At 38.7% G+C, this 144,179-nt stretch overlaps 4 protein-coding genes across 5 annotated transcripts in view; 3 read left to right on the plus strand and 1 right to left on the minus strand.

Moving 5' to 3' along the window:
- The first annotated feature begins 507 nt into the window (after positions 1-507).
- On the plus strand, positions 508-16,077 carry FAM98B (family with sequence similarity 98 member B). Its single transcript, XM_065635999.1, has 8 exons — positions 508-649; positions 1,519-1,667; positions 2,524-2,658; positions 3,370-3,548; positions 8,388-8,468; positions 8,867-8,983; positions 11,420-11,587; positions 13,035-16,077. The coding sequence occupies exons 1-8, from the start codon at positions 585-587 to the stop codon at positions 13,398-13,400; spliced, it is 1,260 nt and encodes a 419-aa protein (XP_065492071.1). The 5' UTR covers positions 508-584; the 3' UTR covers positions 13,401-16,077.
- A 3,550-nt stretch (positions 16,078-19,627) lies between these two features.
- On the minus strand, positions 19,628-63,390 carry RASGRP1 (RAS guanyl releasing protein 1). Its single transcript, XM_065635912.1, has 17 exons — positions 63,238-63,390; positions 60,607-60,776; positions 41,557-41,662; positions 39,100-39,162; positions 37,115-37,246; positions 35,879-36,032; positions 32,491-32,664; positions 31,664-31,780; positions 30,162-30,437; positions 27,829-27,909; positions 26,932-27,036; positions 25,776-25,885; positions 24,957-25,101; positions 24,202-24,238; positions 23,545-23,691; positions 21,360-21,733; positions 19,628-19,904 (listed from the first exon to the last, which is right to left on the minus strand). The coding sequence occupies exons 1-17, from the start codon at positions 63,267-63,269 to the stop codon at positions 19,770-19,772; spliced, it is 2,358 nt and encodes a 785-aa protein (XP_065491984.1). The 5' UTR covers positions 63,270-63,390; the 3' UTR covers positions 19,628-19,769.
- A 41,067-nt stretch (positions 63,391-104,457) lies between these two features.
- Positions 104,458-116,579, plus strand: ARHGAP11A (Rho GTPase activating protein 11A). Of its 2 annotated transcripts, XM_065636416.1 has the most exons (12): positions 104,458-104,586; positions 107,142-107,212; positions 107,542-107,638; positions 108,166-108,416; positions 108,927-109,087; positions 109,189-109,335; positions 111,096-111,170; positions 111,753-111,920; positions 113,114-113,249; positions 113,603-113,711; positions 114,492-114,639; positions 115,033-116,579. In XM_065636416.1, exons 1-12 carry the CDS (start codon positions 104,458-104,460, stop codon positions 116,577-116,579), a joined length of 3,039 nt encoding a protein of 1,012 aa, XP_065492488.1. The 2 variants fall into 2 exon arrangements, with proteins under 2 accessions (XP_065492488.1, XP_065492489.1); XM_065636417.1 differs by lacking the exon at positions 111,096-111,170.
- A 2,862-nt stretch (positions 116,580-119,441) lies between these two features.
- Positions 119,442-144,179, plus strand: part of SCG5 (secretogranin V) — a 28,357-nt gene continuing 3,619 nt past the window's right edge. Inside the window, exons 1-5 of the mRNA XM_065636420.1 lie at positions 119,442-119,464; positions 120,694-120,926; positions 134,943-135,092; positions 137,895-138,007; positions 143,669-143,722. Of these exons, the coding sequence (XP_065492492.1) occupies positions 120,713-120,926; positions 134,943-135,092; positions 137,895-138,007; positions 143,669-143,722 (531 nt within the window). The 5' untranslated portion in view covers positions 119,442-119,464; positions 120,694-120,712. The remainder of the gene's footprint in view (positions 119,465-120,693; positions 120,927-134,942; positions 135,093-137,894; positions 138,008-143,668; positions 143,723-144,179) is intronic.

Genomic DNA, 144,179 nt, shown 5'->3' on the forward strand with positions numbered 1-144,179 from the left:
CTGCCACAGGCACAGTTTGACATTCAGAGAGATCCCAGAAATACTACAGAGGTACAGGCCTAAAAACCCGCTTTTTTCACCATGTCCCACAGGTAGGGCAGGCTGCAAGGGTCTGTGGGCAGCAGAGCTGGCTCCCCAGGCAGGAGCCATGTCGGGAGGCTGGAAGGGCGATCGTGCTGTCTCCTGGACCTGTTTTTCTCCAGGTGGCTGGTACCTGACGGAAGGAGGTGGGTGATGGGTGAGCCAACAGCAGCGAGCAGCGGCCTGGGGCCAAATCCGAGGCAGGGCAGCGGGGCCAGCAGATAAGCCCCGCCAGGAAAGAGTGAGAGAGCTTGGACGCCCCTCGGTAACGGGGGAAATCAAGGGCCGTCCCCAGCTGTGGCCGACGGGTTGGCACAGGGTGGCTCTGCAGCCCCTCGGAGCGGGGGAGGCAGCCGCCGGGAGAGGGGGTGGGGGCAGCGCGGGGCCTCCCGCCGGGCCCGGGCCTGCGGCGGCGGAACGCAGCGGCGGGCGCAGGTTGCGGAGGGCCGCTTTGAGCAGGGCACAGCGCGGCGCGGCGGGCGGCGGCGAGTCCCGGTACCGGCATGAGGGAGCTGGCGCCCGGCCCGAAGATGGAATGCGACATCTTGGACGCGCTGGAGGCCTTGGGGTAATCGGCGAGCAGCAGCGGCTCCCCCGTGGCGGGCCGAGGGGAGCCCAGCGCCGCGCTGCCCGGCCGTGCGCTGAGAGGGGCCGCTTCGCCGCGGGCGGGAGGCGGAGGGGAGCGGAGCGCGGCGCCGGCCGCGGAGGGGAGCCGGGGGGCGGCAGAGGGCCCTGCCCCGCGTTCCGGCGGGTGCTGGGGGAGGCTCGGCTGCGGCCTGGGCTGGGCCTCTTGCCTCGCCCGGGAGCGGGGTCACTGCGGCTGCGTTGGGCTGGCCCTGGTTTAGTGGGGGAAAGGCGGAGGAGGAGCGGCTGCGCCGGCGTTTCTGGGGGTACAGAGGGACTGGGAGCGGGGACGTTCAGCCGTGCCGGCTGTCCGGGCAGCAGCTCTGCGGGGCGGCCGGGGCTCCCGCCGGCCCGGCTGCCCGTGTGCCGCCCACCAAGGGGCTTCAGGTGCAACAGAGCAGAAACCATGTAAAATTTAGTTTAATTTTTAAGTAGTCTCATTGCCGGTACTCTAGGGCAGTGAGTTGTTCGTGTTGGAAGGAAATGTGTTTGACTGAACGCTTGAATTAATACTTGAATTCTTGTCTGTTTAGTATGTATTGAGACACGCAACTCTGTTTTCACATTCACGTGTGATATGTGCAAATGCCTACCTCCTCTTTTCTGACAAGCCATTTTGTTTTTAAATTACCATTCACTTTTTTGGTGTGTTTAAAAAAAAAAAAAGTCTGAATTATTCCTTGACAAAAGTAACTTACAAAGACTAATTTCTTTCCAAGTATTTATGAACTAGCTTATAGTAAAACGATTTTTAAATGTGTATATTTTATGTTGAACTTGCTTCTTCTAACTAATGTTAATGCCTCTGTGCAGGTACACTGGTCCCCTCTTGGAGGAGGAAGCCCTGAACAAAGCAGCAGAAAATGGATTGTCTTCACCAGAATTTTTTGAGCTTTGTGTTTGGTTAGGTTCCCAAATAAAGTCACTTTGTAATATGGAAGAAAGCATCTCTTCAATAGATGGTGTGTGGATGTTAATTTATTAAAGGAATTTGGTATTTGTTCAGTGTATTTAGATCCATATTGTTGAGCTAATAGTTAAATTACAGTGTTGAGGTTTAGAAGATAGCTGAAGGTAGCCAAACTGAGGGTGATATTTGCATGTATGTAGCTCTTAGATTAAGGTCTTGTCCTGTGAAGACTCTTTCAAAAGAAAAAAAAGTGCTTTGAGGTTTTTTTAAGATCTGTATAAATATAAAAAAGCACATTCATACATCCTGTGAGTGGCTGTTGTATGTAATCGTATTTTGACGGCTTAAATCCCAGTGCATGGTATTTTCAACTAGGTGGTCCAATGCAGTTTTGCATTCAGCACAGTGTGTAGATACATGAGTTGCTTCTTAGTGCTACCTGATTCTTTTCGTTGAGTGCTGAAACTTGGATGAGATTTTATATTGCCTATATTTTCATGAAAGTGTAGTAAAACAAACAAACAAAAAAACCGAAACCCACAATTGAACATAATGGGCTTATAACTCCCGTAAATTGTTCATCAGAAAATTAATTACATCGATACACTGTTTTGTGACGTAGGCTCTTCACTTCCTAGTGATGTTAATTTGCATTAATGTTTTCAAAGACTGCTGTAGCATCAGCTTCTTGTTCAAAGTGTGAGTACAGTATTGCTATAGCTATGAAAAGGCTTGTCTGCATCTATGTAAGATTTTTTCAAGAAAAAAAATGATACTGGGGTGATATGTGATAAATCTTTGTCTGGGCTATTGAAACCTGCAGTTTAAACGTGTAAGTTAAGACAATTAGATTACAACTTTATGTTTCTGTAAAAAGCCATTAGTTTTGCGTTTATTTATCCCCACAGGTGATAAAGATATAGAGAGCTTCCAGCTTGAGATTAGTGGCTTTCTGAGAGAAATGGCTTGCCCGTATTCATCACTTATATCTGGAGACATCAAGGACAGATTAAGAGAGAAAGAAGATTGTCTTAAACTCCTCTGTAAGTTTATAACCGTTTTCCCATTTATAAGACAGTATTTTACATACATGCCCTGTTGTTGTTGTTATACAATTTACATTAAATAGATCTTTATGTGTATTTAAGTATTTGTGTGCAGTCATTACAACCTAGCTGACTATGCATCAGCTCACTTGTGCAGAAGTGGAAAATAGAAAACTATGAGAAAACTATTTTAATAGAAACTAACATTTCTTTGTGAAATATGGTTCAACCTACTGAGGCCTCCTGATCCCTCTCTTGATCCAGTTCCAGCTTAGCTGAAACTGAGACTTTGCTTCCAGTATTTCTGAGAAGTTTCTGGCCAGCTTAAAAGAAAATGCTATGTGATTTGAAAGTGCTGAAAGCAGCATTGAGAGAAGCAAAGTCTGGGTTTAAGCTGGACTTGGACAAAGGAGTAGCAGCAGGAACCAGCATGATAATATGAAACTACCCAAGGCGCTAGGGGCCTGGTGGTGGAAGTGGGTTAAGGAGTTAAATACAGTCTGGAGACTGAAGGTAGGAAGTCAGGTGAGTTAGTTCAGATAAAAAATGGGAAACTAATTCTGACCTGTCCAGGAGAGAACTGAGAAAGAGTCTCTCTTTTTATCATGGTCTTAATATAAATGTATATAATGTATTTGTATATGAGAATGTGGATGCAGAAATATTTAAGTTTCTCTAAATCTGCCATTATGACACTTTTCTCTTTAGTATTTCTAAGTACAGAACTTCAGGCTTCAAAGATATTGCACAGCAAGAAAATTAAAGGCTCTCATTTGGAAAAGCACAATGAAGTTCATCAGGAGGTACAAGCTATTTGCAATGCACTGGGCCTGCCAAACTCCTCATCTTCTGATATTCCTCTCTTGTTAACCAATGTGGAACAAAAGGTATGGGCTTTTTTGTGTTCTCTCTATTGTTACACTGTGAGCATTATCTCTGTGAGCATTCATCTTAGAGTTGAGAGGCCAACAGTCTAATCCATAAAAGTCCTATCTGACAAGTGCAAAGGAATTTTTATTCTGAAAGCCAGCTTAGTGTTTAACTTAAACTGTTTTAGTTACAAGGTGAAGTATTTCAGCATTTCCCTGAGGATGCAATGTACCTGATGAGGCTTACTTTGCAAATTCAAGGTATGAGTTGAGGTAACATAGTTTTCCTGTTACCCATTTAAATGTGCTGCAGCAGGCAGAAGCCTTTGGGTAATAACTGAGAGTGCATTTATGTACCTGTAGTATTTTCCGGATGTATTTAAATTTTATATCCAAAACTTGAAATTTTGTTTCTTCATGTATGAATTGCTTAATTGCAAGTATTGATAGTGCCATTTCCTTAGCTGCAGAAGAGGATGAAAATGCCTGAATTACCAATAGCCAGTGAATAAGGCAACTTAAATCTTATGAAACAGGACAGTTCTTTCATTTGTGTCCCACCAGTTTCCAGCTCGTTTTGCTGATGGGATCCTTAATCAGACTTCCTCACTGCAGAATGTAAATAGGCTCTTGAGGTGGAGTTTGTCTTCTCTGTCAAGCAGCTAAAAGTTTTGCTCTTTATTTCTCCCTGATATTTGAGGAGAGTGGGTGACCAGTCCCCTTTAAGAACTGTGAGAGATACATGGAATGAATCCCCCTCTGCTGCCGAGTCTTTAATAATTTTACATGATTATGCTGCTTTTTTTCTTCCTTCTCTTCTTCTCATTGACATCGATTTCTTACATCTGTACGTCTTTTTAATAATTTGTCAGTTTATTTAAAAGACTAGTATAAAATTAGGATTGCTTTCTTCAGTCAAACTGTGAGTTTTGCCGTACCTCAAACTTTGAATATGCAATCATAGGGAGTACCTTTTAAATTTGCATCTCCTGTAATAAAGTGGGTTGGGTATCAACATACATAAGAAAATGTGAGAGGTTAATTGACAGTCTTACAGCCTCCTACCACTAAATACATTTTACTTTATTCTATACCATTGAGAAACTAATAGTGTTTTGTCTTGGTTGGGTATTTTTTTGGTTTTGGTTTTTTGGTTTTTTTTAAGATGCTGTTCCCTTGTAAAGTATATTTACAAAAGGTAATATTTGGGAGGCATTCTGAAATTTAGTACCAAAACCCCCATAGAATCTAAATGAATATTGATCAAAGATTTAGAAAAGTTTATGGCAGTGTCGCAGTTTGTAACTCACACTCACATCTGGCTATTTTCCAGTCAAGATAGTGTGAATTTCACACTTAGTTACAAAGTGATGTTCTAATACTACTTCCAGTACCATATTATTCAAAAGACTTCTGAATTTTTTTTGCCTACTTTATTTGTTTTCTAGTAGTGAAAAGTGGTGCCCTAATAGTAGAGAATGAAAAGAAATTATAGTGTGTTATCAAAGAAATGAAATCAAAACTAAGCTAAAACATTTAAGTGAAATATGAGAAGAATATCTTTGAAAGTATTTGGGAATACTTTCTAGAATTTATTCATATTTAAGTTAGTGTGTTGCTTTTAACTGTCAGTGTTTGCAGACATGTCAATCTTGCAGACATAATGGTGCCTAAACATTAAGTATCGATGTAGTTGCAGGAAACAAAGCCAAAGAGTTTTCCTGTTGACCAGAAATAAAGGTCAAACGGAAATGTCTTTAAAGTTAGATAAATATTGAAATTAAAATGATCTGCAGGTGAATGGAAGAGAGGCAGAGGATGGGTTAAAAATACTGTGTGCCTAAGATTTTAGGTGATCTTTCTGCAGTTGTGCAGTACACGTTATGACTAATTAGGACAATGTTCCTTCCTGGAAGTGTTGATAGTGTAACTTAAATTAATGACACGTCTCTTCAGGTCAGGTTTTCTCAAAATCTTAGAGACTCTGGAAGTGCATGCATATATGATATTTATCTGCATAAATTGTGTTAAGCGTAGAAATTATTGCTGTACTTTGACAGAGGATAAAAATAATAAATAAATAAATGGAACATGGTAGTGAAATGTCAGCTAAAAATTTTTTTTTAATGAGTGTAGACTTGTAAAACAGATGAGAAATGTCATGTTCAATGCATAAAGATCAGCTTTATTTGGTAATAATAGAATAACTGTACATTTTTATACAGCAGATTTTGAAGTCAATATTTTCCTCATACGAATCCAATAACATTTGTTTTTCAACTATTTTTAGAATGTGCAAACTTCCAAAACAATCCCATAAATGTTTAATATGGCCAAGGTCATTGATTACACAGTACATCAAATAGTCAAATATGTTAATTTCCATCTAGCTTCTAATTAATTAGCTTGCTTTTTACAGCCGAGTATATGAGAACTTTAGGATGATTTGGCTGTTACAATTTGTTTTGCATTTCTATGCATATGTTTTTGCTGCTCTTTTATCTGGGTGCTGCTTTTAGTATTGTTCCCACTTAAACTAACAGACTTCTTTCTGAGTTTTGGTGGTGGTTGTGGTGCTTTTTTTTTTCAACTCCTACTTATCCTTCTTAACCTAGGGCAACGGTTGTGTTCAGGAATGCTGGTTATAGTGTAGATACATCAGTTGTATTCTTGTGCTCTGACAGACAACGGTACGTCAAAGCTCTCGTGCTCAGCGCCTTGTTATCAGTCAAGGCTGGACGATGAATTCTGCAGCTGTCACGCAGCTCAGCTTATTTTACTGTTGCAGTTGTAGGTTATGCCCTCGGAGTCCTGCTGATGGGAGCGAGGGAGTAAAGTGGGAATTCAGTAATCTGCTATGACTTTACAGTGTGTACGAACATGAACGTAGACCAGTTCATCAGTGAAAAGATTCCACTTTAAATGCTGCTTGATTAATAAAACTGTCACTGAATAAAATTACATAGGTATTCTCTTTAACTTGGAAAGAAATATTGCAGAAATTTGGAGGCAGTTTCCCAATCAATAAGGGAGTGTTTCGTTAAGCTGTTCTTGTTTCTTCTAGTTCTGATTTTCACTGATTCTCTTCCTTAATTGTTCTCTCTAAACTGAAAAATGAAAGGAAGTTTATTTAAATCAGGAGTGGGCAGTGCTGGGTTAGGTCTTTTAATAGTGATTGACTTATGATGACAGTGTATGGCTTTTACAGGTGGAACCCAGTGTTGTATTTACCTCTTAGCTGCCCTTGCAGCTGCAAACTTGCAGTAATCCTAATCTCTAGATAGTATTCAGCATCACTGTTTTCCAGGTTTTCTTTCACCATATAGCTATAAATTACATTGAGGATTTGTTTTGGTTTTGTTGTGGTGTTGGTGTGTTGGTTGGTTGGGTTGTTGTTGTTGTGGGATTTTTGTTTTCTTCTGTTTCATTTTGTTCCCCCATCAGCCAGTCTCATTTTGATAGACTCTCTTCCTTTCAATTCATTAGAACTTTTGAGGGTATATTTCTGACCTTAATGGTATATGGATAGGCACCTCTTGCCTAACAGAATCTTTAATCCATCTGCTGTTTATTCCTTCTTCTATACTAACCACTGATTTCTTCATCTCTTGCTGTCATGCTGATCTTATTGTATTGTTGATTATTACTAGGTTTTGATTCTTCTGGCATTTGTTTAAATTCAAGCATAGTTTGTGCTTAGGTACATTTGAGTTTTGAAGTAGATTGAGAGGTGTCATGTACATGCTTCACTAAAATCAAAACAAGTTGGCTACATTTAGAAGACACACAAATCAAACAACCCTGGGAAGAGTGAGCTTTGAACCTTACCTCTATCATAAATTTAATGTAAGTGCCTGTGTGCCTATCTGAAGTCTTATAATCGTTGCAAATGTATCTAACAGCTGTTCTCAGCTACAGGTTTACTGTGGATCATGCACTACCTCAATCCTTCCTTGTGACATGTAAAAGAAAATAAACTCTAGTTTTAGTCATTTGACTTTGTTTCCCATAGTTATTTACAAAAGCAAATGAAGATGTAGTAGTTCTCCCCATCAGACTGTGTGCAAAACTTGCAGGAACGATAATTTGCATGCAGTCTACTCCAGCTGAAAAATCAGTTGGCTGGAAAGTTATGTACGAGTGTTGGGCCATTCATGGTAACGGTTTTAGAAGAGCTGTGCCAAAGGAAGTTCCTTTAGGAAGAGGGGGAAGAGGTTTCTTGTGGCAAGAGAGGAGAATGCAGTGGAGTTGGAAGGCAGAAAGAGAGGCTGCTTCATCCCTGATTATTGAGGGCAAAAACCAATGGAAGAAGTAAAAGCAAGGCTGATTTTGGAGTGAACACAGAAGTCTTAAACATGTGTTGAACGGAACCAATTATACTATTAGAAGAAAATTAGTGAGAGAGAATGGCTGCATACCTATCGTATCTCTTGCCTTTCTTACTAGCACCCATCACCAGATTTTTGTAGCCAAGTCTAGTGTTTGGCAACAGAACTCTTAGCTTCCGATTGTTACGTTTGCTTAGTTGCAGTTACAACACTAAATAAAAAGTAGAATGACTAATTTAACTATTACTACTTCCTACGTGCACATGATAAATTTGCTCTATGCGTATTGTTCTCTTATAACTGGGAGGAGAAGTGATGTACCGTAAAATATTTTTGTATAGAGGTTGGTCATATAGTGAAAGTATTCCAGAAATCTTCTTTTAGTAACGGATGATAAGTCAGAAGATGCAGGTCTGTTTTTACGAATCTGCTAAAACAAATGTGCTGTATGTGATTTTATGAGTAGCAAATTGTGCTGAAATAAATGTAAATATCATTTGTGTTCTGAGAAGTATATGTTTTGTTTCAGATAAAGGACATTCTCTCAAAAGTTCAAAATAACCATGTGGGGAAATCACTGCTAACGAAACCTCTGAATTCTGACCAAGTGGTAAAAAAAAGTCTCTCTGTTTCTTTTTTTCTGTATTTAAAAAGGTGGTCAAAATTAATGCATGTGGCTTTATCTAACTTTGTTGATTTTTACAATTGCTGTTCTGTTGCTAAATATTAATACTAAAATTCAGTTGCTAAATATTAACAGTGCTAATCAGCTACTTCCAAGATTAATGTTATAAGACAGGCTTTGTATTGGTTCATCCACTTATTAACTTGCAAAATATTTTGTAAATAAATACTACTGTAGCGCTACACAGATGCACCCCTAATTTTATATCATTCACAGTGGTCACATGGGGATAGACATCTTAGTTGCTGGATGGGGTGAACTTAAAATTGACTTCTATAAGTTTATAGATTTGAATGTTTCGGTATTTTATTGTAACACTGCAGGAAAGATTGGAAAAAATCAATGATGCTCTTCGCAGTGAGTACGAATGTCGTCGACGTATGTTAGTGAAGAGGCTGGATGTGACGGTACAGTCTTTTGGCTGGTCTGATAGGGCAAAGGTAAGCTTGCTGTATTTTTTGCTTCCTGTAGGTGGGAGCCTGCTACAATTCCCCAGGTCTTCCTACCGAATATACATACCATGTAAAAACACTTCTGCTACTGTTATCTTCTTTCTGACCAGTTCCTGATCCTGGGTTGTAACATTCAAGTCCTAGATATTGAGGAAGGGGAAGGATTTGACCAGATGGCACAATCCATCCTTCGTGACTGTAGCTTCACAATTATAAATTCTAGCATCCTGTCTTGGGGTTTCTCACTTTAATGAGTTCACATCTCCCCTTTTTCTTTCCTATATCCACCCCATTCCAATCGAGTAAACTGGGAGGGAACCTCAGCTTTTCTCATGCAGGTGAAAGAGCAAGACAAACACTGGGCCTTAACAAAGATTGGGTGCAAAAAGTGACTGCCCATAAAGTTAGTGAGATTACAGTGACTGCTACCTGTCATGGATTCAGGGCTCCTGAATAAACAGACGGTCAGTTGAACAGGTTTTTTGAATAACAGCTTGTATGAGAAAAGCACACAATTACTTGTAATCCTTCAGTTGGCTGAAAATTCCAAACCAGTCCTGGATTTTTTTCTGCTGGTTTTCATTTTAATTGTGATCACTTCATTTGTACTATTTCCTAGCACTCTCTATATTAACAAATAGTCATGATTTAACCAGTCTGATATCTCTGAGCTAGAAATATGTATTGTTTCTATCCAGGAGGGTAGGGTGATAAGATACATAAAGTTTGTAACTTGGTGAATATACATGTGGGAAGCTGGAGGCAGATGTTTTTGCTGCAAGATCAACTTTCTTTCCAAAGGTCTGTGTAGAAAGCTTAAGATGGATAAGTCTTAAAACTTTGAAAGCTTACTGAAAGCGTGCGTTGTTACCAAGTCATTCTGGTGTCACAATTTGTCATTGACACATGCATACAGAATTGGTTTCGTGAAGCTCGTTAAAGATCACTGCAAGACATGAGGCTGGCTGCTGCTGTGCTGCTTTGGAATGGCTCACTATTTAATTTCTGCAGGGGCTGTGAATGCTTTCCTGCTGCAAGAAATGAAAAGGAGGGCGTTTAGCTCACAGAAGCCAGGAGATGTCCCTGTGTGTATAACTTCATTATAGCTATACCAATATGACTATATATTTCCAAATTTAAAGTATACTTCTAAATTGTAGTTGATGTTAGTTGATGACTGACTTAATCAGACTAAAATTTTAAGTCACTTGATATTATTCCATTCAAACAATGTGAAAAACAATTAATACACTTTCACAATAGAACAATAGTTGAAAGAGATTTTTAATTATGATAAAGTAGTAAGGTGATTCATTTTCCTGTCTTATAAAGACTGTTGATGTGAAATAGTATGCAGTTACAGAAATAACCAGGTTACATCTTAATTCAAAATTACGTATGATTTTTTAATCTTTTTTTTTCCCTTATTTCTCTTGTAGAAATATTTGTTTATAACTTCTCCAAGAAGATTTTGGAGATTGGAAAAGTTGTGGCATTGATATAACTCAGATTTTTTTTTTTTTTTTTTAAGCCAGGAGTCAAATTGTTGTCCTTTCTTCATTTATCTGTTAGCTTGCCTTTTTTCCCCCACCATTAAATAGGTATGATACCTCTCTCATCTTTTGATGGTGTGGCCTTTTTTGTGGGGGTTTTTTTGTTGTTGGTTTGATTTTTTTTTTTTTTTTTTTTTTTTTTTTCCAAACTGATTCAGTCCCCAGGAGACGTAAGTTTGCAGACTGAAATGGATCCGTAAATGGTGTAGTAATTGCCTAGCAAAGCAGTCATGTAAAGGAACAGCACCTGTTGTCTGGTCCATCCAAGGTCGAATTTGTTTTTACTCTGATCATTCTAGATGTTTCCAGAAAGTGTATATATTTTTCTTTTTGTAAAACAAAAGAAACTTCAGGGTGTGTTTGGAAAAAAAATCTTACTTTCTCCATTTCTCAGTCTCACTTTTTCACGGCTTGCACAAGTGTTTTGCCACATTGATACATTTTTTTTTTTTTTCCCCCACAGATTGACCTTACTTTGAAGCTGCTCTGTTTTCATCACATTTAGAAGGGATCTATTAAATATGGCTACATAAATCTCTTGAGAAAGCAGCTTAGACTCTTAAATTTTAGTCTTTAGTTATGTTGGAAAACATCAAAGAATCTGCTTGATGCCAGTGGGTAGGAGAGTTTCTTTTGTAATGGTGCTAAGTTTTAGCATCGGTTAAAGATAATCAGCAGCAATTTTTGTACCATAGCTCCATCAGTATGAAGAGAATTGGTAAGAACTGGCACTACATTTTGTAAGATAACCTAGATTTTCAGAAATTACACTGTGTTCAAATTGAAACTTACTGAGACCAAGACATGGTTTATGGTGTGTTTGTGTGTCTTATGCTTAGCAAGTAAGTTGTGTTTGATTTTTATCGTTTAGGTAAAAACAGATGACATAGCACGAATCTATCAGCCCAAGCGCTATGCATTATCTCCAAAGTCAACTATTACATTAGCTCACCTTCTCGCTGCTCGAGAAGATTTATCAAAGATCATAAGAACGAGTAGTGGATCAACACGGGAAAATACAGTCTGTGCGATCAACAAGGTATGCTTTTTCTTCCTGGAATGTGATCAAAGCACATGGGATTTTACAGACCTGTCAAAAGTAATTCTGGAATTGTACTCTTTGCTTAATATTTTCATTTCTTTTTGCAAGATACCTGGTGCTTTAAGAAAGGAAGGTTTGCAGAATTCCAGTAAACATTGCAGCAACTTCTTTTTTATCTTATTACACACACTCAGTCATGCAACAGGATGAAGTAGTAGCCAAGATGTGAAGGAACAGTGGTGGGGTAGGGATGTGTGTGTCTGTAGATGACTCAAGTTTGGTGGAACTGCACACCTCAAGTTAAGGATGTATGTAAGTCTTTCTGGTATCAGTTTCTGGGCTACCTGTTGCCAGGATCATGTTGTTCAGTTCATAAACCAGTGTCTTTCGTGATTTATACTGATTAACTAAAGATTCTGTGGGAGTGTCATTATGCTGCAAAGTAAAATTTGGTTTGGCTGCAGTCATAAATCAACATTGCGCTGCTTTCTTGTGTCTGATAAAAGCTGAAGCTTGCAAGTAATGACATGAGTTTCACCATTCAAAGGATGACTAAGCCTGTTTTTATTACTCCTTTATTTACAGATTTTTCTAAAGTTTTGTGCCTCACCCTTTAATATTTGTTGATCCCAAAGATTCTGAAATTTCTTAATTATTGTAGGATCTTGGAAAAAGGTTTTTTTCTAGAGGGGACTTAACTGGAGTGCATGGGACTGACTAGAGTATGTTAACATTCATCACACAGTTTATGAAATATGAAAACAACAAAAAGGCCTACTTGGATACCTCTTTGTTCTTAATGTTTTGTGTAATTTTGTCAAGTACAGTCCCCCTTTTTGCACACTGAGTAATATCCATGAAAGTCAAGATCCCTTTTTTTTTCTTTTCTTGAAAGTGTTACTGCAGCATGTTATGTATTTTGTCCATTCCAGCTCTCTGAGTGTCAGTAGTTTCTGATCCAAGGCAAGCTGGCTCTGCTTTTAGAGTTGCATAACAGTTTGCCAGTTTACGTTTTTTGCCAGCTATTTAGATATGCACTTTTAAGTAGAAGAGCTGCATCATAAGGAGTCTTTTCTATATGAATATATATTTATACATTTATATATATTATGTACGAATTATGTATATTGCATATTGTAAAATATGTACTTGACACGTGTAGCTTTCTTCATAAAGATTTCACAAAAGTAACATGAGCTAGCTAGCTGCCATTATTTCAATGTTACAGGTGGAAAATTGGATCACTTTGAGTTCTATTGTGTTGGGGCAAATTACAAGGCCAGGAAATAGGGATTCTGCTGTTAAGCTCCACACCAAGGGGACCTTATCTCCTGTGAAGAGCAGGCAGCATGTCTTCATCTGTAGAAGAAGAACCCTGTGCCCCTTCAAGTTATTATTACTATTTTTTCTAATACTACTAAAAATCACCTATTTTTCCGTACAGGTTCTGATGGGGAGAGTACCTGACCGTGGAGGCAGACCAACAGAGATTGAACCACCTCCTCCTGAAATGCCTCCTTGGCAAAAAAGACAAGAAGGTGGTGGAAGAGGGAGCTGGGGAGGTGGAGGTGGTGGTGGAAGGGGCAACTGGGGGGCTGGAGGGGGTAGAGGAGGTGGAGGAGGTTTTGGAGGTGGAGGTTTTGGAGGTGGGGGTTTCAGAGGTGGTGGAAGAGGAGGAGGTGGCTTCCAAGGTGGCAGGGGAGATTATGGTGGCAGGGGAGATTATGGTGGCAGAGGAGGTTATGGTGGCAGGGGAGGCTATGGTGATCCATATGGTGGAAGGGGAGGGGGAGGATACCGAAGATACTAAAATACTGTAAATAATAACAGAGTAACTGGCAAAATACAGTGGTGGTGTTTACTGATATCAAGAATTTAGATATGTTAAGTTGGGTTTAGCTTAGAATTAAGTATGATCATATGAATCATTGCATTAGACCAGCTGATGTTGTCATTGAATTCTTTTAGTTAACTGAACAGAACTTTTATACTAAAATGTGATGACTAAAGACTTTGTGTTTCGTACTGCTCATGTGGTGTTTTTTAATATGTCTTTTTATTTAAAATAAGCCTCAGAAAACTGAATAAACCCCTTTATAAGCAAACAAAAAGTATACTATTTAATGCTCAGGCTTCTCCAATTATTGCATGTTGCATGTCCACTCCCCTGCTCTAAAATGCTGTGCAGGAAAAAACCAAAATGGGCCTAGGAACTGGATGGAAACACTTTCAAAAGACTCTAGAATGCTGTTTTCAGGCTTTTTTTTTCTTCATCTAGTTTTCATGCGGGACATGTAAATGAATTTTAATATCAAGTGTTGAAATCCTTAAGGCTTTGGTCAAAATTACTCAATTTGCTTTAAGAAACCTGTTCTTCCAGAACTTCATCTAAAAGTAACATTCTGAATTAATACTGTACAGAAACTAATGAAATCAGGTTGTTTTGTGTGTTCGTAAATATATGAGACTGAAGGTCAGAGCATGTACCATGAACTCAGAATCATGGTGAGTTTTGATAGTGTCTCTTTTCATATAACCTGTTTTCCATTTTATTGGTGTTTCATAAAAATATTTTAAGATCAGATTTGGCAGGAAACTTCTGCAGCCATCATGTCTAGTAAGGGTTCATTTATATATTCCTTCTGAATCAGCCTTGAGACATGAAGGCTGAATAAGCTGAGCTTCTTGAGAAAGAATATACCATTTCTTTGGGGTTTTTTCCTTTCTTTTTTTTTTTTTTTTTTTTCCCTCCCCCACCTGCCAAATGTTTGGGAATTGCGGACTGCCCTGCTAATAAGACATCTACAGCAGTTGCCCTTTGTCAATGACTTGTCTCTCTCTTACACTGCCAGACAATTAGCCTAAAAGAAACTGTCTTGATATTGTAAGGGTGCCTTCTCCTTCGCAGATAGTGTCACTCTAGAGTTCTTTCTGCACAAATTTCCTATGGGTGTCGGTATTCGGTGTGCTCTAAAGATGTTCTTTTACCTTCAGGAACACATACATCATGTCGTGTTTCATAAGCAGCTTTATGCATGAACGTAAAGCTCTGTTCAAAATCAAATTATTATTTCTTTCAAAAGCCTGTGTCAGATTTTATTGATTAGCCACCACCAGCCTTACCATTTGAAATTTTAATCCAAATAAACAACTTCAGAAGTTTCTCTCCTGTTCCTCTCTGATCACGGTCTGCTTGAGAATGCTGCTTGTGATATGGTAGATGCAGCCTAGTTCCTTTGCCAGTGTTTGTTTGGTTTTTTCCTACGCTCCTTTCTGGCCTAAACTGTTATCAGCCTCTGCAGTCATTATGGAGGGACCCTCATGGGTCATGTGGGAGCATAATACTGGTTTCCTTGCTTTTGAGCTTGGTTTTTGCCTAATGCTCTGGAATTGCTCAGAAATTGATGACATACCAGGTGAGACCATGGGCCTTGGAGGTGAAATGTTGGTCAGCAAAGGAACGGAGTAGTTTTGAACAACCAAAGCCTTAATATAAAATTCATTTGTTGCTACAAGTAATTTTGGAACAGCAGTCAAGCATTTAGCTTCACCAAAGAAAAAATGCTAAGAAAATCAAATAGCTTATCTATGCATAAAGATTTCATCAGTCTTAAGAAGTGAAGTTGGGCTGGTTTAGTTGAGCTGTTGTAACTGTGGATGTGCTGCGGTGCTTTTACACTCCTCAGTTTGTCCTGGTAGGGCAGTTCTGAATGAAGTAAACCATCAAGTGAAACAGCTGTGTGCCCACAAGTAATTCTAACACTTAAATTATTTCGGTATCATATTTCAATTATACTTATGCAGACCATGTAAAAGATGGAAATTTCAATAGGTTAAAGTTGGTTTTATGTGGGTTTTTTTGTTTGTGTTTTTTTTTTTTTTTATCTGGCCATTTCAGTTTTTCTTAAATAATTCCAAAATGGGAAGCCGATATTTGAAATCTAAAGTAAGCACCACCACATTTCATAGAGGTATCCTTTTCTGTCCTCTGTTGTCAGAGTGTTTGCTCTTAGTTTATCAAAAGATGCAATAATACCGTGAAAATAATCGATTTAAACCTCTTAAATTTTGTATGTTTGTCTTGAAAAATATTTTCAAAATTCTGTTGTAAGTAAAAGATTTTCATATATATGTTTGTGAGCATTTTTGTGTTTATTCACACCTAGTGAATATCTACCTGAATATTGTTTTGGTTGATCAAGAATTGAAAAATAGGTTGGGTTTTTTTTTCCAGGATTTGAGAGAGACACACTTTTGTTAACAGCTGTAAACACTAAGGAATAAAGTACTGTACTTGAAGTTGTTTGCATCACTTGTGTAGTGTGATTTGGATCCACCATCATATGTTCCTCCTGTGTTTGTAAGGAAGAATTCCTGCTGGTGATTTACAATAATGATGGAACTTACTTTTTATGATAATGAAAAATAAGATATATTTTGACCAAAATGGAGAAGGCAGTAGATGACAATGTAGGAAAATTTCAACAGACAGGGCATGTCACAAATGTATCCCTATTACATTGCCTGGGATTACTAAGGAATCTCAATTAAACTTTATCTTAGTAAAAAAAAAAACCTACATGGGTCTGTATGATCATTACCTTTGTCATTATATAAACTAAGGAAATATCCTCCAATTACTTCTGAAGTTTTCTTTTTTTTTTTTTTAAAAAAAATTTCTGTAATTATTAAGTAAAATACAACTGGTTTTGTATGTGTACGACTGTAGGGCAGATTTGCCCATATAGATAGGAATCGTGTTTTCAGTAGTTAGTGTGCACTCCTTGTCCTCCCTCAGGTGACTGAAGGTAACTGAACGAATATTCATTATGCCACATTGAAACATATTTGTGATAAGATACTTTGAGGTTTACTTCAAGGTAAATAATAGCAAGTCTTGAGGGTGCTAGAGAGCTGCCTGTGTAATAGCCAGCATTAGCAGACACTAATGACTTGGCTGTCATGCTGTGAAATATTTTCCAAATTAGCATTCTTAACAACAAAAGTGAGAGACTGGGCTAATGAAGAATTGAGCTCTGTAATACTTGGAATAGCAAGTAGCAAAACAGTGTCTGTACTGTGTCAACCACTAAAATAGTGAAGAATAATCTGCAAATCCCAGGCTTCCCGCATTTTCTCGGGCAACATTCCAAGTCCCACAGAGGTGATGCTGGACCAGGGCCTCTGGTACTGGTTTAATCCTGCCCAAGTGTCTCCGATGATGGAGTCACAGAAGATTAATAGAGGTGGTTTAGCTTTCCTTGAGATAGAAACTCAGAGGCACGAAGTGCAATTTTAATATTTTTTTTTCTATTATAAATATTAACCCAAAATCTTACAATTTATATAAAATCTTTACAATCTGTACAGTTTTTCAGTCTTCTCAAACAACGTTAAACCAAATTTTTTTTCAAGTTACCATAGAGATCAGTTACAACAAAATAAGATTGCTACTGTACAAAAACGTATTTCTAAAATACATATATAAGCTACTCTACAGGCAGTTGTGTTTAATGTGAATATGAACAGTAGCCATGCCTTGTTAATTGTGATATTACTCAATCTATTTACTTGTATCTTTAAACAATCAGAATTCACACTTAAAAATTAAACAGTAATTGGGAGCGGGGGGGGCACTTGTTTTTCCTTCCTTCCTGTATGTACATGAAACACAGCTGAGCCCAGAGGAGTAAAGGTGAGTGCTTTTCATTTACATTGGCCATGACAAGATACATTCAGTATCATTGCTTGCTAATATGACTTTAAACAGCACTTAGTAGTTTATTTGTATCTTTTTTCCTAGCATAAAGCAGCTCAAAGATTAATACAGATGTGAGTGATTTTTGTTCAGTAGCTTTGTCAGTTTTAGCACTATCTCTGTAGTCAGTTTCTGCTATGAGTCTTTCACGCAGCAAAAAGAAAATCCCAAAAGAAGTAAGAAGGCACTGCAACTGCCTGTTTTGAAGCAGGAAGTTTGCAGCATACATGAAGCACCGTATGCTTGTTCTGTAAGACATTCCTGCAAACAGATCCCTTTGAAGTCATTTAGACTGTTTGTAGGAACAAGCAGGCAACACGGAGGGAGCACTGTGAGCATTTAAGACTGTACAAATCCATGGTCATAACTCAATTTTGAGTATTAAGTACTCAATCTAGTAGCACAGTAGCCTTTGGAACAGCTCCTGATGTTAGAGAATTTTCTTCTTAAGAAAGAGTTTGTTCATGATCTCCACCCCCCCCGGCATAGACAGTATATGCATACACACAAATTCTATTAGAATCCAGAGTTTAGACCACAAGCAAGCAATTATCATAGCTGCACAACAAGATGAGCCTTAGCTGTTCCTTCAGGGTATTTTCAAAATATGTGAAAATATATTCAGCTTTTATCTTGTTTATTTTAATTGTTGCAGAAACAGACTTTTTTGCTAAATGCCTATTAGAAATGTTTTGCTGTAGTTCCCTGAAGAGAAGACAAAATCAGGAAACTTACAGAAAATGGGCAAGGCAAGTTTGCAGACATGACCTAAAAGCCATTGCAATTGCTTCATTGATCAAAGTGCAATTCCATGTTAATTATTTATAATTCAGGTTTAGTGTATGAGGAAAAAAAGCTGCACAATCTTCACAGCTGCTGATTTTTGTCTGTGCATTTCAGTTATTTACAGTAAGGTAACAGAAAATCTACTGCTATTACTATTTCCTTCCATTTGTTTTTACCAATACATGGAGATGCAAGCACAATCCAAGTTCAGAACAACAATTTAGAATCACTAAACTGGCAAGTAGTTTCAAATTGACTTTGTTTATAAATAAAGCATTCATATACTGGATAATGACTGTAAATTGTGGATGGAACATACATTTATACCACTGAACACAAAGCACACATTTCAATCTATGTATAATGGACTTGTAACTTACAAGTTTTGAGGAGCATTAAGTGGACTTTGCAGATAAATATATCAAAATCATAAGTTTCTGAGTTTAAATGTGTGATGACAAATACCTGTTTAATAAATGCAAGTTCTTTACAACTGTAAGTGTACAGATTCTCTTAGAATGCAAATGCAATTTTTAAATCAGCTATTCTGACAAGTAAATTTATCAGTAACTTTGAAGACTGTTTTGTTGTCTCTTAACAATATGTATGCTTGGTAGCTTTAAGAACACCAAGTTACCTCCCCAGCACCTTTTTACTATACAAAATTTACACACAGAAAAGCACACTCATCGTGACTCTTTACCTAAAGTGCATGTGAAATCTAGGAGAAAGAAAACTGAGAAACCTTGGTTAGAACCAGATGATATTAGGAGCTCTGAAACACAGTAACTGTTGCACTGGAATTACTCTACAGTTTCCCTCATAATATGGCCCTCAAGGTTCTGCTCAATGGTGGCGTCCACTTGGACGTGGGAGAGAAATAATCAACCTTGTCCCATATCTACCGTATGTGGACAACAAGTTATACTTTAAGCCAAATAAGCAGGGCTAAATGGAAACTATTCCATGTAAACTCTCCATAGTCTTATCTATTTTACCTTAAGTAAGGGTTTGAGGAGCAGGACTTCTAAAGCTCTGAAAGAGTTTTCAAAAAAATGTCAGTTTATCTTAAGTCTAAGAATCAAATGTCATTAGCTTAACTATTTTAACATCCTTGTTAAAGTTAGGAAATAAGGATGACGGTTCACGATTTTAAATGGTTTCAGCCCCAATAAGAAGGAACTGTTTCTCTTAATGGAATATTTCTACAGCTTTATCAAACATTTGTTTCTGCAGACCTGAATTTGGGCCAAATCTGAGGTTATGCAGTCTTGTGAACAGCTGCTTTGTCAGAACACTTGCAGAGTAAGGTGTGCTGTGGGCAGCCAAGTCACTGGGGAATCTACATGGTCTTCATCATGAACAGAAACTTCAGCAACAATGTCACTCCTTGTAAAAGCAAACCCAGAAGTTACTATTTTTACTGCACAGATAATGCTAAATTACCTTAAAAAGTCAAAGGAATTGATTTACACATTTGGGAGTGTATTTTTGATAAGGAAATGTGACGAGTAAAGAGAATATTTCTGCTTAACATCCTTCAGGCTCTCCCTCCAGTTCACTTGGTAAAGCAGCTTTGTCACAACCCCTCCTTCAGTCTTACATTCTTCCATAGGAGATTTCCTCTCTTCTCTGCTAGGAGCCATCTCTGTGCTGTAGGTTGTTGACTACATGGTTTCTTCTCTGGATTGTGAGAGATTCAATTGTTTTATGTGCCTGTTCCAGTTGGATCTTTAAACTTTCATTGTTTGCCTTAAGAATATTTCTTTCCTAAACAAAACAAACAAAAAAGACAACCAAACAAAACCACAGAGAATGGTGTTTTATTTTGAATTTGTTTCAGCACTGTCTGGTTGTATGTTTAGGTTAACTGGCATAAATGTAAGTTGGTGTAACTCTTACTAGTGGAACAGAACCAGTAACTTATTTGAATGCTTCTATAGTCACTGGTCTATCCTTTGTGTATACTCTTAAAACTTTGCAGCAGCCGGTATCAGACCCTCATGTCCACAACCTGTGTTTATCCACCCTCCACTGCTCCTCTCAGAAGAGCAGTAATCCAGGGGAAACAAGAACAGCTCACATTTTACTGCTCTACTAATGCAGAAATTGATGTACAATAATCTAAGACATAAATTTATAACATCAGCGGCTGTTCAGTAATTGAGGTCAGGACCTGCTAAGGGAGCAAGACAAGTGTAAATAGTGGGACTCGCATGAATGGGACATTTTAAAGAACCAATTCTTACAAGTACATCCACTCTTCACATCTTTGTCTCTATTGAATTTACTGTTGACTGAAAAAGAAGTGGTCTGCACTGGACAATTCATGCTAGTTGTCTTAATCTCTGTCTTAATAAACCAGTAATCTTTCAAAAAAGATAAGCTCACTTTATCAACAGCAAAGGATACTTTGAAAGTTACACTGATCATTCAAAGATCAGGCTGTGGTCCTGTTGTTGGACTGTTTCCATGTTGGTCCATCTCAGAATAGTGATAGTAAGGAGTAAAGTATGAAAATAAGTCAGTCTTTGTTCCTCATAATGATATCTAGATCCATGCATCAGTCACATTGTTGATATTGTGATATTCTCTTTAATTGGTCTGGAAAGGTTTTGTTTCTACAAACCTGAATTTGGGCAAAATCTGAGGTGAAACAGTTTTATGAATAGCTACTTTGTCAGAACACTTGTGGAGTAAGGTGAGCCACAACTGAGCTAATGCAGGTGAAACCTAGCAAGAGGCATCATGTCCACACAGCAAAATTTCTTGGTGACTTAAAGTAATCAAAAAAAGAAGGGATTTGCTGTCAGTTGAACAAAAGCAGAGCTCCCTGCCCTTACCAGCCCATATATTCTGTCACTTTCGAGAGCAAAGGCCACCAAAAATCAGGAAGAAATTCAGGACTATGTTACTCATTTTATGTCCTAAGCAACTGGGTTATATTCACATCCTTGCCTGTCACTTTTAAGACTGACAGGGATCAATGTAATCACAACAAGGGCTTCAAAATCGATTCTCTAAGCTAGTACTAAAATTCCTGCTTGAAGTGAAGCATTGCTGGAGTTAAACTGGCTAAGAATTTATGATGCTACTCATGGATTGTTCTGGAAATTAATTACATTGGAGTAAGGTGACACCTTCCCACCTAGCCACTCCCCCACACCCTCCAACCAATTTACAGTACTGTTGTGTAAAACAGAATTTGTTTCATCATACATGTACCTGCTCGAGTTCCTGGTATGAGGATTTACAGCTGTGATGCTCCTCCTTCATTTTCTGGCTGGAGTCCTTGTTTTCCCATTTAGCATATGCCTTTTTGCGGCCTAGAAGCGGGCTTGGCCAATGGGATGTTGGAGCTGCCTGGAGATAAGGACTTTCTGGCATCCTGTGTTCTTTCTTCTCTCTCTGCCTACGAGATACTTCACCAGCCAGCAGTACAAGATCAGTCTGTGTACTTGTATGAACCACAGCTGGTTTCAGTCTCACTGAGATTTTCTGAGCTGAGGAACCCATGAGCATAATGGTTCGATCCTTGCTGTCTTCATTGTGTTCCACTACTTCTCCATTAGGAAATGTGAACGGTCCTTCTTCTTGTACTGTAGAATATACAGGGGAAATTGTGTCAAGATCTTATCCCAGGAAAGGAGAAACGGGAAGCACAGTAATTAAACACGATTTTAAAAAAAAAGAACATTTATTCTTTATTGATTTTACATTGATTACTCGCCAAAATAGGTGTCACTGGAAGTTTCCCAATGTTTTGTCTCTTCGAACAACTCGTTGTCCTGTCTTTGTAACATAAATAGGGATCAGTAAGAGGACAACAGGTGTATCATCAAGGTCAGCTAGAGAAAAACCTCTACATGGCTAAGAGGTTTTATACAGACCATTGATCTTAGGGATTGGGCCAGAAGATTAAACCTCGGTGTTATAATAGTTCAGCATTACCACAACTTGCAGCTCTAAGATACAACTTATCCACTTTATAAAGGAGAAATAATGACATTTTTAATTTTACACTGCTTTTGTACAGGTCATCCTAAAATACTTTTGCAGTTAAAAGTAAAAACTGAGGAGGGGTTTGGGGAAAGCCACAAGGTTAGAAGCAGTGGGCAAAATTTGTGATTAAAGGATTTTAAAAAGACCTGTTTCAGAAAAAGTAATTTCTCTTGTTGGGAAGAAAACAAAATGAGACTGCTTTTGCAAACGCATGAGGGGAAAGAACAAAGTTCAGTAGCTGCTGCAGGCTCTGGAGAATTAAGTGAGGATATGGATGAACAGATGAAGCTTACACCTTCAACCTACACCTGAATTCTCATTCTTTGACATGATGTAGCCTTGAGAGGTACCACATCCTGGTGTACTGGGTGATGATGGGGCAACACGCTACAGTTCATTCTCTCTGTAAGTGTGACATCCCACGAGGTGGTTACTATGCAGTGCTGCAGCCATTGCAGCTGCAATCACAGAGATGCGCGTGGTCAGTTGTCAAGAGAAACTGGCTGCATTGTCCTCCATGTAAATGCTAACAGGAAGCCTAAGATGGAATCCAGCAATATGAATCTTAAACACAACACAGAAGATTGATATCAAAGCGGCAAGAAGGACATTTGAAGAACATTAGATACAAGCAAAGAGCAGGAGGGCAACTCAAAGAGAGTGAGTGCGGAAGAGTTGGAACATCAAAAGAAAAATGAAACAGAAGTAGCCTGAGGTCTTATCCAAGGACAACACATTCCTTTGGAGGACTACATGGTAATACACAATACAAAAAGTTTACATAGCTTGTTTGATATAAGGAGAAACAAACAGAGAGGTGTAGATTTTTCATTTCTGATTAAATACAAGATGGACAAAGAGGAGTTGTAGATTCAGCTACTGAAGTGGGAAAAAATAAACACAATCGGTTCTTGGTTTTCCTAGCACACAGATATGTAAGTGAACTGACTTCGTAAACTTCACATTGAACTCTGAGTCAGAACTGTTAACAGTGCGGTAGTCACTTAATGTGACAAGAGTGGTAAAAACCCGCTTGTCACAAGGTGAGAGCGGTAAGAGAACCTGTCAGCTGTTCAGTTCATGGCATCTAGTTCTCATGAGAGTTCTCATGAGAGTCTGGCAGAAGATTTACTAAGTTTTTGTGGAATTTGTGCACCACACATTGTATAGTGTGACAAGAGATCTCCCTGAAAGGGAGTCCGCGCTGACTCAGACTAGAACAGGAATGCTGGTACTTGGTACAGGCTCACATATGCTTGGTTCTAGTTGGTAACATGCTGCAGTTAATAAAAACCTAAAATAATGCCGTACAACACAGCTTAAAAAAAAAAAAAAAAAAAAATATATATATATATATATATATATATATATAAAACCTTTTGATCTTTTAAATGTGATCTTTTCTCACCTTGGAATTGTTCTTTGACTCCTACTGGGCAGAGGCTTGAAGCAAGAGCAGATGTTGTGCTGTTGTCTGCAACTGAAGTTTTGGGTCTTCCCTTGCACTCTATCACAACTAGGTCTTTGCATTGCTTGTGACAGTTCATTCCGCAGTCTGTAAACAAAACAGAGTGTACGTGATTTCATGGCTCTCTTGTAGCATCTAAGATCAGCTCTCACACTGTCTTGCCTTCCCAGGAAGCCAGAAAGTTTTCTTTGGTGTTCTCTCCATACATTACCTGTAACAACATATATCTGGTAAACAGACCAACAACATCCCTTTGCTATATATGCCTACGACTCCTTTTCATTATTAAAATACAAAATAGCAACATTCAGGTGCAACAGTGTTCTGACTGTAGGAGTCACAGAGAAAGAATATATCTGTATGAGGAAGAAAACTCCGCAAAATACACGTTGTGAATGTGCTGCACTGTTTTCACAGAGTGGTGGTGTTTGTTTCCAAACCCTCTGAATTCAGTCTGGAGCATGTGTCTGTCGTACTATTCCTGATCCAGTCTTTTCCTCCCTAGGAGGTCAGATTAAATAGGTCCATAGACACATTAATTGGTCTCAGGATGATCATTTTTTTTTGTCATTCACCATCGATTATAGAGTACCTTACCTTTGCATCTGTATCCTTGTTTAATGACTCCCCATAGCTGAAATTCAAACAGAAAGTCTATGTATTAATATATTTCTCTGCACATTTGATACCTCCAGCTATAAAAATCCACTAAAAGTTCCACTCATTTCTGAGATCTGAGCACCTGCAGAATATCTTGTTTTTCTAATATTTTAATTGTAAGGTCGAAAAATGAACTATTTACCTCTTTAGCTTAAGGTAAACAGAATATTTAATGTGTGTTCCTCAGTCACAAACAAAATACCTTGAGCTACTCTCTAATGAATACATTGGCAGATCTGACAGCCACCAGAGAAGTTGTGGAGCTGGAACAGATGCAGAATTCTCTCTCAGCACCCTTGTTTGATCCCAGCTAAACTGGGGATTGGTAGGACAATCCGTTTTACTAAATCTTTCTGTGCCATAGGCAGGGGGCATGTCATGTCTGTACCAGACATGAGTTCTAAGAGCCCCATGGAGTGGAAGGCTCTGGATTTGGAAGTCTTGCCTAAGACTGTGTTTGGTGACACGACCAAATACCACAAGGTAGGAGCCGTATTTAAACACATAATAGTACTGCCAAAAGGGGTGTAAAGGGAATCTTAAATAGCTATGCAGGCAGAAGGCTGCTGTTCTGCATAGCTTTACTGGTGTTTTATATAGATCCATTTCTGTATATGACACATGGCGATTATGAGATAAAAAGGGCATTATTCCAAACAACGTTATCATAATTTACTAAAAAGCACACTTACAAATCCAGCACAGTTGTCGCAGAAAGTAGGCCTTAAGTAGGTTGTCTCTTGAAAGCTGTGAGCAAAGCCAAGTCCTAATTTGGAATAGATTGAACTAGCCCTCATAAAGTAAGCTGTTATTTCATCCCTGCTAATCAGACCTTCCCTGAAAATAAACAAGAAAAGTTGTTTGAGAGACATACATTTTCTTAAAAGCATAAGAAGAATTAAACATATCTTTCTTCACAATTTATAACTACAATAGTTTAATGGGCCAAAAACTACAGTGATCTTAGTAATCTTGTCAACTGCTCCCAAAACCTACAGCAGCTTATCTACACATTTAAAATGCAGCCTGTAAGGATAAATAAAATACCTGCATATGTGATGCAACCTCAAAACTACTTCATAGAAAATATCTGAATAATCACTATTGTATTTTTCCATGCTTTAATATGTTAAGAAAAATGTTCTTAATTTGACCAAAATATATATTTGCCATTTCTCTATTTTTGAGGGATAAGTTCATCTTAGGAAAGTTCTTTAGTAGTATATACTGAATATCATACAAAAACTATTTCTTTTTCTATTATCTCTATTTCTTTTTCTATTATCTGTTCTTCCTCCTACATCAGCTTGGTTACCACTGTTGTAAGCTCATGAAGATGTCATTCACAACACATTTAGAAGATGCTTTTGTCAGTTATGTCTTTACTTCTTTTTGTGGCTGAAGAGGATAATTTTACCACCCTAATGATAGAAGTAAAATTTAAAAACAAAACCCCCAAGCCCCTCCCAAAACAGATGCTACAAAGTTGATAAGCAGGACTAGGTACTCACCAGTCCTTGGCCATTACACAAAATGAGAATGGGAAACTGGCAGCTATCTTTTCAAATTCTTCCTGGGAAATGTATCCATCCTGATCATGGTCATAATTTTTGAAGACAGACTGTTCAAGATAATAGTAGAATAGTTTATAATGAGGATGGGCTGAATTACCGTTTTAGAGAGTCTCCACAATATTTATGGATTTCCTCTCCCACTTTCAGCCAGTATCAAATAGTGTAACAGCCTAGCTGCCTTTTTTTTTTTTTGCGTGAGACTAAAGCAGCATTATCATTTCTTGATTTGTAGCAAAATGTACATAAATCAACATAAGCTGGACTAAATGCTTCACTACACAATGACAGCTCTTTTTCAGTTTTGCTTTAAGATCATTAGGTCCAGACCTACACATACAACTTGCACTAATGTCTCAATTAGTGCTCTCAGCAATCACCTCTGTAGCCAAATCAGTGTAGCTGCCTAGCTTATTTCATCAGGTCAGTATTACATGAAAAGTAGTAGTATGGCAGAACTATCATGCAGGCACCTATTTCCACTTATGGAACAAGATTACTGTTTATCTCTGGCCCTAAGGCAAGGAGCACACCTACAAGACATTCCAAAACAGCATGTGTCAAAGGATACCTAGCAATATTAGAAGTGTTCACGAAGGAAAAGAGATGAAGCAGGCATGCAAAAATAAACTCTTTACCTCTCTCTCTCTGTCAGTTTTGCAATCAATCACATGAGATACTTGATGATTTCCAGTAAAGTGGGTGACCCAAAAGAGAGAGAAAAAGCAATGGCTGCTAGTAACAAAGGCATTGAGAGGCCCACTTTCAGACTCCATCAATAAAATGATGTCGGAGTCCCTGGTAGAAATAGACTCCCTGGCTTCTTGAAAGAATGACTCTGGAAGTATTAATACACAAACCAGGATTCACACTCCCCATTGGCTCTTTTGCCATTTAAGGAATTTCCTTCCATGCCTCAGGGGCCACCGCTGCTACTTACAGTGAGGCAGAAACATCTGTTTCTGAGGGCAGAAGTGCTTACTTACTCAGCACAGTTTGAACGTGTCCAATTTTTTTTCCTTTCTTTGTATCTTCTCATACCTAGAGATTAAGGCTGCAACTGATATGTAAGGTAAAATGGCCCAACCATACTTACGTCTACCATCCTCTGAACGTGCTTGCTGACAGTTTTTGGATCAGGTTTTGGGGCTACTCCTGAGGCCCAGTCTGCAACTACTGGTGGTCTGGAAGGTGTCAAAGGCTAGAATAAATTGAATGGAACTTCATTAGTACCATATGGAAAGATATTCAATATTATACTTCTTTCATTTGTAACAATGGACTATGTGATCTAGGACTGCAGAAATGGTCTGTGGACCCAGCATCATACTTTTGATAATTACTTCAGAGGAAGCTCTTCCCTGAACTGTTCAAAATAGTGGTCATTCCTTAAATTCTCACAGTTCACTGGCAGCCCTGTAAATTCACCATCTTTTCCATATTTATAAAACAGGAATGAAACTATGATATAACACTCGTGGGTTTCATCATTTGAATCATACAAGAATTCTTCATTTAAAAGAACTGATATCAATTGCCAAGATTGAGCCTGATGTCATGTCTCTAAACAAGTAATTTCATTTGTGTTTGTGTTCATATTATAAAACCTGTTATTGCGTCAACTCTCCCATGTACTCTAGCTTAGGCTATATCATCAACCAAACAAATGCTCCAACAGATTTTGCTCAGCCTATAAAGCTAAAATGTTTTAAATTTAGCAGAAAAGGAGAGGGAAAGGAAAGAAAAGAACAGAAAGGAACGGAAAGGAATGGAAAGGAAAGGAAAGGAAAGGAAAGGAAAGGAAAGGAAAGGAAAGGAAAGGAAAGGAAAGGAAAGGAAAGGAAAGGAAAGGAAAGGAAAGGAAAGGAAAGGAAAGGGGAAGAAGGAAAGGGGAAAGGGGAAAGGGGAAATGAAAGGAAATTGAAGGCAATGGATAAAAGTTATGTTACTCATTAAAAAAATCTTTTTGTTAAGAATCTGGAAAGGCCCTTACGGCAGCTCGGTGACTTCGTGGCTCTCGTGCATATGAAAGCTCATAAATTTCATCTTCTGTGTAGTAAAGATCAAGGGACAGCTGAAAACAAATACAACATTAGCTTAGTCCTAAAACTGTCACCGCTACTTGATAAACTTGTTCCTGGCATGCATTAGTATTTTCTGATGGATTCTTTTTTAATTTAGGTTGCACCTAGAAAAAATGCACATGAGCTGCGCAGGTGTTCACAGTGATTTGGAATGGGTACCTTTCTAAATTCCAGACTGTTATTGCCATTATCTGGAAATCTGTAACATTACACAGCTACAGTCATTAGCACAGCAAGTGACTGCAGGCATAATTAGCAGTCAGTTAATAAGCAACCTGAAAAAATCCTGTTACTCCCATGATATTCAAGTGGTCCATCGTTTAACTAAACACAAAAGCACCATTCCAGTGAAACTGTCCATCAACTTAAATTCTCAGGAAACTCTTGTTTTAAACATGTCATATTTATCCAATCCGGCTGAGACCATGTTGAAATAAGAAGTATATGCTGAGGATAAAAGATAGACTTGCATATATTTAGTGGGAACCTTTAGCTGTCAGCACCAGTTGTGTAAAAGGAGAAAGGTTACACCTGGGTAAATAAGGAATTTGAAAAAACTATCAAATTTCTACCTTTGCTTTTGCATGTGTCCTGGAAAGTTGTATAGCAAATATTTTATTGACTGGAAACAAATTTCAAGCTGAGATCGAAGACTGGTAACATGACACTTTTTGAGTATTTACATGAAAATATTCACACTAGACACATGATTGAACAGAAAAGCCAGATGTAAATCTGTTACAAGCCTTAATCTATGGCAAGTCCAAAGAAAATATAAACTTTTTACAGGGAGTCAAGATCACAGCAGTCAGGTATATAAACTAAGAAACCAAAATATGCTATTTTATCCAATTAAAAACCTTGCTCAAATTGCAGATATGCAAAAATTTGCTTGTGAACAACTGCAAGAATTACTCTTGTAGTCATAATAGTGAATAATTTTAGATTCTTGGGGAAATCTTAAAGTAGTTTCTGACACTCAAAAACCAAAAGTACAAATGTTACACTACTTCTATGTATTATTGACTTATGTATGTAATTACTAATATGTCTTCAAACTGATTTGCCTGCTAATGGGAAAGTACATGACAAAATGAAACAGAAAAAGGAGAAAGACTGCTGGAAAAGTCAGGGAATAAACAGGAACACTATTTGCCCTGGAATATTAGCGGATTAGAAGTTCCTGCTTTGAAATGAAGTTGTTCTTTTAATTTATGTCCTGTCTTATATAGCTGCATGAAATTGTGGCTGAAGTTCTACATATTTGTAATAACCATTTTTATAAGACATTATTTTACAAAAGGCGGGGGGCGGTGCTTAGAATAATTTGAGGCAAAATATCTAAAACATTTAGCAGGAAGAAATCCACCATTTTATGTAGCTCTATATCAGGCCCTGGGCATATGTGATTATGGGTGCTCCCAGAGAGAACAAAGAAAACCTCAAACACACATGCATTTTTTATTATATCTATTAGCTTTTTGTTGAAACAGAGCTTGTAACCAGAAAATGGAAGGAGCCTGTATCATTTTTCCAAGCTAAGGTACTTGTTAAAAGCAAACAAAACTGGGAAACAAGAAAGGTATTTCTACTATTTTATAAAAGGTAGTATTTTAACTTAATAGATGCTGAAACTATTGTTGTGACATATGTCCTAGGTAGTATCAGTTTTTTAGTAACATGGCATTAACTAGATATCACTGGAAGCCATACAACAACTATATTTGACTAATATTTATGTCGGACAGATTTTTAGTAGCAGAAGAAACTTGTCTAGAAATGTGGTATGTTTAACCCTACACATCTCAAGGGACTGAATTTCTATGTGAAGGTTTGTGTGTTAAACGCAAGGAAGCTTTGTATGCAATCTTCTGCCTCCAAGGTGCATCTAAGAAAGCTTTCCACCTTTCTCCCTATTTAGGCTTAATCAGCAGAGGATTCAGAGTGCTTCCTTAGTGAAAGTACAGAGAGAACACACGCTAAACAGAAATAAACATTTCCTTCCTTTATAGTAATAATTGGAAGCATACTGCTGAACTGGCACTTCTACCCTTGCTGCCAGATAAATCGGTATCACCAACTTTTTCTCTTCTTCTATGATTCTATGCATGTTTCCTTAAGGAAAACAAACAATCTTACAATATTATGTATTTATAATTAATGGAATTCTCTATTTAGCTGTTTGAGAGGTATATGAAATTGTTTTAAAAACTGAAGTATTTATCTCATCCACCAGACTTACTGTAAGCAAATGAACAAGGTCCATATTAGCCTCCAGGGGAAGTGGCATTTCCTGGAGCTGTATCAGGTCATTTATGTGGTTATACAGAGAGTATAGTTTGTATATGTTAATTTTTTTGTCCTCTAAGTAGTCTGGCATGCCTGCGTAAAGTGATATCAAGTCTTTCAGGTGGACCCCAAGGATTGGAATCTTAAAGTTACTGCACTCGTTATAGGCACGTCGGTAACTGTCATAATTTCTGTAAGATGAAAGCAGTTCCGTCATTTCATTAAACACCTAAAGAAAACAAAAAAATCAAAATTGGTTATGTTTTTGTTCTGGTCATACAGCATAAGCATTTCTCATGTTACTATGAAGAAGTTTACTCAGAAATAAAATCTAGGTATTCACCTCACCTAATTTAACTATCATTAATAATTATGCTTGTGGAAGTTGCTGTCTAATCCTTGATTTTAACCTTCACAAACTGTTAGTTGTAGTTAAACTTTGAAGTGTGGTCTGAAGTCACTAATTACCAGCCTTTATTTACTTGCTTTCTATTAGTGCTTGTACACAATTTCTTGATGCAAAACATTATTCAATTGATGGACATATATGCAGTCCACTCCTCATAATAACAAAATTTGTAAAAAAACATGCTTCAGGAATGAGCTCGCTAACTGGTTTTATAGATCCTGAGAGCTGCAACCATCACAAGTCGGAGGTCATACTTGTGGTCTATACTCAAGGTATGCACTGATCATTCAAGCTGATCATATTGTGATCAAGACAGGTTCATTAGATACCTATAGGAAATCTTTCAGGCCCAAACACAATGAAATAATAAAACATATTAGTCTCTTAAGAAGTGTCTTCGATGCCATTTCATTGCTAAAAATATGCTTTCCTTCACAGTTTTGGTAGCTGGAATCTCAGCAAAAAATAGATCCATCTGTATTTCACAAGAATTATGACTGATTCATAACATTCCACTGTATTATAATGTGAGTGTATCAGGACTAGGTTTGTTTAAGTCTGAACTAGATAAAATCTGTCATAGGGAAATATCAGGTGAACAAAACCAAACCAGTCTTTTCAGTTTTAACTCGAAGTCCGGGCCTCTGTTCTAGCATTTCATAGATTCAGGATGGTCAGTGTTGCTATGGATGACAATAGTTTTGTTCTCAAATGTTCTAGGATCCAATTTTCCACTTTCACGTTTGAATGCTATTTTCTACTACTGCATACAAATAAAAATGCAGCTTGTCACATCTGAATATTGAAGAGAAACTTTATACAAATCTTGAAGAAAGATGGGGTTGGACATGTAGGAGTAACTGGTGTCATAGAGATGAAATGACAAAGAAAAACCTTCCAAAACCAAAGGAAGTCTTACTTTTATTTTTTTTTTCTGTCTTTCTCTCCATCTCATCCAATGAAGTAAGGTTGTTTTGTGTGTGTGCAATGACCAAAAAAAAGCTAAAGGTTATCTTATTTGTAAAACTTAGAGCAGGAATACCAACCTTAATTACATCATGAGGAATGCATGAGCTTGTTTCCTTGAGTCTGGAAATGGAACTGTGACAGAGACCTCCTATCACTGCCATTAATGTATTGAAATTCTGCAGCTGGTGGAGCTTCTGTATTGACATACAAAATACCAGTATTTACTATCTACAGGTTCAAGTTGTTCAATATGCACATCCAATTCTACATTTCCTCTGTTGTCTTTCTCTAAAGTCTTACAAGTTTCGTGCCACTATCCATTTGACTTCATTCATTTTGGTACCCAGTTGTGATTTTACTGGATGTAACATGTACTTATTCCACTGTCATTAAATCAGATATTAATTCTGCAGATACGGTAAGTCTTCAAAGTACTTCCTCAGTACTTTTCCCTCTTCCCACAGTCTACCACAACTAGGAAACACTGCCTATTATCTTGGTTGTGACTGCAGTTGAATTAGTATACAAAGAATAACAATAGGACCATAGCTCTGCTTCTACCCAATGAGGCGTATCTGGTAGAAGTGCTTCTAATTACAGTCAAAGGCATGATAGTGTTTCACGCTTTGGAAAGGTTCGCGGTCACAGCTTGGAATTGCATGAGCTGATTCAAAAGCGAGTCTAGGTTTTCAGTGAAAACAATTACTTCAGAATGGATATGAGAAAGTCACAGGGCCATGACACTTCAATAGTTGAATGCTTGGTATGAAACTACCGCATACACAAATATACATGTTGTATGTATGAACCAGCCGACCCTACAGTAGTAGCATGGGAAGAGCAACTAAAGAGCTATATTGGAGAAAGACAAAATAAACACAACACATGGCAAAAGTTAACTGACCTGTGCAACATGAATGAACTTGATGAACACTTCAGCCCGAAGCTGTGGTGTCGGTCTGCTGAGAACCATTAGCTGCACCCACTGAGAGACACCATTACAAAGAGCAATTGATCTTTCCATTGTTGGATTCTCCTTCACACAACTATTCACAATGTAGTTCTGATAATCTGAGAACTTAAAAAAATGAAAGTGTAAATGAAAACTCATCTACAGTTTCTTATACCTCAGGTTCTGTGTGCAGATATGGGTTTGGTTTTCAAATGAGACATACGAGATATATTTTACACCTCAAATATCCATACAACAGAAATCTCGCCTTTGTCAAAGCTTTGTTCAGTTCAAAGCAGAAAGCTTCAACTAATTGAATTAACTGAAAACATCTTTCCACCATAATTTGTGTCACACCATTTGCATCATGTATATCTCAGGAGCCTTGACTCTTACAAACCTTCAGATGAGTAGAACTGGGGCTTTCCTCCCAGCTTCAGTGGCTACAGGGTAGAAGGGTAAACTGAATTTAAAGCGTAATCTAGTAACTCGGTGATAGTTTAAGGAAGTTTAAGAAAGTTACATGTTCAGTTTATGCAGCTAGGGCAGACTTCTGAATTAGGATACACTAATACAAAAAGCAAGTTCAACAAGATTAATATAAAGCTCAGATAAGACCATTAAGAATGAGGGCTACAGATTCCTTAATATTTTTAATACAGCTTGTGAGATTCTTTTACTTAATCAAAGCAATATAAAATTGTTCAGTAGATGCCTTATGGGACAAATAGATTTTTTAAGCCATTCTACCCATTAAGATCAAGGAGAAACAATCATTTAGTTTTGTTAATGCAATGTTTATCCATTCTCTTGATTTATCCATTAACAAGAACATACAGGAATTCAAATAATCAGAAAAGGTGATGTGGGATATATATATCCAGTCTTTACTGTGACTAGTAACACTAACATCTTACCAAAACCATTCATAGCTGTAATAGACACATATTCCTCTCTTAAGGCCACACTAATAGGCTGAATGGCATTGATCCTTAAGAAAAGGTCATAAATTGTTGGGCTGCTATTTGTTTCTTGCTCTCGCTTTCTCTCCACTTTTAAACTTTTTTTCCATGCATTTAATTAGAACTATTAACACTTTAAAAAGCAGATATGACAGCAGACATCTCTGGATTTGTCCTCTTACTAAATTAAAAATGGAAGAAACATTAACAGTAATAAGTAGAGCTGACTCTGATATCACATAGTACTTACAATTATTGTTTGAATTTTGAACCTCAGCCAGATTTGGCTGGATCTTGAAATTTAAGCAACTACTCTATACAGATAGATAATTTTTCAATATCTGACTACATAATTATGGACTTTATAGCAGTTTGAGTACAATTATGAATCAGTTTGATTAGTTTGTATTTTGTTCTCAGCAGCTCTCTCCTTCAGAAAAGATTTTTTTTTAATGCTGAACAAATTCGTATCTAACATACTACTTAAAGTTTCAAAATAATTTTGGTGCAACAATTTATTAATGAGGTCAGCTGTAACAAGATTGTTAATGGCAGATATGGTAAAGAAGTCCAGGTACTGAAATAATGGAAGAGCCTGGTATTGCAGTGACTAACTTGTGAGCCTCAAGAGGAAAGCAGAATCCAGTGTAGCCTCCCTGTATTTTATAACTATAAATTAAAATGGTTTCCAAACCCCGGCATACCTGCAGTCATTACTCTGTGAACAGCATTCCCTGCATTTTTCTTTGCTGTAAGATACATGGTGTCTCATGGAAGATTTTGCCGTGTGCTGTATATGTTCAGGGGTCAAATACTCCTTTCTGACTTCCAAATGACTGAACCTATGTATAGTTAGTGACTGATAACACAGCAGGTCATTTGCAGTCTTTCTCCCAATATTTGCTGCCATGTTAGAATAATAAAAGGATTCTGTGGCTTAGCATATCATGCACACATTCTGCAAAGAGTTAATGAATATAGGTATTTCTTAATTACACATTATTTTCTGATCTGAGGTCTCAGTAAACTCATTTTATACCAAAACATATGCAGGGACCCTGCATATAAAATGTATACAAGTATGTAACTGTTGGAACTCTATGACACATCTGATACTCTGACTGCAAATCATACTTGTTACGCTCGTTAATCACTAATTACTTGATGTCTGCACAGAACTTGAAAATGTTGAGTTATATAAGCTTTGCATATTATTACTGCCTACAGGCAGCAATCTGTGCATGACTTTGGTTCTATGGATTTTTGAATTTAACACAAAACATGAAGAGTCGTGTACTGTCAGTTCAAAATGAAGTACACTACCACACAACTGTGAAATTTTTCACAACCTACTGAGAGCCCTTTTCCTTGTAAGACTTCATCTTTAAATTATAGTGTTAAAAACAAAACAAAACCAACCAACAAACAAACAAAAATTCCCACTAAATAACCAAATCAAACAAACAAACCAAACCAACCAACCAACCAAAAAAAGCCACTTGGCTTTCACTGGTATCATCACACTGACTTTGCAACCGTCTTAGATTTTGGTCTCTAATGTTCACTTTTCCATGTGTGAACTGTATCACGTTTGAATAGAAGTAATGTTATGGCATATAAGGATGGAAGTGAAGCTAAGGTGCATGGGATATTTAGCATCTTATCAGTTACCAACATAGCTGAGAAAACAAATCAAATGAAAGAAACCATAAATTAGATAAATCCTTAAGAATTGTTTGTGTACTTGCAAGCTTGTCTAATCAAATATTTTAACCCAGCCTTACATTAAAAAATGGCATTTCCTCAAGTGCTTTCTATCCTTAGTCTTCATTTTGTTATGCACAGTCAAAAATGGCAAGCAGAGTGCGGTGGACACCTTCTAGACAGTCAGTCCATTAGTCAGTGTGTAAGAATGCTGCACAGTTTCCTACACCCACAGAACATTGGCATTCTCAGAGAATACTCCAAGTTTCCTTCATCCCATTTCAGCCTGATTACTGATTTCAGTCAAAGGAGCCTGGTTGTTCCTGTGCCAAATGACACCACTTGTTTCAACACAAATAAATTATTTGGAAGAAGATCAAATGTTTTACTCCTCTTCTTTCCAACTGACCTTGCCTCGACTCTGTTCCACAGTTGCGTGAAAGATTCACTGTCCCTTTCTCAAACGACTGCAGCAGGCGGGTATGTACTCCAAATAAATAACACTGGCCACCTTCAACACTAGTAAAACAAAGAGTCTGGACACAGACTCCACTTCTCCAACAGCTTACACTGCAGGGTTAATCTTGCAATACGACGCCTCTCCCATCTTCTCTACATCCTTCCCATCTTTGTTTAAAATAAATAAATACATAAATAAAAAAAAAATAACTTACTGATATTCTTCTGAAAGACTTAAATTCAAGATAGGTAAGGTGGTCTGACAGCTCCTCTGGCTCAAGGTGGTCAAAAAGAAGCGAGACTTTCCGTTTCTTACTGGTGTTGGCCTTTACACGCTGTGTCAGCTTTCTAGACCAGTCCCTAGAATTTCTTTTAGACAAATTTCAAAACAGAATTACCCTGAGTTATTTTCTGAAGAGCAAACTTTTCCTCTCTCCCTAATACAAAAGTGACATTGTTTTCAAGCCTTACTGTAATAAAAAGTGAATTATTTGATTTCTAAACAGCAAGCTCTTTTCATGCATTAGAGGATATATGACAAAACATTATTATTAGTCTTTATTGTATTGATGTAGCAGATAAGTACAACACAACTACCTTACTAAACAGAATGAGACTATATATTGCTTTTTCAGAATTGCTGTCTGTAACTTTGTCTTCATTGAACATACCCAGTGCTCCTCCATTTAATAATCCATGTAGATTTCCTTGAGCAGCCTCTGAGTATGCTATTTGCCCATGGAGCAATGAAATTTCATTGGATTTGAAAAACTAAATATCTACTTTCATAACCAGATATAAAATGTATGCCAAATTCTGCTCCGCTTTTGCGTGTGCATTTCCAAGCAAAGTGACACTTATTCAATTCGATAGAACTCCCCTATTCTCATATAATAAGGAAGGTGCTCTTCCCAAGAAAGAACTATGTGATGTATAGCTGTTGGATTTATTCTTGATAGGACAAGTAATTTTGTAACTAAAATCACATAAAATAGTATCGAGAGTTTGATGATGTAATAAACTATATCTTCTCACTTACCTTTGGTATTAAAAATATAAACACCTTTTTTTAACCTCACCTGTTACCCAGTCAGAATGTATTCTCCTTTCTCATTGACTTCAAGTGATCTTTCAAAATCATTAGGCCTCTACAAATTTTCTAAGTTCCTTGGACAGAGTGAAATTTATGTAGCATAGAGTATCAGCACAAAGCCTACACAGCTGTTAAATTCAACCTAAGCCATTCTTGAAAGTCATTCAGTTCCTCTATGTAATATATATTTCATCTATGATAATGTATAAACTCTTCTAAGGATAGATAACATATGCCTTATTAAAATTAACCCACTATAGGACCATTATCCTGCTATACTGGAAAGACACTATATTTGAAGAAAAGAAATTCAGAGCAAAAGTTCATTTTCTGAGCATATTGAGATTTTGGCACTCACATTTGAGTTGTGTCAATTAGACGACAGTGTAACTCCTCACCATTAGCTTTAACCAGTTCTTGAAATTCCTCCATAGTTGTGGATAGTTTAGAGTCCATTTTGAACATAACCCAGAACTCTGTGATCCAGTACCTATTGCACATTAAAAACACAGAAATACAGAAATAAAGGTTTTGCTCTAATATCAGTAAGGCTGAAATTTACATAGTTGCTCCTGCTTCTGAGTTGTATTTCTTCTTGACAAAGTTCAAGGGATAAATCTTGGTTTTAGATTGTTTTGCTAATCTACTTTGATTTTATCAAAAATAAAAATTTCAATAATAAAAATTAATTAGAAACCACCTGGCTTAATGCTGTATAGAACTATATTACATATATATTTGCAATAAATTCAATATTCAAATTTCTAGTTTCACATTAGATCTAGATATTATGCATGCTGATTTTTCCTTACGAACTTCTAGATAACTTTATATATTCCTTCAAAACCTGAAGTAATTTGGTCTAGGCATCCAAAAATTGCACTATGCTAGTCAAAATTTTATCTCTTAACTGAAGAAACATTTACTAATTAAATATATTTAAGAACTTACAGGTGATTCAGTCTCACATGCACAAAATATTTTCAGAGAACTACACATTTCTATGTTGGACATTCAAATTGTTTCAGTCATATATTTTATATTTCAATTCCTATATGCCACCCATTGTGGCGGATTGACCCTGGCCAGAAACTAAGTACCCACCCAAGGTGCTTGCTCACTGCTCCCCTCCCACAGCAGAATGGGGGAGAGACTGGGAAGGGCAAAAGTGAGAAGAATGTGTGGGTTGAGATAAAGACAGTTTAATAACTGAATGAAAGAAAAAAGCCAATCAATCAACCAACCAAGTGATGCAAAGGCAAGCACTCACCATCTCCCACAAGATGCCCAGCCAGTATCCAAGCAACAGCTACTTTGGGATGAATACCACCCCAAGTTTTTATTGCTGAGCATGATGCTGTATGGCACGGAACACCCCTTTGGTCAATTCAGGTCAGCTGTCCCAGCTGTGTACCCTCCCAACCTCAAGCTCACCCCCAGCCTACACTCCAGTGAGGCAGAGTGAGAAACAGAAAGTCTCGACACCATGCAGTCACTGTTCAGTAACAGCTATAACATTGCTGTGTTTTACTGACTGATGCAAAGCACAGCATCATAGGGGGTGCTAGGAAGAAAGTTAACTCCATCCCAGCCAGACCCAGTACACCCATGCACGTAAAAATATGTATATGTTGGAAAAATGGAAATGCACATTCTTATGGATGCAAATCACATACAATACCAAAGCATTCTGACCTAACCGATAATCTACTTTGTCATAATAAAAGCATCACCATTTAAAAGAAATTTTACTTTTACTTTTACAAAATTTACTTTTACTACTTATTTCCCATTTTGTGCAAAAAAGAGTTATTATATACTAATCTATTATCAGAGTTTAATCTTTTTTTCCTCTCTCTGTCTTCTCTAAACTGAAATATCAAACTTTACTATACCTAATTAAAAAAAAAGAAAAAAGTAATTCAGGATGACTGCAAGTGACTAAGTAGAATTACTAAGGAGAATTACCTACCAAATACAATAGATTTTTGCTTAATATAAAAGTAGCTGCAATGTCCCACTTCATTTTTAATAGACCTATACAATCACATTATACACACTGCTGTCAATTCCTGAGCACTGTCAGTTTTCACTGCTGTTTACGATACAGATTCACACAGACTCAGTTCAAAACAGTGACCCAACAGTTTATGCACTGATTTCAATGGATCTGCAAAAAGTCAGTCCAGCCCTTTTGTTTAAAGCTGCTAAAGTGAACCTTGAAAAACTGAAGTAGTATAGCTGTTTCTCTTTTTAAAGTCAGCTTAAGATATGCAAAAGCATTCTTATGTATGGCACATGGATAGCTGCAAACTAAAAGCTACCAAGCAAGAATATTCTTACCTCACAAAATAGCATATCTTCACACACAGCATGGAAGATTTCTTTTCTAAAGCATTAAGATAGGTAAAAAACTGTTAAGAAAAACCACATCCATTCACATATAACATGAAATGTAACATGCTTGATACTTTCCTACCTGTAAGCAGCAAAAAGTATTCTAATGATGGAATAAAATGTCAGATTAAGGTTTTACACAAGTATACAAAGTATATCCCAAGATAATGGCTATAAACTGAAAGAGAGTAGACTTAGATTAGATATAAGGAAGAAATTCTTCACCATGAGGGTGGTGAGACACTGGAACAGGCTGCCCAGAGAAGCTGTGGATGCCCCATCCCTGGGAGTGTTCCAGGCCAGGTTGGATGGGGCTTTGAGCAACCGGGTCTAGTGGAAGGTGTCCCTGCCATGGCAGGGGGGGTGGAACCAGATGATCTTTAAGGTCTTTTCCAACCCATTCTATGATTGTATGAAGATCGTTAGCAAAAGTTTATTTTGAATATGACTACTATGAGTCATACTGATGTATTACCGCCCAAGTACTGAGTAGTGTTAAGTAGCGAAATTATTCTGCTTTCTATATGTGTTTCTTTGCAACATGCCTCAAAATGTCTAATAAAATTCATGCACTTGCACATCTCACTAAAATTTGAAACTGTAATACCAAGTTTATGAATTACTGCTTTTATGAAGAAATCCTTTTCCCTTAATTACAATTCACTTACAAAAAAGATGCCATTTTCTTTTAAACATAACCAGTTGTACAGAATGGTAGTGAAAAATGTGACATGCCTCTCCTTGCTAACCTCACTTTTCTAAATACGCAACAGTATTGATTTGACTTGCCGTGATAACTGGAAAGAAACACCCATATTTTAGTCTATTAGCTCCATAAAACATGCATTGATATTGTAGCCAATGTGTTTTGAAGACATGCAAAATCCATTTGGAAAATGGATTATGCACATCTTCATTTCTCTGTTGTAGATTACACACATATTTTCAGTGCTAAAAAAACATAACTTAAGGAAAATTCCTTGTGGATCCTACCACAATCTGACTGAAATAAACTGCAGCCTAAAACTACCGCAACTGTGGGGACATAGCATCTACAACTTAAGCACCCACATTAAGTGCTTAAATTAGGCTGACTATAGAAATAATGAGGTCTGAACAAGTTCCTAAATATTTCGCAGGGCCATGAACTGAATGTCTAAAATTAGATGGCTTACAAATCATCCATAACCATTTAAAATCACTCACATAATTTAGGGGATGGAAAATGGTGAAACTGGGACATTTACTAGATTTTTTCAAAATACAAGAGCCCAGACTATCTGATCCATTCAAAACTATCACTACCTTTCAATGTCTTTACAGGGAGCTATACAAAAAGTCACAAATGCAGCTTGCAAAATATGCAAGTCTGATAAAAGTTTGAATCACTTCTCTGACCATTGAAAACATGGCTTCTCAGAAATATGCAAGCAATTACTTTCTTCCATTTTCAAAGAGTGCATGAGCATGTTAAACACAACACCACAGCGTAGTTGTAGCTTAGCACACTTCGTCTAACACTTGTGGTGAGAGAAGCAGCAGGACAGTCAGAATCCAACACTATAGTAAAGCTCTGCTTTAAATAATGCTACTTTTAAAAGCCAGTAAGATACAGAGTTTAGGGGAAGAAAGGATTATCTAAATTAAATTGTACCAAAACTGGCTGGATATACTTCACGTATCAGGTATGCTTCCTGTCATGTGCTCATCTAATCAGGAGTAAACATTCTGTAAAGTTGAGAAACCGGGTAATATATTCTACAATTAAAAATTCCTAAGGTAGTCTAGTATGGCCAGTATGATCTAGCAGTTTCATTGTGAAAAACCTAGTGAGCCAGAAACACACGTTTGAGTCCACGCAGTCACCTCAAAATGGGAACAAAGTGAAAGGAAAAGGTTATGATTTATTTCTGTGCATTGTACTTTTGAGTGTGTGAGTGAGAAATATTTCTTGAAAATTTTCATCTCCAGATCATATAATCAGAATATTTTTAAAAGTTACACTTTTGTTCTTTGCTCTTCTACTTGTATAGTGGACAGAGAAAGACAACTGAAACTTAGGCCTAGGTTCACAGTACATAACTGAGGTGCCTACATTAATCTAAGACCTGCTATATACTCTGTCCATGGGAAATGGAGTGTGACTTGTCCCAGTTAAAATCTGAATTGGAATTTCATCTTTTTCTCTGTGGATCATAAGCTAAACCAACCAACCAAACAAGAAACCCCAACCCTAAACCAAACAAAAATGAACTATATAACCAAAAACTATAAAGAGCAAGTATATTGTTTAATTAGTGGAACAGTATACACCCATAGATTAAATATCCTCTACTTACCCATTTCAAAGTCGTCAAGTTATCTAATATTACCCTAACAGCAGGTAAATATTACAAAGGATATAGATCAATGAGTTTCTGAAGCATATCTGCAGATGAGATGATAAACTGATGCATGGTCAGAATTATCTTTAGCAGCTGGTTGTTTTGACATGCATTTCCTTCTAAATCTGAAAAAAAAAAAGAAGGCATATTCATACTGAAATCTTGGTATACCTTGGTAAACAACTTGTAAGAGGCTTTTTCGGAATACTAATTCTAATCAGGCCTGTTCACCTACACTATTTCAAAGATAACAGTAACTTACTGACTTAGGAAGTGCATAATTTTTCCGAAAAGAGCTATATAGTAATTATATTTCATCAACAGGATTTGGAAGACTCTAACAACAAAAAAAAAAAGGTTAAGAAAAAAGCAGCTATGTCTCAAATACACTCAAAATATCCAGATAATTATACATACATGATGCTCTCAGGCCAGCAATGCACTTATATGTTCAGCTTTAGGCAGATGAGTTTAACCTTTGAAACAAAACAATGAATTGTAGAGCAAAAGAATTCAGTTACTAATCCATACCAGTCAGTCAGTGGCATGACTGAACTTCTCAAACAGAATGGTGGTTTTCTTAAGTGTTTGTGGGGCTTTTTGTACAGCTGGCATACACAACACTAAAGTACATGCACAGGTTAGGATCTATAGCTAGACCCACACGGAATAAGATATAACATATGCAGAAGCCCAGAGATTAACCTATGCATACTCCTGGTGGTGGACCTAAATGTCCTTCCACATTTCCTTGAACTATGTGTTACAAGGATTTCACTTGAGGAAGGTTTTTAGGCTACATCTGTCTCCTGGGTCTTGTGGGGGGTTTTTTCCCACATTCAGAAAAGATCAAAGACATCAAATGTAGCAGGAAGTTTAAAAAAGTTTCCATTTCTGTAACAAACACTGTAGAGACAGTGTTTGTAAATATTAACAGAAAATGTTTTTCTACAGCCTGCCATGCGAGAACCTAGAGTAGTTTGAATTGGAATTAGACATCCTTTCAAACACACACAAAATATTACCTTTTTGAATAATCTTAAATACATTGTCCTCTATCAGGGTACAGGTAGTCATCACTTAAAATAGTGGTAACAGGAAAAATATACAGAAATAATGCACAATAATGCTAAATGGAAGAGGTAGATGAAACAGTAGATTTGCAGCATATTAAATGGCATCTATTAGTCAAGGAAGGGAGCCAGGAGACCTGCGTGGTTAAACAGGGAACTGCTGGGCAAACTCAAGTGGAAGAGGAGGGTTTACAAATCATGGAAGGAAGGGCTGGCCACTTGGGAAGAATATAAGGCTGTTGTCAGAGGATGTAGGGAGGCAACTAGGAAAGCTAAGGCCTCCTTAGAGTTAAACCTGGCGAGAGGGGTCAAGGACAACAGGAAGAGGTTCTTCAAATACATGGCAGATAAAACTAACACCAGAGGCAATGTAGGCCCACTGATGAATGGGGTGGGTGCCCTGGTGACAGAAGATACAGAGAAGGCAGAATTACTGAATGCCTTCTTTGTCTCTGTCTACTCTGCCGGAGGCTGTCCTGAGGAGCCCCGTACCCCTGAGGCCCCAGAGGAAGGCAGGGCAATGGAGGAGTTTGCCTCAGTTGATGAGGACTGGGTTAGGGACCAGTTAAGCAATCTGGACATCCATAAATCCATGGGTCCAGATGGGATGCACCCGCGGGTGCTGAGGGAGCTGGCTGAAGTCATTGCTGGACCGCTCTCCATCATCTTTGCCAAGTCTTGGGAAACGGGAGAGGTGCCTGAGGACTGGAGGAAAGAAAATGTCACTCCGGTCTTCAAAAAGGGCAAGAAGGAGGACCCGGGCAACTATAGACCGGTCAGCCTCACCTCCATCCCTGGGAAAGTGATGGAACACCTTATCCTTGGTGCCATCTTAAGACATATCAAGGATAAGAGGGTCATCAGGGACAGTCAACATGGCTTCACCAAGGGGAAGTCATGTTTGACCAACCTTTTATGAAGACATAACAAGGTGGATTGATGATGGCAGAGCAGTGGATGTGGTCTACCTTGACTTCAGCAAAGCATTTGACACCGTCTCCCACAGCATCCTCATGGCAAAACTGAGGAAGTGTGGACTGGATGATCGGGTAGTGAGGTGGACTGCAAACTGGCTGAAGGAGAGAAGCCAGAGAGTTGTGGTCAATGGGGCAGAGTCTGGTTGGAGGCCTGTATCTAGTGGAGTGCCTCAAGGGTCAGTTCTGGGACCAATACTATTCAATATATTCATCAATGACTTGGATGAGGGAATTGAGTGTACTATCAGCAAGTTTGCCGATGACACCAAGCTGGGAGGAGTAGCTGACATGCCAGAGGGCTGTGCTGCCATCCAGCGAGATCTGGACAGGCTAGAGAGTTGGGCGGGGAAAAATTTAATGAAATATAACAAGGGAAAATGTAGAGTCTTGCATCTGGGCAGGAACAACCCCAGGTTCCGGTATAGGTTGGGGAATGACCTATTAGAGAGCAGCGTAGGGGAAAGGGACCTGGGGGTCCTGGTGGACAGCAGGATGACCATGAGCCAGCACTGTGCCCTTGCAGCCAAGAAGGCCAATGGCATCCTGGGGTGTATTAGAAGGGGGGTGGTTAGTAGGTCAGGAGAGGTTCTCCTTCCCCTCTACTCTGCCCTGGTGAGACCTCATCTGGAATATTGTGTCCAGTTCTGGGCCCCTCAGTTCAAGAAGGACAGGGAACTGCTGGAGAGAGTCCAGCGCAGGGCCACAAAGATGATTAAGGGAGTGGAGCATCTCCCTTATGAGGAAAGGCTGAGGGAGCTGGGTCTCTTTAGCTTGGAGAAGAGGAGACTGAGGGGTGACCTCATCAATGTTTATAAATATATAAAGGGTGGGTGTCACGAGGATGGAGCCAGGCTCTTCTCGGTGACAACCAACAGTAAGACAAGGGGTAATGGGTTCAAGCTGGAACACAAGAGGTTCCACTTAAATTTGAGAAGAAACTTCTTCTCAGTGAGGGTGACGGAACACTGGAACAGGCTGCCTGGGGAGGTTGTGGAGTCTCCTTCTCTGGGGACATTCAAAACCTGCCTGGATGCCTTCCTGTGTAACCTCACCTAGGTGTTCCTGCCCTGGCAGGGGGATTGGACTAGATGATCTTTCGAGGTCCCTTCCAATCCCTAACATTCTGTGATTCTGTGATTACTAGAGTGGAAAAAAACAAAACAAAAAATTAGATTGCACAACACCAAAAATGAACATGAAACAGCCCACTTGCAAAACAATATAATTCATGTTAGTCATTGAGCAAGAGTTTCCATGCCCATCCACAGGAAGGTACCAAATGTGAAGAAAGAACCCCAGAGCCCAGGGCTTTCCTTTTGAACAAAACATTGGATCTTTGGTAGAACTAACAAAGCCTGACTTCCTCTAGATCTGTCTCTTCTTCACTCCACAATAGTCCTATTTATGCCTTTTATCACTATGCTCTCCCTGAAAGTCTTTTCCTTCTCTCCCCCACAACAATACCGTAACTCCTCAGTCATGCTTACAGCTATGAGCTACACCACAGCAATACATGCTGTGGTTGGATTGGGCTGACTGGCCAGACAGCAAATCCAATCAAACCAATGCTGGGCTCACACGGCTGCCCCTACACCAATGTGGGCACCAATCCAGGTGTCTCTCTTCTACATAAGCAATTCTTTGAGATTCCTGCCTTTCCATCAAATCCAGTTTAAGCTGGCAGACAGACAGACTCTATTTCATGCAGAGTAGATGTAGTTTAGTAGGAAAGTGACTCAGAGTGGCCTAGATCTGTAGTTTCCAAGTGAAGTTATTGTTTTATCTGACTGAAGCCCCGAAAGCAGAGGACATGCTGGGTGTCATATATCTGGTGTGGGTAACTTCATTCTTTTAGCAAAAGCATAATCAGTTTGGAGGAAACTCAACACAATAAACAGTCTTGAAATATCTTACTACAGCCAGCCTCTCAGGCAAGACGAGAAGAAAAATCCTGATCAGTAAATTCTGACAGAGTGTACGTGAAAACGCAGCAAGTCATTCAGCACTATTAAGCCCAGAATGAGAACTTTATCCATGAGGTGATCTTCAACACTGAACATGAGACACCGTTTTCTGAATCTACCTTCTGTAGTTACAACTTAAATTGTGAGGAGCAGTTCTCCCTACAGCATTATGGGGGAGGGGAAAGCCTGCCTATCCTACAGCCCCATAGATGAGAGCAGTATAGACCCCAAGTAACCAAAAGTTCTTGAGCTGCCTTTTGACTTCTACTACAAGTTCTCAGTTTTACAGCATGAACTGAAGTTTACACATCCCTTGTTTTTGTTCTCACATAGTTTAGTTCATTACCTAAATAATCTTTCCGGGATACAAACTGCCTAAATATTGCAGCAGGTGCACTGAGGGCAAGACGGCAAATTATTCAGCCAGAGAACTGGGAAATTTGCAGAGGAAGGCTGGGACATCAGGAATCAATACTTATTCATGACTTTAGTATTTGGCATTTTGTACTCTTCCAGTGTCTTCAGGAAGAGTAAAATTATTTGAGGCCTTGCACACAGGGACCTGTATCAATTTTTATCCATTTTACAGAAGTTGGTGTTCTGCCAGAGCCTCCATCCACCAGCTCTCGTTTAATCAGAAAAGCAGTTCAATATATGCTTAGCTTGGAAGCCAAATGGTTATGTGCACACATACTATTAAGCATATACAGCTGTAATTAAATCATCGGTTTTTCAGAAGTGCTCAATATAGATGATCTCCAGCTGACAAAGATGGCAAATACCTCTCTTTCCCGCAGTTTCTCCTCTGTGCGTATTCCAAAATCCTCCTCACAAAATAACACAGGTACCACGTGGCACCAGGTTCCAGATTGAATTTGTCCTCTAGAAAGGTCTCTTTTCCACTTTACAAAGATGCAAAGAAAAACAGTATGTTCTGCCTACTGTTAGTGATTAGTTCACCACATGTATGGTATAATATTTTCTTGCATAATAAAAGTGCATTTATGCTTCACAACATCCAGACTTAATTATCTCACAACAGAGAGAGACTTCATTATGATACATGCAATTATTTTGCAGACATTAAAGCACTACTAAGTTTTGTGCTATCCATTCTCTCACCCGACTAAAAAGCTCATCTCCACAAAGGAAAACATTGTATTAGTGATGGTTTAAAAACCAAAATAAACACCCTGCTGCAAAAAAATCTTAAGGTTCTCAGTAAAGTTCAGCACTGAATAGCAAGCCTACATGGAACTGTAGCAGCATATGCTTTTACAAACACATGCACTATCAAATATTCAATGTCATCTTCTTGCCCAATTTTAAAAGGAAGCCCTTTTCAAGTGCATACACCATGATATAGCAAAGGTTGCTAAAAAGAAAAATCTTGAGTCTGATTCCTCTTCCATTTGTGTCACAAAACCATAATTCAAAAAAATCCATAGAGTTAAACTGGTAAAAACAGGCCTTGGGTGAGAAGAGACTCCAGCTCAGTTTTGATTTCAGAACTGTCATTCGGTCTTTCCCATCTCTGACCACTAGATCACTTCTTTCTGGAGAGCTAACCTGCTAAACATAGCTCTGCCTAAAGAAGTAACAAAAACTATGGTAAACTATCTTTGTGCAAATGGTGGAGCCAATAACAGGGGTTTCCTGACTCTTGCAAGAGTGTCTCTGAATGCCTTTGCAGCACTCTCTTGAACCTCCAGCAGTTTGTTTTAAAACTTTGAGACTCATTTTCACTTCCGTTTGTATACCTGTTTCTAACCACATACCCCGCTGCGCGAAAACCACTAAGTGAATAGTAAATGAAGTGCAATGGGTGTGTTTCAGTTAGTCAATTTACCTTAAAGAAAGCTGAAAAACATTGCATAAGCCTTAGCTTTGTTGCACTGCATCAAAATACAAATAATCCAGTGGTTACATGCTTTTGCTCCTGTAAATGCCCTTATTGTATAATACTACTATGTTTTAATAAATATCCTCTGAAACAAACAAGAAAGCAGGAGTTGAATATACTTTTCCAGTCTTAACTACACGAGTGAACACACAAAGACATTTAGGGCTAAATATTTTATTATCTATGTAGTAACACAAAGCCACTAAAAATTACAACTAGTAAAGTTCCATTGCATATGTGAGACTCAGAACACACAAGGGTAAGAACATCCTAATCTAGGCCCATCAGCCACCCTATTACATGATCCAGTTGGTGGCCCCCTGTAGTCCATGATTTAGAAATAACTTAAGTCTCGCTTATTCCTCAAATAGTTGAAAGAATCAAAGAAAAGCCAACAAGCAAGGCTTTAAAAGCAAACTGCCTGGTTTTTACCAGGTCCTGATGGCTACCAAGCCTGTGGAAAACATACTTAACAGAAACAGTATGCTTAATAGACAAGATCGTTGTACTGAGAACTTCCCACTCATGAGTGCAATGATAAGGCAACAGGAAGAAAGCCAAGGATGTTTTAACTGAACTGAATTTTGCAAGAAAGAAAACTTAGCTTTTCTAAGTCTAAGAGGCCTTTATTTCATAAGTATTGTCTTTATTTCATAAGCAGGTTCCAACTCCATCACCTAGTGTTCAATTTGAAATGAATCAGAAGTGAATCACAGATCACTAACATCACATGATCAGTGACTAAGCTACTAAGAACACGAATAATTTTTTGTAAACTTCCTTAAGTCTTCCAGTGGTTATCAAAAAGTAGCATCAAAACCAATGCAATGGCAGAAAGCATCAAGCAACTGCTAGGTGATATCATGAAGTGCAAAGCTGAAGATCCTGGGTTGCTACACTGATGTGCTATACAGAATTCTTCAAGATTTCTGCAAAGTGCTATCTTTTTCTAGTACCTTAAAGAAGATGGTGTGAGGATGGTGTTATAAATGTCTGCAAATATTATTAAAGCAGCATGTGATTTGAAAACTGAGGAAACTATTGTTCTTAAGGTCTCAAAGACCTCGATGAAACACACAGACATGTATGAAACTTGGAGGTACATGTGGGAGTCCATGCTAGGGTTTAGTGACTGCACTGAAACAGTCATAAATCAATGTCTCTGCACAACATGCGAGGTACAGTACTACAAGAGAAACTTAGAATGACTAGAAGCAATCAAAATGGAAAGAAATGTTTCATGAGTATTTCGTGAGTACATCCTGGAACTTCCCTTCACAAATAGGAAACACTCCATTCCTCTTCAGTTTAAAACTTACACAACACATAATAGTCTTCTTACTACAGGCTTACTATTGCCAAATTGAAATTTGGTACCCTGTAACAGAGGTAGGCATCTCTGTTCATTAAATTGATCACATTTGGTCAGAATCAGATTCATAAGAAGCCACCATCCTGCTCATCAGTTATGACACCATCATTGAGGGTCAGTGTCCTGGTTTTATCTGGGATAGGGTTAATTTTCTTCCCAATAGCTGGCATAGTGCTGTGGTTTGGATTTAGTATGAGAATAATGTTGATAAATCACCGATGTGTTAGTTGTTGCTAAGTAGTGCTTATACTAAGTCAAGGGCTTTTCAGCTTGCCAGGCTCTGCCAGTGAGGAGGTTCACAAAGAACCTGGGAGAGGGCACAGTCAGGACAGCTGACCCAAACTGGCCAAAGAGATATTTCATACCATGTGACACCATGCTCAGTATATAAACTGGGGGGAGTTGCCCAGAGGAAGAGGGGTCACCACAGCTCAGGAACTGGCTGGGCGTTGGTTGATGGGTGGTGAGCAATTGCACTATGAATCACCTGTTTTATATATTCTATTATTATTATTATTTTCACTTTCTGTCCTATTGAATTATCTCTATCTTAACCCATGAGGTTTACCCTTTTTCTGATTCTCTCCTCCATCCCACTGCAGGGGGAGTGAGCAAACAGCTGTGTGGGGTGTTTAGCTGCCTGCCAGGTTAAACCACAATGGTCAGCAAGCAGATTCAACTTAAACTAGGGACTTTACTTTTTGAGTTGGAAGTAGCCTTTATTTTTCGGTGACAGCTGAATGCACTGCTGATGGCAGAAATCAGAGCTAGGAGCTAATGTACTCTATTCCCCTGCTTCAATGCAGAATAAGCTTCCTCGAAGACAGTATGCTTCAGAACCGGTTTAATTTGTTGTTAAAATTCAACAGTGACAAGGATTTCAGAGCCTCTGTAGGTGACTTATTCCCACACTTGAGCATCTGCATCATTATAGAGCTCTCCTTACTGTCTAATCAAATACTTCAGGCAACTTGGGCAGCTTTAAGCCCATTGTGCCTGGCCCCCAGCAGACAGAATAAACATTCTATTTCCCTTTTTAACATATTTTCTTTATGTAAGGGTTGCTTCCATTGTCTCTTTCCTGAGCTAGGAAACATCAAATCTGTCATTTTTTTTTTTTTCCTCAGAAGCCAGGTTTTCTAGATCTCTGGCCAACTTTAATGTCCTTTTCTGAACAGCTTGCACCTTAATGAAGCAAACCTGAATATAGTACTCCACAGGAGGTCTTAGTGTTAGAGTCAGAATATTACTTTTAATGTCTTGTACATAATACCTTTATATATTTTTAAATCTATGTAAATGTACGTATATAATGTGTGTGTGTGTGTATATATATATATATATATATATATATATATATATATATATAAATAAGAATGAGCACACACATCTCTCTTATCTCCTTAGAGTTTCTGCGGTGGTATGTAAAGTCTTTTTCAGTTTCAAAATCCATCTTCACATTTAGATCCTTTTCTGCAGAAATGCTGGATACCAAGGACTCTGTTGTACTGTTTTTACAACTGATTACCCTAAGTGTAGAACTTCATAGCTGTCCTTAGTGAATTTTTCTTTATTTCAGATAATTATTTTAAGTACTTAATATCTTTCAGAAATAACATAAATTAATTACAATGTCCTTATAAAGATGACATACTAATTAGGTAAAAGAATGATTGCTTTAATCTTAGGTGCAGAAGAAAGCAGGTGGAGTCCTGAGCTCTCCAGCTTACATTTACATCTATACAGGATGCTGATGTTCCCCCTCATGCAACAAGAATGCTATAACTATTAGCAGAGAGCGTGAAAATACTCAGGGAATTGCACTAAAGTGACGCTTTTTTTTTTTAATTGGCTTATTGTCCATACATGCTCGTAACTATTGAGTCATACATAAATTTATTTACACAAGTAATTTGTCTAAGGAGGAAAAACCTCCAAACTTAAAATGAGAAGAAATCAGTATTTTTCAGGGAGGAAAGAATCACACTACTTTGTGATCCTGCACCAAAAGAACCCTAAACAAGCCAAGTAAACACAGATGTTGGAAGAAACCCTATAAACTTGACATTTCTCTAAGTCTACATCCCCCATCAAACTCCCTACAGAATGGGGTGGGGGGAACCCACTGCTGTTCCTCCAAGTACTCATTAACAATGCAGATATATCCAAGACACAAGTGAATCTAATATGCATCCAAAAAGGATAATAAGATTATTCTGTGTGAGGGTAGGGAGCATTAGGGGAGAAAAAACCTCAAGGGAAAGCCATTACCCTCTCTCAGAAACAGCTTTTGGAAAGCTACATCTTGCAGAAAGAGCTCTGGGTGGGTAACTCTTTGAGACAAAAACAAGAAGATAAAAGCTCTTGTCAAGAGGAAATGGGATGATTTTGAGAAATTAAAGTGTACTTCGAGAGAAACCAAATGAAGTGTGGGTGGAAAGCATTCCATTAGTCTTGAAAATTCAGATCAAGTACACAGAACAAGATAAAAAACTTAAGACCCCCTCCCCATTGTTCTACAGCATGTTTAAAATATTGATTTCAGCAAATTTAGATGGGAACTTTTTAATCAAATAGTTGTGGGTTTTTTTTTTTCTTCAAGTTCTACAAAACATAACTTGAACATTCAAGGTTTTATCAAAGCTGTAAATCGTGATACTGGAGGCACATGCAGCTTTCGAGCTGCAGGCAACTTTTTAATAATTCAAGTGTAATGCCTGGCAACACAGCTGTGCTGGCATAAGCACTGATGGATAAAACAAACGAGACTCCCAGAACAGAGTCAGAAACTTCCGAGGCCTGTATTTCTATCTGACCACTGAACCCAGCTGCTTGCTTAGCACTTACTCATCCCACAACTGCAGTGTTTTACTATAAGCTTCTCTCTAACTGTGTGACTGACCCTGGGGCAGCCAGTCATCAGATCCGAGGAAGCACGAAGTCAGCCTCATCCCAAGTTTCAAACTGTAATGGACCAGCAGACATGAAAGCTGCTTTCCTCTCGGGGACTTTAAGATGTTGCAGATTGCTTAGATCCCAGTTTCCAGCCTTAATTTTCATTACTGGCACATACTCCAACTCTACTCCTGCTCTAATATTTCTGACTTACTGTTTCGGGTTTCCCTCTTTTACATACCTCAGCTTCCTAGTTGTTGCTCTAACTTCTGGATATATTTCTGGAATTAGTGTTTACACACTCTCTGGCAAGCTAGCTTCTAACCCAGCAGTTGGGGCATGCCTTCTCACACTGCCCCACCAGCAAGTAGGCTGAGGGTGGGCAAGAAGCTGGGAGGAGACATAACCAGGACAGCTGACCCCAGCTGACCAAAGGGACACTCCATACCTTATCATGTCCTGCTCACCAGGAAAAACTGCGTGGAAATTTGCTAGGGCTGCCGTTGTCAGGGACTGGCTGGGCATCAGTCAGCTGGCGATGAGCAATTAGGGGTTTTCACATCGTATGTTTTTCTTGGTTTCGTTTGGGTTTTTTGATTTTTTAAAATTTTGCCTTTGTTGTTTGGTTTGTTTGGTTGGTTTTGTGTGTGTTTTTGTTGGTTTTTGCTTGTTAGTTTGGGTTTTACTTATAAAACTGTCGTTATCTCAACCCATGAGTTTTCTCACTTTTTGCCTTCTGACTTTAGCCTCACCCCACTGAGGGGGGGCTAAGTGAGCAGCTGTATGGTGCTTGGCTGATGGCCGGGGTTAAACCACAATGGTTCATCCTTAGACTGAAACATCTATTGTTCACCACGGACCAAACAACCCAAAGTTTCAAAAACCCCCACAGCTTCAATCCAAACTTAAAACATACCTAATCATCAGGTAGCATTATCAAATATCTGCAGACAGAAGAAGCTCCCCAGTTGCCGATTCAAGCTAGCTGCAGTATGCCAAATTTTCAGAGAAACATTCCCACATGTGCTCAAGTGTGAGCTTTATTGGCCCCATTGTATCAGTTGGTCTAGCAGAGAGCAAAAGTCTCAAGCCTCCTAAGTACTATTGCAGGGCACTTCTTAATATTACTAATAAAGGTATCTGGTAAATTTCTATGTTATTCAACCTAAATAAATACTTTTTTTTTTTTTTTAAACGTATACATTTAAGAGAGTAACACTGTATACTGGAGATCAACATTAAACACAACTGGTTCTCCTGGAGGAAGGGAGAAGACAATCTCACCCAGACCCAAAGTGAGTATTTTAAAGGTTTTTCCAAATTTTTTTCCATATTTTTCCAAAGACATGTAAACGTTAAAATATAAAATAAACTCTTGACATCTCACACTATTGCACTCTGCCAGAGGAGTTACGTATGTCAAAAGAAAGATATTATGACATTTCTCTAAATGATCTTAAATCACAATATAGGTGGCAGGAGGCACTCAATTTTTCTTGATGTGACCTCTTTATACGTTTGAGCATTAAAACTGCAGTGTTTGGGGATTCCTAAAGTCATCTGCAATCCAAGTAAAACCTTAATAGCTCCCGACAGGTACTTTCTTCTCTGCCTTTTGCCAGCTGTTGCACTTGCACCTTCTTACCTCAATAAGGGGGGAAAAGAGTGGTATCATGTTTGGAAAGTTATCTTAGCTTTTCATCTCCAGCCTGTCCTGCATAACGGAAAGATCCACAGAACTATGTAACAGTCTAAGGGAAGCCCCTTCTTTTTCAGATTTTTTAAAAAGCAATGCAAACGTATCTCTTCACACTTGGCAACACACAGCAAAATACTGAGAAACTTCATGCTAAAACACACACAAACCAAACCAAATAACACAGAAAGTAAAATGCACAGGGAAACCTAAAGAACAACTGATGTATTTCTTGCTTCAACTTCATACATAGATTGAGGAGAACAAAGAATTAAATTCATACACCATTCTCAGGAAAATTAATCGTTTTATACTGCTATCTAAGCTTTTTTGCTTTGCTAAATAAAAGTTACATTTTTTTTTCCTGAAGTTATATTTAGAGGTACGAAGACAAAATTTTCTTACATGTGCCTATGGTAAATATAAGTAAGTGGGAGACTGCTTTATAAAGCAAAAAGCTTAAGTTTTCATCATTTTCTTTTAGTACTTATTTATTGACTTTAGAAAATTATGTTGAAAAGACTGAAGTCAAGTTAGCTAAATAGAACTTTAAAATATAGATAAAGATATCTAAAGTTTCTTCTCTTTGGGAATTTTTTTTTCCACAGACATCAGGCTAAAAAAGAAACCTATTTTCATTTTGGTACAATCACAATTAACTTTAATAGTTAGCTAAACAGCACTTAGTATTCTGCAGAGCAGTAACTACTTTTCTGTTCCCACAATGTCATGCATTCTACAGAGCAGTAATGACTCTTCTGTTCCCACAATGTCGTTAATTGATCATTAGCATAGTTTCTGTTGCCAAGCAATACTAAAGTTTCTGCACTGTATTTGACCAAATTGCACCCAGATTACTTAACACACAATGATCAACAACATTTTGATATGGAACACCACCATGAACAAAGGTTAACTACTTTTGAGGGTACTGGAGACCCCAACACTCAGCCTAGGCTTTGAGGGTGAAGGGGTGGAACCCTGCAATTTTGGGGAGCATGAGATAAAAACAAATGACTGCTTCGGGAAACTTAACAGAAAAAAGTAAATGAGCAAAGTTGCCTTCTGTGGGTGTGAATATGCCTTGAAAGATGTAACTGCTTTTGAGTCAGAATTCCATGATAGAATTGGATATATGGTAAATTGGGTAAAAGGATAAACTCGGTACTTGAACTGTGATTGTTTTACTAGTTATTGTATGTTTTAACTAGTCTGGAAGAACACACTTAAGCATAGAGTGCTTTTTTCTAGATAATCAAAAGGGGAAACACTGGATAAAATTCAGATTTTCTGTAGTTCAGAGGAGAAGATGGCTCCTGTTATCCTAATGATTTCATTGATTGTAAAATGGATGCAATAATTTCCTGGCTCTCAAAGAACTCGTAAGACTCAATATATTTTTGCATGATATTGGTACAAAAGTGAGCTATAAAAATATTATCAGTTCACAGAACTAGACAGCTCTTCTAATGTAGCTGGTTTTTATTCTAGAAAACGTTTACTGTTATTAACTTGTACAATCTTTGGCAGCTAGCACCTAAGAGGCAACCAGCACCAGCACCTTTGCCAGATTTCTGTCAAAACAATTCCATAGCATCTTTCATGCAGATTAATCTGGAAGTGGTTTCCAGCATTTCTAAGGTTTGTTTACAAACATCTCGCTTCGTCACACATTGAGGCAACAAGCTAGTTTAGCACTGATCAGACAGTGCAGAACAATTTACATCACAACCTACTCTTAGACCTGGCTATCTAAGAGTTTTACAACCATTAGAAGTAGCAAATTGCACTAGGTTCACATAAATTCTATTAAGAACATTACTAATATTTGAGGTTATGATTTTTAACTTCTTTGAAACGTAGTGGCCATGGGTTTAATTTTTTTTTTAATTGAAGATTGACATAGTGGTATAAACAACTAACTCCATAGCAAACAGTTTATCGTGGCTGAGCTTCCACATAGAATTATGCTACATGCTTTGGGAAACATTTTGATCGCTTTCCTAAAGCCCTTTACTTACACCCCTCTTAAGAAAGCAGACACAGGGACACTGCATGGTGACATGCATTTAAAGATGATGTTTCATGATTTCTTTTTTCCACTGAGCACACTCATGTAGCAGTAACTGAAGTGCCTGAATTGCCAGATAAGTATAGGTCTTCTGTGTGCTACAGTAAACATGCTTATAGTACTCAAATGTAAGAGGTGAATGAGTAAGAGGTCACACTCGAAAGTTAAGAACAGAAGTACCTTCATAATATTAAATTGTTGAGATCTTAGGGATTTCTCAGCTCTTAAATGTCCCTCAAACATTTTCAGGAAGCCACAAGTGTTTGTATAAATTGTGACTTTCAAGTGCACTCTTGGAATCATTTGTTTGGTAGTTCTAGGTAATGTTTATGAACTTTACTGCAGACAAAGCAAGGAGATAGTAAATAGACAGTACGCCGAAGATGCATTTTTTTCCCAAATGGAACAATTTTTAAACACTTGCAAAAACAATTTAAACAAATGTTTTGCGTGGGCAAGGAAAAGGCCTTCAGACTCTACATGGTCTAACCTTGAATGCCTGTTAAAATAGTTCATCGAATCTTTGAAAGGTGTATTGCTTTAAAAAAATAAGCACACAAACTGTACTACAGATTAGGAAAAAAAGTACATTTATAAGATAAAGACAGACACTTACAGTCAAAGGAAACAAAGAGGGACCTCTTACCATGCACAAATATATAGTGAAGATACAAACGGAAAAAATATCTGCTAGAATAGAAACTGACTTGCTAATACATCGTCAGAACATCAAGCTCAAAGTAGCATGAGGATAGCCTAGGGTGAAAAGTGTTATGAACAATTATTATTTCATTTCTATAATTAGCAGATCTACAGAAAACAAATTAAGATATCTAGTGAGCTGAACATTGCTAATATATTTTTCCTCTCTGTAACACTTTCTGGACTAAATTTGTGTTAACATGCATTTATGCAGTCTTACAAAGGTTAATATAAGAAGAACTAGCAAAAAGCAGGGCTGTGTGGCTGTGTTACTAAGCGTATGCTTCCTGTGTTCTACTGAACTGTCAGCATTAAGTAGTTAATATGGCTGTGGACCAGCAAACTAGACTCTGCTCTGTTGGTTTCAACAGCAAAGCTGAGAGGGTATCTTTACAACTGGCAACAGAGTAGGAGACAAAGCCATACTGACTTTCAGAGAACTGTCTGCCAGTCAAAAATACATTATTTTCCAGGCATTTTGTATACTAAAAACATGAATGCAGAGGGTTAAAATCACTGTTCTACTTACAATTCCACTCCGGAATCACCTGGAGTGATGAACATCTACCTTTAATTTTCTCTTTATGGCATTTCTGTTCAAAATTAAAAATTGAGAGGTTTCACTGAATCTAACCTTTCTACAGCCTCTATATTTTCTAGTATTTTTAATCATTTAACTCTACCTCCTGCTCTTCCTCTCTATGCACTCTCCTCCCTTCTTTGATTTCTCTTTTTCTCCACTTCCCTATTATGACTTTTCTTTCTCTCCACACAATCACTTTTTCATCTTTAAAAGCTATTATCTGCTCCATTTATATGCTACAGTTCGTCTTCTTTTCTAAGGCAGTCACGTGATGCATTACTTGCGCTCTACAGCTCTTCTTGTCAATCCAGATTATAGCAGCAACAGCATCCAATAGCTACTTACAACGTTGAGAGGTCTTCCAAGTCATGTAGAACGTGTTTTGAATCACTGTCTTATATAACCAAATCTCTTCTCTTTAAACTGATGAGAGTGTTTTCAAGTCTCTCTGAATCTTCTCCTAATCTCAGGACCAATATTTATTTCTAAAACACTTCCTGCCTTCGGTCTCTCATCACACTGTTTTTCCTGAACTCTTGCTCCAGCTTACATCCTGGCTTTTCTGCCGCCTTTACTTTGGGCAATTATCATAATTTGCTGGATGATTCATCTTACCCATCCTGATGCAACCTTTCATGGGACTTGAAGAAACCTCTACTTTCAGCATCTGCTTCTCGTCATGCTACTGAATAAACACTGGTGTAACGCTGATCTCTCACATATAGTGATCATTTACATGACTTCACACTACCTCATATGACCCTCACTGCTTCTGTCGCTAAAGCATGTGCCTGTCATTCATCAGTTCAAGCTAAAGAAGACCAAATTTGAGAGGTGAAGAGCACACACACTAATCATCCCAAAGTAGATGTTTCAGTTAATTACACTGAATAAGCTTTTGGTCTTTTCTAAGAAAAAAAAAAGTGCCTCCAAATTCATTACTTTTGGAATTAGCAGATGCGACACCACCATTGTAATTCATAGTATTCTGTCTACATTCTAGCGTCATCTTCTACCCAGCATTGCTGTAGACCCACAGACCACATCACTAACTGCATGATCCAATCTTTGTTTCTCACACCCCTAGTGCAGGTTTTGGATTAACTTGGCTCTCTGGACAAAAGTTGTCTTTCTACAAAACATTCTGGAATCCATTTACAACACCGTGGCAAAGCTTAGCCTTCTCACTCTTAGCTTCAACTTAGCATATCCCCCTTGCTCATTTTTCCTCTTAACCATACTGTAAGATAAATAACTATACTTGTATTCTTCACAGCTGTGAATGTGTATTAACTCTTAATACTTTCTCAGTTAGACCTTCTAGTTATATCCTCTACATGTATAGCAAAAGGCTGACAGCTTCCCCTTACACACCATTGTTGACAGCAGATTCTCTAACACATTGTTTGCTTTTTCCAAACTTGTATAATTGAGTCCAGGAAAAAACTCAGCTGCATACCTTAAACACAAACTGTATTTGTAATTGTACACGTAATATTAGCAAGTGCAGTATAATATTAACATGATGCAGTATATATTCTGAAATGTGATGCATCATTATCTATCTAGTGCCTGTTGTTTTCCTTAACTCTAGACAGCAAATGAATCAAGGGCTTTTTCCAGAAAGTAAACTTAAAATATACAAACGAAAGCTGTGCTTATGTCTTGGTGGTTTCTGTGTTTTTAGTTTTGAAATAAAATTTGCTCAGATCACAATAATGTATTTCTAAACTAATATACAAAATACTATAGGTCAGCATATCTAAGACTGAAGATATAATGTCATTCTGAATAGGATTATTAGAGTACAGGGTAACAGCTTTACTTTAGTATTATGCTTAGGAAGAAACTTGTTCAATCACTCAGTTCCCTTATAACTATTCAGCAACTGTGCTTTTTTCCCACCATTTTTCTCCCTACTCCCACCCCTCCTCAGCTTCCCAGATCCCAGTTTTTTCTGTCTCTTCCTTTCGGCACAATGGTGTGAATGAACCTTGCACAGTGTTTTTGTTGGTAGCTACAAGAACCTTCTTTAAGGAACTTCATTAAGTAGGTCATCTATAGTTGTAACGGTTGCACTTCACAATTTAAACACCCTACTGGGAAATTCCAATATAGCTTAAAGTACACGCATAATGTCACACAAAATGTACAAATACAGACACTGCTATGAATTGCCCAATGAAGCGTCTAAACTGCAACACACTCTGTAACTCTAGCAGTCCTTAGTGAATTTAAGATTGTGTTTGCAGATGAACTACAATTCACTTTGCTGGACCTGCATACCATTTGTCAGGGTTCAAGAAAACCCTATTTAGTGGACTGTGGTAAATTTTCTGAACAAAGTATGAAATCCTTTAGAAAGATTCACATACATATATAGCTGAACTGGACAGGAACACTTGCTTTTCTTTGTCACTTCAGTCCTTATAATATATAGATGCTCAGGAATCTGAGAACACATAGGCATGTGCATGCTGATATACACAGAGTATTAAAGTATTAAAACAATTAAGACAGCAATAATCTGCCATTCGGGGTTTCCCCTGCACTACCTGAAATCAATCACCGTAATAATTTTACTGGATTTTTTATAATGTTACATTTCTAATACCTTTTTTTTCATAAAAATGTGGACACATTAAAACTGGTCAGGTAGTCACAATATCAAAACTGTATGAAGGTCTTACACATGCTTTAGATGTCTTATCTCACTCCCAGTGAAACGAAGCTTACAAAAATATTTGTTTAGAAATTAGGAGTTTATAGCAGTTCAGTGGATATGTTCTTTACAATAATTAAACTGAGAAGAAGCCAAAATGAAACGAAATGTTACTGACAATTACGTTTTTCATCAGCTTCTCACAGACATGCATTTCTCTGCACATGCTGATTAGAAGGCTTTAAAGTTAAAAAACCAGAGCATTTCTAATGAATGTGAAAGATTAGTCACTGTTTATACAGTATTTATGTGCTGTATCACTAGATCAGCACTATGTGTTACTATTTAACTATATAGATAAATTATTTCAGAGCTTAGTGGGTGTTCAAGTACATTTATTTTCTAAGGACTACCCTGCAACTAAGACTTTGCCACATGGTTTAGGAATAGCTCATAGCACTGAAGGACACAACACTAATGAACAGATGCACTACTTACAAGAAAATTATTCAGAATCATTTTGAGTGCCTTCAGTAAAAACATGTTTTCATAATATAAAAAGAAATACATTTACTAATAAAAAAGTTGGAAAAGGAAACTAGGGATACAGGGCTCACGCAACAGTCATGCTTGGCCACATATTTCAATTCTTATTGTAAAAAGACAAATGGATAACCGATAGGCTCAAAAAGGCATACAGTTGTGATTTTTGTTTGGATTCATTCATTTTTTTAAAGAAGCAACTTTAAATCTGTACTGAAAATCCAAGAGGCAATCCAATGTTATTTCACGTAGTTTAAAAATAGCCCTGCTCACTTCAAAATGTTTAATATAAATACATTGTTCACAAACATTATGAGAATATTGCTGCAATATGCAAAATATACTGATTACTTGTTAAAGTTTACAAATCAGTATTTGAAGGAACAACAAAAAGCACACACAGATGACTGGAGTTTGTCTTATTCTCTCAAGAAAGAGCAGCAGTCACATTAATCTCTTATCACATATTACACACATTTGCATAAACTGATCCACAAACCTATAAAAACACGTGGACACCTACAGTGTAGAAAATTCTTTCTACTCCACTAATAAATCAATGTAATTCACTAGTAAGGGATCTAAATGTAGCCAGGACAGAAACAAAAAAAACCCTCCAGACACTCACCAAAAGACTGAATGCAGGTTTCAAGAAGATCTTCCAAAGTGGCCCCTTTGGCTAAGTGTCCCAATGGTACCATTGTGACCTGGGTGAGATTTGAAAGGCTGGGACAATGACTGATCTGCTTCAGCTCAAGCGCTGGTTCAGGGGCAGTGCTGCATGGTTGGGCAGGTTGCCTAAAAGAAAGCACAACAGTGAAGTAAATACAAGAACATCCATTGGTAAATTTTACACTGCACGGGAAAAGAGGAGAGATTTAAAGGACAATTAACTCCCTGTAGCTAAGGTGCTGAAAGACGTAACCCTCCCACTTAATACGCACACCAAAGAGACTGTTCAATAAATGACTTTTTTTTTTTTTTTTTTTTTTTGGCTAAATGTGGATTGTAGAGCACACTGTTATAGAGCTCCTTGAATGATCTGTCAAGATTACCAAAAGTCTTGTTTCTTTGTTGGGGGGTTATGTTTACATTACAATTTCAGCACAAGCATATAAACTCCTCAAACTATATAACAAGAATATTGTTATGCAGTAATCTACCACCACATATTTCTGTGCCCACCCATAGTAAAGGAGAAAAAAATATAACTATAATCAAATATTACACACATTGGAAAAGGCCAGACTAGTTTTATTAATTTCACTTGGAAGATCACTATTAAGTAAACAAAATATCAGTGCAACTTCACAGTGGAGTATTTCACAATTAAAAAACAAAACAAAACAAGATTAATTTGCATCCATTCTATGCTACTATATCCTACTAAGTTGCTTTAAAATTGCATACATGACTAAATTAATGTCTTTAATAACAAAGGTAAAAGAGACCGAAATAAAGCACATACCTAGTTTTAGGCTTGTATTTTCATCATATAATAGCTTAGATTTAAAGAATGTGTATGTTTACAGATAATATTAAAGGCCATTCGCTGTTTGCATACAAGTTCATAATTCTGTATGAAATAGTAAATAGGCACATTGTTATATCAATGAAAAGTGCTGAAATGTTTTTGCCTGCAAATAAGAGTCAAAATCTGACTGGAGAGTGTAACCACACAGTTCACAACACAGCAACAAACACTGCTGTTTCAATGAAACTTGAGTTTATTTCAGGAACAATTTACACTCCACAGACTTCCTAAAGAAGTGACTCCAGCATCTTCGAGACGCTATCTTAAGCTTTCATACAACTTTTCTTGGAACACTATGCAAGAGTCTATTAATAAATTTACAGTCCTGGGAAGAAAAGGCATAGAAATGTATCCAGTGTGCATATTATACATATATAGGTGTGGTAAAGACACAAACATCTCTGTAGAGATGTTCCTGGACAAAGCTGGAATTACACATGCCTTATGAAGACAGACTGGATCCTACCTCATCCCAGCGAATTTTAAGCCTCATCTTACATTTCCGTCTCATTTGAACGCTGGGAAAGCCACAAAACTGCACATGGTGTCACTTACAAGCCAACACTGGCCTCAGGCCTCCATAGTTCCAAAGTCAGGAAAATACAAGCCTGACCGTGCAGAGGTAGCGACCATCACTCAGCTCCTGCGTAGCGAAGCTGACAGTGGCTATGCAAAGAATGTTCCCTTCCCCCTTTCTCTAAATTTCCCTCTTAACTTTGTGATCCGACTTCCTGTTCTCATATAAAAGAGCAAGGGCTGGATCAGTTTTCAAGGTTTTCTTTTTCCAGGCTTCAACCCCTCTCCTAACTTCATTCCAGCGCCTCCTCGACACAGGGCAGATCCTAGCAATGCAGTAGTAATGAAGTAGGAGTTACGCAGGAGATATTCTAGGTCTGGGCAGCAGAGCATAGAAACACTACGGTGTCCACACCCCCAAAAGTTTACAATAACACTGTGGCCGACTTGGCAACACTGGGTAGGCAAAAGTCGGCCGGTGACACATCGGAAACTAACCATTCATTAGAACAGATCCCCTTGCAGCAATTACTTGACATGAAAGATAGATTAAAGCTGTGCTGGGGGGCAGCGAAGGGGGGAGGGGTGTTCCTGCATTAGCCCTGCACGCTGTATGGCGGAGAGGAAGAAAGCACACACAAACAACCATCAGCCCGTGAACTGACAGTCGGGGCAGGCGGCGATTTCCCGGCGAGCAGGAGGCAGCCTGGCTACCCCGTCCCGGCCCCTCGCTGGGCGCCCCCCGGCAGACCCTCGGCGGTGCCGCAGGTAACCGGAGCCCGGGCGAGGGCCGAGCCGCCCCTCCCGCTCAGCCGTCACCCTTGGACCGTAACGTGAGGTTCTTTCCAGCCGGTGCTGACCGACTTTCCCGGCGCACACTTGCAATCAAAAAGGTGACAAAAAATCCTCCGTCCCCCACTCCCTCCTGCGCTTCTCTTCCCCTCTCCTTCCCAGCCGGCCCCCGCGGAGCCCCAGCCACCCGGACGATCGTCGCCGCACCCCACGGAAGCCCACGCCAGCCCCGCCGCGGGGCCAGCACAGCGGCAGCACATCGCACCCGTCCCCACCGCTCCGGGGGGCACCTCACGCCCCCAGGCGCGGCGCCGCGTTGTCCCGAAAGCCGCCGCCGCCGCCGCCCGCAGCCTGCCCCGCGGCGAGCCACCGTCCCACCGCCGCCGCGGGAGAATAAAACAGCAACGGGGAACTCACTGGTTTTCTCTCCTCTTCCCTAAGGTTCCCATGTCGGCGCCAGCCGCGGCTCCGCCGCTCGGCTCTGCCAGCAGCGCGGGGAGCGGGGCTACGCGGGGCGGAGGCGGCCGGGGAGAGCAGCGCAGCCCCGCGCATCGCCTCCTCCCGCTCCCCCTCTCGCCTCGGAAGGAGTCTGAAACCAGCTCAAGTGGGGCAGCGGCGGCAGCCGCCACCCTTGACGAGCGCAGGCGAAGATCTTATCGGCAGGAGGAAGTACTGAGCTACTGGGCTGCTCTTCTCTGAAGCCACCGGATTTACCAGGTACCGAAACGCGCTCTCCTGCTCACACCGCCTGGCTCAAAAGCGGCCGCAACTTTTTCCAGGGCACAACTTCGGCAGGGCAGGCTTTCTCCTCTGGGGGAGCCCACTCCCCAGGGCGGGCTGAGACTCCGGGGCTCACGCGTGCCTCACAGCAGCCGGCACGCTGCCGGAGCGCGGCCCCGCTGACCGAGCACAGCCGCTGCCGGGGCACCTGGCAAGGCTGTGCCGGGGCGGGACAAGAGCAGCCAAGCTTTTGGGCAAACCCCGGCCGCAGCGCGGCCGCAGCCACGCTCGGGGGTAACAGCGCCGGACGCTGCCGGGCCCCTCTGGCCCCCCCGGGACTACGTGACTGCGGGTGGGGGGGACCCACGCGCGCCCTGGACACGCGCGCGCTGATTGGCTGGCTCGCCAATGGCCGACGAAGTGGGGGGGCGAGGTGGTTTGGGGTGTCGGGGGGGGCCACTCCGCGCAGCCACCTGCGGCCACAGACGGAGTTGTGGGGCGAGCGCTCGCGGTGGCGAGTCGGTCCGCAGGCAGCGGTCGGCACGGGCCCCCTCCGCACCCAGAGCCGGGGCCTCCGGAGAGGCCTGACTAACGGGAAGGTGCACCCCCCGTGGTACACGCAGGTGGAGGTAAGTGTCTGCACGATGCTGGGGTGGGGGCACAAAACAGCCACATTGACGATTATTATTTTAAAGCTTCTGTGCTTATTAGGTACCTCATGCTGTCCGGGAGCAAGAAATGACGACCCCCAGTAGTTTCCATGGGCCTGGTATCATAATTACAAGTTTCTGAGAGGTCTTCCAACTCAACCTTGACAACTCCACTTCTGAGAAGAAATGACCAGGCAGAAAATCTGAAAGGGCAAAGTCACTCCTTATCCTGTAACTTACAGTTTGACAAAGTCATCTTTTGTTGAGAAATATGCCCAACAGAGCAGTACAAAAGTATTGGGTCACAGAGCACTCGGCTGCTGCATTGTCAACAGCTTATTTTGAGAGGTTATGTTCCTAACAATTACTTAGTCATCATAATGCTATTGTGCCTCACACCAAGATCCAGACAGTTTTCATAAACTGTTTCCTCAATTTTGAGACTAACTGGTAAGGTTCAGGTATTCAAAGAATTCTCTGCCAACAAGAAGGGAACATTTCTTTTTAGGTCTCCAAAATGATCAGTTTTGCAAAGGACACAATTCATTGGCATCTTCTCAGAGGCAGTGGTAACTACCATTATCACAACAGGAGCTGTGCAAACCTGACTTTTGCTTTGCTGAAGACTTCCAAGTAAAAGGAAAAACCCTATATACTCCTGGAAATTACATCGGTGACTCAGTAGGTGACATTCTTCTGAGTAAGTTTTAAGCCCATTCCTAGCATAGAGTTTGAAGGTCACTGTGGTTTAAGAAACACAAATACATTAATATATATTCAAGACCACATGTCACGTGGTATGTGATATTATCTGTAGCAATTATGTTGTTAAACCAATCTCCTGGCTGAATTCTACTTCAGAGAAATACATTCCAGCTATCTTTATTTTTTCTTTAACAAATTTTCCTTGAGTTCATGTGCATGCATGAGCACACAAATAAATGGAGGTTTGACTGAAAAAATACCATCTAGCTTTGTGGTCAGAAGGTAATCCAGATGCAAATCTCACAGACCAGAAAATTGCTGTTTGGAAAGACAAGATTTTTCTTCTGTTCTCAGAGCTTAAATCAGTAGATGATTACTCTAAAGTATAACTATGATACTAAAGAGCCATGCTAACAAAGTTGCAAGATGATTATTGGCTAGGATGGGCTGTATTGCTCCTGAGGGAACATGACTATCCAGGTTGTTTTGTACTGTTGCACTCTGATTCCTGGAAGATCTTACAAAAATAGTAACTTAGAAATTGGATTTTACCTTTGGAACCAAGAGGAGGGACCAACTTACTGCTTCAGCACAAGCTGTTGTACTTCAAGATACACCTTTCTCCCTCCAAGTCAGTGTGAGTCCACAAGCCTATCTAGGCCTTGGAGTGAAAATAGTTTTCTTAAGCTGTTTTTTTGTATCTACTCTAAGCTCATCTAATTTGGCATCTTTCCTGGGTTCCTGCTTTTTACAATGAGCCAACTACTGGAGCTTATACAGCCACACAGTAAGTTGCATACAAAAATTAATCAAGGGAAAAAACCCAGCCCAACTAAAATGATACATCTTCTGCCATACAGTGTTTAATTCATTTCACCACCCACCCATATTAGGTCAACTACTGCCACAACCAAACAATGGTGAGAGAGCAAGACCACACATTTTTCCAGTAGCTTTCACCTAGACCTGTTTTACATAGATCATTGTAAAAACATACCCTGATTTCAAAAACTTTTTGGTGTCCTTGGGGGACCATGAATGAGAAGGTTTTCTGGTGCTGACAGAGCATCTGCTAGGTGGTGGGGCCAGTAGACAACATTAGAAAAGCAAGCCAGGCAGCCTAGTGTAGAATCAATTCCAGAAGAAGAGAAAAGCTTGCTAACATTGGAAAGAAGGATGGCAAATGGAAAACTGTGAAGAGTCACTGTATGAAAAGTCAACATACGTTGTGCAAACTAGGTAGTAATCAGAATCATTGGGTTTAACAAGCTGTTGTCAATGAGGGCCTGCTAGCAATTGCAGATGAAAAATCTTTCATCTGAGCTGTGATATACCAAAGGTGTTGCTACGCTTGTAGGACCAGTTGGTAGGAACAGTGGCCATGTTTAAGGCATCACCTACATGTACTTCCCTGTTATAATTAAACTGCAGATGTTAGAACAGTTTTTGTTGGTGTGTCAATTTCTGTTACACCTAGCAGGGCATTTCTAGTGTCTTCCAAGCCTGTGTCATAACTTTTGATCAGTCTTTGGGTGCTTTCACTAATCTATTTTTAGATAGGTTTTGAGGTTATTTGAGGTTATCAGGCCATGGTAATTCTTTTGCTATTTTTCTCTTGATGCACCTTTGCCATAGTGGCCAAGGATGGAATGTTCCACTTTCTGAAGCAATGTGACCTATAACTGTCTTAGTTTTTATGACTTTATGGCAAGTATCTTCCTTCAATGGCGCGTGTTCTAGAGTGACTTTTTGGACAACTACAGCTTTCCTTTGTAAGTGGAAGGTAATAGAACTCATACTCATGATTGAAGAATGGGACCTGAGAGTGTAAGACCATAGGACTGAGAGAGTGGATAGTAAATTAAGAAGAATGTGAATCCTCTTTTTAAACATGATCTTTAAGTCAGGTTGAAGCAGACTGAACTAAACTCATTTGAGTGCTTTGGGTTGTCAATAAGGTACCTCTGAGGTTCCAGCTTCTCTGCAAGAATAGAAGGAATTGAGACTACCTAGTAGCCACTGCCTCCTTACTTTTAAGGACTGTAAGTTTGTGTGCATTATATGCAAGACATTTTACGAAGCTAGTAGCCATGCTCCTAACAGGACTACCTGTCCAATCTACCTCCATACTAATGTTTCTTCTGTGAAGGCTGCTTCTGTCAAACCTTTTAATATCCAGCGGTCAGCTTTGAACTGCATGAGATGGAAAAGAGACAAGACTAGAATTCTTGAAAGAGGAAAAGGAAAGCTTAGGAAAATTGTCAGAGCCTAGATTAGAGCATGGAGCACACAGGTTTCACTAGTTTTGGACTTTGCCAGTCTGTGTCTTAGGTTATTTGCCAGCCATGGGTTTCCCACCACTCTCAGTGAACACTCAGGCTGATCATTACAGTTACTGTGAGTCATTTGTTGGTTCCAATGCCAAAGGTCTGTGGGATGGATTGAATGAGTCCAGTCCTAGTAATGATCCACGTAGGTGTAAACCTGCTGCCACTTGATGGAACATCTGTGGCTTTTAGTCTTGGAAATTATAGGCGAGATGTAGTTTGTAGGTTAAGGCAACATCTTTTATCTTCTGTCAAACCAGCTGGCACAGTTAGAAAAAGACAAGGTCTTGAGTAGACTGGAAGAGGGTTTCAGCAGAGAATCACAGAAATCACAAAATGGGTCTGGAAGGGACTTCAGGTCCAGCCTCCTGCTCAAAGCACAGCCAGCTGTGGCACTAGACCTGCTTGCTCAGGGCTTTATCAAGTTGGATCTTGAAAGCCTCCAAGTCTGAAGACTGCACAGCTTCTCTGAGCAACCTATTGCAATGTTTGACTGCTCTCATGGTTAAAAATAAAAATAATAATAAAATAAACTCCTTATAGCCAATCAATATCTTATCTTGTTTCAGTTTATTTGTTGTCTCTCATCCTCCTGCCAAGCAATGCTGTGAAGAACCTGGCTTCTTCTTAACAAGCTTCTCAGAAGTACAGTCAGTCTGCTGCTACATCCCCCCTGAGGCCAGTTCTTCTCCAGGCTGAAAAGGCCCAGTTCCCTTACCATCTCCTCACAGGGCATGTCCTCCAGCTCCAACAATCTCTGCAGTCCTCGGGTGAACTCACTCCAGTTTGTCAAAGTCCTTCTTGTACTGGGGAGCCCAGAACTGGACTCAGTCTGGAGTGCTGAGTAGAGGTAATGTAGTCACTTTCCTTGTTCTGCTGGCTCTGTGCCTGCGAACGCAGCCCAGGGTGCTGCTGGCCTTCACTGCTGTCAAGGCACATTGCTGGCTCCTGTGCTGCTTGCTGCCTGGCAAGACCTCCACCTCCTTTTCTGTAGTTCTGCTTCTCAGCTGGTCAGGCCCCAGCCTACATTGGTGCAAGGGTCTCCTCCTCCCCAGGTGCAGGACTATGCATTTGTCCTTGCTGAATTTCATCGAAGTTCCTGTAAGTCCATTCCTCCAGCCTGTCCAGGTCTCTCTGGATGGCAGCCCTGCCCTCAGCTGTACTGAATTGTCATCCTAATCTGATGCTGCCTGCAAATTTGAGGAGAGTGCACCATGTCACCTCCCCAGGCTGTTGATAACAGAGTTAAAATGGACAGGTCCCAGGATAGATCCCTGGGCTACTCACTGCCAGCCTCCAGTTAGAGTACAACCCACACCCTCTGAGATTAACCATTCAAACAGCTTTTTACTGGATGGATGTCTAGCTGTCCACTTGTCCAGACCTCAATGTCCCAAACTGAATGCAAGAATATTGTAGGAAATGATGTTCAAAGTTTTACTGAACTTAATATGTAGCAACATCTGGAAATCTGCCTGCTTTTTCCTTTATTATACTAGTTGGTCTAATAAAAGACATTACCTGTAGATTTTGACTGCGTCTTTAAGCCACTGTAGTTATGACTTGTAGAGATGCCCCTTGAAGAATTGTGTAATCCAAAATTAGGAGATGGCCAAATTCCTCTTCCATTTTTCTTTTCAGACAAATCTTACAAGATTAGATGAACCAGTCTATTTCATAATTTAGATATTTCATAATTTTTAGATATTTCATAATTTTTAATAACTTAATTTCTCCTTATATTTTGACCCTGGACTCCTTGAAGGACTTAAAAGTCATCAAGGAGTCTAAAATTTCCTCTAAGAACTATGCCTAATTTTGTCATTAGTTGTTTGCATAGATAATTTGCAAGCTGTTTATTGGTAAGTCTTGAACTGTCAGCTATTTTTGACTGAAACGGTTAGATTTTTTTGGTTATTTTTAATCTGGAAGACTTTAAATAATGGTAAACTAAAATTAATTGTTCCAGTAAGAAAAGCAATGAACATGTATCTTGATAATGTATGAAAACATAACGTCTACTAAGTCAGAAAATGTTATTATCTGATGGCATTCTTCTGAGTAGAAGCACACTTTGTGTCACTTTGAGGCTCGATTCTGCAGGTAATACCTCAGCCTTTGTATGGATTAAAGATTTTGATGTTTTCCTATTTAAGAGAATGCTGAAACACAGTAAGCACTGATCATCTGCCTAGAAGGATCATCTGCCTACCTTGCATTCATGTCCAGCTGTTTCAGAAGTAGTACTCAGTGGGGCTATTATGATACTTCAATATGCAGTGAAAGGTAATGGCACTGCTAACTGAAATCTGTGTTCTGTATAACTAAAATGGAAATGACATTTAATTCTGGCACCAAGGAAAGATAATTTTTTTAAAATTTACTCTGAGTCCAACAGCATTGTCATCATCACTTCTATCTCCCTTCAGTAGTCCGCAGCAAAATAGTTGTCTTTCCTTTATGGTCTTTCAGAATTAACAAACTTGATTAGTTTTGATTCAGGTAATCAGGATGCTTATGTGTCCATACAATTTACCAATTGATTTTGGTAAGAATTGCACAAAAATTAATCTCCTTCCCTTCCTCCTCCCACTTCCCCCCAAACTACAGCCATGCTGCAACACCTTCTTTCTTAAAATCCATGCTTATAAAGTATGGATAGATAAGGCGAAAAACAGGTGTTACCCTTGAAATAACTACTGTCCAGAAACAGACTCAAGATACAGAAAGGTAAAGCATAACAATAACACTAAGAATGCTTCTTTTTGGTTCACCATCTGATTTAAAAGGACAAATGAGCTACTTAAACAGGATGTAGAGAACATCATGCCAAACATCCCTTTGTAAACATTTTCCAAGGAGGCAATGATTAAGTACTTCCTTTACAGGATATCTCTTGGTCAGCAGAAAGAGGCAAGATGCCACTCACTAGAAATATATTAAGTGTATTGTTTTAACATTTTGGAAGTGATTTCGTAGATAAACTGTAGTGGATATAACAGCCCTTTGAAAGTATCATAGGATGAAAGATGGGCTCACAGAAGTGTGGGCTTTTGGTTTGGTTTTATTGGCTCAAGGTTTTTTGTGGATTTTAGGGGGGAGGTGTTGTTTTGTTTTGTCTTAATGTAATATTTACTTAAATTTTTTCTGTTTAGCAAATAGCAGCTAAAGTTCCTTCAAACTGGAAAGAAATGCAGACGTGATTTCCATGTGGTTTCTGACAGAGCTGCTTCAAAATTTCCAGAATGAGTGGGCAAAATTTAGTTTTGCTGCTGCAAAGTTCCAAGGCCAGTATTAATGATTTTGCCCTTGTTAATTGCAGTGACAAAGTCAGTGGTAGGGATTGTGTGAAGAAGCAGGAGTGACAGTTGAGGTGAGGAGAAATGAGGAGTAATCACAGGGGTTTCACAGGCTGTGGGAGTGTAGGAAATGGTGTTTCTCTGCCCTTTCTGATCTCATCTGCAGGGCAGGAACCTTTTCCAAGGGGACTTCACACTGAAGTGCAAGGTTGTGCTGATCTGATCTGAACACTGAATTGAGTGCTGAAAGTATAAGTGGACATGATATGTCACATTGACAAGGGCCATCCTCCTCCTCTGCTGAGGCACTCTCTTTCCTTTTGCATCACTTTAAGGGAAATGCTCTTTTCCCTTCTCACCAGGTTTTGCCTGCCCCTTTCTGTTTCTCTCTGTAAGCTCAGTGTGTGCATCAGCTGGAGAAGAGAGGAAGTGAGAGGAGAGGGGAGGAAGAATATCTTCTCTCAAGGCCATTCTGGCAGCTCACCGGAGTCCTTGGTGCTGGGGGATCAGGAGGAAGCAGAACAGGGCTAAGAACAAAGGCAGTTAGGCTGCAGATAATAGCAGTGGCTGCCAAGGGCTTTGTGTCTTCTGTTTTTGTTGATACAAGAATTAACAGTAAGCTGGCCGTTATTTAAAAGCAAAAAAAATCATCTTAGTTGTGGGCTGAAAATGTTAAGTATACCAGCTATATGCATGCATGCATGAAGGGGAAGATTAGTCTTTCTGGTACTCCATTTGTCTCTCATGTGCTCTCTTGTTCTCAGTCTTTATACCTATAGCTTGACCAGGAAGCTATTTGCTTCACATGTACTGCAGAAGGAAAGATGGTTGACTGAAGAATTTATTTGATGCCTTTTCAGTTGAACAGAACTGATATTTCATAACATATTTTGAGCTAGTTAGAAAAAAAAACCACTTATTTTTTTCAAAGCTGTTTACAAAAGTTGTTACACACAACAGCATGTTGTTGAATTTCTGCTTTGTCCCTGAAGAATATCATCAGGACAGGTCAGTGCACTAGTCAGTCTCTATAGTTCTTAGGGCCAGCCGGGCGAGGGAGGTGATTGTCCCGCTCTGCTCTGCACTGGTGCGGCCTCACCTGGAGTGCTGTGTACAGTTCTGGGTGCCACAGGATAAAAAGGATATAAAGCTACTGGAGAGTGTCCAGAAGAGGCTACAAAGTTGGTGAGGGGTTTGGAGGGGAAGCTGTATGAGGAGCGGCTAAAGTCACTGGGTTTGTTCAGCCTGGAGGAGACTAAACGGAGACCTCATGGCGGCTCCAGCTTCCTCACAAGGGGAGGAGCAGGGGCAGGTGCTGTTCTCTTCTCTCTGGCGACAAATGGCAGAACGCGAGGGAATGTCAGGAAGATGTGCCAGGGGAGGTTTAGGTTGGACACTGAGAAAAGGTTCTTTACCCAGAGGGTGGTGGAGCACTGGAACAGGCTCCCCAGTATTCAAGAGACTGGACAACACCCTCCGACACATGGTGTGAACTGTGGGGTTTTCATATGCAGGGACAGGATTTGGACTTGGTGATCCTTGTGGGTCCCTTCCAACTCAGGACATTCTATGATTCTGTGATTCTATGGTTACTAAGAATGAATGGAGAAAATACTTCGAAGAGGTAGGTGACCAAAATACCAGAAAAACTGTGCTCAGGCTCTTTATACGAGAATACTTAACACTCCTGTGTTGATACCATGAAACCTGTGCTTCCATGAAAGGAATATAAAACTTGTTCATCCATTTGTTGGATTTAATAGACACTTTGCTATAAACTGTATTGGGAACAGGATCAGCCAGATGAATGCAATAAAGAAAATTTTGAATAAGCAGAGATATAATGGAGCATCTTCATTTGTGGTCCATTGTGGCTAGATGTAAAATGAATAGGGGGAAATGTCAATTACTTTGACCTAAAATGATACAAGTTTTCCTGAACTCCTTACATCTTTTCCTTCTCCCAGTTTTATACTTCCTTACCTTCCCAGTTTTAAAGCAATGTGTACTGTTACCTGTTTTAAAGGGTCACTCAGAATAGCAATATTGTCAAACATTATTGTTGCTTTTCTGGATTAGAAGCATTATCTATTGCTGGCTTTGGTTTTGATCAGGAACAGTAGCTATAGCAGAACGAACTGAATGTAATTGCAAATATATACCAAACCAAACATTCAGTACTATATCAATAGTCATGTGGTTTGAAGGTATTTAGGCACCAATTCAGCAAGCACATTTTAAACCATTCCTATTTTAAAATGCCAAACAGGGACAGCCAGAAAATTCATATGCTGAAAATTAACCTGGTTTAAAAGAAATCCTTATTTATTAGGAGCTCCTCAAGGGGCAATATTAAGGGGTTCTTGAACATGTAACTTAGAAAACACTTAGAAAACAATGCACAATTGTCAACATATGCTGCACACATTTAGTGCTAAGATTTCTCATAGTCAGGCTACGAAAGGGTTAGGTAAGTATCCAAAACTTTTTGTAGCCTCAACTAGAAGGGTTTTTTTTCAAAATCATTAATTTTCAACTTTTTATTTTGCCCCTTTGATCATCTGTAACAGTATGTTTCTTTAACACTTTTGAAAGCTTCTAAAATCCTGTGGTCTAAACATGAACAGTGAAGTCTTATGACAACCTGAAAAGAATTCAGTAGCGAAAGGCAGAGATTCTATTTCAGTCTGAAAAGTGGTTGTTTGGGTGTGTTTTCTCTCCTATCTACCTGTCCTATTTTATCACTTCTTTGGAATTTTGAAAGGAAGGGTTGTTAATGTTCGTTCAGGATGACACACAGGTTAAAAAGAAAAAAAAATGTTGTATGCTATTTTTTTGTCAAATATAAGCACATTTTAAAATTTGAGTTTAAACTTAGTGATGTCTATCTTTAAAAGGTCAGAAAACGAGGAGGAGGGAAAAACATTGTCGATAAATTGTGTGATTAATGAGTCAGAGTAACTGAACTAGTATTCTTAAAGCAGATTGTTTTACATTGCTTTTAAGAACATGCCAAACACTATTATTCTCAGCATGAGTTACAGAATATTATATAAGAATGTGGACAAAAAGTTTAATGCATGTTTCCATAGTAGAGAGAAATGACAAAAAAAGAAGGAAAATTGTGTTTAAATGGACATGACAGATTCTACCGATGTTAAAATCACTATTTTACAAGTTGCAAACTATTTGTATTCAGACAGGAGGGTTCTTTAAGTGCTTTTTGTCTCAATTTGTGGTTGTGGTGATGAAAAAATAGTTCAAACTCAGACAAAATAGGTCTGTAGATCCCTCAGCTTTTTTGCAGGGTAGGTGGCAAAAAATAGATAGTGGCACACTGTAGGAGTAATTGCTGATTGAGATTCAGAACTTTATATCTTTTTTACATAGCTTTTATGATTTCTCTGGCACACATTGTGTTTATGCACTAGTTACTGAGAATTCAGTTTGACCCACCAGTGGGAAGTGCCATGCTGACTTTACAACATGCTTCCTCAACCTGGTGGCATCTAAAGCTCTGTTTCTGAACAGGCTAGTAATCTCCCAGCAACCAAAATCCGTAGACTGTTTGCTTCTCTGTCTATGCTTGAAGAGCTTGATCCAAGGTTTACTCAATATTAAATGCAACAGAAACGGAACCTAACTTCTCCCCTTCCCAAGAAAGTGTTCTGGTAGTTGGCTGTGTTAGTGTTTGTTGTGTGCATTCCCTGTGCTCACAAGGTTCTTTAATTATTGAATAGGAGAGAGTGAGAACACCCTTCCCTTTTAAATATCCTATAGCCTGGCATTTACAACATTTTTCCACCGAGACATGGGAGGTAAGATTTGAATTTCCACAGGGCGCCAAAGGAATTGAACCTAGGCATCTTGTATAATAATATCATGAGTGCTAGAGCTCTCTCTATGAGTGAGAGCATCTCTATGAGGGCTCCTAGCATCTGAGCCATTGAAGTAATATATATTACAAAAACCAGTGTGTTTACTTTCTTGCCCTTTGAAGGGAATCTATCTTGAGGAGAGATTCTAGAACCTCAAGTGAAAGTGCCTTCTTTCAGCAAAGACCACTTATGCACCTCAGATCATGTAATTTAAGATATCACAGATTCACAGAATCACAGAATGTTAGGGATTGGAAGGGACTTCGAAAGATCATCTAGTCCAATCCCCGCACTGGAGCAGGAACACCTAGATGAGGTTACACAGGAATGTGTCCAGCCGAGTTTTGAATGTCTCCAGAGAAGGAGAATCCACAACCTTCCTGGGCAGCCTGTTCCAGTGCTCTGTCACCCTCGCCGTGAGGAAGTTTCTTCTCATATTTAAGTAGAACCTCCTGTAAGATATGATCTCTCAGAAGGAATTACTATATTAACTATGCTCCGACTTCAGAATGCAGCCTGTTGTCAGTCTGAGTAACTTAAAGGTCTGGATTCTGCTCCATGGCCAAGCACCTAAAATAGTTTGTTCCTGGTCATAACTTGTTGTCAGCACTGTGTTTCACTGGATCTGAACTGCATGGCATGGTCAAAGTCACAACAGAAAGCTGTGGAAAAGCAAAATACTGGATTTACATGTCAAAAATCTGATGCTAACATCTTAACCAAGAGCCAGTCTTCCTCTCTTAAATATTTGACTGTAATCCAATAAACATGTCATAAGCATGCTGTTGTTTTATGCTTCCATCTTCCCTTGATTACATCACTTTCTTGCATTGCAGTCGTATTGCTCCTGTTTGAAAGTACCACTGTCTTTAAATGCGTGATTGTGCAACCAGCTTTACCTGTATTCATTACTATAGCAACCGGAATAAAACATTCCCTGGCCCATCCCACATAAAAAGGTCTTAGAGTTCCAGCTTGTCTCCTTCTGTTTTATGCTTATGCCAAGTGAATGTGTATGACACAATGGAAATTGTGTGCTTCGGTTTGGCTGAAGGCTGCTCACATTAGTGAGAGTGGAAAACTGAATTACACTGGAACTCTTGTTTTAAAAAGAGAAATAACTTTTCTGGCCTGCTCAGCAGTACTCAAATGAGACACATGTATCCTCTCTCCAGCTTCATTTACACACTCTTGGCATAAATATTACTACGTGATAGCCACAGGCCTAAAGGGGAGATCCACATGCCGTCCACACATTAGCAGTTATTCTAGTTCATTACTTTATTATGAATTATACTGTATTTGGCTTTCTTCCTTTAAGCTCCAGTTCCTAATGTGGCATTGTTCCATGAGATTCCATTTTGTTGTCGGGTTTTTAATTTAAAAAGTTCTTAGTACGGAGGCAAACTCTAAAATGTAACTGAAGAGGTCATAAGTGGTTCTGTTAACATCAAAACTAAAGTGATACGATTTCTGACACATGAATTTTCTTCAGGCTACAGACTTCCATCTACAGTTGTCCCCCTATTTTCATAACATCAGTGTGACATTACCTTTGAGTCCAATGCCTTTGAATTACATTATCTTTGAGACCAGTACTTTGTGTTCAATTTTGCTACAGTTTCCCAAAAGGTTCAAAAGCTGCTGCTTGAGCACATGTGCAGGCACCCATACACACCCACTGTGATTGCAAAAGTTTCATTTCCTTAGGAAACCAGACTGAAAACAAGAGGCAAAACCAGACAACTCAAAATAGTGTCTCCTAATCCAATATGCTATCTACATGCTAGCAAGTAAAAAAAAAAAAAAAATCAAGTATTTAGTTTCCCCTGTCACTTCTACAGGTAAAATGCAGCCTGATCCACTGCTTATTTGGCTTAAATGCAGGAAATCTTGATTCTGGTGTGTGCTATTAGTTGTGTAATTTTGGTCAAATTCTCATCGCCCATTTCCCCTTTTACACACAGTTCAGTCAGGCCGGAGCAAGTACTTTGTTCACGTCTGCACAGTGATTAGCATGCTGATGCCCACGAAAGACACTAAAAGCAATTCAAATCCATGATGCAGCATTCCTCTAGCTGATTATTATATGATTAAACAGAACAGAAACAACATCTGAGGACTTCAGTCACCAATACACCAGAAAATAGAGCTGTTCATAGCTAAATTTTTGAAATCATCCTGCAGATTAGCAGGGATTTGTTTATCAGCTCTGGGGACAATTTTAAACTGGTACATTTTTTTTTCTGGATCATTTAAAACCAGAAAAAAAAGTCAAATAAATTACTCCTTATGAAGAATTAATCCAAATTACTAGTTTGTTCTACTCTTAAGCACTCTTTTTAAAGATTCTTCTCTTAAGCACTCATTTGTTTGGCTATTTAGAAAACACAAGGATCCTAAGAGTGAATTATAGTCTTACTATTTCTCTTTTATCTAAATTGAGAATGAAAACTACATTGAGAAATTCTGTCTTGTTTTGATGTTGCTGGTCGTGCTGATAACTGCAGTAGACCTTTTAAAGTGAGTTCAAAAGACCCATAAAAGCCTGGCTTGCTCAGTACCGTACTGTAAATAGACTAAGGGATGGGTTCTACGATAAGATAGGGAGCACACACCACACCCTAGATTCAGTTACTCAGAAAAAGTGACAGGTTTTCATTCACTCTACCTCTCTGAGATGCTGTTTACCTCTGCTTTTCTTTCAGTATAGTCTAAAATAATGGATTTGTGCCTCAGGTTTAATGTCTGTAAAGAAGGGTTCTGAACTGTTAAAAAGCCATCCCTGGCTTAACCATAACTGACATAGTCTCATTTTGCATGAAAAATGTGTGCTGTGGTTTGGACTAATATAACAGTGATCCCACAAAGCCTATGCAAATTACGAGGAACGTTCAGTGAAATTTGAGCTTAGTTTGGATTAGATGTCCATCATTGTCAGTTTATGTTAAATGAGTAAGAAGTTTTACATTGACAAAGCCACGTTCTTCCTCCAGTTGCTTTTAGGTCTCCTTCTTCTTTCATACAGTATATTACAAAGGCCTATTTCTCTTTCATGGACTGTTCTTGGAATTTCCAGTGTTCAGAAATTTCTGATTAATTTTCCTACCTGATTGATAACTGATCAGAATTTGTTCCTTATTCATAAAATGAATTTTAAGAAGAAAGAACTGACAACAAGATATGACTAGTATACACAGCATCAATTAACAGCTGAATACTAAAAAAAACCTCCACTCTAAGCTGGCATTAACTGATGCTCTATGCAAATTAGCATGAAACGCAGTAGCAATGAGTACAGTTAAGAGGTTGGAATAGTAAGGAGAAGCAAATACATTGTCTGTGCTAGGAATGTGAGAACTGTCATTCTATAGAACGCATCAATGTTCTTTCCTTTCAACCTCAGACCTTACATTTATATAATACCTTGAGTACTTTAAGCAAGACAAAAAATGTGAATTTTTACTTTTGACTTAAGCAAACATTACTACCATGTGTTTTTGTAGACATTATAATAGGCTATTTTGTACTTAGACTGCTCCTTAGAAAGGAGTCCCAAGTCATTGGGAATGAACCTTGTAATGAATGCACAACAGTACTGTCATGAAACAGAACTTTCTCAGATACCCTGAGTGGAAAGAAATTTTACTTGGGGGTTTGATTCTCTTTTCACTCTTTTTTTTTTTTTTTTTTCTCCTCCAAATGCCTTGTGATGACTTTTGAAGCGGCACATTGTACAAATTGCGTGCAGTGACTACAGAACACTGGTTTTTAAAAAATAGGTAATGCCTCTGTATATCAAAGATCAGAGCTGAAGCATCAAGGAACTGGTGTCCGGAAGGCATATAAAATACACTACATGGATGTTTTCTGTAACTTAGATATACAACACTTGTACCCACACAGCTGTACATGGAGTAGAGAAGACTCTTTTTCAGGTTTTGGGCAAGATAAGAGAGATATGATGTCTATTTTTAGAACAAATCCTTACAACTGAGATAAGTGAAGTGGCTGTATAAAAAGCTTTGGATGATAAATAAGGGAAGTAACTTGACAGCATAGAAAATATTACTGAACGTTTTGAAAAAAAAAGCACAGATATTTATCCTTTCTCATCAGTACATTTATGAACAAAATTAATTTACCAAGCTTTTCACCTTTATAAAATCTATCTTGTGGCTTGCCGTTCATTAAACATTCATTATTAGACTTACTACATCTGTTAAAATGACTCATGCACTTGTATGTAGAATTTAAATAACATCCTGGTTGCTAAGGTACATGTGATCACTCTGACATAGTAATTATCTGTTAGAAATAGATTTTTTTTTAAGTATATAATGAACAAATCTGAAGGATTTTTTTATTCAATAAATGTTTCTGCCAGTAGTTAATTATGCAAAACAGCATGACATTTTATGCCTTCGAATAAATATTGATTTGTATTGTACACAAGCCTTAACTGATACATACAACCATTTTTTTTCCATTTCAGTAAACAACTTTTTATTTTTTCCATATGTGTGTGATACAATAGTTTCCTGGGTAATTTCCCTCATTTTTTTCCCCACTGGCCCACTCTGTCAACATTGCTACTTGCCTATAATTGGTTTTCATCTTTGTTTCAAGCTTCTCATAGATTTTTCAGAAGACTGATACAAAAACATTTCCTCAAATTGCATATGGCTTTAGATATATGCTTCTTTGTCTTCACCTTAGAACTACAGGCTTGTTTATGCACATGGCACTATGTTTTTCCCTGCATTAAATGCTTTCTTGCAGAGACTGGGGAGAAATGCAGGTGCTATTACTCCTCCATTATTAGTACAACCTTTTCCAGAATCTATGCTCATGAATAGTGCCACACAATTTGAGCACGAAGACCAGAGCTGTTTCTGCCACACTGCTATTTATTTTTGAATTGTACCCTGAAAACCTGTGTTAAAAGAACACTAAACCTTCAAAGTGATGGGGTCAGAATATGAAGAGACAATAATTCATGCTGCCTGTAGAACTAGAGGAGTTCCAAAACATGCTCTTCTGAGTTCGGATTCACAAAAAATACTTCAGTGTGAGTCATTAAGTATTTTATTTATTTGTTTCATCTAACATTTGGGTCTTTTCAATTGTTTTTAATTTAGCTCCATAATGAAACAAGGCATGATTTTTCAAAACAAAACATCGGAAACATTTCATAATTTATGAAACAAAAACTTTTGCTTTAATAATAGCAAAAAACCCACTACTTAAATACTCCATACTTCTTAGTATTACGTATCAGATTCAACTAGTGTTTGAAAATAGTGTTAGTACAGTAGAAAAAGACATTTTTGATCATTAAAGAAATTATTGAGATTTATATAAATCCTTACTTTAGTCTCTAGCTAGATATGCAGCATTAGACAGTCTTTACCTAAATAAGAACATTTTATTTCTGCAGGACTCCTGCCTAATGACTGTGCATTGAAAGCACTATATTGCGAGGGAAGAAGCAAGCTAAAAGATAGATAACAAGTGACATTGGAAGGGAAAGTGCAGTTGCAAGGGTGTGATTACTGGAGCTCTTCAAGGGTCAGTCTTTTAAAGTCTTTTAAGCTCATTAATGAGCTTAGTATGGAAATACAAAAGTGTGATAATTGAGTTTGCCAATAGCAAAACATACTTCTGTCACTGCCACAGAAGGCTGCAATATTCAAGACCTGGATGACTGTAAGCACTCGAATAATATACAAGGGATGAAATTAAGAGTAAGAAGTACAGGTGCTCTTTAGGACTAATACTGAGAGTTTCTGTTAATTTGTGAGCTCACTGACTGGAAACAGCTGTGGTGGGGAGAACTGTAGTGAGTGGTTTATCACAGAATCATTTATGAGTCACAGGTGTGATATGGCTGTGGCAGAGGCCAGTGTACTAGATGACATTGGTTACAGCAGTGTTGGTGAGCAGTTGTGTGATTTGGCGTGCAGGAGCTATCTCATCTTGGCATCCAAGCTCAAGAAAGATGAATTCAGAGTGAGATAAACGTTATGGAAGGAGGTGCTCCATTTCTTTGCTATATTCCAATCTGTCGTAAAATCTTTATTCATTTAGCTGAATATATGAAATTTCGTTCTAAAGGAAAACATTAGCACAAGGCCAGTTAGAAATTTCCCATGAAAAAATTCGGAGTGAGCATCAAAAGTTTCTGGCCAATGGTCAGTAAAATCCAGAGATGGGTGAGTTGTAGCTCCTTATGGGCAAGCAATTCAAGAATCCTTAAAACCAATCTGCAACATTTAGGAAAATGATTTTATTATTGCAGGAAATCAGATTTAGTGACCCATATCATAATTTAGGTCTGATAGTTGTATGGTCCTGCGAACAGTTTGCTATTTTCTGCAGTATACTGTTCCATGAATGATTTTCATTTTTTGGTGGTCTGCACTGAATACAGAATAATTAACTTCCATTTTACAATTTCTGTTGTTATTACTTAATTGATTTTAGTAAAGATTGAAAGAAAAACCCTTTATGTTGCATATGTGGAATACCAAAGTACTGAGAGTAAAACCCAAACCGTTAAGTAATGTTGAGTGTCCCATCTATGATATCTATAATCTAGTTTTCCAAGTATTTAGAAATTTATATTCAAATCATACTTATCTCTAATGTCTGCTGAGGAAACTCAGCTCTGCTGCAAGTCAGACCACAGGTGCCCTTTTATTTTTTTCTTTTTCCTTGTGTCTTATGTGATACTTAGACTGAGGAACTGGGTGGAAGAAGCAAATTAATATAAAATCCTCCATTATGTTTTATAACACTAGTTCAAGCTGTAGTGAAAGACTCTATTTCTTTTCACCTGAGCTGTCCCTAACAAGTCGAGATGTTTATCCAAGCGGTGTTTTATCTCAAGGTGACTGTTAAAGGTTAAAACTGAAATGGCGACGATATGCAATTTATGCAACAGACTTAATTAGACAACATCATTGAATTAGTGTTATTTGTCAGCTGCTCTCCCAGTCACTGTTACTATCACCCCGAGTTTTGGTTTAGAGGAGAGACCCCCTCGGCTCTCACTCCCCTCTCCAGGGCTGCAGTGGTGATGCCAACCTGAGGCACTGTCATTTTTCCCGTGCCTGGACATCAATGTCTCCAGTGCTGCAGTTCATGTCCCCTGCCTCCTACCTGTGCAGCTGACTGTGGGACCATGTTGTCAACTAAGTCAGCCAACTGATCTGCCTCATTTGTGCTTTTCCTTTCTCTTCTCTTCTCTTCTCTTCTCTTCGCTTCGCTTCGCTTCGCTTCGCTTCGCTTCTCTTCGCTTCGCTTCGCTTCGCTTCTCTTCTCTTCTCTTCCTCTCCTCTTTTTTCTTTTATCTTTCTTTTTTTTTCTTCCTAACATAAATCAGTTAAGTCCTCCTGTTCACAGAATGACTCACGAAACTATTGCTCTGGCCTACCGTAGACAGGAGACATGCACTACCACGTCAGTCCAGGAACCATCAACCCAAATAGCCACAGTATCGTAGAACAATGACTTCTGGGTATGTCTGTGCTGGACACTAGACGTGTCACCATTGCTTGGCTAGACAAAAGAGTTCAACTGTTAAGTGCTGTTTGATGAAAGTGGCTGTAGTCATTACAAAATTATCAGATGAAACAAGTTTTAATCAGGGCAGGCAAATCCACACCATCATCTTGGTGAATTTAACAAAGCATAAAAAGATTTATTATATCCACTGGTACTGTGCATAGGTTGATTCTATTATTTAATCTTTTAAGAAGTCTAGAATGTAATTTAACACAGATAATACAATACAATGTAATTTCTCTTGATTTTACTTTCAGAGATGGCTCCATTGGGGTCGCTGAAATTTACAGAAATACCCAGCTAGTGGCAAACAGTGGCATGAAGGATTTCAGCCCAAGTATCTGCAGTTTGCTAGTCAGAAACAACAAAAAGTAAGTTCTTATTATGGACAATTATAAGCATTACAACGCTTACAAAATTCCAACACTGTAAGCATTGCACTTACTGTCCTACTTAAAAAAAAAAAGGCGGGAATGTTGTTTTTAAGCTGTGGTTTTACTCTGTCCTTACATGCTCTGCTTTGATTTTGACACAGCCTGTATGATCACTTCTAAAAACTGTGATATGATAGGTGTTTTTAAAGTGTGCTTCTGGGAAATCTTTGTGCCTGTCAGGTAGTGATTTTGTAAAATCTGACAAAAAAGAGAGCATTAATCTCATCACCAGATACCAGTTTCTTCTTTTAACTTTCTTTCTCAGTCATGTGCAAGTAGTTTCTATTTAGTCAGAATTCCTGAACAGTCAGACCTGAACTTTTCTCACACTATAAGGTGCTGCAGGTTGCATAGGTTCATTTGAGAAGTGCGTTCTCTCAGATGTTTATTGAAGTCTTGGATTTGAGCCAGAATTGGTATGTTTGTGAACTTCATGTTACAGTATTCCATCAGGCTTACCTGCCATATGCTATAACCAAGGGGGTCGTTCTGCTTTTGATACCATTCCTTTCAAAGAGAAGGTAAACCGCAGAAATTTTAGCAGATGAGTTAATCATAGTAAAAAAAAAAATCTTCCTTTTTTGCATACATTTCTCATAGACATCATGTAAAGCAAATGCCCATGTTTTTGTTTGACCTACTGTTGAGCAGTGAGTGGTAAGTTGAAGGATAGCCCTTCAAGTTACTTTAATTATGGAAACTGGGAATGACTGCTGAAAGATGAATCCATGATGCAATCTTTTTGTATTTTGTTCAAATTTTGCTCACCAACCCACTTGCTAACTCAACTGTTGTCTTATATTGAGTCTGAAAAAAGCACATGTGACAGGTGGATTTCAAAGGAGTTAATTTACTAAACTAACCTAACTTGAATGTAAATGCTATGTGCTTCAACATTGCAACATCTAGAAGCCTTAAGCTCATTTATAGCCTAGGTTTCTGCTTTAGAAAGCACTTGTTTCTGGTTTGAAAATGGGGAAAACTTGTAAATAAATAAAAGCAAATACATATTGAATCATTAATTCTAAATGACTAGCAGTTGAAGTCCCGTTCTCAATCCAGGCTTTTGTAAAAAGGAATTCCACCTGTATTTCAAAGAGCAAATCTGTGGGATGAAAGTTTAACTTCTTTTCCTCTCATTCTAGCTAAAATTTCAGACAAAGCTCCCTGTGAAGTAAACACGTACCCAGTAAGAAAAGTGTAATGGAAAATGTACATTTCTTTAATAGACAGATTCTACCTTTCTGTTTATGTGGCATGTGACACCTGACAAATAAGACTAGACATTTCTTAAAGAATTACATTTAACTCATCAAACAAATTAGTTGAGGGAGAGAAGGGCATGAAGTTCAATGCTGCATGCATCACTGAGTAGAGAAGTCAAAACCACAGTTCTCATTGAAAAAGTTTGCAGGAATTCGTTCACCTAAGGCAAAGTTTATCCTATTAGAAATATTGCTTTGGTTTCACTTTTTTCTCTTCAAGGTTCTCCCTCTCCTCTCAGAGTAGTAATTTATTTGCTGTCCTTTAAGAAGTCACAAATGTGTCCCTTGTTATATAAACAAATGAATTACTCTTTAAAGAATAGATGGAAACAATGTTACAGTAGAGGAGGAGGAAGGAACTACACGGCCTTTCTGCTAAGGTGGTATGCCATGTGTGCTTAATGGGACACTACAGCCTTTTTACCCTAAGTCTATGTGTAAACCATTCTGTACCTTGTAATCTCCATGATTCACTGATTACTTTAAACTTAGCTAACTGAGCATGTAAGTAACACTTATAATTAAAAAATTTAGTTAAAAAATCAGCCTTAAACTCTAGCCTATTGTCTACCATAATCATCTATATTCTGATTTCCACACCAATATATACACAAGGATTCCAATGAAAGACCAGAGATACGGATTTCTATCTTGCTCTTGTGAACACCGTAACCAATTAGGTGCAGTTCTTGCTAAGTGCATGAGATAATGCACAGGCCTGAATAGTGTTTTCCTACAAGGTGTCAAAAGCTAAGACGAGAACAGACTAGATGATACATCCTCCAATTTTGATGTACTTTCACCTTGCAAGAGAAACGAAATGTATATATTTGTCAGAGAAAAAAGCCCTCTTAGTGAGAGCCTGAGTTGCCTTGCATTGAATATTTAATCACATATTCAAGAGACAATCTCCACTATATACCTTTCAGCAGCAGTGCAAAGGAGTAATGATTTGGAAGAAGCAATTTTCAGAGATTACTATAGATAAGTACATAAAGTTTCAGATGTTATCAGCAGTGTTCCTGAGCTTTGTAATTGTTGATTAAAGAAGAAGCTACGTCACTCAGCATTGACCCAAAGAAGAATATACATCCTTAGGCTCTGAAGACATCTTAAACACATGATCCTTCTACAGCCTGAGTATGTCTTGGAACTATCAGGAAATGGAAAGAGAGGAAAAGAACAAAATGTTCTGTAAGGAAACATCAAAGACCATTAGAGAAAGAGCTTTTAAAAAGGAGACAATAGCATATGGCAAAATGATCAGGCACTGCTATATAGAGATGAATAATATTCAGCTGTTAAATGGAACTGACTGACTATATTTTGAAAGCAATAGAACATACAAAATGTATAAAACTTGCCTGTGAGCTGTTTTCTCTTTAGTTAAAAGCTATTTTTAAAAGGTTTACCAAAGGATAAGCTTTTATGACACCTCTGCATTCATTTATGATTTTTAATGGAAAATAATGCTCATCGTTCATGTTTTGCATATAAGTAATGTCTGGTTGTTCTAGGCTGAAAAAACATATTAATAAAAAGAGTTAGCAGGTCTACCATTTTAATGCATTTGAACAAAAATACCAGAAATTCCTTGTGGCTTAGTAAATAAAATAACATTGTAATTAAATGGAAACATTTGTTTACAAATAATGACTACTTTTAATCATATCACTTTAATGAGGTAATTTTACATTTAATGACTCAGACCACTTAACACTGAGATTAATTGATAAAATTTTTCTTGAAGTTATTGCTAAACAGTACTCTTCTCCATTGAACCTAGTTAAATCTTTCAATATATAATATTGTATTGCTACTTTATGCTAAAAATGGCCTCTCTGAGAACATATTGACTACATGGCAAATTTTTAAGTATTGAAAACCTTAAAATGGCCTAAAATGCAAAGTGTCATTCTGAACCTAGATGCAAATTGTTTCAAATTGTGAAGTTATTTGAAATCTAAACTTATTTTGAGATGCACATCCTTCATTTTAGAAATGTTTTCTCTAGTAAGCAAGCAAGAGCACAACTTTATCCAGTCATCCATTATTGCAATATAGTAAGAGAGAGTCTGGCATGCCAGTTTCTCTTAATTGAAATAATCTTAGCATGATGCAAAGGGTAAACAGCAGGGCACATTTTAAAAGGAAGTAAAGGGCCTATTAGGCTCTTCATTCCTATAGGCTCTTTAGGAGATTCAGTTATGAAGAATATCTAGTCAGGCATATGATGTTCTATATATAGCATACCATAATTTGTTGGGTTTTGATCTAGTTCTTAATCTCCTATACTATGAGCTTGATGTTTTAAAAATAGGCTAATGTATAGCTACAATTAATTGCAGTAGTAACTGAGGAATAAATTCAAATACTGGACTTGAGAAGTGTGTAATCAAGAGTAAGTCTGATTGTAAATCAGGATATCAATAACTCAAATGTTAGTAGATACATTACCAAGTAACTGCTAGATTTTTTTTTTAAGTTGAGGCTGGTTTTTTGAAATTATTCCTAGATATTGCCTGATTTTAATTTTGTATCTTTTTTTTTCATTACCAATATTTTGAAAGTGATGATTTGTGCAGGAAATGTACACTGACATTCTTAGGTTCCCTGTGGAAATATCTGGAAAGATAATGTGCTGCTAAATCCAAGACCAGTCCTATGGATTTCTCAGGAAGCATATGTGCAGCTTTGCATCCCTTAAGAACACGCCAGGTAAAGGATTTGTAGAGCATTTGTGAAGATGCAGGAGTCTGTCAGACAGTCAAGACAATCAGAATGCCCCTGGTCTTCTCACACACGATGTAATATATGAAACCAGACAGCCTAAATACCTAAGAAATACTTTTTGGGAAATGACAAGGAAAATCAAATGGAAAAAAATCAGGAAAATATATCTTTACTAGCCTGGCAAATAAAAAGTCCAAGTATAGTTACATGAGTTAGGGAAGTACAATAATGCCAAAACTGAAGCTCCATAGCAACAACCCACCCTTTATCCTTTCTACATGAGGGGTGAAGAAATGCTTAAAAACTTTCCAAACTCTTGCACGTGAGGAGGGACAGACCCACAGCAGAACAACCCCATGGCTAGAACTGGGCTTGTGCTGTATTAGCACAGAATTATTAACTTTCAACTCAAAAAGCAGATAGGCTTTCTTCTTGGTTACGAGTTTGCAGAACAAGAACTCTTGTACTGTAAATTTCTTCGATGTGACCTGAAAAGCGCACATTGCTGATAGTAGGCTCTTATACTCCGACAACACTGGGTGGCATTGTGCAGTATGTAACATTATAAAGTACTAGAATATGCATACAGATTTTTAAAAGTTTGTCATCTTCTGCCCTTCTAGCCCTCAGATTGTAAAAATACTGGGAGGAGCTCACAGCTAGCGTGGATACACGTACTTGTGCAGCAGCGTTAGCTCCTGAGCACACAGATGGACGTGATGCCTTTCTTTAAGGCTACCTCTCAAAGTGTTCATGTCTTTGTGTATAATTACACTGTGAAGAAGTTCTGGTTATCTTGTTAGACTTGTGGCTCAGCGCGGTGGGGGGGTAGTGAGGTTGGAGAGAGGGGTTTGCACTTAGTCATAAGTGGTGCTGGAGGCAACTAAAATCATTAGTATAGACTGGCTGTGTGGGGGATTCCGTTACCAGCAGAGAAGGAGAGATTCACAACGCGAGAGTGATTTCAGGGAAATGCTGCAGGGTGGAAAATTCCATTCCCTCCTGAGCTCTGAACCTAGGGCTTCATTTCCCATTAGGGAACAAGAAAGAAGAAGAAAAATAAATTTTCGTGCAGAGAAAAACACCCGTGTGTCAATGTCACGACTAGACACAGAGGATAAGCATGACATTTGTTTTACTTTCAGTTATTTGGTATTTTATAGTACCTAGCAAGTAAACTTTGGCATGAAATGCTACTGAAGAGGTACATAAGCAAGTTCAGCATAAACGCTTATATTTAAGGAAATCAATTGAGTTATTATCTCGATAAGTTGAAAAAAAATAGAAATAAAATGAGATGACTTACCTTTCTTTCACTGTTATCTCTGTGGTTTTACCTCATGTAATTTTAATGTTTATTTCTCCTCTGTTGTTTTATACAGTACAATGTAACTGGTAGGATGCACTTGACTAAAGTACATCTGGTAGGACTTGATATATCTGTTTTTTCAGCAAGTAATATACAGCAAAGCAAAGAAAACCTTTTTCATCTTACTCTTTCAGTTGTACTTAGTGAAAAATAAAGACAAGCAGCTACTTAAGTTGCAACTGGTTTTTAACAGGATGCTATTTCTTAGGAAATAGGGCTTAAAAACTTTTTTTTTAATTAAAGAAGGAAGAAAGAATGCTAATAAACAATAGCTCTGGTCCTGTAACAGTAACATGCATTGGTTGCTTTATTTGCATTATTTGACTACATACAATATTGGTAATTGTAAGAGTACGTAAAACTACATCTCCACCTCATAAATATATAAAACTACATTTTCACTCCGTCACAAGTATTCATGTAATGATGTTGATACAAAGATACTTGCACAAAAATATCTTGTATATATAATACTGTACAGATTAAATTGGTTGGATAAAGAGTAATTCGAGCCATACTGAAAATGGCTAACTTACCATAAAGTAGCAAAATGTTTGAAATGCTCTGCCTTCTCGTTGTAAGATCCTCAGGGCAAGGGATTCCCTTATTTATGTCTGTCCGGATTTTATTTAGGAATATGAAGCAGAATTATTTCCACTCTCAATTTTAGGCCTCAGATTTGGAAGACTAAATGAGGGCTCTACAGTCAATGACAGTAGGAAAGAACTTCTGTGGGGTTATTCAGACCATTTGTGCCAGAAGTCAAATTGCTGCCCCATTTCAGGTAATCAGAATCTCCTCACAGAAGATTTCCACCTTTTCCCCTTAATACATACAATTTAGGAAGCCTGCTCACCTGTATAGAAACTTAGTGTAACTGCATATACATTGGACAGTACTATTAAAATGTCTTTCTACAAGACCAATAAGGTATAGATATGCACTTCACAGGCATGTAATAATAAAAGCCACTGCGTCATTTTTACTGTATTTATTTGCAATTGAACATAGTCTTGTACATTCTCTTACTGCTCTCCTCCATATTTATGTCTAGATGGCTGAGAATTTAAATACCTTATTTCTCCTTTTAAAATCTGACATGACATTAATGATTGACTTTTCTACATAAACCCCTCTCTGTCCCAACCCCCACCCAAACAAAGAAGTGGAATTTGGAAACATAGGATTAGAAATTACTTTCTGAGTCATTCAGTCTAGTTCCCTTTTATAACCAAACATGAAATCTCTTTTGTAAAGTAATAAGGTACCATCCTAAAGCCAGTGAGGTTATTTACCCCATTATTCCTATTGTAAGGCTATTTCGGAACTTAGTTTCCCGATGGTTGGAAATTTTCTTATAATTTGCAATCTAAATGTGTTCATACCACATATATCTACTTGTGTCTTGACTACCGTTAGCCTTAATCTAAGTGGTATCTATATCTCTGAAGGGTTTCTCTAACAATGACTTTCTAGACAATTGAATTTTTTTTTTTCTACAGAAGCCAATTCTTTTAAGCTTCCCTTGCAATACATGCTTTTTATTCCTTTTATCATCCTAGGAGCTCTTTGGATTGTCCTGTCAGCAAAGTATAAATAATTGCCAATAGTAGCAACGTTCAAAGGATAACGGAAGCCAGGATTTTTAATATGTCTTCAAAAACCTAACAAAGTATTTACACCCGTCTTGCTGCCAACTCTCAGTTTTGTAGGAGGACGGATTTTCACAGGAGTAGCACATGTCGTTTGTGTGATATTTTGAACTTCTAGAAGGAAAGCTGCCATACAAAAGTATGTAAGGAATTTACTTGTCATAGCAAAACCTCCATGATGAGAAAACATTTGCAATAGAACTGAACTAAGATCCTAATTTATCTCTGCTTATTGTACAATGTCCAGATTTTACGTCATTTGACAGAGGACTTCATCTAAGAGTTATAATTTTCTAGGCCAATAAGGACTATACTGAAGTTCTGTTCCTACCTGGTTAATATAAACCAACTTGACCTTACTGATAGCAGGTGTCTAATGTTGATGCATGTGAACAACCATATTAGTTCCATAGCAAAAGTTATATTGGTATAAAAAGTTGTGTTATAACTTCTATAAAATCATGGTTGTACAATATTAAAATCTACAGTTATTTCATCAAGATTTCATGAGTTCTGTTTAGCTTAAATTGAAATACTTATAGATGTGTATGTATAAAAATACATATTTATATTAATTCAAAGAAAGACATTTAGACAGTATTTTATTTTGTCTTAGACCACTTGGAACACTATGAAGCCACATGGATTTTAATGGAATTGCTGTTGCTTTACAAGTTAATTACGCTCATAATCAATAAGAGCCAGGAAAACCAAAAAAGTGCTCATAATAATGGATGAGAAGTGTTTTCATATTCACATCCACGAGTTTTGAAAACCTTTAAATGTATGAAATCAGAGCATTAAAAATCTTAATTCTACATCTGGACTTTGTTTTCAAAAGTGCCAGTCACTCTGGATATTTCAGCTTTCTCTGCACTTGATTGGCAAATCCAGGTCTCTGGGGATGCCCATTAGTGACTACACCAGTTATTCTTAGTGCTGACTATGGCCACGCATCAGGTCCCAGATATTTTGAGATAATCAGTCAAAATGGCATTTAAATTCAAACAGCTCCTAAAACCCCATGGCCCTTCTTTTAATTAAGTTCTATTCCAGCCAACTTTATGAAATCCATTTAATTTGGGGGCCCAGGTCTTCGTGATAGAAGCTAAATTGTAACACACTGACGGTGATGACCATTGGTGAGATAATTTTCAGCACCTGAAGCCCTGTAACCTCTTTTCTTCTCTCCCGTGTGTGCCTTTTCTTTGTACCCTGACCCTCGGCTGGCCATGTAACACTGACAGAGCCACCCCTGCCCTGGGAAGCAGCCGTGTCCCTCCATCCTGGACTGAATTTCAGAGGTGCAGCAGGTGAATTGCAGGTGGACGGGAAGCCAGGACCAGCAAGCCCTGGAGTTACTTTTTCTTGGCTTTCTGGGCTCAAGTCCATCACACACAGACAGGTTTCAAACACAGTGTGGGAAGGGGACAGGGGCAGCTTAGCAGAGCCACACAACTGGCTTCATGCCCTGGCATGAAGCAAAATTCCTGGGGATTAGATTAAGACAGGTTTAATGTGGACAGCTGGGTTCAAGTGCATCATATCGTATTTCAGAAATGAATCTCTCATCAGTGTCACACAGACCTAGCGGCGCTGAACATAGTATTACCTAAATACTTTTAGAAGCTGAATACCTAAGATAATGAAACTGTTTCCTGAAAATGTATTTTTTAAGGTGTTAAAGTCTAAGCTATTTTCATTAATTATTAATCATAACTGTTTTAATTATGGAAAAACTTGAGTTTAAATTGGACATTAAATACGCTGAACATTTGGCATTGAAAAATGAGTAGAAAACTAGGAGTCATCATCACCAGACAATAAATAATAAATATCAATTAATATATTTTCATTTTTAAAGTAACCACGAAACCAATCTGCTAAGTACCACAAGTTACCTGTTGTTCTCTTCCTGATGCTCTTTCCATTGTTGGTCATGTAACAGACATTATCCCGGCACCACGGGTTTGAGTCTTGGTAACTGACTTGAAGAGAGTGGGAAGGATTTTGATTTTTAAAAAAAGCAGCGGGTGGAAAATGACTTGGTAAAGATGACAGTTGACTGAAAAAAAAAAAAAAGCTGCCTACTCTTTACCCAAATACATGCTCTTTGGAGCAGCTGAAACTGAAAATTTTGACACTAGAGGATGAAGCTTTCTTTACTTCGTGTACCATCACATCCAGCAGCATTAACAGCATATGTGAACAAGAATATCTTCTTCACAGAAAAGGCAAAACATCTACATGCTGCTCTGCATCAGATATGCTTCAACACAGTAACTGCTGAAAGTGGAGGACCTCTCAAAATGTACCTTGTGTTCTGCAATTAGCTTCTGGTTTCTCAAGCAGGAAATCAGCTTCAGGGGTAGTGGTTTTCCTGCTGCTAACATAACCAATGTAGGAATTGTTTGATCTTTGCAGGTTTTTAAACGGATAGTTTTGTGCAGAGTCAAGGGAGAGAGTTGAGTATCTCTGTAGATACCTGAAAATATCTCATAAAGCTCTAAGTAAATGGATGTAGAAATTACTGAAATGAGAATTTCTTCACATTCCAATAATTCTTTTCATTCTACATTTAGCTGTCTTAAGAGCTTGTATATTTATGAAAGATTGAAACCAAATGGAAGAAATAATATGCTTATGCAATACTATGCTAAAAACTTTGTTTCCTCTAAAACATGAACAAGGGAAGTTTTGCTTGTTTAAGGATTACACAATGCAGGTTATTTTTAAAAGTATCTGACTGGCAAAGAGGAAACTCTCTAATTTGAAAAGGGGATGAGCAGTCCCACAGTGGTGACACTGGAACTGGTGAATCCCAGTCTTCCATTCCTGACAAAATTTTCTTCAAGAGCATGTGCAATTCATAGTCTGTGTCTATTGGAAATGGCTCATTTTCACTTTTTCTTTCTGCCAAAACCAGTTACAAATACCACAATCTGAAAAGTGCAGTATTTCTTTATTTTGCTGTATTCCTTTATTTTTTTATTTTTGAAGGAAACATGGATTATAAACATTTAGATAGAATACAGTACTCACAAGATATTGTGGCAATTTAAGAGTAAAATAAAATTGGATGTAGCGTGGGAAGCTAGGATGACATGTAGCTTTTTCACCTTGACAGCCTTTCACTGGAGGTGGCACAGCAAAAGATCTTGACACATCTTAGACACCAGTGTGAATGCTTTCAAGTGGAAGGCAGGTAATTTTTTTCAGATGCAGTAAGAATCTAAACTTATCGGTAGTCTTGAGACAAAAAAAAATCAGAAGAACTTCAGCATTTCCTAGATGAGTGCTGATCTTATGTGTATTTTTAGGAGCAAAATTAAGTAACTAAAAATAAAATAAATTTTAAAATAACATATAAATAATGTATGTTAAAAAGCTATATATACATGGTTAGAACTATTAATAGTTTGCCCAGTAGGGTAAAGCTGTGGAAAAAGTCCAATATAGAAATTTGAAAAATTGAGATATTTGGAAATGTCATGTTAAAACGAGTGCATAATTCCAGAGCTCAAAAAGGATGGAAGAAATTTAAGTATATAGCAGTACATTCTTATTTGCTTCTTTTGTTAGCTGTCTGAAGAAACTTTTCTGTTATTTTTTCTTCTGAGTTGCTGCCTTCTCTTAAGTTCTCATTCTCAATGCATTTAGTCTATGTCAGTCATCTTTTATGTTTTATGCTAAAATAATTGAAAATAATAGATGGGCATTTAATTCTAGTCCCATAAAATAAAGTTTTTCTATGTGAAATGTCAAATTTCTTTAATAGGATTGCTGACTACATTAATATTAAATATAGCCAGTTTTCATTTATCTAAAGTGCTGAGGAATGAGATAAGTTAATAACATACATAATACAATACAAAGCTAGAAGAACATAGGATGAGATATGTAATAAAGAAAATATTAACTATTTAACACTTGGCTGTGAAGTGTGAAGTTTCACAAGCCTGCAAGCTCACAGAATGGGGCATGCCATGTACACGTGTATCAGTGAGGGCAGCTGCAGAGCCATGGTCCTGTGCTACCGCTTTCAAGTGACAAACCTTATCTCCTGAGGCTGGGTCATGTATGACCACACCAGCCAGACCAGCACTGCAGAGATCCAGTTCCATCACCACACACAGAAAGCTGACCTGAGCTGCTCTGCACTCACAACATGCTGAGTCTGTGAAAAGGATTATGACCCACCCACAAATAATAGAAAGGTATCTATATGTGTAAGAGGTTTCAGGATTGTGGCTTTGTAGGTAACAAGACTGTTTCTCACTACATTCACAAATAACCCTTATGACAGTGAGATGTCAGTGCTATTTGTAAAAGTAACTGTTATGAAAATAGGAGAAATAAATGTGACCTTACTACTGACACCTACAATAATACTGCATGGTTGTGTCTGGTTTTCTCTAAAACTTTGTCAGTAGACTATTCAGATGCAAAAACGGATTATGAAGAAGTTATAATGGGTCTCTTAAAACAGTCACCATCATCTAAATCTGGGTCTGTTTTTTTCTCCTTCATATTTACTAACCAGTCCTGACTTGTGAAAATGTACTTGGTGCGTTGGTTGAACTGTTTTGCTTAAGCCCATTTGAAGGTATGCTCCCTTTTATCAGTTTGCTCTTCAATATAATCTGGACTCAATAGCCATTAGAAGTCTTTGTATTTATTACAAATGTAACAGGATCGGGCCCTGTAGGAGAACTGTATACCTAAGTCACACAGTACCACCATTTCTATCCAGTTAGAGTTACTGATGCTTTATGAAAAAAGAGGTTGCGTAGGTCAGTGAGTGGTTAGTGGAACTGAATTTCAGGAGACGTGGATTCTATATTTAGCTTAGCCACTGACCTTCCTAGGCAAGCCATATCATCAATCTGTGTCTCTTCTACCTAATAATACGTGCTGCCTTGGATTCCAAGCTTTTCCTAATAGGTTCTGTTTCTTATTGGATTTATGTAGCGTCTAGCACAGGGAAGAGGTTAAAATGCTAGCTACGTCCAGCAGGCACATCTGTAATATAAATGTATGAAAAAAAGGCAAGCGGGGAGGGAAGTAACAAAAATAATAGTGAATATTCTCATTAATATGCAATTATCTTTTCTGCTGGAGGAAAATAAAAAGTGAATTTGTATAAATAAATCAGATTAAAGCAACTCCAAAGAAGAAAGGAATGGAAAAAGAATTGGGGGAACATATTAAATAAATCCATAAAATTATTTTCTACTGCCCTTTAAACACTCAGTAAACAGAGAGCTTTTTACAGATGGAGGTTTAAGAGGAGCCCAGGACCATGCAGCAGGTGAAAGAGTTAGAAACACAGGCCACATTTCCCATCCTAAGCACTGGAGTATCATAAGAAACCCACAACAAACAACTGTGTAACTGATGAGTATTGAATGACTGGGAGGAAAGCTGAGGAAGAAGAGCCTGTGTGTGCTCATCAAAATCAGTTTCCTTAAAGTTATACATCAGGTTGTTGTTCCTAGGCCAAAGAGTGAACTTTGATTACAGATATGCACAACAGAGCCCTCCAGTGATGTGTATATCACTATGCAGTCTATGGATCCAAACAATAACATAATGAATATTGTCTACAGATTTTATTTCTTCAAACACCCTCATTGTTGGTATGTTAAGACAGCTTATTTCTGCCTCACTGCACACAGGAAAACCCCATTCCATAACAGAAAGAGAGAATGGGGTTTAAAAATGGAATCTGTGGCTGCTGTTCACTGCTGTGATCTGGTAAAGTTCTCCTTTGAATTGGCAGATGAAATTTATTTACTGCTTGTTTTTGTCCAACCCCAACTCTAGCCCTATATGCAGCAGCGCGATCCTCAAGCCTGCACTGAGTTCCTGAAACTACATACATTCCATTGCAAAATGATCTAGTGATCCTTGTATCTAGTGACACATTACATTTGTAAATTGTTTAAATTATAAAGCTATTGTGAAAGTCATCTTAGACAACTGATCTGTAGTGATGAAAAATACTTCTGTAACATTCAAATCCTTTAGTGCCCTTCAAACATTCTAAAAACCAAAGGACGCTAACTCTGTAGGCATAGCTTTAAGCTTAAAAACCTTTTTATGCAAGAAATTAAGTCTTCATCAAGAAAATAACTGTTGAAATCTTAATATCTTTCAATGACAGCCACATTTGAAGAGCAATTTTAGAGCATAATGATCCTCGTTGCATAATTTGGACAGGCTTTTGTTCTCATTTTAATTTCCCATACACAGCTTGCTTTACCATCTCTCCTTCCCACACCAAATGAAAGGAAAAGATCAAAAGTCAGGAGAGAAAACATTGAGATTTGGGTCTGGAGTTAAACTTATAAAGATTTGAGAACAGCTTCAAACATGCTATGGCATATCTGACTAAAGCCTGGAGTGCCTCATGTAAGACTTGGGCAGGTGCATTCCACTTGAGATCCTGCTGTAGGCACAAGTCTGAAATCATAACTTTAAAACCCTCACTCAGCTTCCACCCAGGACTAGAAGTATCTAAACTTCCTGCTCTTTGATTTTTGTATTCTCAAGGCATCTAAAATACCAACCCACCCAGAAGATGTGCCAGAAGAGGCGCTTTTTTTGCCTTCTACTTTACCTCAAATCAAAGGTTGTCTGAATCTAGAAATTAGTTCCTTAGTCTAAACCTTCCTCCAGTAATGATGTGACAGGCTTCCTCAAAATAGGCCTATAGGACTGGGTAGACTGAAAAATGGAGTTTCAGATTCTTGCTTTTATATCAGTGTAGCTGGAGGAGAGGTTTATACCCAACTTTTATACAATTTCATCACAGTCACAGGATTTCCCAAGGAATGGAATTTTCATGTTTTTGTGTGCAAAAGAGTCGAACACACCATTCTCCCATTAGAAAAACTGTCTAACCATCAGCTGTTACCCTTAGTACATAAATTGCTGTATGGTGATATATAAGAGGTCAGACTAGACAATCTAAGTGTCATTTCTGGCTTTAAACTCTGTGATAATCTATGAAAATTAATGTGTTGCCACAAATAAACAAGGCGTTTTGCTTCTGAGTCACTACTTATAACGTGGTAACAATTTGGATGGCAACAATGACAGACTAAAATCTTGTCCTTCTGGCATATTTCTGACAAGTTCTGTGACACAAGGCGTGATGCTTTGTGTCCCATCTAACTTTTGCCTTGGGGTCTGCCCAAGTCAATGCCTTTGTACTTTCAACTGACTGAGGATTTCAGCAGGTGAGCTGAGTCCTACATATAATTTGTGAAGCATTTCTGATCTCAAGTATTCTATAAAAGTGCAGTAATATAAGGGGGATCTGAATTTCCTTTCCATGTACAGAATTATGTCAGTCTGAAGCTTTTATTTTCTGTCGAGGTTTGATTGCAGGGTGACAATAAAACCATGGCAGATGTATTGTTAACCCCCTCTCCCCCCTTAGCCCCCTCCTCTCTGCCCTTCCCACTAAGGACAGGCTATTGGGAGGGAAAGAAGGACCGAGAGAAGAGAGTTGGAAAAATTAAAAATGTTTTACTAGTGCTACTAATAAAAATAGAGAAAATAATACAAAATATACAAAACCAATCTTGAAAGTCCCGGCAGCTGCTCCGGCAGATGTGGGGCCGGCACCCGAAGTCCTGGACTGGACTCTGCAGCCAACCAGAGCTGGATTCAGTCTGTCACTTGGCCTCAGTTCGCAGGGACGACTTGCAAAGTCCTCTCCTAATGTCGGCCATAAGGAAAAGGGGCGAGATCCGTGTGATCTCCCACTTTTATATGAAGTATCACGCGAATGGGATGGAATACTTAGTTGGTCAGTTTCAGTTCACTTCCTCCTTGCACATCTCGCGGGATGCATCATTATCAATGACCTTGCATTCCATTGCTATGTCTACCAAAACATGTACCTAGCTTTCAGGGAAGTGCAGTTAGTAAGAAGACTTTAGCTGACAGGGAAATTCACTAAAAGAGAAACTTGTTTTTAACAAAACCAGGACATTTTCTCCAAAGGAAGTTTTATTAACCCTTAAATTCTAGAAACATGGGTCTTCAGAATGAATGCATTGTCTCATAATTGCATTCTCAGCATGATTATTTCAGTGGATCAAAACCATATCTCTTCAGAGAAGAAACTTGTTTGCATGGCAAGGTTATCATAGTGGAGGGGCTACACAGGCGGCTTCTGTGAGAAGATGCCAGAGTCTTCCTCTATATCCAACAGAGCCGACGCCAGTCAGCTCCAAAACAGACCCACCGCTGGCCAAGCCTGGCCCATCAGTGATGGTGGTAGAGCCTCTGGGATAACACAGGGGGAAAAACTGCTGCAGAACAACAGCCAGAAGAGAAGAATGAGAATATGTGAGGGAAACAACCCTGCAGGCACCAAGGTCACTGAAGAAGGAGGGTAGGAGGTGCTCCAGGTGCCAGGGCAGAAATTCCCCTGCAGCCTGTGGTGCAGAACATGGTGAGGCTGGCTGTCCCCTGCAGCCCGTGGATGTCCACAGTGGAGCAGAGGTCCACAGTGGAGCAGAGATCCACCTGCAGCCTGTGGAGGATCCCATGCTGGAACAAGTGGATGCCTGAAGGAGGCTGTGACCTCCTGGAGAGCCTGCACTGGAGCTGGCTCCTGTCAGGACCTGTATCCCCATGGAGAGAGAAGCCCACACTGGAACAGGTTTGCTGGCAGGACTTGTGACCCCGTGAGGGACCCAGGGTGGAGCAGTCTGTTTCCAAAGGACTGCACCCTATGGAAGGGACCCATGCTGGAGCAGTTAATGAAGAACTGCAGCCTGTGGGAAGGAGTCACATTGGAGAAATTAATGGAGGGCAAGAGGTAGGAGGAAAGAGCAGCAGAGACAACGTGTGATGAAACGACCGCAACCCCCATTCCCTGTCCCCCTGCACTGCTTGGGGAGAGGAGACAGAGAAATTAGGAGTGAAGTAGAGCCTGGGACAAAGTTGAGTCTGTTTTGCCTATGACAGTAATTGCTGAGTGATCTCCCCCTGTCCTTATTTCCATCCACAAGCCTTTTGTTATATTTTCTCTCCCCTGTCTAGTTGATGAAGGGGAGTGATAGAGTGGCTTTGGTGGACACCTGGCATCCAGCCATGGTCAACGCACCACAAAACCATACTGCCCTTGGTTCATTTTTCAGGCTAAGCAATGCGTCCATATCTTTCCAACCAAAGTGGGAAGTGGGAAGATACATCTCTTGAACCACGGTACACATATAATGGACATAAGACACCTGAAAGTGTTATGGAAAAGCAGAAAAATACACAACCCATCACTCTGTCCTGAAAGTGGGTGGAAATATATAGCAAATACTGACAAAATAATTCAGTGACTCTACTCCATTAATGTCCTCATAGAGCCTAGCATCTGCTTCCCTTACAGCTCAAGTCAGCATCACACAATTGTATTCTAAAATAGTTACAGAAATAAGCTGAATTCTTGCCACAGAAAGTTTAAAGAAAACCCCCAGATTTTGCCTTGGATATACGATTTTCAGCCCTTCAATGAATTAACTATGTATTATTTCAAAATTAAAGTATCCTACCCAGAAAAATTCCATAATCCTCTAAATGCAGTCTTTACTTTCATAGAGCTGAGAAAAGGAAATTAAAATTCTGTTACGTGAGTATTATCCCTAAGTTCTGGGATTCACTAGATATTAGGGGGAGCCAGCTGCTGAAAAAAAACCAATTTCTCCTTCACTTACAAGGAAGTTCATGAAAGGGATGTGCTGAAGAAAGAGCTGTTATTAAGTAGAATTTAAAAAGAAAATGGAGAGTGAGAAGTGAGAGGAAGAGATGTTTTTTTCTTTCTTCTGAGTGCTACTATAGACCCTGGATTCAGACTTCGTTAGAGGAAACTGTTATAGCTGCATGTTTTTGTCTGATAGCAGCATTAAATCTATGGTAGTGCGTGCGTTTTCCCTTTTTTTTCCTTTTCTTTTTTTTAATTCAAAAGGGAAGTAATTACCGTTTTGTTCTGCCCTGAAGACCTCGCTTGAGACTGAATAAGCTACTTTGTCCTTACCTTTAGAGAAAAAGCAAACTTGCAACAGATGCCTTGAGAACTTGCTGGGCAAGCCTGCAATCTTTGCTGCTGTGAGAAGAGGTACACCAGCAGCTAAGTAAACCCCAGATTTCCAAATAAGCTTTTATCTCTGCAAGATAGAAACAAAGAAAAGTATTTCTGTACACGAGTGGTAGAGTAACTGTCATTATCCTACCTATGTCCTTAAACTGAGTTTGTAATAACAGCTCCTGTAAGACTAACTGGTATAGGTGGGGAAAAAACAGATTAGCCCTTAGGGACTCAGGCTCTTTTTCAAGTCTAAAATAAAAATGCTGGGTATAAAAGCTACATCCCACCTCACCCCCCAAAAAAGAAAAAAAATCCAAAATAACATTTAGAACCTATTTTAAATATATAATGCTAGGATTTCAAACTGGGTTTGCTTTGTATATCTTGAAAGTAAAAACCTAAACAAAGAATTGTTATCTTGAAGAGAAACAAAAGACTGCTATGAGTATCTTCTATGCGAAATGGTACACTAGGAAAACTGAATGCAGGCGAAAGATTATCCACCCTGAGGCTACTTATCCTGAGTTATCAATATTGCTGAGGATGTCAACGAAGCACTGACTATTTTTTTCTATCTACTATAGACTACCATCTCTAGAACTACTAAAACTTTTACTTTTTTTTTTTTTTTTTTTTCCTCATAGTGCTAAACAAAAGCATGCTTTCCAGGACAGTGGCTTGAATTCTGGGAAATCTTTCCTGGGCTTAGGGATGTATTTAGGTACCTGGGTCCTCGCCCGGATTCCCAGTTGTCTTCCACATATGTTGAGGTGGAAATATGCATCATCAACTTCTGGGTTAGCTTTAGCTTCCTTTTACCTTTCAGTTTTCTTTTAAATAAACCTTATTTAAACTGGAAAATGCAACTCCTGCCATTCCATTTGGATTGTTTTCTTTCTGGGTACTTCTGTTCTTTTTAATGTTACTACTAAGGTAAGAAGCAAATCAATTGCTTCTTTTATTTTTTAACTTGTGACGCAATATTTGCAAGCCAATGAGGTGAATGTTACTAGTCTTAATTTATTTTTTCCATCTGGAGGAGAACATCATTTTGCCCGTCTTTCTTACATGTTGCTTACGCTGTCCCACAGTCTTTTATGTCAATACAATATAAATCTCGAACTATTCTAAGTATGTTATGGTTGTATCAATCTATACTTTAACTCATGAAATCAGCTGTGGTTCAAGAAGCAGATGTGAAAGTCTGTGTCTGTTAGAGGGGTCATTCAACTCTGCTCCTATTTTAAAGCTATGTCCCGCAGCTTGATTTACAGATCGGTGTTTTGGTTTTACCAGAGAATATTCTGCGTTAAGAAACAGCAAGCTCAGATGCAGAGTTAACACTTTCTATAACTGATACTAAGGTTTTAAGATTGTAATATCTAATTTTCTGCAATAGTCTCTTCTAACACCTGAAGTGACAAGATGATAAATTGAGACCAAATTTGTAATCCAAATAAAAAGTGGGTTAAACAGAATTATTCTATGCTCAAACCATGATTCAGAGGAAACTCATGTTGAATATCAGTTTGGAAGGCACTCTTTCCAACCTTATTTTCTTATTTCAAATACACTTTAAATCATCTTCCTTACTATCTTCTTCATCTGGAATTAATTTTCATCAAGCTAATCACAGAGGTAGGGGATATAGCTAACCTTTAATGTTGAAGGTATCCAGAGTATCCAGATTGTTTTGCTTCTGACATAATTCTGAATGGTTGCAAGTAGGGACACCATTGCATGAAACTGATGTCCCCCCATCCCCAACACTTTCAGTCCTGGGTTGTTTACTGAAGACAAGACAAAGCAGCAGAGGGAGTAGGAGATGGAAAAGGAACATAACTAATGTAAATGCAGGCGGAACGGCACAGAGAGATGACAACTGGGAATTGGAGTAAATAATTCCTCATTAAGAGAGAAAGCCAGGAAGAGACAAGAATGAGTAAGGATGTTCAGAATAAACTGTACTAGTAGTCAGACTCTGAGGACATAAATGCATAAATGTCCCTCATGCAGCTACTTTTCAGAGTTTCTCCTGGATGGCATGGTCTGGCTTTCTGCTCTCTTTCTTTTTTCATGATCTGCTCTTATTATCTTTCTGCCCTCAGCCTGTTTGGTTGAAGAAGTGAGGCAAAACCAGCCCTTGTATTGCCAGAATGAGAGATGCTTATGCTCTTTCCCACCAGGTTCTGAGCTTGCTCAGGGAGGAGAACTTTGGAGTAAGGTCTGTTTTCCCTGCTCCTCATGATGTTACCTTGCTTGTTGAAGTGGTTTGTTTCTGCTTCCTCTGGCTGAGTTTCTGGTTGGTTTGACCACTGACTGTTCTGAGTGGTTACTGAAATGAGACTATGAGTAAACATTTGACTTCTTTTTTAAAGCTCTGATTTCTGGAGTAACTTCCAAATTTCACAAAATGCTACACTAAATGTAGGTGCCTATGGCCTTTTTTTCTCCCAAAATGTAAACATACAGCTATATATGGATAGTGCAAAAGTGTGTCTGTGTGCGTGTGTACAAATACATTTGTGTATTACATACTGGATATGAAAAAACCTGGTCCTCCTGATGACGAAAGAGAATTATGCCATTTACTTAATTTAGGACAAGATTTCACCCACAGCTTCTGAAAATTAGAATTATTTTAAATGCCAGAAGCTTGGCAGGTTAATACTGAAACAATCGGGGGAGAAGGGAGCAAACGAGAGGGAAGTAGCCAAATAGCTGTTTACTTTTTTTTCCTAACTCAGTTTTGAAAGAGTGTAATAGATTTGAGTCAGGGTGCTCCAACTGGCTCCAAAATTGGACGTCTAGTTCTTATTTGCAAAGTAATTTTTCTCCTCTGGTGTCTACCTGTAAATAAAGCAGAAATGTGTTAAAATATTTGCCTAAAGGAAATTAAAATATTTGACAAAAGTTTTTGACAAAATTACTAAATAATATGATGGCTTTAAATATCTTCTGCAAAATGTAAAAATATTACCTCCATCACTTTTTTGGGAAAAAAAGATACAACCTATACTACCATTATGTGCTCTTTGTTATGTGAATTCTGATTGGGCAATACTTGACATGAGAAGTTTTGAGATATTTATCAGATCACAGCTCCCCCTTGTGTAATTCATCATTACTACAGAAAACTAAGAGGTTGCTTAAACTAAATTTTATAATACCTATTTATTTTATTCCTTTACTTTTACTTTTCTCATCAGTGATGTTTTACGTTTTGAAATTTTGTACTTTCATGTAGTTTCAATGCGAGGACAGATAATAATACTTACAGTAAGGCTGTACTAAACTACATTTAGAGGAATATTACTGTTGCTCAATGACATGATTTTGATGTCCACAATCAAAATCCTGGCATTTTACTTAAGAGAACCCCTGTCTAATTTGCTATTTATTATTGCTGCTGGGTCTTTCTTCTACACAACTTTCTAGGTTGTTTTGCTTGGTTTTTTTGTTTGTTTGTTTGGGTTTTGTTTAATTGGTTGGTTGGTTTGGTTTTGTTTTCTGTTTATAGTTAGATAACTTTTGGAAAAACTCTAGCTATTCTTTAGTTTTTTTCTCTGGTTTTAGTGTGCATAGACATTCAGAGCACCATACTGTGGTTATTATTATTCTGGGCCAATGCTTTGTGGTATTCCCTTTTTCTCAGTGAAGTAAGACTCCCTTTAGAACGGGTACCAGAATACTGGTACTGGAAAGCTTATTTTTTGCTACAGCACTTTATTTCTGACTGTACATAGAAAGACTACATTTCATTAATTTGACTGTTAGAAACACTTGAAGAGTTAACTTTGGAATAGAAACTTAAAAACAAAACAAAAACAAAAAAAACTTCCTGTAACAACACAGTACAAACCCCCAAGTGACCCCCCTGGAAAAGGTGTGTGAGAAGATAGCATGGAATAGGTAAGCAAAGCCACATTTAGAAAGTACAAACCCACCCAGTGTTAATGGTTTAACAGCCACTGAAATTGTGTTGTGGTTTTGTCCACAAAGAATGATTAATCATCTTATATGGATCTGCACCCACCGAAGCCAATGCACGAGAAAGTAGCATCACTGACTGAAGCAGAGTGAAGATCCTTCATCTTTATCCTACCTCAATGTACACCATCAAGGTTGACATCATGCATTTGCTCTGGAAAATTCAGTTTATTCACAAAACTGCGGTCATTTACTATTTTAATTGAAATTTATTTTCAAAGAAACAAGCAAATATTTATTTTCAAGTAAACGACCAACTAAACTAGGGCTGTCAACTCATTTTTACCGGGGGCCATATCAGCCTCGCCCTTGCCTTTAAAGGGCCTTTGAAGGCAACCGCGGGGCTGATGTGGCCCCCGGTGAAAATGAGTTTGACACCCCTGAATTAAAAGAACCCCAAACTTGGTAACGTTGGCCTGAAACTTGCTGGGGCTGCGGGGACGGACAAGCGGTGGGTTTGGTGTTTGAGGAACCTCCCGCTGGCTGCGCCTGTTCCATCGCGGCTGCCGGCTCGCTCCGTCTCCCACTACGCAGAGGCCGGGCAGAGGCCGGGCAGCCCTCAACCGCCCCCCGGAGCTCCCGGCAGCCGCTGCCGCCACTCCCTCCCCCACGGCCACAGCTCCGCCACAACGGCCCCCCGGCGGCCCATGGGGAGGACCTTTAGGTAGCCATCGCGATCGCCTGAAAATGATGCGCGAAGCTTTCAGCGGTAAGGGCGGCTGAGAGGCGGCGCAGAAATCAGGCGCGAGCGGAACAGCCTCATCTGACCGTTGGGCGACTGGGGCCTGATTTCGAACGGCAAGCGGCCCAATCAGAGGCGCAGGCGGGGCAGGGCGCTGTATTTGAGCCGGGCGGTAACCGGCGGCGCGGGGGGTGGCGATGGTGCTGAGCAGGGTCTGAGGGGCGGTGGCCGGGGGCGGCAGGCCGGGGCGGCGGCGAGCGCTGGGATGGCGGAGCAGAGGCGAAAGTTGGTGCGGCTGGCGGTGCTGGAGGAGCTCCGGGCATCGTATGGGATTAAGGTGAAGAGTGGGAGCTGCCTGGAGGTGGCCAAGCAGCCGGGAACGGTGGCTGCGGAGGTAAGAGGGGCGGCACTCGCGGGGGGACACACGCTCCTCGGGCCGGGTAGCGGCGGCGCCGCGGTGGGGCGGGGGAGCGGGGCGGTTGCCGCTGTCAGAGAAAAGCGCAGGCAGGCGCGGGAGCTGCTCCGTCCCGGTGAGGCCGGGCGGCCGCCGCTTCTGGCATCGGTGAGTTTACCGTAACCCCGGTGCTCCTGCTGGTCCCTGACAAGGCACCACCTCCGCTTGGGGGACACGTTTTAATTCCTGCGAGGGGAAAGTCGTTCTTTCCCCCTTTTCCTCAGCGAGTAAGTGCTCCAGGCGGCCGTCAGGAGAGGCGTGTTGTGGGTGACTGAGACAATGGTTTAGTGATGCCGAATTCTCCCGCCCCCCGCACGTTTAGGACCTGAATGTTGCAAGGCAGGGCAGATGGTGACCGAGATGTGTTCCTCTTTTTGTTAATGTGGTTGATACTCTCTCAACCACGCGTGCACGCCTCTGATCTGTGCAAGAGCTTCTTATGCTTTACTGTGCTTGATGTGACTCACTATGGCGTTTAAATCTTAGTCATGGTATTATTTATTGGAATACAGGGCTATTGTGTAGTTTTTAAACCTTTATGTCTCTTCTTTTACTTGATTCCTTAGATCTTTGGTTTGAAGGGCTTTGTTTCCATGGCTGCTTAGTGTGACTGTGGGTATTTTGATACAGGCAGATCTGGCCTTAATTTATCTGTACTCTGAGGAATGAAACCTATTATCTTAAATACCGACTTTGAATTTGTAGAAGGAAAAAAAGTGTGTTTTCTGTCTCAGGACTCTTATTTAAAACTAAAGTATTGTAATGATGCCAGTTTGTATGTCACTGAAGTCGGTTTCACCACGCTGGTCTTCTGGTGGACTTTAATTTATGAAGCATTGGCTGCTATCGAGTTGTAAACAAGACCCATGTACAACTGATACTGCACAGAACTGATTATTCTCAGAATGATCTTTCTGTAAGGTTGAGAAGATATTACAAAATGCTGCAGTAACCCTTGGTCAATATAAGCCAAAGAAGTTGCGAAAAAACATGCTTGAGTTGGGTTGTTTGGAAAAGGAGAGAGCAAGAGTAAAGTTAGAATTAGTTTCTTCCCCTTTGTCAATCTCAGGCACATGCTTCTAGGCTTTTTTTTTTCCATTTGAAGGGAAGATAATAAGAACTGTGAGTAATATATGTATATCGTCATAAAACATGTCTGTATAGCTAGCTATCTGTAGTGCTTAAATTTCAAGAAATGTGTATTTAAATAATAACTGAGCAAGGTAGGAAAAGATAGAATAATAGTATATTTAGAATATTTGTTTTGCTGGGGTATTCTATTTCTATTGTAAGGGAGCAGACATAACTTTATTTTAAGAACTTAAATCACAGCTTCCGATATTTCAAAGAAAGCCTAGTGAAGTGAGGATGTTGGTTATGAATTTGAAATGTTGAGTTACAAGTCACTGGAGTTCTCTGTTGCATAATCTTGTAAATACAGAAAAACATTATATCTTAGTGTTATTTTTCTTTTTGTATTTTCTGTAGCAATCTGGAATACAATGACAAACATGTTGCTTCTCTTTCCTTACCCTGCTAGATGTGGTGTGTTTCTGTAGGACAGATAGGCCTAAGATGGCCCAATGGGTTGGTTATTGATTAACTATTTTCCCAACATGGTCAGCACTTTGCATTTCAGATATAAAAGACCAAGAGTTTACATTTATCTCTGATAACAAGTCAGGCATGATCCCAGTCCTCCTCTGGTTGGAGGAGGGGCTGGCTTATGTATTTTGTAAATATAAATAAGAAAAGCGGTGGATCAAAGAAATAAAAGTACAAGTTGTTACTTTGAAACGTGGGCTTTTATAACTGAAACAATTGTGCAGTAACCTCAGATAATAGTTTTTAAAAGTGCTGTAGGTGAGTATCAGTAGTAATGACTGAAGAAATTGCTTGTTTTCTAATACCTAGCAGATAGTGTGATGTCTTGCTTTAAGGCAATAGAGTTATAACAGTTTAAGTACAGATGCTAAATATGGGAGTTCAGAACAGTTTTCTAGAATGTTTGATTTTCTAGACTGATTGAGTTTAACCCTCCCTGAAACAGCAATCTTGAGTAACTCAGATGAAGAAAAAAATTACCAAAAAAAAAGAGGTTGTTTCTAATGTATTGTATTGATTTTTAAGAAAAATAGGATTCAATCTATTTGAAAAAGTAAGGTGAGATTCCATTTAATAACCTTTACTGATTTGGGGGCCTTATGAAAACCGACTCCTTGTAAAATAAAAAGTGCAAGACATACTGCAGAAAACCTTTTTATTCTTTCACAATAATCTAGGGTGTTACTAGTAACTAGAATCAGCACAGGCTTAGATATCTAGAGATAATAGTGCTTTTCCTCACAATACCTCTTATCTGTCTTATCTGAAAGACTTTGTTTTTTGTCTTAACTGCACTTGTGTTTGTACTTTGGAATACATGCCTTTCTGTAGTATGTAGTTGGTAATCCTATCAACTTTTGAATAACATTTAATTAAATTGTGTATTTTAGGGTAAGATCTTTGGAAAACCTTTTCATGAGCTACCACAATCACTTGTGCCAGAATATGGTTATATTCCGAGGTAAGTTAACACCGTATACTTAGATTTATGTTTATGTTGCTCTCTTTAGTGTTGAGCTCTTGTCAGGAAAGGGAATGTAGTATTTATTCTAGGCCTGCTAAAGCTTATGGGGGATATGAGAATAGTTTCAATTGAGGAAGGAGAGATGCAAAAGTTAGGGAATTAAGAGCCACAGTTATCATTCAGTTGTATTTCTTTGTGGTTTGTGTCATTGGGGAAAACTATACTATATATTAAGTTTTATCTGTTTATCATGAAATAATTTTTCTGGAGGAAAAAACCAACAAGCTTTATTTTGTGTCAGAAGGATGTTACTGTTCTTTCCTCAGCTTTCTTGTTGATACGTGTGAATATTTGGAAGAACATATTCATACTGAGGGACTCTTCAGAAAGTCTGGATCTCTTGTTCGTTTAAAAGCTCTAAAGGTATTCTGTAAATCCTCTCTTTTAATAAGCTGCATTTCGCTTGTCTGCATGTTGTAGTTTTTGGACTCTTTTCAGTCATATTTGAGTTTTAATATTGGAAGTAGACTGGTAACATTGCCTGCTTTAGAAATGAGAAGAGATCTAGTCCAGAAACAGCCAAAGTTCACCTTTTTTTTTTTTTTTTTTTCCTCCCTGGGAAATTTTCCAGCTTTACAGATGGTGAGAATACACTTGTGACTGAACAAACTTGCTAGCAGTCTTGCACACTAGATGCTGGGAGGATGTTTGTTTATCAATGTTATCACAGAGGGATACATTCATAGGAAACCTGTAAATTAACACATGTGGTCCAACAACATCTGTGTCTCTTTGTAGATACTGTAGTTAGGTAAAAAATGACAAGGCTGAAACTAAAAATGGGGAAGATGTCTGTCTTTTCTGGTACAGGCTAGAGGACTGATGCCTAAGTTTAGAAATCTGACAGTATGTTGAAGACTTCAAATCGTGTTTCTTATGAACAATTTCAGGGTAAACTGGATCAAGGTGAAAACTGCCTCCCAGCTGCACTGCCCTGTGATGTTGCAGGGCTTCTTAAACAGTTCTTTAGAGAGCTGCCAGAACCCATCCTTCCACCTCACCTGCAGGAGGGCCTTTTCAAAGCACAGCAGCTAGGAAATGAGAAGAAAACTGCAACTGTGTTACTGTCGTGTTTGATGGCTGACAGAACAATTGAAGCTTTGAGATACTTTTTCAACTTTCTGAGAAGTGTGTCCCTAAGGTCAGTGTAGAAGATGGTGCTTGTAAACAGCTCTCAATTCCTTTAATGGCTTCTCTTTCCAGGCAACTGTTGTAACTTTCTGTGAGTTGTTTGTGACTCTTTAAAGTTTCTTATCTGCAGTCATTCACTAGAATTCAGTCATGGCTTTTTCTTTCATAAATCCAAAGTGTTTTCTTTATGAAGCCTTATTTTGCTGGAGACTTGACTTTATTCCATTCTGTTGTATTAATAGCTGTGTTTCTCCTTCTTTGGAAAGAAAAAGGAATGACTGATAAAATTAACATAATCTAACTAATACCTTGCATTCCCCAAAACTGGGGTCTATAACCTCTTGATTTCAATAAAATAGTCATGCAGTTACCAAGCCCAGGGTGCGTAAGTCTGCATAATAATCTCAGTATGTGAGCACTCATGAATGATTCTGTATTTTTTTTTTTTTAACTGCATTTGTCTTATTTGGTCTTTTCTCTTTCCACTGCTTATGTCCTGATAAAAACTTTTCTTGTTAAGGTCCAGTGAAAACAGAATGGATAGTAGTAATCTGGCAGTGATTTTTGCTCCCAACCTCTTGCACTCAAATGAAAATGAAAAGATGTCAGCCAGTACAGAAAAAAAAATTCGCTTGCAAGCCGCTGTTGTGCAAACACTTATTGACCATGCAGCAGAAATTGGTAAGATTAAAAATATTTATCAAAATGTCTTGTTGCACATACTTGTACACAACTTTTCTTTTCAAATTTTTAACTTAAAAAAAATTTCACAACTATTTCAGGACAAGTACCAGAATTTATCTTGGAAAAGCTTCCTGCAATGTTAGGTGTTGATGCCTTTCAATCTACTCCATCACTGTGGGGGCATGAAGACAGTGAAAATGAATCTCCCAGTGAATGTAAGAAGAGAAGGCACCGAAGTGTTGGGGGTAGGTATGTTGTGTGAAAGTTTCAGCAACTAAAACAATTATTTTCAGACTTCAAATATGCTGATCCTAAGCACTTGCCTATTCCATAAGCAGAATAGATGCCTGTGAAGTTTATTTGGTTTAATTTGCAAAATCTGCATAAGACTTCAGTAATCACATGACTTTATTGTATATTTACTTTTATAGATATACTTATATTTATTTTAGTGTGTTTGTCTACCAGATAAGCTATTTTGCCTTTGTTCAGATTTATGAAGCCAGAATTATGTTGCAGCTTTTTGTTGAGTCAACTTCAGATCCGTTTGCAGAACACTGATAAAGATTTTTTTTTTTGCTAGTTTTGAAATTATACTTGGGCACTCAAATATCTTGCGGACTTTAAGTCAGGTCATGAGAAGGCAAGGATACGAATAGCATGCATGTTTTGAATTAGAGTAGCTAGTTTGTGTTTTGAAGTGTAACTCTGAATTGGGTTTTATTGGATACTTTATGCTCTGATATTGTGGATTTGAGTTTTTTTGTTGCAGTTTAGCTATTCAGTGGGGGTGGGGGTTGTCACATATGGACAATCAAATGTTCTCTGTTCTGCATTCTCTTTAAGGAAATACAATGAAATATGTATGCTTGGCTTCATTCGACTATCCATTATAACACTGATCTTGTATGTATTGCTATAAAAATATGAATATGTATTTAGTTTATGTCCCTGGAATATTAAGCCTGTCAGCAATTTCAATTAAGGCTTTATCGTGTATGTTTAGCCAAGGCGCTTTTTTGTGTGTGTGTAATATACTTTTCCACTCTGAAGAAGAGAGATCATCCTGGAGTTGCAAAATGATAAATGTTTGTGAATGTTTAAAATTTTGAGGAGAAGCAGTTAGAATTTTTTAATTCTATGGAATAGGTTCTGGTACTGGGCAGCTTCTAATCTTTCTCCAGATGTGGTAAAACGTAGTATTACTTACTACACTTTATTTTCAAATATGAGTTTTTTAAAAAACTACCAGATATCTACTAGACACCATAAAAGATGTACTGCAGGCTTGTAGTTTGCTAAGCTTTGATATGAACATGTGAAAATACCACTGTAGTTTGCAATAGCACTTAATAAAATACTTTGTTACACTTTTAAAGCAGGAAAAACATTAAAACTTCATGCATTTACTCTGCTGGGTTTAAATTTGCCTTTAAAAAAAACAAAACAAAGCAACCTAAAAACACCTACCAACCAAACAAAAAAAACCCCAAACAAACCAAAAAAACCCCATCACAAAACCAAAAAATGCACACCCCAAACCAAAACCACATAGTTTACAAAAAAAGTTGTATGTTACTTCTTTGCAAGACCAACATTTTATACTTGTGTTTGGGCCTAACTTCAAAGCTGTAAGAGCTTTTTGTCTTCAAGACAACTGTCCAGTAAAGTGAGAAAGTCTGTGAGAAAGACTTCAATGGATACCTTCTAGGTTTGCCTACAAGAAATCAGAAGAAATTTTATAATGACCAGTAGGATTTTCTACAAGAAACTTGTTGTCTGTGCATGATTTTTTTTTTAAGGAGAGTAGAATTTTTCAGCTATTGTGAAAGCAACCAAAACTATGTTGGTGAGATCTGGACTATAGTTTTCTTTACATAAACCAACCATTTAAACTGATTTGCTTTATTTCTCTCTGAAAGAATGCAAGTTAAACTTGAGTTGAAAATAGAGCAAGACAAACTTCATATTTAAATTTGATTGCTCCATGTGTCTTGCATTTCAGATATTGTTAGTGGAGCATTGAATAAATTTAAATCTAACAGAACACCCTCCACTACACCTCAACAAGACAGAAGCGGTAGGTATTGGTGTATTTGTACTAAATAAAGCCCATGCAGTATCTTCAGGATTTGTGAACTATATTCCACAGATTTTTTTAACTGAAGAACTAGAACTTAGGATACTGCATTTACTGTAGTTTGTGGAGCAGCTACCGTCACTGCAGCAGTGGGCTGTGCGGTTCTAGGATTACGCAACTGAACTTGCGCTTTTTATTTAACACACGCTAAGCTTTCAGTGCAGCTTTTTATCATATTGGGAATGAATCTGCCAGGACTGTAATTCTTTCACTTTTACTCTCTTTTAACTTAGACAAGGTGACTATACTTTTTTTCTTCTAAGTAGTGTATTATTGTATTAATTTGTGGGTTTGGATATTCCTTTCCAGTACTCTAACTTGCAAAAATACCCCAACAAAAATAGAAAAACAATCTCTAAGCTATACTGGTTTCTTTGCCTGCTCAAAAATGCATGTACTTTGGCTAAGCTTTTATGACTATTTTCTTTCAGAGTTTTAAAAACAAACAAAACAACTGTTTATATTTCACTACACTCTCAACCTTTTAAGCTGTTATGGCAAATTTTATTTTCTCCATTTCAGTCCTTTCATCGGTGACTCCAGTGGTTCTTACTCCAAGTATCAAGCGTAAACTTCCACCTGATTGCTCTCAGGGCTTGTCCAGCAAGAAGAGACGATCTTTTAAGCATAGTTTTGCTTTCGAGTTGCTACCAAGTAGCATTTTTAACAGTAGCTCAACACCAGCATCAGGTACAGTGCCTTCATTTTTCCTTGCTGCTTGAAGTTGTTGTTTATGGTTTTTAAGTGTAGAGTTTTTTCTTGTTAGGTAGTCATTAGAATCTTCACTTAAGTGTTCCTTGCCCTGCTTCCCTGTCTTAATAAAAAATCTGTTCATGTTCATCAATGAATGTTATGTTATACGGACTAAGCAAAAGCAAAATTGTTTTTCTGTAATATTAATCTCTAAAATTTGCATATTTCTTTTTCAGTCCCTCTGTATCACTTAGGTCAGGTTCATGTTTCTGTTTTAGCATATAAATCCATGAAGACTGCCTGTGCTTCCAACTCTTTGAAAGCTGTAGCCTTCTTCTGTCTCCTGAGTACTTAAATAGCTGGTCTTAGCTCTATGTGAAATTGCTGCTATGATAAAGTTTCAAGAATCCGATCACCTCTTGTTTTCTCTAGATGCTAAATCTCAAAATTCTATAAAGAAGGTTTTAGTATTGCTTGACAATGCTTTAATACCACCTCATTCTACTAGAGTGCTTCCAACTGTAAGGCTCTTTTGCAAGTCCTATTTTATTTTTGTTTTATTCTTTAATGTGTTGCCAGTTGAAGTTAGCCAGTCTAGAAATTCCTTTTTATTCTGTTTGTTTTGCCTGAAGATATTTATTTTCCTCAACTGAGAGGTATAAACTTCTTGCTTCTGTTTATTAAATAGTTTCATGCTCACCATGAAGTCCTTGTTTTATGGATTAGCAAACCAAAGCAATGACACATTCTGAAGACAGTAATAACGCATTTGTTTCATAAAAAAGTAGTAGGATAGTAACTCTTTCATTTATTGTTGTTTTAACTGTTCTGGCTGCGTATGTAAAAAAGCACACTGCAAATAATATTAAGAATGAATCTAATTTTTATTATAAAGCTTTTAAATTTGAGGAACTGATCTGATGATAGCAGTGTGAAAACATAATTGAGGTAGTGATATCGGTAGCATGCAATTAATTGCAATCCAGCCTCTTCCATGGATGCTACAAGCAACAGCTTCATTTAATATTAAATAAAAGCTGAAGTCAAAGTAATTTCAAGCCAGCACTCTATACAACAAGCAAACAAATCTGCTGTTTTAAAAATCTGTTTTTTATTGCATTAACTGTGAGGTCTTTATCTGAAAAATGTGCCTATTTTAAGATCATGTAAATATGATTTTGTTCCTGTAGTTCAGTTTGAAGCAAGCCCTTCTGTTTCTCTTGAGTCATCACAAACCTCACTGTCTCCTTCAACTGGTGGTGAAAATCATCTGCCTAGTACAGGGAACAGAAGAAGTAAAAGACATGCAAGCAAAAAATTATACAGGTAATTTGCCTTAACTCTCAAACTAAAGATAATTTGGAAAGGTTGGTCTAGATTCCTTGACTAATGACATGTAAAATCTCAATCTGTCTTTAAAAATATCTTTTGTGCTGTTTAAAACATATACATTTTTTATAGTAATCTTAAAATCACCAGATCTTCCAATGTGGCAAAATGGAGCTCAAAACAAAGTAAGATCTGATATAGTAGCTTCCTGTGTCTATTAAAAAAAGCTTGGCAAGAAGGCACTAGAAGAAATAAAACTAGAGGACATGACCATAAATAAGTGTCAGGATGTTTTCATTGCCCTCCTAAAGAATTTCTTACGTTTCATATCTTCTTCTTTGTCCTCCCAGGGCTGAATCAGGAAAGACAGGTTGTTTTTCTCCAAAGATTAGCCGAAAAGAAATGGTTCGTAGGTCGTTACGCTTGAAGTTTGGCTTGGGGAAAAGCAATAGAGAAATGGTAAGGATTCTGCTTCTAACCCAGTCTTCTTGTTACTGTGCAAATTTTAATCTGAAGTTTTGGGCACTGCTTTTCAGTAGCAGGAAGGACTTACTTGGTAATAGAGGGATCCCAGCATGACTGGACCTGCTATCAAGTACAAGAAGCTCTACATTTGCTTTCCATAGCAGTAACGGATCAGCTTGTACCGGGTTTGGCTGGGATGGGGCAAGAGGCTGGGGCAGGGGGCAGCTGACCTGAATTGACTATTCCATGCCATACAATGTCATGCTTGCCAATAAAACTGGGATGCAGGGAGTTTTTTTGCAAAGTAGCCACTCCTCAGGTGCTGGCTGGGCATTGATCTATTTGTCCTGAGTGATTGCTTTTGCATCACTTGTGGGTTTGGGGTATTTTTTTGTGCTCTGCCCCCTACTCCTTTTGCCTTTCCAATTCTTTCTCTTCCCCTGGGGAGTAGGGAGGGTGAGCAAGGGGCTGGATGGGAGCTTACCTGCCAGCTGGGGTCAACCCACCACACTTGTGGTCAGTAGGTCTTACAGTTCCTAAAAAATCTGATGTTACAGAGCTTATGCACAGCATCACGATATTCAGAGTGGGTTGAGCCCACCTTACTGTGGGTGGGTTGTTCCCTATGTAGGTCTACAGAGAATAGAGATGATGAAGTATGGCCAAGAAAAGGCTGCAACAGCTCATTTGTGTAGCCTTTTCCTGGAGGTTCCTTTGTAAATGAGATTCCAAATTATAAGTTTACATGAAAATAATTAACACCTTTTGTTCAAGAATATTGTATCAGGATGTGCAGTTGGTAATAGATTGGAAAATATTGGAAGGCGTCTTGCAAGTCAACAAGGTTTGGAAAGCAGAATTGAATGTGGAAAAAGAGATGTCCTCTTCAGCCCATGCATCAATGAAAAATTCTCTAAGAAAGGTAAGTATCTAACAGAATATATTAGATGGGGAAACCTTTTGCTTTTGTAAAGCAAAAGTGACTTTATTGATAAAGGTATAAAAGGAATTGGATTATAAGTGTTTCTGGCTCGTAGGATTAAAGTTACTTGAATGTTAGTGGCTCCTAGGGAAAAATAATCGGTTTAGGACATGCTTGTGTTTCTAGTGTATTTTAATAGTTCTCTTTTGTTAGTTAAACAAGATGAGATGTGGTTTCAGTTCTTAATATTACAACCATTTTTCATATCTATGAAACTTAAAGGAGTAATGGCATTTTTAGTGCTGCTTTGATAATTAGTTTAATGATTTATAGGCAAAATTCTTGATAAAGTCACAAGATATTATTCTTGAACACTGTGATATTTATTTTAAGGTTCAAAGAATGTGAGCAAATCAGAAGAAAACCTGTTAACTCCAAAGCGTCATGATAAAGTAGTTCACCGAATGTCATGGAATAGTGCTACTGTTATGGATTCTCAAGCGATCAACAGGAATGAGGGAGTTCTGCCAGGACACCCTGAAACAGGAGCTGGTTTTTCAGAATCTGTTTTGATGTTTGGGAAGCCAACAGTTGTTCCAGATGAATTCAAATCCACAACTGTAAGCAAAGAAGACAACAGCTTGGAACTTTTGCTTTGTGAACCTGAAAGTAATTCAACTGCAGAAACATTACTGAAAGTCAAGCAAGCCTTCTCTGCATCTGGAAGTAATCGTCATAGTTTGACAGGTGATACAAAATCTTCCTTCTTGGATGTAGCAGGTGAAACTCTGTGTCTCACAGGACTCGGCCATGAAAAAGAATTGTTAGCTGAAGAAATTTCTGAAAATCTAGCAAGTACAAAATCCAGAGAACTGCTGTACCAATTTAATCAATCTTATGCTATTGATAAACAGCAATCAAAAAAAGATTTGGAGAAAAGAAACTTCAAAACTTCTATTGAAATTGAACTTCAGGTCCCAAAAACAGATATAAAAAATGTAACAGAACTTCCTGTGCCTCAAGTACTGGCCAGGGAAGACAAGCTGAAAATTCAGAACAGTTCATCAAATGATAGCTTAAACAAATTGGATTCCTCTGGAAGGAAAGAGGAAATAGAATTAACATACTCACATGCAGCTGAAAACTGTATGGTAAAGTGCTATAATTCAGCAGAGGACACTGCTAAACTTTGTGTGTCAGGACACCTTCCTACTTCACAGTTGCCTAAATCACAAAATGAAGTAGGCAACCAATACTTGCAGGCTGAAAATTCTGGTAAAACTTTAACTAAAACATCAGCTGTTTCTGACCACATACAATGGTTCAACAAGCTTTCACTAAATGATCCAAGTTCTGCAAGCAAAACTAAACCACCTCTGAAGTTTCAACGTACTCCTGTTCGACAGTCTGTAAGAAGAATTAATTCCTTATTGGAGGCTAACGGACGGTCTGTAAGCTCCCAGCAGTTTAAAACAGGTGATGTTGGTTCACCGCTTGTTAAATCTTTGAGCTATGATTCTGCGCTCTTCTCCTGCACAGAAAAGCCCTCAAAGAATTCCATGGCTTGGCCACTCAGGAGTGAAAGTACGTATGACCAAGTTTCTGTATCTCATAAGCAGCTAGACTTAACCTCCAAATCATGTTGCAGGCCATTAAATCCATCAGACAAGCCTGATGTTTCTGTCAGAACTACTGGAATCCACGAACAGAAAGCGACTGTTCATCCATCAAAGTCTGTTCTAGAAGATCTAACTAATCATGAAACAGTGAAATCCAGTTTAAAAGTTAATGCAAATGTAAGTATTCCAGGTGCTGCCCCAGAAAAATCTACAATCACAAGAAGTGCTTCAGGAAAAGAAAGAGGTCGCTATAGAGGCTCACCAAAGAATCCAATATCTCAAGTGAAACTGCTACCAACTGCAAAACCGGTGGACTTATAAGATCAAATATGATGACTAAATGGGCTTATTGTAACTTGGTTAACCTTTGGAAAAACTAAATTTGTATGTTTTGGGGATTTTTTTTAGCTCTATTTTTGGTTTTATTTTTTAATTGGATGAGTCATGGCCTTGTACAGATAACGATTTGTTTTATGTTGAGGTTTTCTTCATTTACTGAAACTTTTGTAAATGCTAGTCAGTTCATCCAAATTAATTTGACTTCTAAAACAAAAATAACTTGTTTTTACAGATGTTTGTTAGTTCTACTGGATTATCTTAGCTTTTAAAAACAGGCTACATCTCTCAAAACAATTTTTGCAGTATTTAGAGTAAGTACCAACTTTAAAAAAAAAAACTCGGACATCTAAAGCAAAACTAACAGACATGCGAAAGAAAATGTCTTGATGCCAAGTGTTAGTAGTTATATTTACTACTTAGTTTCAAGTGTATTGTAGCACTACTTTGATATTTAAGTTGGACCTTACATGAGCACTACTTCTTTTGAGACAATGGTTTATTGGAGTAAATTGGGAGCATATTTTCCTTTTTGAGTAGGTAAATCAGTTATATTTTGATGTGTACACACACATACACTGGAGAATTATTAGAACATGTGGAAAATAAATGTGCAGTTTTTTTCAAGAAGTGAAAAGTCTTAACTTCATCCAGCAATGTGTTCTGCAATAGGTACCAAGTATTTTCAGTTCTGATCAGTCAAATGTTTTATCTTAATATGAAAGGATCATTTTAACTTATTTTTAAAGCAATAGAATAGTGTTAACTAGATGGTGCGAATGCAGGTTTAGATGCTGATAATGTTGCAAGAGACGAATGTGAGAAGCCATAGTGTGTTTAAAGTTGATTTGCACAAGCAAATGTTTACATCTTTTGGAATTAAAACTGTTATCAGTTGTGAAATTATTTAAAACACTTGAAACTGTTCATTAGCTTTCTGTATGCAAATTGCTTCTAGGCAAAATGTAAGAGCTGAAAGCACTGGATACTTTTGGTTTTATTAAAGCCATTGGTTTTGCCCCTTTTCTGAGACTGTTCTTCTATAATGACTTAAAATTAGATTATGTTGTCATATGCAGACTGTGGATGTCAAAAATGAGTAAGTGTGAAAATACTGAAGTCAAAAGTTATTCTTACTCCTTTTTGTTCATCTTAGGTTCATGTTGGTGATTCTCATAGCTAGCAAAGGGCATGGTGCAACTTCATTTAGCAGGAGGAGACTTCTCAACTTCTTAAATGAGATGTTAATGAAAGGACTAGTACTGCTTGCTTTCTGCCTGTTCCCTACCTGCTTCCCCACATACCCACCAATTTACTAGCTGAACTGGGTAATCTACTCCCATCAGCCCAGCTGGGCTGCCTCATGCTCTTGCTATGTTGCTGTTAAGATTTAACACTGGGGAGCAGGCGGGAGAGGATCTTAACAGGATTGCTTGGTGGTGTGAAGTACTGGAAGCTTCGGTTCCATGAAATAAGGGAGCCAATGTAGTGCTTCAGGATGCTGCCTCTCCCCCGTTTCAGCTGTGTGCTCCTGCCCTCTGCCTCCACTGGTTTTGGCAGACCCCTCAGGGGACTGAATGTGGGAACCAGAGCACCATGTTTCGTGCCATTTCACTGATGTAAATAAGGCTCAGCAAAGCCAGTGCCAGCTGTCATAGCTGGTGCAAGGAGGTAGGAGATGGAACTAGGACAGAAGATAAAGGCGATGTAATGAGGAAGAAAATGAGATCTGACTTCTTCTGTAATAGTGAGCTGTCACATCAATTTGTGTTTGAAAGAGCAAGACTTGATTTTTCCTGCTAATATATACCAAATATTTGGAATGCTAATGTAGCATTGACAATGTGTTGTGGATGGAGCACTAAACTATTTCTGATCATCAATGCAAGCTGGTTGTGAACAGGTAGACTTAAATGCCAGAAAGGGAGATTTTGGTAGAGGCCTGACAGACAAACCTGTGGACACCAGGAAAGATTTTTCAAAGGAAGTAGCCTCTGCTTTCAGAGGCTTTGCAGAACGGTTTAGGCACACATCTATTTACATCAAGTTGATTGTGATTTGAAGATCAGAAACATCAGATGCCCAATGAAGGTCCCTGCTGCTTAATCCTGTGAATTACAGATGTGCAACATACTAGAGACCAGCAAAATGAGAGAGTAACCTCCATTTGAAAGTTTGTGGATCTGTTGTGGTTCATGGGCTATAATCTCAATTTTTCTATAGATCATTAACCTGAAATGGAACATGTCACATTCACATCAGTAGCAGTAAAGATGTATTACTAAAAATAGCCTTTAGAAACTACCATTTTCCTAAGTGCTATTAAAGTATGAGCTTAATTTAGCAAGATCCTTTTACAGTTGCCTTTATTAACCTCTGCTGTGGATGGTGTATATAGATTTGCTTAACCTGGAGACCTTTACCTGCAAGTGCTTAGAAATGGTTTCCATGTTGTTACCTTGTACACCTGCAGTAAGGTAATACTATCATTCTGTAAGTAAACATCTGATCGTATTATTCCAGGGAGAGAAACTGCAGCAGGAAGATGGATGCAATCCCAGGAATACATAAGACCTTATTTCTGTAACTGTTAATCCATCCAAAACCTTCCATTTATTTTTAGACTTGTTTAGCTGAAAAGGGAGATCTTGAATATCCCCCCCCCCCAGCTTCGTCTCATCTTTTCAATCGCACAAATCCCTGCAGCAAGCACACGGGCGCCGCAGGTACGTAGGGGCAGCTGGCGGCCCCGGCTGCGGGAGGAAGCGGGGGCGAGGATGCGCGGCTGCGCACGGAGGATGCGCGGCCGCGCACGGAGGATGCGCGGCCGCGGAGCCGCCGCACTGGCAGAGCCGCGCCGGGAGCGGGAGGTGAGTGCGGCGCTCCCGGGGGCTGGCGGCGGGGCCCGGTCTGGCCCGGGGGACTCCGAGCCGCTTCGAGCCGCTGCGCCGGGGGAAGGGCGGGGGGTCGCGGTCCAGCTCTTCGTGGGCGCAGCACGGAGGTGCGGGGCGGTGGCGGCAGCGCTGCGTGTGTGCACGTTAGCGGGGAATATTGCGCACAAAGCAGGTTTTTCCTCTCAGAAGAAAGGCGCTCGCCGCGTGTGCGGCGCTCTCCTGCAGAGGCGGGTGCAGAGGAGGTGGATGGTGCGGGAGGGCGGTGGAGCCGCGCACAGGAGTAGCGGGGATGTGTTCAGCATTGGTTTTTTCAGCCATTTTTGCCTCAAAGACGTTTTCAGGTGCCTTGTGTGGGGCGGTTGGAGCAGTGGAACATATTTAAACGTCTGGCGTGGAGAAAGCAGGCAGCTGGGTGTGATCGAAGGAAGGCAAAGGGGATCTGAGGCTTTTGTTGTTGTTGTTATTGTTTATTCAAGGGATTGGAAGTGTTGCATTTGAATTATTCTTTGATGAAAGGGCAAAAAGAGCTTTAAGAAACAAGCGTTCTGATTAAAATTAAACCTCTTGAAGAGGAAAGTAAGTGGTGTGCTTTTTTTTCCCTTTTTTTTTTTTTCCTCCCCCCACCCCAATTACTACAGTGTGTAGCCATTTAGTGGAATGGATTCAGTGAAACAAATGAAAGGTTGGGAAGATGATGCATATGAAGTAGGAAGCCTATTGTCTTGAGGTACTAAAATAGAATCCAGGTTGTTCAGTAGTTTGTGGTGACTCATTTTTCAGGCAACGCAAGAATAGAGCTTAGAAAACACCGTTCCTGGCTGAAGAATTTTTTGCTTTTAGCCTAGAGCTTTGTAAAACAACACAATAAACATAGATGGGGTGGGGAAATGTTTTCTCATTAAATGGAACAGTGGGTCTGTTTTGTTTGCAGTGGCTGTTAATGAGTGTTATGGGCAAACGCAATTCAGAAAATTGATTTCTGCAGTTTGCTACTTAACATTTTTTTCAGAAGAAGAGAACATATCCACTCTATTCCTGTTTCAATCCCTCAACCCAATTTTCAACTGGCTAGATTTTAAGCTGCTCCTAGAAGCTGTGGTACTGAACTGTGGTGTGCTGAGTAGTAAGATCAGAAGTTATTTCCAGCATGCCTCATGGACTTTTTTCCACTATCATTTATAATCAAATTCCTTTCTTTTTCACAGGATAAAAGTGACTACCAGAATGACAACTTCCTTGCTTTATAACATGATCTTTCTACTGGCATTTGGATTGGCTTCAGCTTTCAGCCACAGCCCTAGGACCCCTGACAGGGTTTCCGAAGCAGATATTCAAAGGCTCCTCCACGGGGTTATGGAGCAATTGGGCATTGCCAGACCCCGGGTAGAATATCCAGCGCACCAGGCTATGAATCTGGTTGGTCCACAGAGCATTGAAGGTAGCTAATGTCTACTTTGAGCTATGATGAATTTATTAGTATCCTTTGATAACAATTAATGCTTTGCATATAGTTGCAGAATGTACTGAGCTTACAATCATGGACTTCTTCACCAGGTTGTTGTGTGATCTTTGTTTTAAAATCATCATCTATATTTTACTTTCCTTAATGTAAAGATTTTGGCAGAAGAAGTACTGGGGTTTTTTAATGTAGAGGCTTTGTAGAAAAAATCATGTCTTAGAAGTGTCTGGTCTCTAGTACCTCAAAACAACAGGTTTACTAAATTCTTCCCCAGTCGTGCATGTATCACATATGCATTTCACATGAAACAGATGTGACCTATAGAGCCCCAATCTCATAGATTTTTACAAACATTCGCAGACCAGAAGAGACCCAGTGTTTGCGGTGTGAGAGATAAAGGGAGAAATCTTACATGGGGGGTTTTCCCTACCTGCTGCAGAATCCCGTGGGACAGGGTCGATCCTGGGGGGGTGCGAGGGCTCCAGCTGCAGGGCTGGAAAGGATGGGATGTTCCCCTCCCTGCCCCCCAAGTACCGCCTCAACACTAGTGCTGTGGTAATGCTCTTGGCTCAGGTCCTTTTTTTTGGCCAGTATGGGTAAATTTTCCTTGGAATCGGTCTTTTATAACTATGCAAACCATCTGAAATATCTGGCTCAAATGTTAGGGTGTTAGGATAATGTTGCAATTTATTGCTATTTGATTTGTAATAAACTGGCTTTTATTTTGGGATTACAGCAAAATGTTGACGGTATGCAACTCCAAATATTGTAGTTCATGTGTGAGCTCCAAAACAGAGAAGAAACTCTCAAGCCTTCTTTGATAATTAAACCAATTTGATGCAGTGTAGCAAATCTTCACAGTTCATAAGTCTATGCTGTTCATTTGTCCCCATTCAGATCTCCAGACTATGCCAGCCACGGAGATACAGTTGCCATAATGGCGGCTAAGGAGAGGATTAAAGCTGAAGAGGCATTTCTACCAGATAATTGCAGACCTAAATTTATGTATTTTCTAAAGAATCCTTGATTGACTTATGTTTTTCTGCAAACTGAAGTGATTGAGATTAGGCTAAAGGATAAAAATTTGGCCTGTGCCTTCTCTTTGTCTTCTATGAGTGTTTGTATGTATATCAGTTGGGACAGACTGGTAGAAGAGAGTAATTTTATTCTCCGTCTCCCTTTTGCCCAGACTTTATTTTTAATCTTAGAAAAAATAAGCAAATCTGGATCTCTGACAATTATTTCATCTCAGCTCTTTGCCATTACTTTGTAATTACAAGGTTTGCAAAACCAGATTAATAATCTCTTAAGTATTGAAACTTTTCTGGTGCTTGTGAGACTCGAGTGATACTAATTTTCCAGTGATCTATAGAGTCTTCTGCAAAAAGCAGGTTGATCTTTTTGTTTTCTCTTTCTTTTTTTTCCCCTAGTTGTAAATAAAACTACCTTCTATGTATATAACAGAGTAAAACTGAAAGGTGATAAATCCAGTTTATTTATAATATTTAACATTTCCATCTTGATCTCATGAGCATGACTCATTTTTCCAGTCTACCATGGATATTTAACAGCCTATTGAGAAATTTCTGCAAAAGCAAAAAAGCCTTGTGAGGTGAACAATAGCAATCAGTGTAGAAAGAGAAATGCAAATTAGACCTTCATGTCAAACATTGCTTTTCATAGTGTGTTTTGTGGTACGTTTATCAGATAGTAATCACTCTTTTGCTTTCTTGTGGTGATACGTGTCTATAGATAGATATCTCTTTAAGTATCTGATTAGCAACTTCAATTTAAGAAAGTGTTTTGAAAGCATTGGTTCCAGTTACAAGAGTAACGTGTTTTTTTGTCATTCTACACAATATTTTCTCATACTGCTTTTTTTTAAAGTACATATAATTCAGTAATTTTTCACAATGAGTTTATCTTTAAATACAGAACATGAATTACAGGATAACTAACCCAACAAAACTTGCATTTCATTCTGTACCAGTGATTTTAACTATTACATTGTGAAAGACTTCAGAATTTAATATACCAATTACTAATCAGTTAACGGTGCTCTGTTTCATCCTCTTTTAATATTTGTTTTTCTGTAATTTGAAATAAAACCTCTGCAATGGGTTTGACTTTCTGTTAGGTGTCTACTTTGGAAACAGAACTGCTAAAATGGCCTGGTAGGACATTTATTCAAAGTAGTCTAGTACTGTAAGAGATTCCCATATGTAGTGCTTCCACATGTAGTATCTGCCTGAAAAACTGCAGTTTTAGCATATTCCCCACAGTCTGCCCACTACTGGGTTATTGCCAGGGGACTGACATTCCTGACATCCCAGTGGCTCCAGTCAGCCAACGTTTTCTGAACAAAACAGAACAGGAACTGGATTCAGGCGAGGACCTTGTCCTCTGTCAGGGAGCAAGGACAGGAGGCATTTGAACAAGGGCTCCATGAGGCACTGACCTGCTGTGGGCAGATGAAGTGTAATACTCAATATAGTAAAAAGATTGTGACCTTTCTGAACTGGGTTTTCTTTGGTTTGGTTGGGAGGCAGGCTGGATGTTACACTCCTGTTTTGTGAAATTCTGTTGTGATGTAGAAACGATTTCCTCAGAGGAGGAAGCTCCAGTTTCTGCTCTGCTAAACACACCTGCAGGACTTTTTCTGGAAAAAATGTTTCTGATGTTGGTGAGCTCTTACAGCTTGCTTGTGTCTCAGGTACTTCTTGACCAACGTGGAAGGAGGTAAACTGAGCAGTGCAAGGAACGGTGTCATGGGTTGTAATGTTTAAGCAAAACCCCTGTGCCTGTAGTACAGGTCTCAGCTGATGAGTATTGAGGAGGATGGAGAGAGGACTTGTGATTGATGTTCCCAGTGGTATCTGTATGAATAGTAAGTAATTCATGGTAGAGCTACAGAAAAAATAACTGCATGTGTTTTTAGAGTACATCAGTACACGGTTTCAGATTTTGAAGGATTCACCCATGAGTTTTCCACAACATAGTTAAGACTGTTGTCCCTGGCTAATAATTCTGTGTGCAAATGCTTAAAAAAGCTACAATATAATAGAAGGGAAAACTAAGGGGGAAGGGAAGAAGGAGGTTTAACAATAGTTGGAATATGTCGCAGCAAAATAGGGTTTTCATCCTAAATGCCATAATGGCAAAGTGGTAATTCACTAACTACTCTCCTGAGGTGCTGTCTTCAATGGGTAATTTTTGCCTGAAAGTAGTGTAAGGTAGAATTAGGTATGAAACTCTTATTATTTATGAGAAATTCTGAGCTGCCAGGAGTGTTGACTTCCAGCCATTTTTCAGACTGTAGGTTGCAGTGACCAATGTAGACAGTTTAAAACCTGGTTCATCCCATCCCAGCATCCTCATCATCAACCTGCTGCTTTGGAGTGCGTCTGTCTCTCATTTTGACCAGGTATTGCATCTCAGCATAAAAAACCTTTATCTATCGGAGCTTAATAAATTTAGTGTGTTCCTACAGAAAATCGTTTTACTTACCCAGGTATTTTTGTCAGAAATTGCCGCAGCAGTGTAGCAGTGTTGGTAGCTGAGGATGCTGTCAGCTTCAGTCAAACTGGGATTCCAGAAGTACTGCTAATTTTCAGAAGGCCAGGATTTTACACTTTATATATGTGCACTTGTAAACAAGGTGCTATCAGCAAAAAATAATTTCTGTGGCTTTGGAATTTGGAAACAAATTTAGGCTGCCATAATACCAATCTCTTTATACTAGCAGCCTGATTATTATGAAATGTTTGCAAACTTGAGTGATTAATAGAATAACCTTTTCCAGCTGAATAAGATCTTAGTAATTTTATATGTAACAAAAATACTATTACTGTTAGCTCATAAGCAGATTTCCTAATTATGCCCACTTTCCATCTCAACTATCTACATTTTTTCCAGTATTAATCATCATATTTTGACTTTAAAATGCTAAAAACCAGAGGGTGGATGTGTTGCAAGGAGCTATACATGGTCTTCCCCCACACACACCCCTAAAAAAAGCTTAGGGCCGCCTTGGCTGTAGTTAAGTCACAAACTTGCTCTGTACCGAAGCTGACTAAAAGATGGGCACTTTCCAGAAAATACATTTAGCAGCATGTGTTCTCTTTCCTAAGTGACCAGATAGTTTTCTTGTTGATGGATAGGAAAAAAAAAAAAAAAAAAGTACAGCTTGTTAATTGGAAGCCTTTTCTTATGTCGAAATCCATAAACGCTTGGGTTTAGTTTTTTGTTTGTTTTTTCTTCTCCTTCCCTTTGCGTTTGCCGATTTACCTGTTAAGTCAGGCCAAACTGCTAAAATAGGAGTAGAGTCTAGAAAATGCCTGACAAAGAGTTTCATCTACAAAGAAATAACCACGAAGTTCAAGCTCTCCTTGGCTCACAGGCAGCTTGGAGGTGCAGAGGCCTGCGACGCGGTGGCTCTTCTCTCTGTGGCAGCATGAGCCGGCTGGGGAGGGCGGCTTCTCCCCACCAAGCCCCCGGGGAGGTGGGGAAGCAGCGTGAACTCCCCTCCTTGGCTCTGTTAGCTCAGTGGAAGCAGTTCACAGGATAAATACGTCACAAAAATGGGAATTTGCTGGCCGATGCCCTGTGCTTGTGTGCCGCAGCCGGCAGATGGTGCGTGGCGTGTCGGTGCGGCAGAAGCCAAGCAGGTCCCACGTGACGAGTATCAAGCAAAGATGTTTTTAACGTCTGAGGTGGTATCTTAGGAGCAGCTGGTTTGTGCTGAACAGATTTTCTTTCTGCTCCCACCCCTATTCCTAAAAGTAATAAAGCCATATTAGCTACTTTAATTTCTCTAATAATACTCGGTCTTCTTGCTAATTCATCTTGTCAGAAAGCTACCTTAGAGTCACTTAGCAGTCTGTATAAAAAGAGAAAAAACATGGAAAAGCAAAATAGGAATTTTTAATGAGTGACTGTGTTTCTCTAGTTACTATTTATCACTAAAATACTGTACAATACCACTGGACTATATTCAATTTTTCTACAGACAAGAAGGGGGCTGTATCTGTGTTAATAAAGGACAAAGAATCAAATGAAGAAATGCCTTCAACATTTCAAAAACACAGAAGTAATTTTTTCTGCCTGGCAGGGAGTTCATGAAGTAAGAGACCACCTATGTTGGTTTTGGTTTTGTTTGTTTTTCCTTGCATGCTTATAAGTTTGTGACAATATTTAAGGTTTTGTGGAGGGGAGGGGAAGGCAATATGTGTATAACGCAAATTTTAGGACTAATATACCATGCATAGGAGAACAGTAAAACCAATTAAACACATGGGGGCACCAGTAGCTCAGCTCGGGCGGTTTATAGCACTTAACTTCTTAATGGGAAATGCAAAGTCCTATTTTCATTTGCATTTTCATTGCTTCCTGTACAATTCAGTAGAACAGACTGCCTCATGGGTGGTTTGTTTGTGTTTGGTTTGGTTGGGGTTTTTTATTTCTCAAAAACACTTCAAATGAGAAAAGGTGCTGGCATGACAGCCCAGAGATTCTGAAGTTTTCAATCAATCTGCAAAAGAGGCATAATTCTGTCAGCCTCAGTGATAACGTTAAATAATATCTCTTAAATCCTGATTGTTTGTGGGAATAAGAAAATATGACGCCTGAGAAGCTTTTTACTCTCCTGCAGAGACTGCTTATAGCTACTGAGAAAAGGCTGGGGTTTGTTTGATTAGTTTGAAAGAAAATAAATACTTGTTTATTGTTTTAGATAGTAGTTACTGTTGCCTGATTGAGACGATAAAACTCAAGAGAGTCTGTAACATCATGCTAATATTTCTACTAACAACTGGTAGTTAATGACTCGTCAGCACAGATTCTGTACAAATAGCACTTTGCAAGAAATCTGCTGTGTGTAAAATTATGCAGATTACTCATGCATGTTAGCAATATTTTGTTTACATTTTCCTAATAAGAAAACTACCACAGACAGTGCTGGATTACATTGCTGTCTGGCCTGTAACATACCTGCAAGACTGCTACTTTTTTCTGACAAATGCAGTAAAATCTTCGTATTAGAAAGTTGACAAAGTAATTTTGCTTGTGCATGCACTCGGTGAAACCAGTGCAGGAATCACCTTTGCGCTTGTGGGCTTTTGGGCTAGTGTGTGTTACGCCTGTATCCAAATATACTTGGACTTTCTTGGGTGACTAGAAGCACTAACTATTGACACATGGGAGTGTGATGTCTGTGGGTCAGCAGCCATGGCGATGTGATGGCTTCATCCTCGTTGCTCCGGTTTGCGGCCTCTGTGCCAGCAGCCGGGTCGTGGTGCTGGAGGCCCTGGGCTGGCAGCAGGGCTGGGGCAGAGCTCTGTAGCGTGAGTTTAGTGCAATGAGACCACACAATCGTTTGGGGTTTGGATTATTGTAGCTGTTCTGTAAAGTCCTGCTACAGTTAAGACAAAGTTACGTTCACGTTGGGGCTGCTTTTGCACACATGAATTTAATCAAATGCTTCGTTATAGGCCTGACATTTAACAAACAAAATCAAACTCCAACATTACTAGTCTCTGCTTTCAGTTTGTTGGGGTTTTGTGTGTGTGTGTGGTTTTTTTTTTTTTAATTTTGGTTTGCTTTTTGTTTTTGTTTGTTGTGGTGGTGGTTTTTTGTGTTTTGTTTTGTGTTGGTTTTTTTTTTTTGCAGATTACTGAAATATCCCAGGAAATATTATTTCAAAATTTAGTATGGACATCTCAAATTTGTAACATAAAATGAAAATGGTAAAACTACATTTTTTTTTTTATACATTAAGATAGTAGACATCTGGATTTGTATAGATCTGACTAAAAAATACCTATTGTTTTCTTTTTACTTTATTCTCCAAATTGTAATGTCAAATGTAACCAGAATTTGAGTATCAGGCAGTGGTGCATGTCATAAGAGAGGCAATTTAGAATGCTAATTCCTGAATTTAAAAGCTAATGGCAGTGCCAAATGACAGCTGTTGTTTACAGTGGATTTTCTTTATCTGAGTAAATGATATGGCACAACTCTTTGAAGAAATTGCATGTAGAATAATTATACCTGTAACTCCACAAAGAGGGAAATAATGAGGTGATATGACTTTTTCTTAATTAAAGACAAGTGTTTGAAAACTTGGCCCATAATATCCTTGCTTCCATATGAATTTATAAGCCATGACAAACAGCGAATAATAAGAAAGCAAAGTTGGTGTTCGTATTGCTCTGTGGAGCTGGTGTCCTGTTACCTCAATGTGACAAGTTTCCTTCTTGATGGGCAAGGACAGGATCCAGCGACGGCTGGGGTTGTTACCACTGTGGGCTCTGCCACTTCTGAATTTGGGGAACTGCCCTTCCCGGATGCCCACGTGCTGCAGGAGGTGCAGTGGCCCTTCTCTTGTCTCCCTGATATGTCTGGAGAGAGGCAGGGAAAATTCTCAAAACTAGGGTTCTCCTCGGAGAAGTCAGTCAATGGGGAATGCAGGAAGAAAAATGTATTAATCGTGGCTTCTCTCCAGATCTTTGTTATCTGCGTGTGTGTCTGACTAAGGCACCTATTTATATTTGAGGCTTTGAACCTTTTCTTGAAACAAAGTGTGCATAGCAGACATCTTCCCGTGGCTGCAGGGGGAAGTGCAGGTGTCACATCCCTCTTCTGAGGAACCAAGAAGATAAAGTGACTCACTAACCACTGTTATGTGGTATAGGGTACTGCTGCTATTCATAAAGTCATCTTTAAAAGATACCACCAAAGGAGAAAGCAGTTTTCTTCTGAGAAGGAAGGTGGCAGGTCTGTAGGGATTTAGAATTAAGTAGATTTTCATGTACCTAAAAGTAATTAATCAACTAGAATGGGATTTGTAGCCACAATTATTTTTTTATACATGTTACTGGTAATAATCCAATAAGAGAGGTAAGAAACCTGAGGAGGAGAGGGAATATTATAGCTTCTGTATTGTCTGATGCATTATAGTGCTTCTGTTTTCTAGTGTTGGTAGATGGTATGTAGAAATTTAATATGAAACTGTAAAATTTTATCCAGCAATGGAAGTATTTAAAAAATCTGCCAGTGAAGATCGGCCAAACTATGATAAGCTCTTGTTTTCAAAGATTTTTTTTCCATCCTTGTCTTTCACATGCATGAAATAAATGCCTACCCTGGTGGCAGCTGTCACACAGGCATTTGAAGCTTTTAAACACTGCTGTTGAAGAACTAGCTGGGGCTTTGAGCCATGGAAAATGGGATTGAATGAATATGGATGGGAAAATGAACAGGAAAACTTTGAAGTTCAGTGGAGCAGTAGACAAAAACCGTGGTCTCATTCTGGACAATTCTGGTGCTGCCATGCTTCACATTACAGGAGCAAAAGTAGTACCTTTCTATGAGTGTTGACACTGATGCAGCATCTGGGCTTCTTGTGTAGCTGATGTAAATGCCAGTGAAAAAAGTGCTCCAATCTTTCATTGGCAAATTTACATTTATAGGATTGAAATAGCATCCTATCCCTCATGGGATGAAATAGGTCACTAGCTTCCTTTTGTTGCCCTGTTTCACAGAGCCACGCGCTGCGCACATGGCTGTCAGCAAAGCGATGTTGTGGCAGGTACAGGTGCTGTTTGCTGGACGTGCTGTCCCTTCGTTCTGCTGGTCCGTGGTAGTTGGGAGCCAGCGTGGCAGAGGGGCTGTCGCTGCGTGCTGCGGGTTACACCATGTTTGTACAAAAGGTGAGCTCATCCACACCGTACAGCACAAAAGCTTTCTGCTCAGACCAAAGGGCAAATTAATATAGTCCATTAGAGGACTGTTCAACCAGGGGAGGCATCAGAGATTGCTTTTGCGCTCTGTCAGCAAGTCAGCTACTGGATTTTTTTGTGTGTGTGCAATTTGAATCATGAATAATAACAACATATAAGCTACTGTTATAAATTTATTGTAAGACGGGCATGAGGATTACTATGGTCCTAACCATTTCACAATAAAAACATTTCATATCTTAAATGTTTATACTGTTTGTAATTAAAATATGGGCTAAAATGGAATTATTTATTGAAAGCAGCGTCAGTAATTGTGTGATGTGTGTACTTAGGGCTTTAGAAAACATATTGAAAGTAATTTGTCCCTCTGCAGAGAAAAATAAAATTAATCTTTATAGTTTTAAGAAACTTTGTGTCATTAAGGAGAAGACAAGCTGACTCTGGAATCTGGGATGCTTGAGTATGTGTAGTTGCAGTTTTTTTGGTTTTCCTAAGACGTGCTCTTCAATGGTTGAGGAAGTGGGCTAGGTTTGCATTTTTCTGTTCTTGGTTCTACTGTGCTCTTTCTCCTTCTCTATTCTCTTATCTAGCAGCTTCTGTGGAATAGAGAAAATGCGATACTTTATAATTTTTTCAGTGCCTCTCATTTCCTGATCTCGATCAATCTCAGCAACCAGGGTAGGACTCTCTAGCATGAAGCTAACTGAAGGCGCACAGAGGAAACGGCTTTGGGAGTGTAAAGCTTTTAGCGATGTTAGAAAGTGTAAGGAAAATGAAAATGCATTTTTTGCATTCAGGATTTTTTTGAACAGTTTGGGTTAATCAGATTACATGGTGGGTAGTCTTTCAGATAATAAAGGAAAGGAAAAAGGAAGTTAGCAGATGGTGTCCAGTTTTAGACATACAAGAGCACCAGAAAGCATTCTGCCAAACTTACCTTTGATTAGGGATGAGACATCGCTTTTGAATGTGGCAATGAAAAAGCAAAGGTAGATAGGGCAAGATGACTGGAGAGGGAAGTGCAGGATAGTATGGAAAACCGTCACAGTGAAAGGAAAAAGAGCAACTTCTGTATCAGAGAGGACACGCTGGAAAAAATTTTGGAAATGTTTACCAGGGATAAGAACTAAAAGTCTAGATTAACAGAAGATTTTGCAATGTAGCAAAGGTGTTATTGCATCTCTGATTAATATATATTTAATCCTTCAGGAAGGACACACAATGGGACAAGGTATACTGGGCTTTCCTTGCAGCTCATATTTGCTTGGAGTTTGTACAGGTCAAGATGGTAAGAGGTGCAGTTCTTACTCAGGGGGAGGAATCCTCTGTGCATCTGGGAAGGGTTTGTATGTTTTAAGAATCTGCTTCATGACGTTTAAGAGCAAAATTATGAAAGCTAGGGCATCTAGCATGACTCTTTAGGTCGGGGCTTTAATTTGTGGTCTGGGTTTTATTTACAACAGCTACTCATGATCCATTCTAATTTGTATCTCCCTGCTAAGATGGGCCAAACCACCTCTGAGTTTGGAACTGGGGTAACCCCATCTACGCTGTGACGTGGGAAACTGTTCCAATCAGACTGAAAGGCAAATTTGTCCCATTATTTGCCTTTAAATGTTCCGCAGTCGTTTTACACTTTTGAAAATTCATCCTCACTGATTTTCTTAAAATTACTCTTCTGGGGGTCAGCACTGCCTGTTTGTATTTAATGTGGAACATTTCTTCTGGTTTCAGTTGTGCTTTGCACTAGCAACAGATGGGTAGCAGCACCTAGAACTTCAGTGGACTAACAACCTTTCCATTGGATGTGTTTGATCAGGGGAATATTGAATACTGTCAGGAAAACTACTTGCTCTTGGTATTTTCTTTTCTCTTGTTGTTGTGTTATCTTCCCACCCATAGAGACAGTATTGCTCTTACAAAGAAATCAACTAAAATTTGTGCACTTGAAATTTTTAGTCATTCCAAGTATCTCTAATTGAGATTATATGAGCAGTTGGTGAGATGATTAAAGACTCTTCCAGAATTACAGGAATGGGGAGAGAGACATTGTTCCATTTTTGTTTTCTACCCTGCAACAGTTCATGACTAGTGCCAGAAGATGCATATATTCATACATATATGCATGTGTTTTAAATGAAATCCAAAGCTTACTTATGACAATACTGACCTCAGTCCAAAAGATCTAAACTTCTAGTTTATCCTGTAGGGATGTAAAATAACTACATGCTCACACAGAAATCCTGCACATGAGAGGGAGCTGATTGTTTTGGTGGGATTTTTTGCTAGTGTGTGAAACACAGAAGCCAGTTCATGCAAGAAGTAAGGAGAGATGAGAAAAACAGACTTATCTAGCCCATCCTTTCTCAGGACAAAGATGTTCTCTGTACTATTTTGGATCTTTGCTAGCCCAGGTTAAAATAATTTAACAATGGTGTCTGTCTCGTGCTTCCCTTGGATAGGAAATTAAGAAAAGTTCCTTCATATTGAGTAGTCTTTTCTTTCAGTCTCTGCCTCAAGATTCGAGAGATGCGTCCTGTGCTGGTTTTGTAGCTGACTGTATATATTTGTTATCACAGTGTTTTGCCTTGGTAGCTGCAGTGTATTTAATCCTGATATGTTTCTTCAAATCAGTAACATTAAAATACAAAAACTAATGCAGTTTGTGAATTACTCTACGTAATACCTCTATTTGGAATATTCATAGCATTTCATCTTTATTATTGCAGTCTTTACTGAGTGCACTATTTGTCAGAATTTATAAGGAATGACCTTTGCTAATGCTATTAAATCACTCAAGTGTGCTAAGTTATGGCACCAGAGCAGGTGCTATTGTCTCTAGCTCTTTTGGAAAGAAAGGAAAAACCTTTAAACGATCCTGGACACTTATACCTAAAGGAAACAATCCTTTACATTAATATAAAAAGATTGTTTTGTACTCAGTCAAGGGAATTCTTGGCAGTCGGTTTAAACTTACATGTATATATAGCACACTGGAGCCTGCTAAGTACCTCTGTTTTCTTTATGGATGGAGCTTTGGTGCCAAGAGGTCTGCACCACATGTGAGCGTAGATGTGCTTCCATCTGATGGATTGTCCCATAGTGAACCACAGTGTATACAGGATGTTCAAACACGTATTGATTATGTGGTTCCGTAGTTTACAGCAGAATCATAAGCTGATGCTTTTAAGTACATATATGCAATCAATCTTTGTGTGAAGGAGCTCAGTACAAGATATTTTATGATATACATCAGACATTAGATTAAATGTGTTACACATTTTTTAACCTCATTACCATTGCATTATTGTGAATCTATACAGATCTTAGAAGCCTCAGCTTTGTGTTGACGATGGACTGTAAATATATAATAAAGTTCATGGTGTGATAATGCTGTTCTGGTTTTAGTGCTGGGTCTTGTGGCTACTTTTGTGTTCCTTACATATCTATAAAACTTTGCTTCAACATTGCATTATGGATTAAGAAGCTTGTACGTGATGGGGAAAATTAGGATGTTGATTAGATTTTTAGTCCATCATGCAAATAAAATTGAAATATATGATTATAGACTAATTTGCTTCTGGTGCTGTAATGCCAGCTTCCAACTGCTTATTTGCAAAATATAGAAAATATGACTCAACTGCCACTTCTAAATGTAGAAATGAATACAAAATTTGTCAAGTCTGCCTTATGTTAGCAATTTTTGAAGTGATTATATTAGCTTACAATGTCTAGCTGTATAAAAGATTATTTAGCCTGGTAGTATTTATTTGTTAATTGGGACAGGAGTACTTGATTGATTCTTCTGAAGCAACTTTCACGTTCAGAAGCTTTATTCCAATCTTTTGGATCTATGAAAATTATAGAAATTGAAAGAAAGACCATTTGGTCATAATATGGGGATCGTGCTATTTACCCAAAAAGTTGTGCCTGCATTCACTCTTCAACTCACATTTGCAATCATTCAAATTCCTTTTCCTCTCATTCGTTGTTAGTGGAATTTATATGTTGACTGTATGTTGTTATCTCTCATTATATAGGGTTTTAAAAATTGTTGCTCTGCTGTCACACAACCATCTCAGTACTTAATAACAATATTTGCTGTTGCTGCGGTATGTGTGGTGGCTCTCTTATGGCAGGGGAAAAGAACATGCTTGAAACTAAGTTTTTATTTGTCTGAAATTCATAAGAACACTGTACCATGGTATTTAGAAAACTCCACAAGCAGTTGGGCTTTAGCCCGTAGATGCATTTGGCCAGTAACGTGTGCAGAAAAGATCTGGAGCAGATAAATATTTGTAAAGAGGCAAATGGAGAGAATGGCTTGAGCTTGGTTCCCAAACCTTTAGTGGAAGATCCTACTTGGCAAAGGCAAGGTGCCCAAGCCGAGATGTGTGGAAGAAGGCTGTAGTGCATCATTTCTGGGTGTGTTTGCCCAAGAACAAGGAGCCCATCATCATTATAGAAGCTGCTGCACCCTGCCGTTGTAACCCTGCAGTGATGCTGTTCCGAGTCCCACAGGGCAATACGAAAGCCTGCATCTAGAACTGATCCATTAAATAAAGGTGCCAAAGTCACTAGATGTGATATTTCATACCATAATGATGACTGTATAGGTGTACATGCACAAGAATTCCCATCAACAATGTGGACTCTTAATCACTTTTCACCATTACTGCAGGAAACTCACATTTGCATTTAAGAAATGGTTTGATTTTAAAATAATTTTGCTAGCTGTATAGAACCAAATTTGCTGTAACATCTTGGTCCTCTCATGTGACTTTATTAATGTATTTCTAGGCTGTGCAAATAGTCTTATTTCTTTCTACAGTGTCATTAACTTTGTCTTCTTGCCATGATGCTGTCTTGCCATATCTTTTATTCAATTATTAGTTGCCACAATGAACAGTATCAGTGACTGAAGATGATTGGGCAGTAAATATATTAAGTTCCATTGCTGCCTTATGTTTGTTTTTACTTTCTTGCCTTTAACTTACATAGTTAAGGAAAAAAGCAAAGCTAACATTAATAATAAGTGGCTGATTTTGTTTCCTAGTTTCATTTTTCATTACCTAAGTTATCTGATTTAGGACACAGGTTTATGTTTCTAAAAGAGCTGTTTGAAATCTAAACTTGGATCTGTCTCTATAACAATTATATATGTATTTTAACTCTAAGTCTGCATTACTTGAGGCAACTAAAGAACTTACGCTTTTAATTGTGTGAAAAGACAGTATGTGTAAATTGTCTTTGCTAGGTGGTGCGCATGAGGGTCTCCAGCACTTGGGTCCTTATGGCAATATCCCAAACATTGTGGCTGAGCTGACAGGAGATAACGTACCAAAGGATTTCAGTGAAGATCAAGGATATCCTGACCCTCCAAATCCATGCCCTGTTGGAAAAACAGGTAATGCTGCTGTAGCCTTCGCACCCCTGCCTTCACTGCACGTCTTTCAGGCAATACGACACATGATCAGCAGTGGCTGCTTTCCTTCATTCTCTACCCCAGGAGCAGAACTGTTGAGCAATTGGGTGTTTTAGATGAGTTGTGGTTTTTTTTAATATGTGCACCTTCTCTATTGCTGTATGACTGCTAGAGAAGGTCAGGTGGAAGAAATCGTCTTGACCTTGGAGTAGAAGATACTGAGATTTATGGTAGCGTCTTGTTCCTGAGGGAGTTCATTTTTAGGCTGACCCCTGAAAAGAAGTTATCATTCTGTACAGATGAGATTTACCCTTATTTTAGAGACTTTGATTGTGCCAAGAAGAATGAAACTGTCTGCCCTGATCTCTAACTCAGACCATGAGTCAATATTTAAGATACCTTGGCTCCAATCCACGTGGCTTTATAGCTCACTGAGGGTGCGTCTGTGCCAAGAAATGGAGAAGTACATGGACGTACCCCAACACGCTGCATGCAGGCTTGCTCCGGCAGAGGAGCCGTGCAGCCTCGGGGTGCCAGAGCCGTAGGGTGCCTGAGACCCCCGGTACCTCCCTCAGCTTGTTGGCTGCACGTGTACCAAACCACGCGGGTGGCCAGTGCTGAAGGATGGCTAAAGCAGCTCTTCGTGTGCATGATATAGATGTACTCTAAGGGAATCGATTTTTTCCCTCTTATTTGAGCCAAGGAATGACTTCCAGTATGGAAAGTAGTAGTAAAACACCCACTGGCTACCTTGAGAGCTGGAACTGGGAATGAGCACTCTATTTTTCTCTCATTTTTTATTTGTGAGCTAAGAGATTCTTTCAAAATCTTTTCTGTTTAGTCTTCTTTTATGTTATTTCGATAATGCAAACCAGTTGTCTGTATTCTTAATGAAATGGTCTATCTTAGAATTGATCAAAAAATAAATATTTGTCGTGAAAATTTTGCAAAAGGTGTTTTTACATTTCATTCAAAAATATGACAACATTTCGAATAGTCCTCCCTTACTGTTTTCTATTACAGCCTGCAGCTTTTCTGAAATAATACCTAATCTTACATTTTGTTCAATATAGCTGTCGCCTGACAGGTTGCAAATGATGGGTTTAGGTTTTCTCACACACAAAAGCACACACACAGACTATCTTCTGTGCTTGCCCATTAGACTTCTGTTAGTGATTAGATAAATAAATTAAAAACTTGGCATCCAGAGAAATGCCTTTGAAAATCCCTTCAATTTTTCTTTCTTAGGTGAAATAAAATTTGTTAGCTAAACTAATACAGTCAGATTTGAACACAGGGAGAATTTTTAGGGAAGTGCTGCCTGCTCAGATAAATGGCCCTGTCATAGGTACGCTGTTAGTGAAGATAGTATCTACTAGGATTAGAGTAAAATGTTTTTCAGAGCCTTAAATGGAAATTCAAGTGGTGACTGTATTATGCATACAAATTACCAGAGGCCTTCCTCAATCAGGTCTGTGGATTTGCTTAATGGAAAACAATTTTTCCAGTCACTGTCTACATATGCACATTCCACAGAGGGAATACATAAGCCTGAAGTACTTGAGCTTGAAGACTTTTGGAACAGCAGTTGCAGAGGACATACGTATGTCTAGCTGCCCTTTTTGTTTTCCACCAAAAGACACAGATGCTGCTAGAAAGTCTACCGCATTTCTGTTGTCGCCTGCTTCTCTCTTGAGATGAGTCTGTCCCTCGTGAGACTGAAATAACTTTTAAGTGCTTGTAGTTAACTTCAATGCTTTCTGAGTTACTTAGCCAGTATGGTTAGTTTTCCTATTGGCCACTTCATTTTCGCCCCCCCCCCCCATTCTAAGGAGAAAAGAGAGAAAGCACAATCTGTTGGACTGAGAATAACCTCCCCAGGTCATTGAATCAACTCATTTTTAAGTCAAGTCTTTACTGTTTCTGACATCTAAGGGAAAAAGACAAATCTTTTAACCTGATGGTCACACGAGAACACAAGGCAAAGTCCACAGGTGTGTCCTCTGCAGTGCCTGCGTTCTGGCAGCCGTAGCTGCTTGGATGCCCAGCATCATGCCCTGGGTGATAGGATCTCCTTGGGTATGTCTGAGAAGAGCTTGGACTGCAAGCTCCCGATGCTCTGACAAAGCAGAGGGAGCTCCAGGGGCAGATTAGCCAAAGAGCTGCTCTGGCCTTAAGTTGCTGAATCTTTGTTTAATCTAAAGATAATTTATTTTGGTAAAAAGTCCACGAGCTGTTTTTTAAAAGGGTATTATCCTTGATGTGACACTGTCTGCAAAACCATACATTGTGATTAAAGGAGGTTTCTGGACCCATCAGATTAGTTACCAATCTGCAGAAATGTCTTCAGCATCAAACTTCCAACGCATTGCGTTTTTATGAGATCTTATGATGTGTAAATGATTTTCAGCCATTTTGAACGAAGTGGCAAACCAGAAATGGAGTTCCATGGGAAGCTACTCTGTGAAGGAAATTCTGTCCTTGCTCACAGCATCGTTTTAATATGAGCTTCAAAAGTATTGCCTAAACAATTTCTACAACTTCCTTTGGGCATTTAAAAATGAGAAGAGGATCCCTTCTGAATCAGAATAACATGCAGTTCTATGTAAAATCAAAATCAATCACTAATTGAAAAACAAAAAAACCCACCTGGTATTTTCTAGCCACACGGTTCTTTAAATGTTTATTGTTGTTGTCTTTTTGAGAAGTTTGCCAATTAATGTGGTACATATTGTGTGTTTCGAAGCTACTAAGCACTCAGTGCTTTCTAACATGCTTTTGCAGGTGATGATGGGTGTCTAGAAAACACTCCAGACACAGCAGAGTTCAGCAAGGAATACCAGCTGCACCAACACCTGTTTGATCCAGAGCATGACTATCCCAACATGGGCAAGTGGGTGAGTACATGCTTCTCACTTATTTTTGTTGCATGTGAAACTGGGTATCGTCTATTGTGAGGGATACTATGAAACCACGAGGAGAATAATCTGCTTATTCACCTTAAGGGAAACTTCTCGAAAAAGGTGAACTTGCTCTTAAAAATATTGAAATAATACCTGTGATTGATGAAAAGCTCATAAAAATAGAAAGTAGAAATCCTCATCTTATTACCTCTCCCAAAGCATGACAGCTATGTATGTGCTTGATAAATGCAACAAACCACATTTCGAAGTACAGTGAAGGTGTAACCAGAATTAGTGCAGATTTTAGCACAAGATTTAGAAAAATAACAGGGCCCTAATTTGAAAGATTTCCCCGGTTCAGTGACTATGCACTGTTTGGCTACTTATATGCTAAAATATATGTATATATATGTGTGTGTGTGTGTATATATATATATATATATATATATATATATATATATATATATATATATGGAGTGCAGCAGTGCCGCAATGCCTTAACATGTTAAAAAAAAAAAGAGAAATCTAAGTCCAGACAACTTGCTGTAAGGAATCCTCTCTGGCTTAAGGATTTTGGAGGACTTGATGCTCCTTCTTCTATTCAGGTTGTGCACACTGTTATATTGGAAACCTATTTTACAGATTGCATGTAATAAATACAGTGTGTTACACTAAGGACAACAATCTTGCTCTGAGCATACAAGGACTTTAATAACTCTAGCTAGACTATTTCTGCAGGCTAGAGGCTCCAAAGAGAGCTCTGCTGCTTAATCTTAGATTACATCAGTTAAACGTCCAATCCCAAGTCCATCTTCAGGCGCCAGGAAAACAAAAACAATGATTGTAATTTATGCATCTAGAGCAAATAATGAAATCTCATTTTATATTGTTATGACACTTTAGTTAAGAACACCCTACACCAATGCTCTGTAAGCATATATCGATAAATAGACATGTTTGGCAGCCTCTTCTCCTGCTGTAATTGTGAGACAATGATTCATTGTTCATAATCAGACCAGTGTAAGATTTATAGTCTTAATTACTTATGTGAGTGCTAAATTTCTAGAGAGAATCATGCCAAAAATCAAAATTTTGGAAACTCTTGTTGCATTCTAAGTAATTACCATCAAAGGTTTTTATTTTAAAAACACCAGATGGTGAACTTTCTTATTTATGCCAGATAATGCTGTTAGTTTTCTTATTATTCATAAGTAATTTACTTTCATAATACCATTTTGAAGACTATAAAAACACTTCTGTAAATCTTTGGCCTATAGCAATATTTCAGAATCAAGCATACATACTGAGTTGTCATCAGCAACATATATATTTAACAAATGGTAGGTAATCATTAGTGAATACTCTCCTTTTTTCATTTCTCCATCCATCACTACTAATTCAGGGGAAAAAACTGCTCATGCAGGATTAAACCAGACTGTTAGGTACTAAACAGGAATCATATCTAGCTGCAGCGTAGCCAACTCCAGATCTTTTTAATTAGAGATGAAACAGCTGGTAATGTGCATGAGCAAATGTTCTGTCGAGATCCAGAAGAATTACCCCGATTGCCTCCTCATTGTATATTACCACACATTAAAAAGATAAATACAGCAGTATCTGGTTTTATGGCTGGTTTTGTTATTTTTATCTCTCTGGAAAAATAAGAGCAGAAAAGCACTCTAAAAATTAGCTGTTTGAGACTTCATAAAGGAGAGATAAAATAGATCAAGTCTTCTAGGTCACGTACTGTCATCTGGATTAGGTCATAAATGACTGGCAGAGCCGTCTGTGGGCTGCCCACCGGTTTTGTGTGTGTCCTCAACCTCCCGCTGCCCCCAGCCACCCGAATCCCCTCTGCCCGCCTGCAGCCCGTTCCTCCTCCTCCTCCTGTGGAGGAGCCCAGGACCAAATGCCGCGGGGGCTGCAGCCGCTGTGTATTTACAGGCTGCGTTTCCACCAGCTTCTGCGTGCTGGGAAGGCGCTGGGCTGTCACCACTGTCTGAAGCCCTCGGAGCCAGTGTGTCTCCTGGAGCCAGGCGAGCTGGCCTGTGCTCGCGGTTCTCAGGGGAGCTTCTCCCCGGCCTCCTCCTGCCACGGAGGCAGCGTCACAGTTCCCACTGACTTGTCCTTTCAAGGAGCCAGCACGCATTCCTCAGCGTAACCACAGTAAAACCCAAATTGCATTAGCAGGTCAGGAAAAAAGAAAAAAAAAGACCTGCTTGTTCATGAATAATGAGAAAGAAACAGGTTGGATGGTTTGTTTTGGTGACGGAGGCTCATGCTTGCAAAGCTGCAGGGCCTCTGCAGCACCCTGTGGATAGCGCTTTTATACGGGGAAAACAAGCCTAGAAGCTATCTCCTACAGCATAGTATGTGATTCCATGTAAATGCTAAACGTTATTTGTAAATACTGCTAATAAATATGAAGATACAAATATATAAATCATGATAAATGTATGCTGGGTTAGGAGAGGGAAGAAAGAGGAAGAATTTTCCTGTCTTTGGGATGACTCTCCATATATCAATATGCCAACCTGTGGGAAGTCTCAGGAACAAACTGTTTATAGGGTGAGATACACAGATTGTACTCTCTTCCACAGCACCGAACACTCTCTTTTTCTCCTCATGTGGAAAATGTAGAAGGGACAGTGGGAGTAGTAACACGAGGACTATTGGAGGTTTCCACCCTAATGTGCAACTGCAGTTACTAAGATTTCTGTGATTTCTGGTTGGTTTGTTTGTTTCTCCCCCTCATTTCAGACTTTTCCTTGCAGGAGACAGGTACTTTCCATTTGAGCCTGCTTTTTCTGCATCTTGCAACTTGACTCTTCAGATGGTCTGAAGAAGTATTCTTGGCATCCAGAAATACTTGCACAAAGATAGTTTACAGTACACAATTTACACCACAAATCTAAAAACCACTTACATGTGAGCTGTTATTTATTGAAACCCAAAGTGTTAACCACTATCACGTGTGGGGGTTAAAAAGAGAAGGGAAGTTCAGCTGTGTTTCCTGACATCAGTATCAGTACAAATAGAAAATGAAAAGCAACTCTGTTTTTCAGCAACAGTTCTTTTTACTGAAGCAATGGATAACGTTTCACTTTAACGGTAGAAATAATGCCACTTTTGCTTATCAGCTACAGTGCAGGGATCCAAGATAGTAGGAAAAAAGGAAAATGGGAAGCAGGGATAAAAATATTCAACAAAATTGAACTCCTTGTTAAAGAAGTTACCATCTCTGGCTTCTTAATTTTAATGGAAACCTGAAACTAGTCAGTCAGATTTTATTTTATTCCAACTCCAATTATAGTGAGCAACTTCAAGTGCTTCTTTCTTTACCAACTGATGTTATTATATTAAATATCTGTGTTGAAATGGTCATTATTAGGATGGGTTATGGTAGGTCTGGTCTCTCTCTTCAATTTCAGACAGTACAGATAGTTTGATTTGGTGTAGTATGCTTGGTGTAATAGAAATCATCATGCTCGATATTCCCGATAAGACTGTAAATTGACTGGAAAAAAAAAAGCCCTCCTGAAAGGATGCAACCTTGCTAATGCAGTTTTCCTTTTCAGTTTTGCTTAATAATTGTGCCAGTCCAGATTACAGAGCTGCTGATTATTACTGGCTTAAAGAAGTTTGAGTGAAGCCTGAAAGTTCTAAGGGTAAATCTCTCTGGTATTAGTTAGTTGGTTGTAAGCTTTTTAACTTCTAAGGTTTTCCCACCCAAATCCCAACCTGTAGTACCCTAATCCAAGAAGCCAGGAGAGTGCGAAGGAAGCTCCAGGAGTGAGGGGAAAGTAGCAATTCATGTGCAGCATGTCTCCATATGATGGGTATCTTTAACTGGAGAAACTCTGTGACTTCATTCCTAACAGCTCCTAGGTGAGGAATGAGAATGGTGAGTGCTTCACAGGCAGATTTTGGTGGCTGATGAGCTCAGGACCTTATGCAGCGGAACATATTTTCAGGATGGCTATTACCATACAAGCACACTCTCAGCTCATGCTCCGTAACCTCACTGGCTTTGTACTCCACATAATGCTTAAGTAGTAGTTACGGTCCTAAAACTTTCCCAAACAGACTAAACAAAAGGCAGTCTTCCTGGGCAGGAACATTTCAATTGTATGGAATTTTCCTGAGTGACAGAAATGTTAGCCCCAGTAAATAAAATATTTCTTGTATTTTTTATATTTTATATTTTTAATAAAAATTCTTTTCATTTCAGAAACACTATTTTTCCTCTCGTGAAAAGTATAAGGTCAAATAGTTTACAGAGAGAGATTTCAGCGGTGGTTTGTTTCCTAAAGAGAATAGTTTACGCATCCATGGGTTTCTTTAAAATGTTAAATTTAAGTTTTCCTGAAGTGAGTTTGCATAAATGACTAGCCAAGAATGTCTCCCTTGGCCAACTTCATCTCTGTTCCCTTTTGGCACAGCTCAGACAGAATAACTGAGGTTGGGCAAGAGATAGGCCTTGTGAATTTGGGGTTTAATGAACATGAGAAGTACAAAACAGACAATTTTGGCAGATTTCATTGTAACACTTGAAAATGTTTGTTTTTTCTCATATCAAGGCTGCAGAGAGGGTAGAAGTGTTTGGTGAATTTGTCTCGCACTAGAATTACACTTTCTATTTATATAATCAACGTTAGGTCAGTTGTTTATAGCAGAATTAATGGCCTTGTTTATACAGTGTTCTGCTTTTATACATGTAATTCTTCTCTCCTTCCATTTTCAGGTTAGGATTTGGGTTTGTTTTTCTTCGTAATACACAATTGAAACGAAATGTGTTGAGCATGTGTGTGTTATTCCAGACTTTATTAGAATTCACTACTTGTATGAAATACAACAATATGTGGATGCACTTATGTAAACTATGGTTTTGTGTTGTGTTTTGGGTTTGCTTTTTTTTTTTTTCCCCTTTTTTTTTTCTTTTTTCATCATCATAACTTTCTCTTCTGCCAAGATGTTTTTGGCAGTTTTTAAAAGGTTCGCCATTAAAAATGTTATAGACCAAATGGTTTTTAGAAACTTTATTGAGGACACTACTTAAACAAAGGAAGAGTTGGCACTGAACTCCTTTCAGCAGAACTTTGCACTGGGAAGTGTTGATATCTGGAAGGGAATGAGCAAAGACAACAAAACAGTAGGAATGATGCCGATTGCCGTTTTAGAAAGGAATTAGAAAATGCCTTGTAAAGCAAATTTTTTTTTTTCTCCTGTTCTTATGTCACCTCAAATGTATAGAAAGATGTACCAGCGGCAGGATTTCTGTTTCATCTCCCTCCCACTCTTTTTTTTTTCTTTTTTTTAAAATATATATGTACTTACACGATGTAACACATGAAGGGGAACATCCAGTTTATATCATTATATCAGCATGTACTTGAAGCACTTATTGCCTGAACACGGATGATAATATAATGCAACACAGCGGAAAATGACAGGCTTTTTAATTGTTAATAAGACTGCAACTGCTCCTGAAGAACTGGAAAATGTTAGCAGGAATATCCCAAGTATTCATTTGTGGTTTATCTTTCCCATAAAAGCACACACCCCTCTAAACTTGCTAATATTTAACAGCAAAAGTAGTATTTCAAAAGAAGAGTGTAATGAATTTGATGGCTGCATTTTTTTTTCCTCTTCCAGAGCAAGAATTTACTCTTTGAGAAGATTAATGGTGGTCCAAAAAGAAGAAAGAGGGTAACTATCAGAATACTTTATAGCTCCTGTATTACCTAGAGAGCTAATAAGAATCAAAATCATACTGATGAAATGAACAGTTAACCTAATGCATCAGTATTATACCTTAGAGAATGTGTAAAGTCAGGGAATCTCTGTGATAAACTACTACAGCAGGCTTCAGGGCTGTCCACAAGATGTATTTCTCTAAATAGCCTGTTGCTTTCAGAAGATGCACTTCAATGCAGAGCATTAATTTAAAAACTTTATATTATCTGTGTTTTTAAATTTATTCTATTTGCATAAAACCATTCAGAAAAATTTAAATGTCTTTAAAACTGAATTTAGAACTTTCCTACTAAAAATATTGGTAAAATTAATTACCGCTATCCATGCATGTGGATATGCTTTGGCGTGAAAATGACGGTAGACCTGATTCTATAGCTGATGTAATTTGATCCACTTACCTGCTTAGATT

The sequence above is a fragment of the Caloenas nicobarica genome, chromosome 5 (assembly GCF_036013445.1).
Source record: "Caloenas nicobarica isolate bCalNic1 chromosome 5, bCalNic1.hap1, whole genome shotgun sequence".
Classification (NCBI taxonomy): Eukaryota; Metazoa; Chordata; class Aves; order Columbiformes; family Columbidae; genus Caloenas; species Caloenas nicobarica.

Excerpts from the sequence above, each read along its gene's own strand:
- ARHGAP11A (XM_065636416.1), top strand. The coding sequence starts at position 104,458 with ATGGCGGAGCAGAGGCGAAAGTTGGTGCGGCTGGCGGTGCTGGAGGAG. Across the intron at positions 109,088-109,188 it reads TGACCATGCAGCAGAAATTG|GACAAGTACCAGAATTTATC; the intron begins GTAAGATTAAAA and ends CAACTATTTCAG. Across the intron at positions 111,171-111,752 it reads ACCTCAACAAGACAGAAGCG|TCCTTTCATCGGTGACTCCA; the intron begins GTAGGTATTGGT and ends TCTCCATTTCAG.
- FAM98B (XM_065635999.1), top strand. The coding sequence starts at position 585 with ATGAGGGAGCTGGCGCCCGGCCCGAAGATGGAATGCGACATCTTGGAC. Across the intron at positions 650-1,518 it reads GACGCGCTGGAGGCCTTGGG|GTACACTGGTCCCCTCTTGG; the intron begins GTAATCGGCGAG and ends GCCTCTGTGCAG. Across the intron at positions 11,588-13,034 it reads CAGTCTGTGCGATCAACAAG|GTTCTGATGGGGAGAGTACC; the intron begins GTATGCTTTTTC and ends TTTTCCGTACAG.
- RASGRP1 (XM_065635912.1), bottom strand. The coding sequence starts at position 63,269 with ATGGGAACCTTAGGGAAGAGGAGAGAAAACCA. Across the intron at positions 39,163-41,556 it reads CTTCAGAAACTCATTGATCT|CTATCTTAATGCTTTAGAAA; the intron begins ATATCCTTTGTA and ends ACAGTTTTTTAC. Across the intron at positions 27,037-27,828 it reads CACGAAGTCACCGAGCTGCC|CCTTTGACACCTTCCAGACC; the intron begins GTAAGGGCCTTT and ends AATTTATTCTAG.